The sequence below is a fragment of the Amblyomma maculatum genome, chromosome 7 (genome assembly GCF_055883805.1).
Source record: "Amblyomma maculatum isolate TAMU_Amacu chromosome 7, ASM5588380v1, whole genome shotgun sequence".
In the NCBI taxonomy this organism is placed as follows: Eukaryota; Metazoa; Arthropoda; class Arachnida; order Ixodida; family Ixodidae; genus Amblyomma; species Amblyomma maculatum.
In genome coordinates, this window is record NC_139350.1 from 117,646,005 (window position 1) to 117,790,183 (window position 144,179).

The 144,179-nt window shown below is 45.7% G+C and overlaps 1 protein-coding gene, 2 long non-coding RNA genes and 1 pseudogene across 3 annotated transcripts; 3 read left to right on the forward strand and 1 right to left on the reverse strand.

Annotated features, from left to right (window-relative positions):
* Nucleotides 1-14,989: 14,989 nt before the first annotated feature.
* On the forward strand, nucleotides 14,990-59,571 carry LOC146184529 (uncharacterized). Its single transcript, XR_014708883.1, has 3 exons — nucleotides 14,990-15,068; nucleotides 15,157-15,275; nucleotides 59,528-59,571. It is a non-coding gene; the product is annotated as an uncharacterized LOC146184529 (long non-coding RNA).
* LOC146184530 (uncharacterized) lies at nucleotides 39,215-41,638 on the reverse strand. Its single transcript, XM_084609553.1, has 3 exons — nucleotides 41,461-41,638; nucleotides 39,587-39,662; nucleotides 39,215-39,474 (listed from the first exon to the last, which is right to left on the reverse strand). Exons 1-3 carry the CDS (start codon nucleotides 41,636-41,638, stop codon nucleotides 39,252-39,254), a joined length of 477 nt encoding a protein of 158 aa, XP_084465679.1. The 3' UTR covers nucleotides 39,215-39,251.
* On the forward strand, nucleotides 47,317-55,409 carry LOC146184531 (uncharacterized; annotated as a pseudogene).
* Nucleotides 59,572-81,802: 22,231 nt separating the features above from the next.
* Nucleotides 81,803-119,187, forward strand: LOC146184532 (uncharacterized). Its single transcript, XR_014708882.1, has 3 exons — nucleotides 81,803-81,929; nucleotides 114,040-114,171; nucleotides 119,066-119,187. It is a non-coding gene; the product is annotated as an uncharacterized LOC146184532 (long non-coding RNA).
* The last annotated feature ends 24,992 nt before the right edge of the window (nucleotides 119,188-144,179 follow it).

The following is a 144,179-nucleotide window of genomic DNA, read 5'->3' on the forward strand; positions in this document are numbered from 1 at the left end:
CGTCGCTGTATGTAATTTGAAAAAGAACGTTTTTGCAGCTGCCTGAATGCACATTTGCCTAACACGCTTTAGAACAGTGGTGTCCAAAAACCCCAGATAAGGCTGCCGATACAACGGTGTAGGGAACAAAGACTCAGTGAGAGCCTGGGTCATCTGCTTTCTCGAGAGGCTATACAGGTAATCTACAGAGAAACGCACAGTGAGAAAATTGAAAGTGTCAGCAACCTCCTTAAGGAATCCCCATAAACGCCCCTCACGAGCCTGCCCAGTTGGTGCGAATAAGTAAGGCAAATGTGTACTAAGACGCCTAATGAGCACAGTTACAAGAAACGGATGGTTTGCCGATTTGAAAAAGAAAAAACGGGAGACAAGTTGATGCACAAACAAGTGAACAAGGCCCACTCCACCAGACTCTAAGGGAAGAAACAAGTTGTCACGCCGCATGGGCTCCCATTGAGAGCGCCACACAAATGTTGCGAATATTCTGTGTATAACTTGTACTTTGCTCCTCGCACAATGCAGGACTTGAAGGACATACGCACCACGGCAGCAGATGGGTTGCATGCTTATATTCGTCGTTTTCTATTGCGATTTTCTGTTTCGCACTTTGCATCTTTTTCTTACGTGCGGTCGTCCTTCGACGATTGCCCTGAAAACACGCTGAACCTTTTTCTTTTCTATCAATACACATAGGCAATATCATCTATCATTCAAACGTATCAGTGTTTTGCACGTACACCTATGAATATGCGAATATGTTACGTACTGGCTATTTTTTCGCCTTGTTAGAGCGCATTTTTCTTTCTACTACAGAGATATCTCGTACGGATCCGCTTGTCATATATATGACATTTTAACTTCCCATGCTGCCAGCGGAGCAGCGGCGGCGGTATTTTACTTCCCATCGCTCCCTTTGAATATGCAAACCCTTAAATAAGCATCGCTGTTGATATGCAGCTATCAATGAATGGTTCGGTAGGCGGCGACGTGTGTTTTGAGTTATGCTCGAACATATACTTATGTTAATGTGGAAAGGCGAATTTATTCCCTGCACTTCCGTATTGCAGAGTCGTCATCAGTTACAGGTATGAACGTGCGCCATAAAGTCGGAAGACGTGCAGCGATTGTTGATTGTAATTACCGCATGCGCTCACAGCAGCGCATGCAGAAATCGAAATGCAAAATAAACTTTCATGTTCATTTCATTCAAATTTGAAAAAGGCTTTCTTGTTTTTAATCCTTGATTCAATTTAGCGGGGGCACCGCATGCGTATATCAAAATTTGCCTTTTCAAACTTCCGACGTGGCGGTTTAGCGTTTAGGGCCCTCGACTCTTCTTCTGGCCAAGGATGCGGGATCGAATCTCGGCCACTTCAGCCGCTTTTCGTTGGAGACGAAAAGCAAGGATGTCTGCATGGTGTGCAATGTCAGTACAGATTAAAGGAACCCAGCTGGTCGAAATTTTCAGAGCCCTCCACTACAGCATCTCTCATAGCCTGAGTCGCTTTTGAACATTAAACGCTAAAAACCAAACTAATATGGAGTTGTTGCAATAGGTCATTTATCTTTGCGTGAATCTCCGTTAGAAAGCGGCTCAGTAAAGCTATTGAAGTGTAACCTTGTAAATAACAGCTCGGGAAATCAGCAAGCAGAGAAAAAAGTAACTGTCGAAATGGTTACAGCACATGGCTAAGAAAGCGACCCTCGGAGAACACTGCCCGAATCACTTGCCTGGAGGATTTTAATTGTGCCACTGGAAATATTCTTTTTTACCTTAATATGGTAGCCTGTAAATAAATCAAAGACATAATTCCTGATTTTATATTGCATTAGCTTTTTTATGAAGATTCAACGAAAAACGCTTTCTTTTTGGTCTAGGAACATAGGAACTGGTATTCAATAATACGCAAAGATGAACGCGTAATTCTTGGAAGCATGCCATTACTAAGCAACGCTGGATGTTGAATTGTTCGTAATAAAGCCACGTTTATATTAAAAAAAGTTTTTACTTCTTTCCATGTGGTTTTATTGTTTCGCAACAAGGTATTGTTAGGTAATAACGGTACTTAAAAAATGAGTGGACGGGAAACGGCATGATCATTACTATGAGTGAGTTTATGAACTAGGATCCATCTTCGAATATCATTCAATAATGTTGTGAGGGTAAGTGAAACACGGCACATGCTCTCTTTCAATGCTGCACAGCAGTCATATCGCTCTACTGCCTTGTTTTTGCGGTTGCTATTTACGATTGCTCTGATCTGACAATCGGCTGGAGCCTCAAGTAATGTAGTCTCATTAACTAGGGAATCAGTAGCAGAGCATGGTAGAGAAAGGATAACGGTGACAAGCTCAGCGTCAATGTTCATGAAGTACTCATTGAAATTTATATTTCCGTTTATGCAATGATTTTAGAAAAATGTGCTTTTTGTATGCTTTAAGACGCGTTATTTTCTATTCCCTGAAGTTTAGGGGCATTTCCGCATCATTGTTTTATGGTATAGCTTTGTATTCTTTCACCCTGTTAAATATTACTACGAGATGTTTCTCATTCATATAAACTGATTTAAACACAAAACTATTTTTATGAAATTCTTACTTGGGCTGCTATTTGTTTTGCATTTTATAATTTAAGGTATATTCTTGCTCCTGCAAAGGCGTACTGGTTAATCTAACTACATGTTGTCCAAGATATACAATTTATTACCCATTCAAGAACATTACACAATTTTCTAATTGGTTATTGACATTAATGTTATGTTTTTTAGATTTGCTTCAATATTTGGTTTGCAAGAGCTCATAATTAATTCGTGCCTTTGGTGCAGACCACATTCGAATAGGACCGCAGCGATTCTTACGCAGCAGAAGGAGAAATGGTGAGTGATCTGCTATAGTTAATTATAAAGCCCCCTATCAAAAATTCGCGGACAAATTCAGCGAAGGGTTTGAACGTATTGTTCAAGTATTGTAAAACTGCACCTCTAAGTTGGATATATTTGCAGATACTCCCCGACAAGCTTTTAGCCTCTTGCTATTTCGAAAATGCGCCCGAATAAAGTTTTATGCAATCTTTTTATAGCAGTGAGCCGAGACAGACTTTTGAACCAAAGGCTTGCTACAAATCTAAAACTGATGTCATTTATATCTGTATTATACGAAAAACATCTTGGCTTATTTCATACTCTGCTCACAAATCCTTTAAAAGCGCAGACACTTCGCTTTTATTATCAGCTTTACCTACTTGCAGTGTTAACAAACAGAGCAGGAAAAGCTTTAAAAATAAATTTATACTACTCATAGCACGCTTAGGCCATTTGTATCTTACGAAATATCACTTGCGTCACAACAGCAGAGTTTCCAAAAAAGCTCGATTTACGCTAACGCATTGCGCGTACAAATTCACATGAAGTCGTCAGTTTTTCGACTGCTGGAGCAGAGTTGAGCTTCGTGAGATGAGATGAATTTCTCGAAGATATATGGCACTACTAAGACTGTTCAATCGCTGCTAATGTTTAGAAGAAAATCAACGTTTAGGAGTCCTAAAGGTCTATCCCCTACTCTCCTCAGCATACTTTCCACGGAGTCTATAATTAGGGTAATGTTCAAGTTAGGCGGTATGCGTACGACACCAACCGAGTTTTTACATGGCAGTGTGAAAACGTTTTGTTCATAGTTGTATTTTCTCAAACATTCAGATGCAAAACAATTAACAGCAGGTCATGCCCTTCTGCTCTTCACTCCTGCAGGCCACAGTGGGCGTATTATTGCCGCCGGTCACTTCATCCGTTAAAGAGCCACTATTTAGTGGTATGGCATCCTAAAAAAAGAAGCCCAGTACTTCGATCGGGTATCAAAGATAGTCCCTGCAAAAAAAAAAGCAATTCAGGAGGCACTTTGGCTCACTAAAGTGCTTCAAGGGAAGCCTTCCCCACCATGCTGCTTAGGCATTGACTGCAAGACCGTTTGTGACTGACTAGAATTGTGACAGATATTGCGCCTTTTCTTTGCTGTCAGCCAATTTTAAATACCGCTGATGCCTGCTGTGCTGAGTCTGTTTCTATATATGCTCTTTGGTGCGGCGATCGAGGAAGCGCCAAATGAAAGGCGCCGTACGGACACCTGGATCGAACGCCTGGCGGGGTCAGCTTCGTATATGCGTGAATCTTCAGGAGACGTCATCACCAGTCATGACGTCATGAGCGGATGTCACGTCATGATCTAGTAATGGCGTGACGGCTAATGACGTCACCATGTGATGGCTATGGACGTCTCGAACCGTTTAAACATTACTATTGGTTAGTGATAGTTAACCATGACTTCGACTTTCTCAGTACTAGTTAATGTCTGGTTAGTGTTAGTTAAACACCCCTTAATTAGTACGTGATGGTTAGTGATAGTTATGATGACCTCCAAATGCATGGGCTCCTATAGTGTACTGCGTCTATTTCTAATATGCTCTGGGGCGGCGTTCAAGGAAGCACCAAATGAAAGGCGCCGCACGGACGCCTGGATCGAACGCCCGGCGGGGTCAGCTTCGTATATGCTGAAACCTGCTGGTGACGTCATGACCAGATGTGACGTCAATATCCCTTCCGATTAAAGACATGACCGGATGTGACGTATTGATGATGCCCCATTCGGTCATGGCGTCATGGCTGATGGCGTCACCATTAGTATTGGTTGGTGATAGTTAACCATGCCTTGTACTTAGTGATGGTTGGTTTGTGGGGTTTAATGTCCTGAAGCAACTCAGGCTATGAGAGACGGCGTAGGGGAGGACTCCGGAATTTTCGACCACCTGGGGTTCTTTAATGTGCACTGACATCGCACAGCACACGGGCGCCTTGCTTTCCGCCTCCACGGAAAAGCTGCCGCCGAGGCCAGGATTCGATCCCGCGTCCTTGGGAACAGTAGTCGAGCGCCGAAACCACTGCGCCACCCCGGCGGGTTTGTACTTTGTGAGTACTAGTTAATGTTTGGGTAGTATTAGTTAAACACCCCATAACTAGTAAGTGATGGTTAGTGATGGTTACAATGACATCCAAATGCATGGATTCCTATGGGAATCTGCTTAACTATTTTATTAGTCATAAATTATCATGAAATTACCTTGAAAATTCCTTAAATCATGTTCCGATATTATACGATTGCTATTGATTAAGTATCGATTCAATGGTGATTGGCATGTGCCCATATAAGGCATGCAACCGAAACGCGGACGCATTCGCTAAAAACAGTGTGAAGAATTAAAGGCTTTCGCCTTAGTACAATAGCGTTGTGCGTACCGGAAAGGAGCAAAGATAATGCTCTCTCATGCTCCCTTCAGAAAGTCACGTGCCTCATCTTCGACTCTAACCGGCAATACTCGGCGGTGACCTCAGAAACCTAGACGGCATTCGCTTGTCTGTCTCGCTGACTGACGGATGAAGGGTTGGCGGAGACCACTAATTGTACTAGCCGCTATCTTAGGGGTCCTCTCTCGCCCATTTTGCTGTCGCACATGCGGAGTGCCTACTTCCGTTGTTTGTACAGCGCCGTTCCTATAGCCCTCCAGCAGGCACCACGTCTCCCGCCAGAAGTATGCAAACTTTATTCCGCAAAATGGGAAGGGATTTAGGGGTTAGGGTCTTGAGCTGTAGGTGGTACGTGCTCCTGGGTACAGGATCCCACTGGTCCTTGCTGCCTCTTCGGCCCGCTCAACCAGCGCTAGCTGATCTTGCGGGTCGGAGCTGAAGAGAAGCCCTTCCCACTGCTTTACTGACGGGTTTGTAATTTCACACTCTATCAGGAACGCCCGACAGCCCCATGTGGAGTGGCAGATAGCCACCCATGAGTGTGGCTCCTGACCACACGCATTCTGTGGTGTATTGTGTAAGCCAAATCTTACTGTATATGTAGCGACTTGGGTATGAGTTTGTAACCGTCTCCAGGTATTTGCATGATGTCTTGTGAGTGTCTTGTGCGGAAGCGGGTATTTACGGTGTCCTAACTTCCAAACCATGGTGAGCTCTCCATAGCTGTTCGGAGTAATGTTGGTTTCCCCCTTGTCGTCGCTTGCTCGGTTTGCGCAACTTAGAACTATCGCATCGATTTTAAGATTTCCCTTCACTCCTCCGTGTTCAGGTGCGCCCATACCAAATTCTGCTTGTTTTTTAGTTTTGTCGCCTCCTTGAGGACTGCTTATCATTCCCCTTAGGAAGCTTCTGCATGCGGCTTGTGAGTCTGTGCAGCGGGACTATGGCGCCGCCTTTGAGAACAGCGATGAAGTCGATTTTCCGCGCAGCGTCCCTCTCACCATGGAGCGCCGGAGAACTCGACTCGTTAAATTATGGTTATTGTCCAGATGATTTCCTTTCGAGGCCCACATGACGTGAAATCAGTGCCTAGATGTTGACGCTCGGCGTTGGTTCAAAGTCACGTCAAGGTCATCGACAACGGGAGCTAAAAGCATTTCATGCTTAAAAACTTGTATGGCTCTTAGTAATGAGCTGCTACAAAATGTTGTAATAGGGTCGCAATGTGTCATGCAATGACTGAAATTATTTGTTGTAAAATACTAAAGCTCAAGCTAATACATAGTTAACTTTGTCCCCTTGTATTTTGATATATGCACCAAAACTGTCTCAATTCTGTCGCAAAAGCTGCCATACCCAAAAATGTCTATTTTAATGAAATTGTTGGTCGGTTTCTTTGACACACTGATATAGCGCTGTAACAGACGTGCCCCAATAACTAGAGTGTTGCCCCTGCGTCGCCTACTCCTGACCGATATGTCGTCCTTCGTCCATCTAAGCTTTTCGAGAGAGGAAAGAGAGTGAGCCCTGTAAGCGAACTTCCTCTTGATCTGAGAATATTAACGATGATCTTCGTTTTTGGCTGAATGCTGCTGTTTCTGCGTTCGAGAATAAAGCAAGCTTCCTTCTTTGGCTAACATTCTAAGTTTATATTTAACTATCGGAGATGATTGCGCGCAAGCCGATACTAATCACATAGAAAGTTACAAAAAAAATTGAAAACATCACTGCTTTCGATTAATATGTTCAGCATGCCCGTTTTTCTCTATACACAAACGTGGGGCAAAAAATCCAGGTTTCAACTCAGTAAATCACTTTTTGGGCGAAGTTCAGTCTGTTGTTTAGCAAAACCATTTTAAAGGCGCGTCATTTGCAGACATTGCGAAAGGGCGAATTGCAACCAGTCAAAGAATGGGCTTTGCGAAAGCAAAAAATTGTGAATCGGCAAAAGCTTTGTTTTTTTTTTAATGTTTTCCACCAGTTCATGTATTTCCAGCAATATTTTCAAACTATAGCAAAACGATCCATAGAACACGAATAATTTTGGTACGTCAAACATTAGCCTAAATTCCTGCTCAGCGGCGCTGCTTGGATGTAAGTAAAATGGCGATAACAATTACAGATGTAGTCCTCAATTTTCCTGGCTCTACAATTCCTCTAAACACCGGCGAAACGGAGTGACAGACAGAACGTCCTGTGAATTTGATACGGCCGATTGCAGGCATCTTGTAATTGGGGATAAGATTTTTTCTTTACGAGAAAGACTAAAGCATGTTTTTCTTTAAAATTTATGTGGTTAATCATTTGCTTGCTTTACTTGTCTCTCCGAATTACGTTATAATACGAGTGTGTTTCTGTGTAAATAAGCGCTGGCAAAAAATGCCAAAGAAACAACGCCGGTGCCAAAGCTTACATGGCAGCCTATCGTTCTTGAAAACAACAAAAAAAATGTGAACAAAAAGAATAAAATTGCGGGATCTAGTGACACTGTTCTCTAAGCTATCGCTCATTTCGTTTCCTCAGAATTATTGCTTGATGACGAACATTAAATAATAATGCACCTGACAACCACATAAAGACACTGCTCAAAGATGTAATAGAGAGTTTTGTTATAGCTTTCGAGTGATAGGGGAAATATGGGGAACTATCAACTACAAGGGAAATTATCAGCGGGCTGCAGGCGGCTTACCACAAAATGCAGTATTAGAATGCTATTCCGGAACCATTAAAAGCTATCATTTGCATGGAAACTGCAGACGTCATCAGTGGTCAGTATAGTCACTGCAGCTGGTGAGTTGGAAGAATTTTATGTATCAGAGTCTTTTAAAACTATTTGATACACTAACAAAACGCCCACGCAATGCTTCCGCAAGTAAAACTATGTGCAGTAAAAAACGTAAATCTAGTAGCATCATCTAGTTAAATGACCGCAAACAACACACCGTTAGGACAAGTATGCTTTTGTTTACATGACATGTGGTGCTGAAAATATCATAGTAACTTTAATATAGATTGCCTTATTAACTTATCGAAATACAGAAAACATCGTCAAAAAGCTCCAAACCCCTTTCTGTTACGCTCATAGTAGTCACGCACCGTTCTGAGCATTTGCAGAGGGTAGCATAGCTGGTGGAGTCCCCATTCAGCTCTGGCGGGCCAGAAAACCTGTGCTGAATTACGATCTGAATTTGGCCGCCGAAGCAAGGTCAGTCATAGCGAAATTTTAGGCAGTGGCATAAGTGAATATTGGCAAAAATGTAAAGCAAGACCGCAACAACTTGCTCATCAGCTGAAACGAATGGCTCTCGCTGGCAAGGTCACCGCCCTGTGTTCGTGCTAAGCGCGCAAAATCTGCGAGGAAAAGTTTTGAAAATTGCGTGCATGCGCTAGTGTTAGTTCTATGCTAGCGTTCTGCGCACGCGCTCTTTATAACCGTCACTGTATACGCTGAGCATGGAGAGGCCGCTATAATAAACTTCTTTGAGACTTTATATGCAGGTGTTACCCGCCGCCGGTGGACGATACCTGAAGCAACAGTTTGAATTTTATTTCACCTTTTTTACTTGGAACATTGCCTTATACTTAACGCGTGTTGCTGACAGAGAAACGTTCGTTCCCATGCTGCTTCCATTATTGCAATTGCTCCTTTTGCACCCTTCTTGCCGGCGTTTATATCTACAGTCGCAACCAAAGCCATACCATACGTTGAAGACAAAAATCACGCAGAACGGCGAACAATGCCTTCGCCTACGCTTTGCGTCAGAGTTACTCTCCTCTAATTAAAAATATGAAGAAAGACAGGCAAGGCCGAGAAAGCTGCAAGCGATATTCCAAGGAAACGTGTCACCACTGCACCATCTCCGGGGGGGATACGTCCACATCTAGGTTACATGCAACACGAATACCATTAACCCCGCGGGGTTGTTACGGCGTTCGACTACTATTCCCAAGGATGCGGGATCGAATCCAAGGAGGCGAAAAGCAAGGCGCCCGTGTGCTGTGCGATGTCAGTGCACGTTAAAGAACCCCAGGCGGTCGAAATTTTCGGAGTCCTCCACTACGGCGTCTCCCATATAGCTTGAGTCGCTTTGAGACGTTAAACCCCACAAACCAAACTAAACGAAACAAATACCATCACAGTAGAAGACTGTCGTTGCTTAGTTGCTAGAGCATCGATCGCATGCGATCTGTGAAGGTTATCCCAACGCTCAGCGTAAAGAAGGCAGTCTGTTCACACTCAACCTGCCTTTGAACCTGGATGTGTGACTGAGCACAGCCAGAAACTGCTGCGATCGCCGGCGAAAAGCAGCCCCATGTGCGCCCTATACAGAGACATGCTCTGCTTTACTCAGCAACGCGCGTTGCTTCTCAAACGGAAAAGCCGCTCGTGCCGAGGCACCCGAAATTCTTTCGTTTCATAAGGTTCTCTCTCTTCGTGTTGTGAGCCTGCTTTTTAAAGAATTCGCAAGTTTTAACTCTCCTCAAACCGTCGCTCCCGCTGCTAAGTTGTGACGCTTAGCCCAAACATACCTTGAGTCTCGCGTACCAAATTGGCAAGGTTTTGCAAGTTTTCAACGAATCTTTAAGCAATATGGGAATGATGCACTTCTAAGTTAGGAAGATGGGAACGCAGCTGATTGATGACTACCCAGCGTGGTATGTTCTAGAAGCCAGAGCAGATACCTCAATGTGTTGCTTCAACGTTCCTGTATGGGTTTCACCTCTGTGGAAAATAATAGTGCATGGCTTCAACTCACATTCTTAAAGGTTCTAAAAATGGACACTTAAGCATGTCGGCTGACCAAGACGAAGCGGGAGCCTTACACTGAAACCTCTACTCAGCATTTTTCGGTTATGTCTGCGGCAGTGAGAGAAAATTCATACTTTGATACAGGGATTGTTTGTTGCATCTTAAAATCCTGTTGAAAGTAAACGTGGCGGAAACTGGGCCATATTTACTCCCAATAAAAACTATTTAGGTCAGGAATATTTAAAAAGTTCCTGACAGAGGTTCCCTACTTCATAGTTCCAGCAGAGCAAAGAATTTCCCCCTTATTTTCCTTCGAATTATAAATCAGTTCATACTGCGAGTCTCAAGTTCCTTCCCTTCCTGTTAATGGATGTTTTCGGTGGAAAATGGTACGGATCAGAAGCGAGATATTGCCCCTCAATTCATATGAATGCATCTTTTCTACCTGAATGACAGAATCTTAAACATGCTTCGTGCCTTTACTTTTGATGGTTAGCTGAGTTGAAATGCCGAACGTGGGGTTCGCTACTTTGCGCAGCTTCTATAGAGAATTGGCTAAGACGAGTTTGAATTTTCTAACTTCCTGGGTATTTCAATTTCAAGTAGCGCCACTATGATGTGGTGGCTTTTTTTTATTGCGCAGGTTTGATTTTCGGTTGGTAAATATTTTATGTGAACGCTAGCTTAATACAAACTAAGCCCCTAGCCGTTTTTCGTGATGATCTATAACCTGCGCCTTCCGACTTTATTTTTAAAGCGAGTAACTATAACTTATCTATTAGTGATTACTAATTAATCTAATCTGGCGCTGTAAGAAATATGGAAGGCTATACTTGGCGACTCAATAATCCACAGCTGAGTTACCCATTCCAGGACACATTCTCTATTTAGACCTTTGGTTACATTTAGCAGCGGCACATGGTGTAATGCAGGAGAAATAAACTCCGGATGTGTGTGTCTGTGCTAGTTATATTAACTAACAACTATTGACCGGCTTCCTAGGAGCACTTTGTACAACAACAGTGAAGTAGAACTTTCTTACGTTAATATAAAAGATTCAACCAAGGTCTCCTTAAGGAAGAAACAATACTGAAGCTTGCAAATTTCACTGGTAATTTCGTGGCACGACGAGGCGGACTTATGAATGCTAAGCAGTGACGCCACCACTGCTGTGCGCTTTATAATCGTAGCTCAACCCGGGACTTCATCACGAAGCTATATAATTTAAATATTGCTATCAACCTTATAGTCGGAATTCATTTGGGACGCTTGATATTTAATAGAAGCGTACTTTTTTCGGGATTTGTAAAACTAGCATGTTTATCACAAGAAATGAACACTATAACTGGTGGGTTTGACACCACCCTATACTCCATCCTCTCCTTTTGGCCCCGTAGCACAACTGGCCTATATTTCTAGACCTGCAGACAATTACAAGCGGTGCTAGATATTAAGGGGTGATTGGCTTTTATATCCGCACTCTTTATGCTTTTAGGGAAGTGGTGGCTACGGTTTGATACCGCATTTTTTACGGCCGCGGTCATGGTGCACGTATGTGACATATGGTGCGCTTCAAAAGCTTTACATTTTCAAAGCAAACGCCCTTCATCTGTTCATATTACAACGGCTATAAAACAAGTCAAGCGGTTTTAACAGAAAAAATATTTATGGTATGAACGTTAAGTCATAGTGCTAAGATGCACAGACAAAGTCTGCAATTTTAAATGCTTCAGGTTCTATCTTTATGCCGCATACCGTATAGCGCAAGTAGTAATGCATGGCAACCGCGAACACTTGTAGTCCTTAGCCTTTTCGAAGCCATGTAGACCGTGTAATAGCATCGCCGATGAGCATTAAATAGTTCTCATTCAGTATCTTTCTTTAGTTTTTTGCAGCAGTACAAATTTACACCTAAGCTGGACATTGGGTTTGGAATGCTGCATACAAACGCCCGCATGTACAGTCGTGTGCAAAAGTGGTATACAACACTTAGTGACGGAGCTCGGGAAAACTGCATCGAAGCGCTATCTAGTGACAGGGAGGAACATCGGCCACGGCTCAATCATGTCAATGAAATGAGGCACCGACACACTTGTCTCGATTGCAGATCCGCTGTTCGGCAATCCGCCATCGGCTAAGTATTGTATCCAACTATTGCTCACGACTGTACGTACGAACCTGTTGCTATTCTGTGGGAATGTGGGAATAAAGGGTGTTATTACCACCTGCCTTCATCCGCTTTCTCCCTTATTGACCCGACTTCCTTGCTACACTCCAACCGTGACAGACATGAATAAAAAATTAATTTTGCGTGTTTGTGCATGTCTTTGGACCAAGAAGACGGCCAAAAACTTCGCATAAACTGAGCATCCTTGGCCATCATTTTCTTGTCTACTCTTGTTTTTGTGGTTGAAACGTTATAATATTCGCTATGCTATTAAAGTCACATAAATATTTCATCACGGTCCGTTTTGTCCTTTTAGGACCCCAACCAGCAGGTAAAGAAGACGTGTTCAAACACTCCGTAGTATACCCGGAGGTTTATGTAATCATCAGCTCGAATTTTGCGAACGGAGTGCCTGATGATGCTCTGCTCAGCTACATAATACTATTTCTGGCTGGGGTAAGATATTTTCTTTACACTCGAACATTTCTTTAATTTCAGCACAATAACCAACCAACACTATAAGCAAAAGTAAGCCCACAAGGGAGTAAAAAGGAGATAGCTTGTCCTCTAACGCTCTCCTTTATTGGGCCAAACCATTACCTCAAAGATACGGGGAAGATTTTCATCACTAAATGTACGGAATTCTGTACGGTTTCCAGTAAAAGCATATTCCCTCCCCCGATCACATGTATAATATGCAAATAGCAAATTCAGGATAATGGAACGGCTGCAACAGGTGCTTTGAAATAAGCAATTAGAGAGACTAAAACATCGCGTAATATCCTGGTAATTGCTTCACATTCGCATGTTTTGAAATGAAAATGAGCTCTCCTAACCAAACATCGGTATTCTATCTTTTAGCGATGAAAATGTACACGAGAGCTGAGAGCAAATGCCGTGGCCCAACAAAAGAGTGAGCACATGCTACCCCATTTTTATTTCCTTGTGAGTTTATGTTTGTTTAAAGTGTACGGAGAAGTAATTCTTTAGACGATTTCCTCTAAGCTATGCCTCACCCCAAAAACCTATGCTTCTGTCACGTCTTAATCAAGTCTACACTAGATTCAGCGCGCTTCTGAGAAGCCCGCCCAAATGTTCTGTACCGAAGGTTTCATGCCTATGGAAAAAGAGGTTTATTTACATATACATTTCTTCAAATTTCGTTTTGAAACGACATCTACAAGGAAGATATTTAGCATCAGAGAAGGTAGTTACCAAGACGATTTACATATACATTTCTTCAAATTTCGTTTTGAAACGACATCTACAAGGAAGATATTTAGCATCAGAGAAGGTAGTTACCAAGACGATAGTCTCACTAGCTATTATCTATTCTAAAAATATTTTATTCCTGCGGCTTTCTCAGTTCGCGGTCGAAAATTGAAACCAATTTCCAGTGTTGAGACACAAAGACTGAAAATAGATGTTGACATGCTACTGATTTTAATCACAAAATTCGCCACCCTTAGAGGCCAAATAACCAAGTAAGGAAGAGCCACATAAAAGGCTGTTACTTCGAAAGCAGCAAAAGCGATTGTATGCTGCGAGGAAACAGCAAATAAATTTAAAATATAAAGTGAAAAAATGACCGATATTTAAGCGCTTTCATGTCCATTTTCGTCTTCAGTACTTTTGCGGGCTTCCGGCTCAATGGGCATGGCGAACGGACGTTTAAATGGCATTCCGATATCGGCTTTGCCGCAAAATCGGAAAGGAAGAAAGGCGGTTAATGAGAATGGGAAGCTTGCGGGGTAAGGTTGCCGCGGATGGCACTGGGCAGGGCAGGGGTTGATAGAAAGAGCCCTCTCTTCTGCTGTGGGCATATTTGAATATATGATCATGAAGTACGATGGGATGTCCTATAGAGGCGGCTGTCCTGAAATGACAACGGCTCCTGGCCTGTAACTCACCTTCTGACCATCTTTCGTGGACGCTGGTTTGCAACTCGGGAGAACCGCGAGGGCGCTCATAAGTAACTTAACATGCACCCACTCTTATGTCTCCCACTGCACCTGTTGCAGAGTTTCTTATTATTCTAATGACAGAATCATTCGGCTACCACTTTGAACAACCGACATACTTTTAAGGAGATGTATATTATTGGTATCCGAATTTTGTACAACTCTCGCTCGGCCAAGAAGAACAGAACTTTCATAGTTCGTCTTTTTGTCGAGTGCCTAAACGCTGCTTTGAAATATATACTTAAATTTTACTGGTAGTTGCTTTCAAGCGGGCCGCACAGGTGTTTAGCATTGATTGGAAAATAAAGAACACAAAATCAGGGAGTTTAAACACAGGCTTCAATCAGACCGCAAATGCCGGGCTGATACGCCGTCATGGCAGGCCGTAGCTCATATGATACTTCTCTGAAAAATTTTGATCGGAAAGGCCCTACATACGCAAAAGCAGAAAAATACCACTCATTCGAAAAAATTTACAAGTAGTTCAGAAAGATGGTGGATCGGGCTACTTGGTGCAGGTTTGGACATTTTTCGAAAGCTCTAAAACAACACGGACGGAGCAGAAGTAGACAGGGACGGGCAGACGAGCGCCCATCCGTCTGTTTCCTTTTTCGACCGTGTTGTTTCAACGCTTTCGAAAAATGTCAAAAATTACAAGGAGTGTGCTAGCTCACTTAAAGTAGTGGGTACTACAGGCATATAAGAGTTGTTATTTTTCTTCCATGTAAGCGATAATATAGAGTTAGTTTTCCTTTACGCAGGTTTGTGTATTTCCTACTTGAAATATATGCCAGTTTCAGAATTCTTTTTTATTTCAGATCAACGCCAAACTCACAGAGTTGGATAATCCTAAAGTTCAGCTTCGCTTGGTTGGAGTACTGAAAAGCCGTACTTGGGTACGTTCCGCCATTTTCACCAATGCTTTTCTGTGCCCATAATCTGTCTTGCGTCTGTACGTTTTTCCTGAAAAGTGGTGTTTTCCAGGAGCAGAGCATGCAGCGAAGAGGTCGCCACATACTTGCCTCGGAAACATTGTACGAGTTCCTTCGGCACGTCTCGGAACTAGGAGTGGGCAATCCTGACGTGTACTTTGTATTAACTGAGTAAGTGAAACGTATACGTACTTGGAAGTTTGCACGAAAACACATAATGGTCTTCACGTCAGCAGAATTGAAGACCCTCATGTTTATTGTTTCCCGTATGGATTGTTTTCACGTGCAACATGCCAGTGCTGTATTCGGCAATCCTTTTTCAAAGCATAATTAAGCAATCACATATGACATTATGAGCTATATATTGTTACGTGGAAACTCCCCTCCCCCCTGTTAAAGGCCCCGCCTTCTAGAGAACTAGTCTGCGACCCAGAGTTTCGCTCAACGAGGCACAAACTTACAGTTTTTATAAAAAAAGAACACTGGTTTATTCTGGGTGAACAGAAAAGCACTTTGCCACAAAACAACATCGAACGCCGCTACAATGCAAAACATGCGGTTGAGGCTCGCAACAGGCTAATGTTTTGATTAGAAAAGAAGGGGATTAGTGCTTTTAAATGGCTGAACAAAACATAGCGGGGTACGAATAGAGCGACGTGATGCGGCACATGCGCTTCGAGTGGCACGAAATACATTTCTTCTCACGTGGCCGCCGCTCACGCAAAAAACAAATGCCGACTATTACCTTACTTCCTAATGCGAAATTTGAGCGCACCTCATCAGCTACTTCACCTTTTTCGATAGATTGAGGCAAAGATTTTGAGCAGGACATGTATGTACTACTACAGACTTTCTTATTTTTCACACATATTCCTTAAAGAAACACTCCACTAACAGTTCTTGATTGTCATGAAGGAAGCTTTATGGTCGGAGATATGAAGGAAAAAAAGGAGTTTGCGGGAGGCAGCGCGTGGGCTTATAGGAACGTTGCGCGGCGAAGAGAGAGCAGCGACTGACTGATGCCGCTGACGCCAATAGCGAGTCAAGAAAACGGGGCTCTGTGTTTCGGCTTGGGATGTACGCACCGTGATCCGCTGATAGCGACCCGGCGCTTCAGCAACCGGAGAACACTGTCGCCGCCACGCAGGAAGGGGGGGGGGGGTACACGTGCGGCGAACGGTGGTTGCAGTATAGTAAACCACAATGGTTTTACTATAGGGAGCTTGCATGAAGCGATGCATGCTGGGTAATCGGCCATGATGATGTCGCGGGCAACAGACGGCGGGCAGCGCCGCCAGGCTGATTTGAGCAAGTGCCTTCTCGTTCTCGACTGTCCACCGAGTAAACACACGGCTTTTAGTGCGCCGGTCTTACGTGCATGTAATTATCTACAGATTCTAGAGGAACGCACGAGTCGACGCTGCGCCCGAAAAATCGGGAGCGCTATGGAGAAATGCAATGCAGTGCGACGCGGACCTGTTAAAGCTACGCTTCTTTAAGTGCGAAAGACTGACTGCACTATGCGTCTAAATCTGGCTGTCCGTCAATATCGCCGACATTCATGATTTCACTTCTGGCGAGTAGTTTGATACTTGCCTGGACTGGGGTCGATCAGGCGTGTGTTGGCCCGTGCGAGCCATGCGCGTCGGCATCGCTAGAGGAATCATTTGCCTTCTCGCCCTCGTGCAGTGTATTTTATATATCGAGAAAAACCTACATTTAGCCTGTTCGATCGGGCTAGCAGCGCCTACGCGCACTACCCGACCATGCAGACGAGGCTCTGTGGCAGTGCCGTGTTGCGTCGTCTGCTGCCAACGACAACATCATGGCGGATTACTCAGCATGCATCGCTTCATGCAAGCTCCATATAGGTGGTAGGATCTCGTGCAGCAATCGGAGAACATGCGCGGTCACCGCCACGAAAGAGGTGGGGGGGGGGGAGGGGGAAGGAGCGCGCGGCCCCAGCTGCGAAGCTGGTTACAAGGGACAATGCCGACGGCGACGGCGCGAAACGCAGGTACGGGCGCCAAAGAGCTTCGGTCTAAAACAACTCGGGTGGCAACCGCTCCGCAGCCTGTGCATGAAGTAAGATATATATATAAAGAGAGGACACTCCCATGTTGCCCCAGGGGCCCACTTTTGGGTTTCAACGCACAGCGGAGTCGGCGAAGCGTGCCAGCCTCATAGCGGGGTGCTTCAAAATACCAAATCTCGGAGGCCGCAATGTTACTTTCGGTTTCAATATTTCGCATGCGTCTCGTAGTTTGATGCACAGGCGCTTGCGCCACTTGCGCCAAGTAGTTATCGTCATTGTCTAAAAGAGCGGAGGCAGTACCTGAAGCAATAAATAACGATGTTGCTCGTAATCAACCCACTCTCGCGCCCCTTTTATATGGTACGACAGAGACGCAAAAAGTGTTCGCACGGGCATAGATGGGGCTATGGATAAAGAGGGAACCTGTAAAAACGTCCCCGCAAAAAATGTCCCCGGAAAAAATGTCCCTTTTCGCGAAGTAGGAAATAATATCCCCGAACGGGGACTCATGTCCTGCGTTTCCCAGTGGCGAGCTGTAATAATGAATGATGTATGTTAACTTAAAAAAGCGGTTTCACCTTTCGGCTTGGAAGTAACCACGAACATCGAACTGAGGCGGGCATTCATAACAAAAACAAAGGGAAAAATGACGGCAGCGATAATACGGTGACAGCGCCTCGTCTTCGCTTTTTTGTGGGAAGGTGAGCTGACCATTGGCTTTACCGGACCAGAAGCTTGGTGCGATGCTTTAGGGTGGGCATGGTGCACGACGGGTAATCCTCGCCCTGCTTACACCGTCATCATCCTTATCACCATTTTACACCATAATCAGAAGAATGGTTGAACCTCGTCACCAGAAGGTCTGGGAGGCAATTCTAGTGACGCCTTCTGCTTTGGGCGGTTCCCCGAAACTACCACGCGCCGATCCACTTGTACCTTTCTCAGTGGACAGTATTACCAAGCTGATTAGACATGTATTATTCCTTATAACGAGCTGCGGAGTTTGGAACCACGCAAAGTATACAGAGCCAGATGGCTCTTTCACTATGCTTTTACGCAGTTCTTGTAAACATCTCTAGCGCCCAGAGGACACAGGTTCCAAATGATGGTTAAATTTACCTCAAAGCCACGAAAGAATAGTAGACAAAGTGTACTTTTTATTTTTATGTGAGTTCCCGAATAAGTTATTTTTAGTTCCAGTTTTTGCCTTAAGGACATTTTTTCCTCGTTGTTGCTTCTTCAGGAGCTGTTTTTTCCCGGGACGTTTTAAACCTACACCCAGATAAAGGAGAACCCTTTGAATCGGAATGTTGCGATGCATGCCACCAAGTCGTGACAATTAATACTATTTGCACTTAATCTTGCCTTACTTGTAGTAACCAAATATTCTATATTCCGTTACTTAGACCTGTCTCAGTCTATTTTTATTTACATGCAGTCCTGAAGCTAACACTTTTTTTTATAAGTGCAAAGCCGTCTGACGAAGTCGTGGCACCTCGAGCTGGGCCGGAAATTGCGTCGAGTGTCTTCTCTTTATATGTATGTTATTCTATGGTCTGTGTACAGTCTAGCACGCTGTGAAGGTTATCGCGCGATCGCGCGAGCGTCGACCGAGGGCACGAACAGTGCCATGGCCCAGAATCTTCTGTCGTGGTGAGGGAGTTACCAGGCAGGCTTCACTCGCTCTCTATGATATTCCTTAAGCAGCCGCTACCCCCTTCTGGACAAGAAGCTTTCTCAATTTTCAACTTTTTGCTTTAGCGATCAGGCAGTGACCGTATTGTGCGCGAAGTAATATTCGGTATTATCTGTTATAGACGCTACGAAGCTACACCTGGCTTTTGAAACGTCATTGCTGCTGAGGAAGGAGCAATGGGTGGGTCACCCTAAAGAACATGCGAAAGAACATTAGATTATGCTCGCGATGTATCCATCATGAGCTGTGTCCCACCATTTTTATTGTTTGAAATATTTTATTGGTGGACAAAGTATGACGAGGCGATGTTGTGGTGATATTTTATTTCCAGCTTTAAAGTCGTTCAAACGAAGCAGTGCAAAGAGCGAGCTTTAGAGATCTTTGTCACGAATTTTGTTATTATCTACGAAGAGAGCAGGTAACCGAGCCCACACTTTCTTGCAGTGCACGGAGAGCTTAGAATAGAGAGAAAGGGTGGTGAGTTCATCACGGGCGTGATGTTTTTATCGTGGAACAGCAAACAAGGCAAAGAAGAATGCGAAATCGTGGTTTTTCTTGTTTTAAAACAGGTCGCTAAGCGCCTGGAACGCTAGGCTGGTTGACGATCGCGCGATAACCTTCAAATCGCGCTAAACTTTACACATACATAAGGATATCTCGCATGCACCGCTCGCCGACAGCGTGACGGCGCTCCAGGGGGGCCCCCGCATGAAATGCCCCCGGTTCTTCCATTACGTCCCCTCATTTAATTTCGTACTACATGCGCAATCGCGTTACCTCAACGCGCACCAAGACAGAGGAAAAAGAGTGCGTGTAGTTTAAAACGCGGAGAAGGGCGCGGAGCCCCATAGTTGCAGTGCTATAAACGAAAGCTCAAAATGGACGAAAAATTCAGCGGGCTCATTCACAACTGAAAGCATTGACAGCATTGCTTGCATTGACAGACTTCAAGCTCTAACGTCGGTACGTAGAGGGCAATTTTTTTTTATTATACACCGGATACGCTAGTGTAGCAAAACAGCATTGGAGATGTTGAAGATTTGTCCCTCTTGTGTAAACGGTGTATGCTAGAAAAATGGCCCTAAGAGTTGACGCAGCGAATATGCCTTCTAAGCTTGCGTGAGAGCTCATACCTACCGCCGCCACCCTGCATTATACTCCAACGTCTTTCACGTAACGTACCGTGACACGAAGGCTCGTGTGCCAAGTAGGCTTTGGCATTGCTTCTAAAAAGCGGCACTCATTTGTCATAAACACGAATGACAACCTTGTTCGGGATACATGTGGAAGTGAGGAGCGAATCACATGTATCTTTTGTGAGCACGTCATTTTCGCTCCTGAAGACACACCGTTTGCTCTTCTCCAGACCACCTCGATCCTTGCCTCCTCGATACTCGAACTGAGGACGGGTTGACTGCCTGCAAAACACCGTTTGGTTACCTGATTGCGTCATGTTTATGCGACAGGTTGTCTACTATTCCTCCTACTTCCCTCATTTGTTTTACATTCCTTCATCCCGCTAACTGCAATAGCCTTTTGGTAAACTTCCCGGCATTCCCTCTTTCTTATTGCCTCTCCTAGTGCTGCAGAAATGCAATGCTACAACATGCAGCGCAGGAATGTGTGATATTTTCGGAAACAATGCGCTCTTCGAGAGTATTGCATAGCCCTCGTTAGATTGGAACACCGCGGCCAGCGGCTTGGTGAGACAAAGAACATTTTAATTGAAAAAGACATGGTTTATCCTGATGAGCCCTGCGCGGCGGTATTATATTTTCCCGTATATTTATGACAGTAGCTGGGCTGCCAGAAAGAGGACGATAAGGTTCCCAGGGAAATAATTTTGCTGAGTTGGACAAAGGAAGAAATAAACACGTCGTCTGCGGCGGTTCTGGAACCGAATTCTGGAACGCTCCTTTGCCTATGGAATTTCCTCATTTCACATGAGGAGGCCTTAAGGCTTCATCAAGGAAGCGTTTAAGGGCGCCATCTATGTTCGAACCCTCCTTAACAGCTCCCAGACAGCTCAGCGCAGAGCGACTACGTACCGCTTGTGTGTGCCTATATCGAGGATGTGAGCCTAATATATCAATTGTGTTCGTTGAAATTGCAAATAATAGCAACTACACATCAATAGCTTCGTATTTCGTTCGAGGTGCGCTTTTGTAAACGTCTGTTTTGCGCTGCATCAGTTCTCTGGAAGACATGGCAGGCAAAACGTTGTTCTGGCAGCGTGCAAGTCCCATTGCAACGACTTTGCACGGGAAAATTGCGGATGTTTACTCTGCCACTGGAAACTCGGCGCCACCGCAGCTGCCAGAAGCGGCATACTGCGCATACGAGAAGACAGTTGCGCTGTTAAGCATGTGCAGCAGAAACAGATGCAGTATCACCGTCGTAATGGGCGGGGCCATGCAATCAGAGGACCTTTTCCGGCATGCCAGTTCACGCGGTGCCCACATCTCTGAAGTGTACCTCTCAGCGAATTCCAAGTTCAGTAGCTTGGCTTTATTGGACTTGTTGGTACCGCCTTTACCAAAAGTAACCTGGCTGCTCCGAAGGCTGCCAGAACAGGCGGGCGGCCGTGTGGCGGCGTTGCACTCGCTGGCGCTTGTGGATGCTCGCCAGCTCCGAGGGTAAAACAGCTGACATAACTTCACCCCCTCCCTCTCGATCTCTGGATGATGAAAACTAAGCCTGCATGGTGCGCGGGCTTTGTTTTTACGTGTGCAAAGCCCGGTTGGGCCCGGCGAGGGCACTCAGTAAAGCAGCGGTGCTAATCGCCCTTCTGAAGCAGATATAAGTCGCATTTTCGCTGCGTGAATATAAGTGGTTGCGTTCTGTCGTCCGCTGCTGAAACACACCAGCACAATTGCGCTTTTTTGCTTGTTTTAGGCGCCTGTAAAATAAGGATTGATACCGCACATCGAAATTTCGGTATGCTTCTTTCGAGGTGCCTTGCGTTCTGCCACTGCACGTGCCGTGGCTATCGCACAGAAAGCTTGTCAACCAATTGAAGCCCACTTATCTCTCTTTTAGGTTTGCAGGCATATGTTAGTGTCTTGGGTAAGATTTATATAAATTAATGTATTGACTGATTCTAATCAGTTCTTGCATTTGGGGTTTAAGTTACAAACTATAATGAAACATTCCTCAAGCTTATCCATTAGGCGCACATGATTACTCTCAATCGCGGAACACTTGATTTCGGGGCAACACTGTTTCGAAAACCTAGCAAATTCTTCCTAAAAGCGAACAAGACCTCGCCATTCCCATACTATCAGCTGTTTTTTGTTAACCGTAGTTACCAAGAAGAGCCAATAGCACCGCCGTTATACTGAGCGCCATAGCTCAGCACAACCCGGCTTCGCACACGTGAAATCGCAGCGTACATATCGCACAAGCCTAGGTTTGATCATCCAAGGAGCGAGAGTGAGGGAGCGAAGCTACGTCAGCTGCTGCACCCTCGGAGCTGACGTGCACAGGCAGGCGCCAGCGAACGCGACGCCGCCTCACGGCCACGCGCCTACTCCGACAGCCTTCGGAGCAGCCTGGTTACTTTTGGCAAAGACGGTACATAGTTCCAATACACTATAGCACAGCAAAAGACGAAGACACAAGAGACGAACACCACGAGCACTCACTTCCAACAAATTTTTATTCTCCCGAAGCATCACATTTATACGCCAGAAAACACGAATCACATGTGCCAACAGTATCATTCCTTAGAAAAACGAGCTCTTTATCTGAGAGGAGAATGGAAGGTGGGCTTACACACGTGCATCTTGAACTATTTATCTTTTCGGCTTCAATGATTTCGCGCGTCATCCTTTCTCTGCTGTTTCCTATTGCCACACTTTTATCAAAAAAGGCTTACAGGAGTTGCTGTGTGATGTCAGCGCACGTTAAAAATCCGCAGGTGGTCGAATTTCCTCCGTAGCCCTCCACTTCGACTCCTCTTTCTCTCTTTTCACTTTAACTCCCACCATCCTCCCTTCCCTTACGGCGAGGTTCAGGTGTCCACAGAGAGAAGTGTGACAGATACTTCGCCTTTCCTTTCCTCTGAACCAAATATTATTATTATTATTATTATTATTATTATTATTATTATTATTATTATTATTATTATTATTATTATTATTAAACCAAACAGCGCTGACAAGAGAAAGCGTTGATCCGTCGATTGCCAAAGCGCGGGGTGGAGCGGAACAAGCGTCCAAATCGCGCGACCAGCTAGCTGGCCCTCCGAAATTGACGTCACGTCCGCCTGTTTCTCAGTTTCGGCGTCCCTCTATCTAGCGTTCCCGGCAGCGACGAGGGCGTGATTACAGCGTGACCGTGGTGGGTTTTTAACACTCAAGTTTGGCTTCTCTTACCGACAGAGTTGAGAAAAATAGTGACACACATGATTAATAAAGGCCCTTCTTTTTAACCACTACATTTTATGCCATTTGAAAACATTCAGTTTCCTCTTAAGAACGGCTCACCTTCATTTTTTTAAGCGCTACTTACTGAGGTAGGAGTGCTTAATGACGCTTTCCTTGAAAAATTATTTCCCATAGGTACGCACTGCGCTACCTCCATGCTTCTTGCATCGCTCCTTGACCGGAATACACGCTTCCCTGCTCAACTCCCTTTGAGCTTGCGCAGTACAGCGTTTCTGGGGGCGCAAGCGACACCTACTGGGAGTTGTAGAGCGCGCAGAGAGCGCAGAGCGGAGATTCGCTGCTGCCTCTGCAGAGCCACTCCACTCTAAAGAATTACATTTTGTCAGATCAACTCTGCTTCCCTGTCAAGCGAAATACAGCTTTGAAACAATACTTGTCAGATCAGAAATGAGTGCTTTGGAAGAAGCGCATTTTATAGGTGTCTGCTTTTTTGCAATTTGAACCAATATATTTCTAACATTGGGTGCGAATGATCGATGTCAGACACATACAAACGGCTCCTCATAAGTGAAAAAACAGCGCTGTTTTTTTTTTCTAATGGATAACCAACACGCCCAAGCAGCCGTTTCTCATAACTCTGAGGGCCACTTTACGCGAGGAACGGCCTTGGATGGTTCGAAAAATAGACGCCTCTTTTAAATGCCTCATTGAGTTTATGAAGCATTGAGGATTCCTCGTTATAGGTAAGAAAACAGTTTAATACAGAGAAGGTTCACTAAGTTGGCCCTAAATGTATCGAAGCCTTACTTAGTACTAGAAACATTTCACGAAATGAGTTGGTAGCAAGGTTTAAGCAGAAATACAAAATTGCTAACAATATCCCCTTTCAGACATGATCAGTACTGAAATCGCTGATATCATTTTGTGTTCAGCCGGAGTGCACGAAGGACATCGGAAACTTTGTTTCGAAAAATTAGTGGAAATTCCTATGCGTGGAATTTTTAGCATTCCACAAATTAAGCAAAGCCATGTACTGCAAAACCTATTTTCATTGCGTTTGAAAGAGCTAGTATAAACTGGTTATTGCTGACCTACTGAGCACGCGACCTTCACGTAGCTTGTAACAGTGTTCCCGCCAGCCTGCGAACTATGTGTCGCCACGCGCGCCCCGTTGAGACCTCGCGCCGAGATGCTGAGCATAGACAACCCGCGAAATATATTCGGCCGTGTTGGGGAGTGCGTGGGGCTCGGACTGCAGCAGCACGCGAACACTCGTGTCAGCACTCCACCCCCCCCCCCCCCCCCTTCTTCTCCTCCCCCCGCTCGCCAATAAGATACTTTACTTGCCGGTCGAGAGTATACGTGGCACCTATGGACTGTGCGAGTGAACCCAGTAACAGTATCGTGTTGTATTAGTGTAAACATGGCGCTTTCCGGCTGAAATCTATTGTCTTTTGTTTTTCGCAGGTTACGGTCGCATGTTAGGTATTCCATAAGTAACACGCTAAGCAGGGAAGATATACACCTTCTCCCGTTCTTAACTTGGGCTCAGAGGGTCTAGATAGCAGCGCAGAGACGATTTCGGTCCCATTCTGAGGTGGGTTACCTCATGACGTCAACCTCAGGCTAGCTAGTGAGGTGAGGTTAACGTGAGCTCGGCGACAGCTCGAAATGTTTAGGGATGTCAGCACACAGTCACTGGCATGCTACGACACTTGGTGTTCGGTTATGCCCCGCTTGGATAACAGGATGCCGAAGCCAGCTCTCAGGTTTCTTGCACTTCACCATAATGCTCATTCACTCCGCGCCTGCAAGAAAACGCTTCCCTTTGGTAATGTAACTCTGGCCTCCTTGGAAGAAATATTGCTTCCACGCCTCGCTCCCGTCCTTACTTCGTGCATGCTTGGCACCAGTTCAAACCTACCGGAGTACGTACAGCATGCAGTTCACGGTGACTCGCGATAACTTCGTCAAACGCCGCAGACAAATGAAGCAAGTCTATAAGCAGTTCGAAAATTCGTCGTAAGCGGATAATTCGAAAGTAAGACTCTTTTGTCTGGTTCATAACGGTTCGCAAGCGCTGACGTCATGGCTATTGCCTCACGTACATTCGATTAAAAAGCCTCCCGCTGTACATTGTACGGCGACTTAACATAAATTAGATAAATGGAATCGTAAAAAAGTCTGATTCTGACAGAACAAGAACAGCACGCGAAAGCAGGCAAAACATGCTTGAAACCATCGGAGTGTCTCATCGGGGTCCTCCCCCTCCAATCCCTCGCTACCCTCGCTTTTCCATCTGCTACGGCGCATCAGGTGTCGCTTTTCTTGCTGCACTCAGTCATCTTACGACACCGGCCGCCACGAATTGTCATCACTGACCGGGGACGACAATTCACTGCTGATGTTGTTGAAGAGCTCATGCGTAATTATGCGCCGTAACTTTCCGACACTCGATGCCATACCATCCCCAGACAAATGGCTTGACTGAGCGCGTCAACAAAACGCTTATCAACATGCTAGCCATGTATGTGGACGCAGGGCATAAGAACTGGGACACCACACTACCCTTCATCACGTATGCGTTTAATACCGCCACGCATGAGACGACTGGGTACAGTCCATCTTTCCTGCTCTATGCCAGACCGCCACGCTACTCTCTGGATACTATCCTGCCCTTCACAAGCCGTGAAGACCCCTGTCTGGCTGAGACCCTCTGTCTCGCCGAAGAAGCTCGGAGAATCGCCCGATTACGGTCTGGTGCTTCACAAGAACGTTCTAACGTGCGATACGATGCGAGTCACCGGCGGGTCACGTACTCTGTAGGTGGTTTAGTCTGGCTATGGCGTCCAATTCGGCGCCGTGGCCTACATCAAAAACTCTTGGCCCACTATGACGGCCCATATGTGGTTGTCAAACGCATTAGTGATTTAACTTATGGAATAGCCCGCCTGACAGCATCGGGTCGCCGGTCTGCAAAAACCGAACTATGTCATGTTGCCCACTTGAAGCCGTGTCAGCCTCGCACAACTCACGAACATGCCCAGAGGGCTTCGTCTGAGTAGGGGGGAAATGTCACGCTAATGACGACGATGAAGGATGGTGATGGTGTGGCAGAAGAGGAAGAAGAAGCGTTGGTTTCTGGGCGCTAGTAGGCTTCATCTTGTTCAGCTACATCAGCACTGTAAATAAACACCCCTTCTTATTTCATCGTAACACTATATACGAATCCCCCATGCCATAATATATTTTTCATAATCTCCAGAAGGAACCCCCTTTGGTCTCCTATTCCTTGTTCCTACTCGCGTATTGACGAGTGATCCTTAACAACAACGCCGAAATTCCGCAGGACGTGGTGAACGTAACGTTCCTTACGTACCAGCACAGCGGTAAATGATGCAAATGATGGAACAATGGTGCTTATAAGACGCAGCTGCCATGAAGAGAAATTGATTGTTGATGGAGACGAAACTGTCTGCGCATGGTAAATGGTGACAAGCGTTTACCAAATAGGGAGAGGCAGGAACTTCATTCCAAGCTAGTGCGAAAGCAAAATGTAAAAAGAGCTCTTGCTCCTTTAAGGCTCTTTTTAATCTCCGAATTCAAGTGAATCCAGGATGTACCTGAAGAAGGAGAAGGATGAGGAATTCGGTAACGTCATAATGTCGTGTAGAGTTATTTCGGTTATAAGTGGCTGCTGAAAAATTGCAGTGAAGTCACCTGGTAGGACGTCAACATCCGTGGATGAGGTTGAGGCGGAGTGAGGGCACAGATCATATTTTGAGTTTGGGGCTAGGTCGAGGGTTGTGAGGTCAAATGCTCAGTTCTACTCCCATTAGTGCAATTCATTTTTAGTCGTCCAACACACTACGTGGAACGCGGAGGCAGAGGACTGTTCGGTTTGGCGTGCACGGCGGCCTAGGCTGGCCCGCGCCGAAATTGAGCTTCAAAGAGTAGAGGTTGATGCGCGAGGTCGTTTGTGCTCTTCATTGGTTTTGTTTTGTTGGATCATGTGAGATCTGCCTAGGTACGCGGATTAGTTCCGCTTTTCTTCCAGTGTTTTAAGGCCAAAGCCTCTACAGCTCGTGAGTGGCGTCCGCAGAAAGTGTGCGCAGAAATTGCGCAAGATCTGTGGGCGAGATTTGTCCGCGAGATTCCCCGTGATATTGGTGAAGTTCTGGTATATAGTGACCAATATAGTTAGTATTAATGAGCACTGAAGAAGGATTGAAGGAGATCCTCAGTTCGGAAACCGAGCCAACATTACAATAAATGGACATTTTCTCGCTCTACACTAAAAAAAAAAAGGACTAAAAGGGGTTGTAAGGTTAGTCGTTTTGGGGACCAACTGGTTTGCCACAATCATTAATCCTTTTGGGGACCAACTGCAAGATGCCAAACACTTAGTCTCCAAAGAATTAACTGCAGGAGGAGGAACAGTTGCTCTTTGCAGATGCTCCCCGAGAGACTGGCATTTGACCTTTTTTTTTATACTGGCACGCTCCGCACCGTTGGCACTGGTCGGCCGGAGAAAAAAAAAAAAGGCCGTAGATAAAAAGTAAAAGCTGAAAAGTAACGAAGCGCCTCAAGTACATTAAAATAGGCTAAAAAAGCGAAAAGCAAATCAAAAATAGGAGAAAAAAAAAAAACTTCTGCACCAGCGCGCTACGAACTCGGTACCTCATACTCAGTAGCGTGTTACGCTAACCACTCGACCCCACCGACCTTTCCTTTTTTTCCTTTTATTGGCTGGTCTTGACACGAGAAAACCAACAAAAATCCCTCAAATTCGATTTACGACACACTAAAATTCACGCACACACAACAAAGGCTCTAGCCTTGAGAGCCACTCGGGAGGTCCTGCTGTAACTTTCTGGATTGCCAAATACCTGTCCACGTTTTCCCGAAAATAAATTCTGGCAGGTCTTGCATTTTTATCACAATGGTAACCCGCCATTCTTGAGCACCATATACAGTGGAGGCCCATGAGTATAATTAAATCAATGGGGACCCCCATCCTCACTTTCTACGCATAAGTACCAAATGCCATGCGGGTCTAGCGGAAAATCTTTCATTGGCGTTCTTTGCAATACGTCCCAAAAATATACTCCTTCCCAACAGTGTAAAAAAACATGGTCTATGGTTTCTGGCTTCCTCCACACCGACCTTTTTTTCTTTATTGCCGGTCAACAAAGTACACACAGGCATAGAAATCACTAGCCTGCCTTTGAATCATGATATCCTAAATGTTTTTTATTGTAATCAATGCGTCAATCACGTTCATCCACTGAGGCTTCTCAGGCTGACTGCAGAGAGTATCTCTGAGAAATGTGACACTTTCAATGAAGTTGTGCCTGACCGATCGTACATTTTCTTCGGCGTGCCCAAATGCCATTGGAGTTTTCCAAATGCTGTGGAGGCCCAGCACCCATATGGGACCTCGTCACTTGTACGGGTTGAAATCGGATGCCGTAAGGAATAATGGGTAGTTCTTTTTTTAAAGCTCTTTGTAATATACATCCCAGTAAAAAACGGGATCCCAGCATTCTATAAAAACGTGATCGATGGTCTCTGTTTTTTTACATATTGTGCAGTTGAGGGTCCAAGGTACAAATATACCTTCATCATTAAGCCACGTTTTCACGGGAAGGGTACCAGAGTGGAGCTTGAAGAAAAACGATTTGACGGTCGTTTTTACCGGCATCTTCCTAACTCTCTTTAGGACATCTTGTCTTGGGCCTCCACAATATATGGATCGGAATAGAGGTGCGGGTACAAACAGGTTGAGCTAGTCCTTGTAGAATTTTTCCTGGATACGGTACTATACTATTTCCCTCTCGAGAAATCGGGCTTTCCAGGAATCGCAGCAGGGCGGCCAAAACGCTTTCGCATTTACTTAAGGTGACTTAAAGGGCCCCTGAAACGCCATTTACGGCCGTATTTTGATGCTACATGTGTTTAGAGGTGGTCTTAGTGAGCATCGAGATCACATTCAAAAAGCTCTGCGTGTTAGCTGTAATTTACAAATAATTTTGGAAAATTGCCGCTCGCAGCCGATTTGGGCGACACACCACCGTGCGTTTTCAGCCGCCCAGCCCATGCGACGTCATTGGGGTTAACGTTATCATTGGCCATGGCCATATGACGTCACATGTAATTTTTGCAATTATAGATTTTAAAATTAGCACTATTCTTCCTGAAAGAAGTATTTTATTCGTTAGTTATTATTGTACATTAAAGAAAGGTAAGAATTCTGCGCGCATCTTGATAGAAGCGGAACACTTCCGGCCGAGAGAGATCCGTCTGCTCGCAAAAGCACGTGTTGCCCGGTTGTCAGTCTTGAAATCTCGCGATCTCAACTGCTGCTGCTTTTTTTCTGGTCTGCAATGGACCACCATTGCTGTGTAGTTGGCTGTAAAGCCGAGGACAGGAAAGATGTTATAATGCGACATCGTGTCCCTACAAAGCAAGGTGTCACGCGGGAAAGCTGGCTCCAACGCGTCGGGCTCAAGCGCCAGGAGCTCAGAGTTTGTGGCCGCCACTTTTCCCGTGACGCATACCAGTATAATCCCAGTTTGGCGCAGCAAACTGGCCTCAACATGAGACGTCAACGCCTCAAGTCCGACGCTTTGCCGACGCAGTTTCTCCCTGGAATGGTAAGTTTTCTGCTGCGAGTTATTGTGGAAACGCGTAGCACGGCTCGGAGTCTCGCATGGAAGTGCATGAAGCCTAGCGCAAGTTTCAATTCAATTCAATTCAATTCAATTTATTTGCCATCCTGGTACAATGATGGCGGGAGCCCGGGGTAAAAGCTGCCGTTTGACAGCTTGACAAAGCCACGGGCCCCCACTTTGGCAGCACCACAGTAGTCAGGCATATATAAAAAGCACATGTCATGTGAATTTAAACACAAGGTAAGGAAACATTGAAATAATAAATACAGCTCTTGTCAGTGTACAGTTATGAAACGCAAAATACACAATGAAAATGAAAACAAGCAGATAGAAGCCCACACTTATGGCGAGAAAAAAAAAGAAAAAAAGGATGAGGAAACATTGAGATAATAAATACAGCTCGTGTCAGTTTACAGTTATCAACGCAAGGTACACAATCAAAACAAGCAGATAGAAGCCCACACTTACGGCGAGTAAAAAAAAAGAAAAAAAAAAGAAGAACACACACACAAAAAACAGGTTAAATCAGTCATGAACAAAACCGTTCTATTGAATGCAAAAAGTACTGAAACAAATTCCGACGTGCAGCCCTGGGAAGAAAGATATTGCTTTGTGCTAAGTTGTTAAGCAGTCGGGGTAGTCTATTAGCTAATGTTTGTTCACCAAACGAAGTTCTGTAAGTTTTTACACTCCACTGCTCAGCATTTCTTATGTTGTATGATGACTCTCGTTTTTCTAGCCCAGCTAATTTACAAAGAAAAGAAGTGTTGTTTGAGACCTCGTTTTTTATAGCCTTGCTTAAGCAGTAGTCATAAAGCTTGGTTATTGGAAGTATACTGTACTTTAAGAAAAGAGGTGTCGTATGGTAAGTTGGCGGAACATTTTCAAGAATCCTTAGGAATTTTTTCTGTAACACTTGCAGCATCTGAAGATTTCCTGCTGTTGTTGTACCCCATGTTAAATGACAATAGTTCAGACGAGAACTGAACAATGAATGGTATACCATCAACATTACGTTTCGTGGTAATACCTCACGGTTCCTGTATATAAGGCCAATAATATTTGAGCATTTATTTACAAGGAAGGAAACATGTTCATCCCATGACATTTTTTCGTTAAATATTACGCCTAATGTTTTAAATGAAGCCACGATTTCTAAGGGCAGGCGCAGATTCCTTGCGCGCAAACCGCTCTTGCGAGAGGACCACAACAAGTTAAGGCGCTGAAAATGTATGAAAGGGAGCTCTCGCCCTGCGGCGCGCGGATAATAAAAAAAAAAAAAAAAAAAGATAAGGCGACCTGCGCACATGGAACCATGAATTAACATACACTAACGTGTACGCGATCACAACAATCGCAGTATAATTTGCCTGGGTGGTGCAGTGGGTTAGGGTGGTCGACTGCTGTGCCCAAGGCACAGCGGCCGCTTTTCGACGGAAGCGCAAGCAAGGTGCCCGCGTACCGGTGCGGACAAAAGTAAACGGAGCACGCTTTTTCTTCATTTTTCACTCGGTGCATATTTGAAACTGGTAGTCGTGGGATGCGTGGACCGGTAGTAGACGCAAGTGCCCTTTCACGGACAAATATTTCCTGATCTCCAGTGCGGAAGGCAATTTGACTGAAAAAGCCTAGCTGCTCCGTTTACTTACGTCCGCACCTGTACATGTGCTGTGCGATGTCACTCAGTGCTGTGCGGCGCCTCGTCTGAGTCGAATTTGGGGCGTTGAACCCCATAAACCAAGCCTGACTTGTAATAAAAAAATACCAGCACACTAATAACAATACAGACCAACTGCATCCCCCCCTCCCCCACCCCCCATCCACCTAAAGATATGCTTATTTTACAGTGCGTTTAGTCTACTCTTGATCTTTGCCTTTTAACACCTGTATATGCATGTCTTTCTCATTCATGAAGCGGAAAATTGAAGGGGAAATTGGCTCGTTATGATACAATTAATGAAAGGAGCCGACAGTCGAGTCCAAGGTAAATGTAGGTTTTTTTTAAATACTTTTGTGGTGATATTGATCAGAATTAGTCCTGTAACGATTTTAGGCAGAAAGATGATTAAATACCAAGTGGAAGGAAAAATAACATGTGGTATATAGATAAAAAAAAAGAAGGTATCCCCTATGACCTTGCACTTGCAGACTTTTGTCTCCTTTCATTCTCATTCATGTGCAGAATAAAACTGCCATTAACACAATGTTGATTACGCACAAATTTCCTTTCTTTTCCTAGCATGGCAAACCATCATCGCCAGGAAGCCCGAAAGACCTCAGCACTACACAGGTTTCCTTTGGACAGGTTAGTACTGTTATCATGGTATTAATAACAATGTATATATACTTTTATATTTATATTTATGAATATTTAGGCCACATATATAACTTTGGAATATGTTGCACACATATATGATGGCTCTATTGTTAGAAGCTATATAAACTAGCACAACTGTTGCTATGTCATTATGCTTTCATGCAGTTAGTTACGTGTTCAACCATTGCTTCAGGCACCTACCGGAGGTGATCCAAATACCACAGCTCTTCCTGTAGAGGTGAGAATATTTTGGATAGTTCATTTTGTCCAGTGGATGATGCAAGTCTTTTGACATATGTACACACTTAATTTTCAACTGTACTGAACAGCTTTGTATTATATTGCATATGATGGCTCTATTGCCCGAGTAAGTAAGCTATGCAAATTAGTGCAAATGTTATGTCTGCTTCCATGCACAAGCTCGATCATTGCTTGAGGCACCTTCTGGAAGCAATTAAAATGTAGCTCTTCCTGTATAGATGAGATTATTTTGGAGTTCAAATAGTTAATTTTGTTTAGTGGATGATGCAAGGCTTTGGTGTGCACTGGCACACCAAAAAAAGAAACTCGGAGCACATATATTAACTGGATTAACATGGGAGACCCGACGTTCAAAAATAATGAGCTGCTGGATTGGTTCATGGAACAGTGTATTAGTCGACTGTCCTGCACTGTGTCTTTTGTTTGTGCTGCTAACATGCCTCCAAATTTTTCAGGGCTCTTGAAACTCCACAAACTACAGCTTGTCTGTGCAAATTTTTAGTCATATCAGTTCTCCACTTTCAGAATATTTGTGTATGTGTAGCAAGTTGACAATGTTTGCATTTTGTTACGGGCAGTTCTCTATACAGCACCTGAAAATGAAAGCATGAAAAATTTCAAATCTGCAACCATCATTATAATTATGAATATCTGTCTGCAGGAAGAATCACCAGCGGGGCCTTCAACTACTCGCACGCATACTGTGGCAACACAATGTGGGAGTGCCATTCTGTTGGTAAGTCATTATTGATAAAGATGTTGTAGTGTTGTGAAAATGTATTAAAGAGCTATATGATTGATTACATTAAATGTAGATGGGGTGCTTGCAAATAATTTTAAATATATGAAATTTTTCCAGGCACACAGGTGTCTATTGGATTTAAATCTCTAGTCAGCACCAAGGTTTAAACAGAGAAGCCTGCCACCAGAGAAGTCGGTGGCAGGCTGCTATCACTGGCCAGTTACTGCTATCACTGGCCGCTCGTTAGAACAGAACTTCTTTCATCCACTTTTGTGCATTTGCTGGCTATGGCAGGCAAGAAAATTTGTCATTTAAGCACTGTTCATTAGGCAAAAAAAAAAAAAGAAAACTTGACGAAATACGTCACCTATGTGTCACATATTCACTCATTCAAACCTGCAAATATATCCTCCCTGTGACACAGCATTCGAATGATAGCGTTCATAAGTCTCATGCATGGCTTGACATGATTAAGGATGTGGTAATACTCACAATGGGTCAACAAATATTGCCTTGATGAGTCTATAGAGACCATGCCTCATACATACCTTGCACACCACTAATCTCGGACATGGTGTTAGGTTATTCACAGTTGCGTCAGGTAGCAAAAGGGCAATTTTTCCTTACATAATATGGTCATGCTGTGTCTGCCTAGTGTACATTAGTGCTGTCTTTAGAGCTACTACGGAGCCATCACATGCACTTTGAAGTTTAATTTTGCACAAATATTTGAACAAGTCACTAAGATGCACAAGGATATTTGATTCTGTTGTGAAAAAAATATAAGTTGCGTAGCCCTAAAGTGTACCTAATTTGCCATGACATTTTTCTGTTCCCTGTTGATAGAATGAAAAAAAAAATGCATACCTACTATAAACTTTGACAGCAGCTTTATTTAGCACATTTTACAGCCAAGACATTCCGAGATGAACATCCACGGCTGCTACGTATTAGTTCATAATATTAACAATCACACGGCACCAATCGCTGACATCACTGCACTTCTTTTTCAGCGACCATCAGGATGAAACGGCCCAGTCAGCGATTGAGGAACCCCTCTACAAAGAACGAAAATTCCTTGTGTTCGAGGGTTGCCTGCGGCAGCTTCTTGAGACCTGAACAATGTGCGGGCAAACAAGAACCCTTTACTTTAGCATAGCGGGAAGCCTTGTGACTGTGAAGGGGACATGCTCACTGCAGCATTCTTTCCTCTGAAAAAGCAAACCACTGGTTGAAGGAAAAGCAGCAAGAAATGTCCTCCTGGCTGCAGGCATCTTGTTCTCTGGCTGCGGTATAGCTTCAGTTCTTCGGTTCCTGCAATCCATTGGGGTGCAAGGCATCACAGAGAGGACCTACTACAACTACCAACGGGCATACTTGCTACCTGCCAGAAATGAGGTTTGACAATAAGGATATCTCTCATACAACATTCAAGTCAAAGTATATGTCATTAACTCGATAACTAGATGTCGCATCCTTTCATGACAACAACTTGAATCTACAATGCAACATATAAAACATATAAAATGCAGCATATATGCAACAGCGGAGGCATTGCAGTGCAATGCACCTGCTACTGCACATCTCTGTTGCCTTTGGCTACATGTTTAATAGACCAGCTGCATGCTCTAGTACTGAAGGCATAATTTTTGCAATATTTTTTTTTTTTTTAGTAAATGTGCTGTGAGAAAAGTGAAAAGCAATGCAGCATTTGAAACCTGCCCCCCTCATCCTAATATGCATTAAGGCAATCACATGACTGCAAGTTTGTAGCCTCTAAATTGAACATCTCCTTCTTTGCAGCTTTTTCAGCAAAGGCAAGCAGAACTTGCTAGTGAGCTTGTAGGGACAACAACAGACCTGGCAGGGGATGGTCGCTGTGACTCGCCAGGCTACAGCGCAAAGTACATGACTTGCAGTGTACTAGCTGTGCAGAATGGAGCCATTTTGCACACTGCACAAGTTCAAGTCGGTGAGGTAATGCGACTCATCCTTTCCGACAACTGAGGTTCCTCCTAACATCACATCCTATCTTACGGCATTTCAACCCTTCTGCTCCAACTTCAGTGCACACGGACGCAAGTGGCATAGGCCTCAGTGCTGTCCTCGTTTAGCGCTATGACGACTGTGAACATGTGATTGCTTACGCCAGTCGGACTCTAAGCAAGACTGAGCACAACTACACCATCACCGAGCAGAAATGTCTCGCGGTTGTTTTCGCCGTGCAGCGGTTTCGCTGCTACCTGTACGGAGAGCCTTTCGTAGTAGTAACCGATCACCATTCCCTATGCTGGCTACTCAATCTCTGTGATCCGTCTAGTCGCCTAGCCAGCTGGGCACTTCGCTTGCAAGAATACGACTACAGCATTTCATACAAAAGTGGCCGACGGCACGCAGATGGAGACTGCCTCTCCTGGTTGCCACCTGCCACGACGGAATGCGACGCGGACAACTTCGATCATTACGTCACTGCTTTATCTCAGAGATTTCCAAATACTCATACCTTTTGAACCGAGGAACACACCGATCGGCATCTGGAGTCGTTCTTAGCTGCTGCTCAAGACCCAACCTCGAACAGCCAGTTTTGCCTATGCCTATGTGATGGCCTGCTATACAAAAACGTTTACTCTCGTGGCTGCTTGCTCCAGGAAAGTGTCTTGTTTTTTTCACCCAGCACACGACCAACTTGTCGTCCCCACTCCCTGTACGGCCGCCGCTACCGGCCAACTCTGCGATTACGATACTTCATTAGATAAGAAGGCTGTGAGAATCCGTTTTGCTACAGACTGTCGGTTAATTGAATATTCTTTTTGCCTTTGTTTAAACCTTGACCTGGCTTAGTATTTTACGCTGTGTTTTTGTGTAACTCTCGCCCTTACTTACTATCTCTGGAATACTTGCTTTGTTATTTTATAGTCTTCTTTATCGCAGCGTTTGTTCATTGTCGTTTTTTTTCTCTTGTCATTTATTGAGTCGTTTTTTATTACTATCATGTCCTGGTGTTTTATTAATTTTTTTTATGCAGTGTAATTTGGACTACTACCTATATATGTTCCCATTGTGTGTTAAAAAAGCGACGCATAAATTTATTCCTTGATCACGCACTTCACTGGTTGACCGGCCTAACTTTTAACTGTGTTCTCAAACCTCATAGAGGGACGACGGGTAACCGTAAAGTGGATCCCGCGCCTCTGTTAATCGTTAAGGCGGGGTCTGTGACAATATAAAACAGACCAAAACTGCAGGAAAGGTATTACATATGCTAAAAAATTACAAAAATTACAAATAGGTCAATGAGCTGCAAGGATTCATGGGATTTGCCAACTTTGAGAAAATTTGTGGCACAACCTGCATACTCTAGTGCAGTGAAAAGAACTGCTCCCCCCCCCCCCCTCCAAAAGAAATTGCACGAGTGCACTCAATTCTGCTTAGGTGCAGTAATGTGAAACCACTGCGAATTATGTCACACTGCTTAAATTGGTCCGACACTACGCTAGCAAACCTCGGCCGCACTCGTCCAGATGGCGTACGTGTATGCCATATTTACCCAGGTTAAATGAAGGACTGGTGCAGATGGTACTTCATGAAGATCACAATGTTTGCCACACAGCTGAACAGTATGTTGTAGTTTGAACTTGATGAAGAGAAGGATGCTTACTGCACAGCATGAGAGTGTGTTGCAAAGTGCATTGCTCGTACCGTAGACTGGGAATGCCTCAGCCTACATAACCAAAGCAGAAGCCAGTGGAGGCCGCTTGGAACCGTCAAAGCCGACAGCCCACCATCACACACCCACGTAACTGGTCGGAATGCTCTGCCCCAAGGCAGATGACCTCTTCCCCTTGGATAAGTGCTCCCTTCTTCTCTCCTTGCAAATTTCATCGTGGTCTTTTTCTGCAAAGCTGTAAATTCTTCAGTTATGTTCCTTCTATCTGGTGCTCTGTTCTATACTGCCTTTCGTTTTCCTTTGACTATCCTGCACAGATGAATAAAATGTAAACACCAACACTGGAAAAAGCGACCATGAAAAGAAGCCACAGAAGAGGAGATATGCAGATAGAAAAGCGACAGTAAAAACTAGAAACATATTCACAGATCTCAAGGAAGCAAGATAACAAGCCAAGCTGTCGACAAAGTTCAGGCCCCAGAAATTGCAAGAGAACAAGTTAAAAACATCCTTATCAACAGTGCCAAATGAATGAATTATGAAAGAAGCTCCTCACTCTATAAAATGCCAGAGGGATAAATATTAGTTGGGCTGGGAGACCTTGTCATTGCCTGTTCTAAGTGATTCCTGCGGTACAGGCTACAAAATGAGAAGCAGTGGCTACCTTAGCTGGCAGAATTTGTGTACATATATTCACTGTGAAAGGAGAGCGATGTAATGCACAGTTAGATACAGCTGATAATCAAGAAATAGGGAATTATGTCCAGGCATGACAGCTGGTGATAGCAGAGACAGCTAAAATAAGGCTTTTAGAGCATTCGCTCTACTTCTCCCGTGCACAAACCTCAAAGTGAATGCAATGTTGACTTTGAACTCTCACGCTGTGCAGCAAACAATGTCATCTTTATAGCTTAGACATGAGAGCACTATGCTATTGCCACAACCTATCACACCTCGTAGTAAAACTACAACACACTCTCCTCTGTACAGTAAGCATCGCCTCCATCAATTTCTAATTGCAAGACATTTTCGTGCGCTACAATGATCCTCGTCTTAATGTTTCATCTACTCCTTCTCCTTCATTAAACTTACGGAAATACACCATGCACATACGCCACCTCACTATAGACGGAGGTTGCAACCGTGCCAGACAGCCTGCCGAGACCATTGAACAAAGAGAAGCCAGACTAGCCCATTGCCAAAAAGCTGAGCAAGAGTGCAAGCGAGCCAAGATCGAAGTGGCAGCAGCAACTGTGACTGCGGCCAATGGCTAACGCTCATGAAATTTGGTTCAAGGACGGTTGAACCAGCACAACGTTTTGAAAATATGCAGTGCTGCCCCTACACTTTGGCAAACACACCTGAAAGGGACCAGCTATTACTGCAGCTTGGAGATAAGAAATGTAACACTCTGCAAGCGTATTAGACTGTAAATAAATTCAAATTATAATTCAGATCAGCAAATGCAGGAACAAGAGTTGTGGTTTGATCTGTGCTTCACCTGTATTACTCCACTGCTGGAATGGATGTATTCTGCGATCTGTTGTCATGTATTCACGGCTAGGAGTATCAATAAACAAACCTTCAAGCACTCATTTCATTGTGTCAGTATTGAGCACTCACATACTCGGTATCAATCAAAACACAGAATGCTTGTGCTGCCTCGGCATAAGCATTCTGTGTTTCGATTTTAATTTTTTTTCTATAAAATTCCATTCCAAATAAATGAATGTTTACGGTAGATGCTTAGAAGCATGTGCTCAAGCAGACTTGGTGATGCTCGGCATTGTCCTCCATTCTGGATTGTTTTTGGATGTGTATTTTTTTTTTACTAGGATTTGAATTTTCTTCCCAGGCTTTATTTTTCACTAACTAACAGTTCTACACCTTTCTTGCTTAGATATCTACAAGTTCTGGCACTTTAGAGGAATGAGATGTCTGTTCTTAAACAGTGCCACAAAACAGACACTTGACGCAGTGCATAACTTGGCGTTCATAAGATAGCATTCTCTATTTTTCCACCTTAAAAATAAACGCACTTCCATGCACCACTCGAAGCAGTGCGCCTGCACACGTGATAAAGTTTAGAATACAGCATGCAGTGAAGCGACAATCACCTGAGATTAAAGGGGAGGGTGCCTGAATCCCATGTAGCTCGCCGACGGAAATTCACGCCGAACCTGGCAAACGACGCAGGCTGGCAGGACCACCCTGTTGCCTTCGCCCAGCCTGCCCCAAATCCACTTTGTAAACAAGCGGTAGGCTATGAAGCGGTGCTGCCTGAAAATACCACGCTTTACAGTAAACGGATCATAAACACACAAAAAAAAAATAATGCGAATCTGTCACCTGACGCTTCCGCACTACCTACTTGTTTACATCTCCGTCTCCATCGATGTTCGCTCCCTCCTCCTCTAGTGCAATGTGCACAGCCCGAAGGACTTCGGGCGTTAGGCACACGCTTTGGAACGCTGGGTGGATCGTAATGCAGCCGCCGTCCTGCTGGCACACCACCAGCACCTCCGGCATGCTGCGGCAGCACACATCTTCTTCAGGTGTGGGCATGCTTTCGCAGCGGCCGCAGCGGCACCTGCGCATAAGTAAAATGTGAAAAGGCCGCGAAGCAAACACGAAATGGCATTTCGTGAAATAAGAAAGTTGTAATAACTTATGTGCAGTGGCGCGTGCGCCACGGAACGCACCATAGTAGGCCGTCGTCTCCGTTGCCAGCGGATGGTTCAGAAGGGCCAGTCGATGGCGTGCTGCTGTCGTCGCTGTCTAGCGGATCACGAAACGGAGTATAATCATATGGATCAAAGTCCAGCTCGGCAGCGGCTTCACGCAGCCTCGCTTCGAGCTCGGGATCCATGCGATCCATAGCGACCGACACGCGAACCGCCGCAAACACGAAGGGGAAAAAATCGGAGCACTACCGGAAGTAAACAAACCGAGAGTCGGTGGCGTCACTTCGTGACGCATTATGGGCGGGGCGTCGGCCCGGACATTTTCTTTTTTTTTTTGGCCGGCGCATCGGCGTGTATGAGTTGAGGGCTACAGTGACGGGAGAGGAGGAGCGTCATTTTTAATATGGAATATCTGCGCTATTAAACATATTAGCCTAAATTTTTTTTGCGCTTTGCTGACTAGCGAAGGCACGCCGACCGCTCGTGCGCCTTTCTTAAGCACGGCTTCAAGCTTTTCATGGGCCCTTTAATTGCTTCTCTGATATTCTATTCCTCTCGTGCACCAGCGTGAACACGCGATTTAGTGTCGCATTTCTTGCCTTGTATTTGATTTTGTCACGTGATACCAGCGTCCTTATCCTATTTAGTGCGCTTTCCTGATTTTTTCCTTATCGGGTAGTACCAGTAAAACGTCAATGGTTCTTCTTGTCTCTTCATTAAATCTTCCGCACCTCTACAAGGTGCTCCTCGATTCGGCGGGCGACGTGTAGTTCACACGCAAACACACTGAGAAAAGGCCGACGAACTTGCAGTAACAAAACGAAAATTAACTTTATACGGCACAAACACAAGATACAGAAAACTTATTTACGCGAGACAGAGAGGCGACACACTTTACAAACGAGGCTGAGCGAAAAACTAACTGCAAAATGAGCGCATCGCTCTTTTTACGACTTCTCAGTCGGGGCCTGCCGGCTACGCTGTCCTCTCCGAGCGGTAATCGAATCAGAACCAGCAGCGTCAGTAACTGCGCGGCGCGCTCTTAAATAGCCAGCGGTGAACCTTCTAGGCGCGGAGGAGGAACGGAAAACAGCTTAGCGCTGCCAAAGCTATGCCTTCCCCCCTTGGCCTTCTGGAGAGGCTTCGAATTTTCTCGAACATGGTCAGCACGCGCGGCCCTCCCGCGCGAAGCGAGGAGGAGGGCCGGGGCCGTGCGGGGGAATGCACGCTTGACACCGCGCATGGCGACGAGGGCGAGGAGGCGCAGCGCGGTGGCCGAGATGACGTAATCGGTCGCGTCGCTTTCTCGTAGCTTGGAGAACATTCTATCGCCGTGTTCTGTGGCGCGCGCGCCGAAACATTAAAGAAAGGGCCACCGCGGCCTTACACGCCCCACCATAAGAGGATTGCTGGGATTTTTTGCCCAGCCAAACCGAATACGTGCTATAGGCCGCGACCCTTCGTCCGCTGGCACACGGTCTACACGCACACTTTCTGTTCATAGTCACTTCGCGGCATGCATGATGTTCAAAGCCAGTCGCAGTTCCTGGCGCACAAAGTTCACAAGCACGATGTTCAAAAGCACTTTTCTCGCGCAGTTACTGCACAGCATGCAAAGCGTTCACGATAGGTCCCAGATCCTGTAGGTCCACACACATCATATGTGGTCAAGTCCGGCAAGTTTTCTTCGCGCGCTTCGCTTGTCACTCCGTGCTCGCGAGCGCACACACTTTCATGCACAGGCGAGCAGGACCGCTCACGCCCGCCGGCGCAACGCTGCTCAGGCTCAAGTGGAGAATTTGTTTCATCTCGACACTCTTTCAAGCTAGGGAGGGGCGCGGCATCATGCGGCTCGTGTAGGTTTGCAAAAAAGCAGCATGATAAATACTCGCCTTCGAATGGGGGACTCATCGCTTCACTGAGCGTCTCAGGTTCACGAGTGAAAGTGGTGGTCGATTCAGCGCCTGTCATGGCACTGACCTTGATATTTACGGCCACTGATGAGATCGCTCTCCTACATACCGCCTCTTCTGCGGTCAACGTCTTCGTAGCCGGCGCGTCCTGGTTCATCGCGGCCGTCTCGACTTGCGGTGTTGCTGTCGATAAACCTCCAGGGATGATGCCCTGTTCTTTAGAGCCAGAGGGGTGGGACGTATCCTGTGACTCTCTTGGATTTTCGCTTATGCTACCCCCTGTAAGCTCATCCTCGCGCAGGGTGTTCGCTACATCCTGGAATCTGTTTTGTTCACATTTGCGACCGGTGGCTAATTCCGCGCCTATCGTGGTGCTGACTTTGATGCTTGCGACAGCTGCTGATACTTCTGCCCTACAAACAGCATCTGTTGCGGTCAACACATGATCGCTGATCTCGCCGATAGCATGACTCGCGACCGCTGTCACTGAATCAACATTGCTACATTTAACGCGTCAGGATCAATTTTCTAAACACCCTGCATCTTTACCTTCTTCCATTACCTCGTCTACAGCGAGTTTTAGTTCGGTCTTCTGCTGCCACGCGCCTCCCCGTGCACTTGACGGGATGCTGATGACACTGACGCCCTCGGTAATTTGATCGCACGCGGGCACTTCTATTGGGAAGACTTCAGCCGATGTTTTGTCGTTGTTTACTTCGCTGGTCGGCAACGCACTGCGCACGCCGACAGCATCGCTCGCTCCGGCGAAGGTTGTCTCCGCCGGCGTAGTGCTCGCGACAGTGTCGGCCGGCAAGGCCGCTTCGTCATCTGACACGCTCCCTACAAGTACTGTTCGGGGCCGCTCTTTCGAAGGGTTCTTTTTAGTTTCTTCTACTTTACTTGCTTCAATGTGGAAACCACGAGGAATTCGTCTTCTTTCCAATAATTGGACCTCTGCTCGTACCTTTCGAGCTTCTGCCTCCGCTATCCCTCTGAGTTTCTAGTTCGTACTTTCTCAATTCTGCCTCCATCTTTCTCAATTCTATCTCCATCTTTCTAATTTCTAATTCTGTCTCTGCTTTCGCCTCTGCCTCTCGACGCTTCGCTAGGTCCTTACTATTCGTCTTTGTTACGCAATCCTTCCGTATCAGTGAGGCTATGGGGACTCTTACGGACACTCTTGTCCATCCGGAAAACACTGACTTTCTGGTGTTCATGTTTACTAATCCAACTAACTACACGTCGACACCGTGCACCTCCCGCTCCTAATGCCTGAGCCACGCACACCAACGGGCGCAAGAAATCCCGCTCACCTGAGCAACGGTTCCGCCCTTCTCGCCACGTCGCTCCTCGCTGTGGGGCACTTCCGATCGTCGCTGCCTCTGACCACCACCGCTGGGGGTGACGGTTTGACTGGCGCAGTCGACAGTACGATTCGGCAACTGCAGCACTCCGCAAGCCCGGCCCGTTACTCGAGCCGTCGCAACGTTATCGGCGCTCATCGAAGTCTGGCGGCCGTTGAAGGTGGAAAAGCTTCGCCGCGTGCAAGAACCTAAGGAAGGTAAACCACCTTCCGCCAACGAACCAGAATAACCAATTCTCTTACGTCATCCACCTTCCGTTCACACCTCGGTTTCCCACCCCATGGCATGAACCCTCCAATTACTGCACATAAGCAGAGTGATTGGGCATAGATTTTACCCTCTCCCCGCGTCCAAAGACCAGTCGTCACTGTACAATGGCCATACGTTTTTTCCTGCCGTGTTCGCTTCACTTCTGTAATTCGTGGTCACTGATCTCGTGAGAACTCTTCAAGATGTCCGCTTATAGTATCCGTGGTACACCTCTCGCCCTGATGAAATCGTGTTTGCATGACAGGAAACAATTGATTTATTGATATAATGAACACTTCTCTCTTGTAAAAATGTCAAGTGGCGTACCCCAGGGAAGCATGTTAGGTCCACTACTGTTTTACATATACATAAATGATATTGTAAATATAAACAACAATGCCACCTTTGTAATATATGCAGATGATAGCACTCTCCTTCTCTCTGGTTCGGAAGCTAATGATCTAATCTTAAAATGCAATAATTTACTAGGTAAATTACATAGATGGTCCAATGAGAATTCACTGAATATTAATCCACAAAAAAACAAAACAATACTTTTTTGAGCCGAGAATAAAACTGTCAAAGTAACAAAACAGCTTCGTTACGCAAACCGGGATATTCAGATTGTAAGTCAGTATAAAATTCTTTGTGTCATATTTTCTGAGCAACTTAACTTGGATCAGCATGTCACCAACCTTTGCAACAAACTATCATCGGTAACTGGAGCTCTGACTCGATGCCGCGATTTGTTGCCAACAACACTTAAGTTAAAAATTTATAATGCGCTCTTCCTGTCTCACGTAAGTTATTGTAGCCTAGTGTGGGCAACTACTACGAAATGTAACATCACCAAACTACAGAACCTGCAGAAAAAGATTGTAAGAAACGTGGCAAATATAGGTCATTTTTCTTCAACACAGACTGCAATAAAAATACAGCATTATTAAACTTGAGTACTGGTACCATTTTCGAATCTTGCGCTCATTTTATTTCTCCTCTGACGACTTTAAGAAATCTATAACAGCTACTGCATGTTTAGTATCAAACCAGGACCACGCACATACTCGAAGTACTGAATTATGGTTTATTTCAAGGTTTCGTAATAACTATAAATTTCAGACATTGCAGTACAATTTGCCATGTATCTTAAATAAATACCGTATGGCGCAAAATCCCACTCTAAGCGATGTTCGATTACTTTTTCTTAGTATAGAATAGGCTTTTGTATCAACTGGGTTTCGTAGCTACTTTCTATATATTCATGAAAATTATGATCCAGATAATTAACAATATTTTATATTTGTCTCATACATTGTAAATTATTTCATCTGCCAAACTGTTCGTTGTTGTGACTTCTTTTTTTTCTATATGCACTGATATGCCATTTCATTTCTGTTTTGCACTGTTGTTTGTATTCTCAAATTATTGCTCTCAAATGCCATATTTTTTATTCTGCTTTGCTGCTTTCTATTAGTTGTACCGCCATCTGCCAAGCGATAGGGTTCCACGGCCTCGTCAAGCTGTTCTAACAGCTTTTAGTCGCGGGACCCGTCCAGGATGTTTTCTGGGCAAATAAAAAAATGAATGAATTGAATGTCGGTTTCGAGTGCCCTTTCGGTTCTAATCCGTCTGGCCTACCTTTTGAATGCTCACCACGACCATCCTCCAAGGGTACCTGGCCGGTCCTGGTTTCTCCTCTGCTGGACTTGTTCAGTGGGGTTTTCGATAAGCGGTTCTGATGCGGTAGCGGTTAGTGGATTCTATCGTCACCTTCTCTCTCTCTGTCTCCATCACCCTACGGTGCCTTCTCGTATGCTACACCGCTCGCGCCTTTCTTCGAACGCGACCCGGAGAGACAGCCGCGTTTGGTATCATACCCCCTTCCCATTAAGGGACTTGGAACGACAAACCCCCATCAATGCGTCGTTTTCTGCGGCGACGGCAGCCGTGCATGCTGTTCTGCCATTTCCTGTCTTGACCTCAGCGGCGGATTACGCGTTCTTTCGGACGGCCGGCTGAAGCATTTTTTGCTAGGCTTTAACGGGTCCTGTGGGACCCGCTTCCAGAGAACCGTGGGCCCAGTTGCGTCGCGAGAAAGTCTGCCCGATTGGCGGCGAGCCGAGAGACTAGGAGCGGGTGTCGAGAATGTAGGGGCTCTCGTCGTGAGCCTCTGACTAAGTGAGCTCCGGCGGCTCGATGTAAATCTTAATCTTACTTAATCTAAAGGTCTATCTATCTTCACTCTAACGATGCCAATTCCGATGTACGTAATTTTGTTTTTCATTCTTTATTGTTTGAGTCTCCGTTGTCATCTTTCGCACCCAATGCCAGTCAGAAGACCAGGTCGTCACGAAACGAGACGTCTTGACCTCGATACGAAACCAAGTCTTAGCGAGCAGTAGAAGGATATAACCACTATTGCCATAATGACCATTAATTCGTCAGTATGCCATTATAGTACTGGTATTTATCGGAGCGGTGACTATTTTGTTTTGCATTCACACACAAGTTGATACACCTCTGCACACAGCTTTCTTATGCTAGATAGTTTCCATACAATGTTGAATGGAGAGCACATGATGCAGGTACAAAAAAAATTGGCAGTAGTTTAGCTCTGGTTAAACCTGGTAAGTTGCGCAAGCAATACTGCAATGGTTGCGCTTAAGGTTCGGCATGTTGTGTAGCTGCGGGTGTAGCTTGACGTGTTTAGCGTCTCATTCTTCTCATCCTGTTGTTGATGCCGAGTCATCCCTGTCCAACGCATTCTGAAGACTCCATGCAGGATCAGCACCAGACGTACAAGTGTCTAGAGGTGCACAACGCGCTCGTCTAGCTGCGTCTTGCGCTTGCTGTTTTGCTAACCGTTCTTCACGTCCTTCAGAAGTCTCTTGAGCCCGTTGCCGTTTTCTGGCTTCGGCGCATCGCCGATGCTTCTGCTTGTAAGACTGCATAGCAACTGATTTACCCCGACGCGAACTCCTATTTTTCTCTTTCCACTTTCACTCGTGTTAGCGATCGTCTTTTTATTAATGCGCAATCCTTTACCCTCGGTGGCGGCCGTTCGCCCCTTGGACCCTGAGTGGTGCGTCCCGACCACCGCTTTGGCGCACGTGCCTGGATTTCGACGCGCGCATGCAACATCGGACCTTGCTGGCATCGCACGCGGTGAGAGAGTGCGATCCGGGGAACGCCAGGAGTGCGAAGTGCGTGAAGACGGGAGTGAGCGATGCGTCAGCTTTCGTTCTAATGCTAACACTCCCCTCTTCCCTTACGGCGCGGTTCAGGTGTCGACGCAGCTGTGGCTCAAGGTCAAGCGTGCCGTCCGCAGGGGATACGCGATGGCTCGCAACCTGGCGCAGTATTGCTTACGTAATAAAATGCGAAACTGCAGGAAGCCTTTTCCTTTGCGCCCGGTTTCATCGCCTCGGTCACGCCACGGACGCCTCCTGTCAACACCCTCTCAATACTTCTCCAGGCCTCTCCAGGCCCTCCTTTCCACACGCGCTACGTCACGCCAAGTGTCCGGTCCGGCTGCTCACCAAGCGCGGCTCCGCTCGGTTGTCTCCCTCGATCTGCTCGCGCTTGCCCGGGCAAGCACAGACACGAACACAGTCTTGCAGTGAGCGTCTAGCTGCTGCTTGAGTCTTTCGGTCTGGCATTGGGTGCATTTCTGTTCGTTCCTCGCACGGCTGTATCTGTTTCGTGTGGCCGTTCTTGTGTGGCGTGCGTACCTGTGCTAGCGCACGAATGGGAAACTGAATGCCTGCCGTGTAGCAAGTGCAACTTCGTGAAACATGGGCCGGTGCTGTGTTCCCGGGTGCCGCGGGAACTGCCAGAATGGCCCAAAAGTACGTGTGTATTGCTTCCCAAGAGACGAAGTACGAAGAAAAGCCTGGTTGCGAGCCATTCCACGAAAGGATTTCACACCTACAGAGCATTCGAGGGTAAGACTCTGAAATATTGCTTAATAGGCGCTGGTAATTATCTTAGTTGTGAGCTGTCGCTCTCGGAAAGGCATGCTGTCTTTGTAGGCAATGATATCACTTCTTTAACTTATGTATGAATTGTCCAGGAAGCATTTAGTTCTGTGGATGTGCATAAGGCTTGTGTAAAAGCTGTGTAAATATGTAAAAGCTGTGTACTATTCAAACTCTTTTTACCTATTGTTTTAGGCAATGGAGAGTCATGGCGAATGGCCTTGCTTCATTTTCTCGTGCAGGTGTGTGAACTGCACTTCCACGCAGGCGACTTCATTACGACGTTGTCACACCAAGATGAACAGACAGGGAAAATAATAGAGGTGAAGCGTGACAGACTACAGTTGAAGATTGATGCTGTGCCTTCTGTGTTTCCAAACTGTCCAAAATACTTGTCCTCAACGCCTGGACGGAGTGAATCGCCAGAGACAAAAAAAGCAAGAAGGGAAAACGCTGCTTTGCAGGAGGCTATGAGGAAGTCACTTCAGTCTAATGAACTTGAACAGAAAAGAAACAAAGTTTCATCTTACGAGGACTTCAAATCTAAGCTGCCTGGGATCTGCAACACGAAATTCTGGACCGTTTCTGTCGATGAGCAGTGCGTTAGGTTCCTGCTCATCGAGAATGATCCTTCACCTAATGTGAAATGCGCCTTGGTAGTTCTCCCTGATCTGTCACTTTCTGTTTTCTTGAATGGAGTGAAGCTTCTGTCGCTTCCTTCAGGCAGGATTCTGCCAGCTCAAGTATGCGACACCTCCAGCCTGTCCTTGCTGCTAGAAGAACTCGAGATAGGCTTGCATAATATACCTGAGGTGACGAAAGAGTCGAAACATACTAAAGTATTGCAGTTTGTCGGTTCACTGCTTGCAGACCTCATTGAGGACAGTGATACGACGAAAGAACAGTCTTCTTTGCTGAAATTTCTGGTTGAGCAGATAGAGCTTCTCCTCGCGAAACAGCATGTGTATAGCGCAGAGCTGCTGGTATTCGCCAGTATTTTGAATTCAATTTCTCCTCACGCATATCACTTCACAAGAGCTGCATCAAGAATCATTCTGCCCCATCCTTCCACACTGCGCCGTGTTTGCTCAAATTACAAAGCTGACCCTCTTGTAGAGCGAAATCAACCGCACTGTCTCTCCTACATCCGAGAGCGAGTCAAATCAATGAAAGACCACGAGAAGACAGTGACCCTGATGATCGATGAGATCCACATAAAACCATACTTCGACTACAAAGGGGGCACAATAGTAGGATCGTCGGTTCATTCAACGGAACCAGCAACAACAGCCCATGTGTTCATGGTACAATCACTCCTTTCTGCAAACAAAGACGTCATTCACATATTACCTGTGAGCAAACTGAGCGCAGAAATTTTGCACGAGCATGCTAAGAACATAATCATTAATGTTGAGAAAATGGGGCTTAAAATTATCGCTGTGATAACCGACAACAATGCTCTGAACCGCAAGATGATGTCGTTATTTGCTACAAGTCCTCAGGTGAGCATTGTCTATCCCCATCCAGCCGATAACGCTCGCCCTCTTTTCTACGTGGTCGATCCTGTGCATCTCTTGAAGTGCATCAGGAACAATTGGATTAACCAGAAAAACCCTGGAACATGCCTCTATTTCCCTGAAATGGACTTGAGTGGAGCAATGCCTGAAGGGCCTCCTCGTATGAAAGCTGCTTCTTTCGCAGCTGTGCGGCAGCTTTATTCTTCAGAGAAGACGTCGCTTGTGAAGGCTGCTTATAGACTGAACGCAAAAGCCGTGAATCCAACCTCAATGGAGCGGCAAAATGTAAAGCTCGTTCTCGACGTCATTAATCAGTTTGTTTCAAATGCCCTCAGGACACATGGTCCCGCGTTCAAGATTCCTCAAGCTGAATCGACTGCTCTTTTCATTGACGTTATCCTCAAATGGTGGCAAATAGTCAATGTTAAGACCCCTTGCAAAGGCCAGAGGCTAAGGGACAGCATGCAAGACCCTGTAAGGTCTGTTGATGACACACAGTTAGCTTTCCTGAGCGGCGTTGTGGACTGGTTGGACGCTTGGGCAAGAATAAACATCACCAGTGGCTCGCTGACGTAAGAGACTCACAGTGCTTTGCGACTGACATGCTATTCTCTGGTAGAACTCTCGCGCTACTGCTTAGAAGAACTTCACTTCAAGTACGTACTGCTGGGCAAATTTCAGACGGATGCGCTAGAAGACCGGTTCGGCCGTTACCGCCAGCTGGCAGGATCACAGTACCACATTTCCGTGCGTCAGCTCTACGAATGTGAGAAGAAACTTCGTCTTCAAAAACGTTTGACATTTTTTTTTTAGTCGATATTTATTGCCTCAGGGCATCAGTAGGTTATGAGATGAAGGATGAATAAATGATTAAATGAATGGAAAAAGGTTGGCTGATTTTATGAAGTCCAGAAGTGAGCGATGATGAGGTCCCTGCGTCCAAGTGACGTATGAGGCAGGATTGGTTGCTGAAAGGCTAGCTATTCTCAGGTGCCGGATTCGTGTTGGCTTGAGTGCTGGGCAGTCCCACAGCAAGTGGTGGATGTCGGCCTCGACATCTTCGTTGTTACAGATCGGGCATCCTGGGCCAGGATATAAGTGTTGGAAGTATGACCACGTCCTAGTTACAGCTGGTGTAAGGGCAACACCGACCCGGATCCTCCTAAGCGCAACCTCCTCTGCACGGGTAAGACCGCGGGGAAGGGATATCGCACACGGAGGGATAAGTGCACGTGTGCGGCGCCGGAGATGCTCCTTTCTTGACAAAAGGAGGGTAGCGTCGTCGACTTCGAGAAGCCGTGGGATTGATGTGTCTTGGTTCACGAGGCGGGTTGCAAAATCAGCTTGACTTTGGGAAGGCAGCAAATCCCGTGGGACCCACTCAATGCGTATTGATTGTGGGATGCGCGCCGCAAGCTGGTGGATGTCATGGCAAATTTTTGGGCAGCGGCTGACACGTAGGAGCAGACGTACTGCTTGAAGTGCGTCAGTGCGGATGACAATGTGGGCTGTAGGGAGCATGGTTATAGAAGTCACGGAGCAGAGTGCCTCCTGAACTGCCACAAGCTCAGCGCAGAAAGATGTAAGTGGTTCCGAAAGCTGAAACGTAGTTGTCTGATTCAGGCTAGGTCTCCGTGGACAGTGGATTGCCGTTTTGGCTTCACAGCCTTGCAGGCTTCCATCTACGTAAACTACTATGGAATCTTGAGGCAGGTTAGTATCTTGCTCTTCAAATCTCTGGCGCAGCAACGATGCAGAGTTGGCAGACGTCGGTCTGCGGATGTCAGTTGGCTTGTTGTCTCCTAACTGTATAAATTTCCAGGGAGGGAGAACTGGCGCAGGTGGCTGAAGAATAATGTGTGACGTTGCATACGCCCTCAGTGCTTGCGTGGAATGTGACAAAGTGGCCTTGAGTCTGCGAGCATCTCGGCGCTGCTGCACCAGTTCATCGATGGTGTTGAGCTGCGCATTCTCCTGTAACGCTACGACCGGTGTGATTCGTGGAAGGCATGTTATGGTCCTCATAGCTTCTCGATTTACGGCTTCAAGGCGATCCCATTGTGCCCTTGTAAGATGCTGGAACTGGGCCTGATAAACAATACGGGGCTGCAGAACCGCCCTCACTAACTGGCGTGCAACAGACGAGCCAGCGCCACCCGTTTTAGGGGCAATTCTCTTATTAAGCTTATAGTTTGAAGTGCTTGCTTTTTTGCCTGAGAGAGCCAAGCAGTCGCTGATCCTGATTGGTGAATTGTTAAGCCCAGAATTTTCAGGCTCGAACTTTCTTGTATTGGGGTGCCTGATAGAGAGAGACGAATTGGATTTGAGGCAAGTTTACGGCGTCCCCAGCGGTTGGCGACTGACGTGTATGAAGTTTTACACACAGAAAGTTGAAGGCCAATGGAGGATGCGTAATCAGAAGTTACGTCTAATGCTGACTGAAGGGCGGCCTCTTGAGTGAGAAGGTTATGGTGAGTGCTCCATACCGTGATATCATCTGCGTACTGCAAAAACTTGATTTCAGGGATATCATGTAAGCGCCACGCCAATGGTATGAAAGTAATATTGAATAACGTCGGAGACAATACTGATCCCTGGGGCACGCCACGTAGTGAAACGAATGAACCAACAGTGTCACCGCTGAGGCGTATTGCAAATTTTCTTCCGTCCAAAAATGATTCGACAAAAGCGCGTACTCTCGGAGGGAGATGAAGCATGTCAATGGCATTCAGGATTGCAGCGTGACTGATGTTGTCATATGCCTTTTCAACATCCATTGCTAATATGGTACGTACATTGCGGCTGCGGGTAGATGACAGAACTGCTGATGCCAAGACAGCCAACCCATCCTCTGTACCTATGTATGGACGAAATCCAATTTGAGCAGGGTGATAAAAACCGTGCTGTTCAAGCCACCAAGAAAGTCGTGTGGCTAGCATTTTCTCTGCGAGCTTGCAAAGCGTTGATGTTAAGGAGATTGGTCTTAAGTTGGCGAGGTCCGTTGGAGGCTTCCCAGGTTTGGGAATAGGGATCACGACAGCGGTTTTCCAGCTCTCGGGTACGTAACCATCAAGCCACACTTTGTTTATGGTGTCTAGTAGTTGAGGAAGTGCAGCAGTACTGAGGTTCTTGTAAACCTCATACTGAATTTTGTCCAGGCCGGGCGCTGTTTTCCGTTTCGCATCGTCAATTGCAGCTAGCAGCTCGCACATCGAAAAGGGGCTCGCAATTCCATCTGCGTCGGCAGCAGATGGTAGTTTCCATGCGTCTGCAGGGATACCTGCCAAATTAAGGTTTACAGCTGAAGGAGGCAGTATATCGTATTTTGGGAAAAATTTTCGAGCAGCTTCTTTGGCGAAATCATCCGGCGACAGATTAGCCGCAAAGCATGCTGTTGCTGCTGCGTCAGTAGAACGACGACCATGTTCCATTGCACGAAACGTTCGCCATAGTGAGGCATTCGATGATTTATCAGAAAATTGTTCACACCATGCATGCCACTGGCGTCGCGAGAGATCGCGTTCATATCTCCGAGCCTTCGCGGTAAGATAATTCAGTCGTGTACGTGCCTGCCCCGAAGTAGGGTCTCGTGTAGCAGCCAGCTCAGCTTGACGGCGGGCTGCCCACAGGTTAAGCAGGTCGAGATCTGGTGCCGGTCGACCTACATCAATCCAGGTAGTAGTCGTAGCGCTGTTTAGTGCTCTCTGTATACGGTCAACGAGGAGTGACGGCGAATCTGAAGACATACTGTCGAGACATGAGCGAAAGCTGTCCCGGTTTATCACAGAACATTTGCGGCGTAAAGGGCGGAGACGGGAGGGATGGAGACCGATGAGGATAGGGTGGTGATCACTTTTTCAGCAGTCCGGCTCCATGTGCCATGAGGGAGTTCCTGCGCCCAACCACCACGTCAAGTCTGGAGCATAGGCAGCACTACGTATGTGACGCACAGGCCGTGTTGCTGTCCCAGGGTGATTAAGCAGAACAAACAGGGTATCAGTGAAGGCGTCCCGCACACGCCTACCACGAGGGCTTGCAGTCGGATACTCCCAATCTGGGTGAGGGGCGTTAAAGTCGCCTCCGACTAAAATTGGACACCCGGGGTATTGCCAACGAACACTTAATAACCAGCCAAGATTAATATGGGAAGAGGCGCCTCCAGCTGGTCGAACGTAATAAGAAACAAGAACAACGGTTCCTTTCAGAAATTTCGCAGCAACTGCCACTACCTCTTGGTATGATGTGCACCAGTTTTCGAGAGAAAGGCGTACATGAGGAATACTCGTTTCAACATATATCGCCGCCTTTCCCGGGGGAGAAGCAGTCTGCACGCGACGGTCGGTCATTGAAGGAGACACGTAGCCGCTGAAGCCAGGAATAGATGGCAAGGCGTTCGTTTCCTGAAGTAACATAGCCCACACCCGAAGCTTGTTAAATCGCAGTCGGTTCCTGAGCTCGGCCACCTTCGTGGAAATGCCTCTACAGTTCCACTGTAATACACCAGGACGACCGGATTTCGCCATTTTTGTGTGCTAGTCCAAGCGCTGTAGTATCACAGATGTCAGGTTGGACAACTGGTTGACCATATAGCGGAGCAGCGATGTTGCAGAGTTATCATTGGGCGTTGTGGTACTCTGGGAAGAGGCAGCAAATGGCCCTGTTGCGCGGGATGAAGGCGGTTGTGTTGGGCAATTACTAGATTTGGCGGTTACTTCTGCAGCTCGCCGACGTCGAGCAAGCATTTCGCGGTGTTGTCGGAGCTTAGAGACCTCTGCTAATAGACGATTGATTTGCTCATCCACTACCGCCATATCGTCGTCTGGTAGATCAGTACACTGCTGTATTGGCTGTTGTCGACGGTGTTTCTTGAGCACCGTATCATTAGACTTTGTCTTAGCTGGAGGTGCATTCGAAGCGGGCTCAGGAAGCTCTGGCCACTCGTCATCATTCCACTGAAGAGCTGCAAAGCGATTGGATGTCTGCACCGGTGTCATGTCCTCTATTGGCCAACGCTTAGTGTTCCGAAGACGAGCCTTCTGCGTTGCCTTTTGCTTTGTCGGACAACTTGGAGATGTTATCTCGTGGTCATCCGATTTGCAGAGGCCGCATCGGTACGTAACTTTTCCTTCAGACGCACCTTCATCGGCAGTAGCAAAGGGGCAAGATTTGCGCATGTGCCCTGTCCGAAAACAGTTATAACAGTAAACCACACTCGGTTTATACGGCCGTGGCCTTAATATGCAGCCGTAGTAGTACAGACAGGCTGGGAGTGTCGGAGGGCCTTGCAAGGTGATCATGCAGGAACGCCCCTTTCCTATGTGTCGGGCCTGTATAACTCGGTGCGTTGGGCAGTACAGCTCACGTTGAAGGGTGGTTTGATCTTCGTTTATGTCGACGTTGTAAACGACGCAACGCTGCAAGTCGGAGCCTTCAACTAGATACACTTGCACAGGCACTGAGATCTCACTTGTGACTGAAATATAACTAAGCGTTTGGACACGTTCCACCGCAGTAAGTGTCGGGAGCCACACAGCTATAGTGTTTGACTTCTTCCTTGCCGTGAAGCCCCGAAAACCTCTGGTTCCGAGACACGCGTCCAAGTTGGCCTGGATGATTCTGTTTGGTATATTGGTGAGGCTTTTGTTGGCTAGAGATTTAATCGCCACTTTATAAGATGACGATCCCGGTGTAGGTGCAACCTGGTTTTCGATAGTTAAACAGGAGCGCTTTCCTTGATAGCCACCACTTGCCGAGGACGAATTCGGTTGATTATCTTCCGAATGACGCTTGTGAGGGGCACGGGTGCTCGTTGATACGGATGGTGGAGCCGATAGGTCCATTGAAGAGCTTGTCTCCTCAGGTCGCACTGTTGGATGTGCATCTCGTCGTGTTAGCTGAGTGGCCATAGCCGTGCTCCGCCCAGAGAACAGTTCACTTACGGGCTGTTGTCCATTTTGGGAAGGTTGTATGGGCGCTGGTGCTGAAGAACCGAGAGCACCAAGCTGGACCTGAGACCGATGGTCAGGTAGAGGTGTCGACGGCAGGGCAGGAGTTGCAGCGAGCAACTCCGGCGAAGCTGCCTCTGCCAGCGTGGCAGCGGCAGCACTAGGCCTAGCCTCCGTGCCGACCTGAGCTGCAATCATGCATGAGTAGCATGCGCCGGAGGTCTCGCAACCTGACGCGGAGAGGACGTCTGTAGCTTCCTCGGAAATAGAAGATCCACTTCTCTTTTGACATTTCCACGCGAGGAAACAGAGTTTGAAGACGTAAGTGAGGATCTTGTCCCATGCAACTTTTCTGTGGCTGTCAGCGACGACGATATTACACACGCCCACTCTGACATGGATGCTATTGTCTACATTGCAGGATACGCTGCTCATGCTGCTTTAAAGAAGCTTTCATGTTCTGCTTGCTTCAGCACATTGGTGATTGAAAATCGAGAGATCGAAGCGGAAAATACTGCCATGATAGCTAACCTGTCGAGAGGAGGGCTGAAGTTTCCCCAGCCATGCACAGTTCACATGGTACTGATGACTAAACTAGTTGCAGAGAAGTTGTCTTTTGGAGCAACCGCGGAAGATTTTCTCTCCTGTAGAAATCAACGTGGTGTCGTGATTTCACAGACTATTTCCCTCCTGGACGAACACGACATTGAGACATGTGAAAATGGCCACACTGCACAAACTCTCCTGCGCTTGGTAGTACGCGTTGCAACCAACGTTGTATTAAACAACTTTTGCAAACTAAGAAATGATGCCATACAAGACAATGCGCAGCAGAAAGCCGCAGCCCGGAAAGCAGCAACGCTTAAGAAGAAGTAAGTTTTACTCTCAAAGCAATAAAAATGCGTTGCGCACACTTCATTGCTGGGGTCTCGTCGTTTTTTATTGTAAGGGTCAGATTAGCTGTACAAATACTTAACAGCGCAACATTATTGTGAGTGTCATTATAGCTGTGTGAGAAAGCTTTAAGCAAAACACAATACAGAATAAAACTACCACAATCCGCAGTAGACGGTGTTTTTTTTTTTTTTTTTAATGTTCACGAACTTCTACTTTAACAACTAGATATACGCATGTGCGGTCTGTGCAGATGGGTTTTACCGCACGGCAGACATCATGTACGTGATAGAGCCTTATAATTAGATGATTAATTGAAATTAACTAATCATTTTTTTATTATAATGACCAATAATGCGAAATTGGCGGCCGTATGCTAAATTGTTTATTATAAAAAACTGGATTAGCAGCTGGAACTTTCTTGACAATAAGGTGTTGTGCAATAAAAAAAATATATATATATAAAGCAGATAATATGATAGCCTAAGGCGTGCACAAACTCGCGAATTTCTTTTCTGCAGCAACGACAAAAATGAAAATGAAGGAATCACTTATAAGGCAGCTACGTACGGCAGTACCCGAATAGTGCAGACGGGCGCGGCGCGCTGAAATCGCGGAGCGTGGGGCCGGCACGGTCCCTTGGCGTGACGTCACGCGGCCGGTGGAGAGGCCTTAGAAAGTGTTGCTCCTGTACCCCAGCCCTCTGTATTCGCTGCGGCGACCCTCAACCAAGTGACGCCTGCTCAAGTACGACGCCTTGTTGCATCAACTGGGGTGGTCGTCACGCGGCCGCATACCCCCCTACCCGCACTAGAACACCACGTGGCCACCATTTTGGCCACATCATCGGTGTCCCTGTCAAGGCGGGTTGTGCGCACAGGGTTCGCATCGAGACGCGACGCTCAGCAGAGTGGGCGCTCACACGCTGATGTGCCGAGCCCCCCACCCTCTCTCTCTCCCCTCCTTTCTAAGCGGCAGCAGGTTAACCATTCGCAATCAAGCCGCAAGAGCCTCCGCAGCAGATGAAGCAGCAAGAACCGCACCAGCCGGGAGCCTCCTGCAACGGCCTTCCCCGAGCAGCCGCCACAGTAAAGCAGGGACCACGGGATCGAGTTGCTGCGGGCCTTGTTATGGGCCGTTATTCCTCCTCTTTCTCCTTCCGAGGGCTACGACGGATGCCGGATCTGCCTGATGGCAGCGCACGCCAACCCGTTTGTGTGGGCACTGAACTGCAAAGGCCGGTGGCAACAACGACATTGCGCGGCGATTATGCGCATAAGTGCGATCTGGCGCGGATGTATGTGCGCTCTCACATGGTCGGTACCGTCCCATTCATAAATCGGGTCGAAAACCTACGATGACACGGCGCACATTCAGGACCTTACACAAGACAGGGATCGCCCGGCTCTAGAGAAGTGCTCTTTAGTACACAATAGCAGGCGGCCCCTTGTCTTCGAACTTACTTCTTTATTTTATTATACCCCTCCCCTGTCCTTCCTCCTTGTCGGTCCCATCCATTTCCTTCTGGCTATCCCATCGCTGTCTCTATTTCCGCCGAACCAGTTGAGGGGCTACCTTTGCTTGCGATAGCAGATACCGGGGCCGGAAAAATCCTTTATTTTCTTTTAGTGATTGCACTAACGAGCTGCTTAATACAACTACTACTAGTCGCACGCACATCTTGCTGAATTTTTGTAAAATATTTTTTGAATATAGTTGTGAAGACGGTTCGTTGGCGTTCTTGCGATTATCTTTGCGTTGTGTCCCTAACGTGATAATTGTTTTCTTAATGATTTCAGCCACGTTGCTAGAAACGTTTGTCCATCTTCAAGCGCAGTAAGCTACTGGACGTGCCTCAATCTTCCCGCTTGCGTGGATGGCTTCCAGTGCATGGCATCGCAATGGACTTCCTAATTCCCACTGGTGCTTCTGTAGCTTCGGAGAATTTTTTCACTTGTCGGCGTGGCTTCCTATCAGCAGCAATTATGCGGTGGTGTGCTCTTGTGGTGACAGTCCGTATGGAGGATTGGAAGAACAAATCTCGCCAAAAATCTCATATTTTCAGCTAATACTTATACATGCACGAAGAGCCGGAAGTTCTTCCTCGCGACCTCCAGGCGCGTATTTAAAACCGCTTGCCGCAGTAAGTAGCGAATGGTGGATCAAATTAATTGAGCGCCAAGCCAGACGTACTGCAGTCTCAGAACGGCCCCTTCTGGTCTCATTACCTGAGCGAAAAACATCGTTCATTGCGACTAACTGGTCATAAGTCAGGTTACGCAGTAACGGGTGGCTGCTTTAATATCTGCTTAGTGTGAGTAGTTACTTTTGCGCCACAATATATTTTTTGTTTTGGAGACAAAAGATTTGGTTAAGAAACGCCAGAGTATGAAAGCTTCCAATCCAACAGACCAGGTAGAATTGGCTGAGATATCAAAGCTAATCAATAAGCACAAGGTGGCCGATATAAGGAAGTATAACATGGAGAAAATTGAGCATACTGTAAAGAACGAGGGAAGCCTTAAAGCGGTAAAGAAGAAATTGGGCATAGGAAAAAACCACATGTATGCGATAAGGGACAAGGCGGGCAACGTCATCACGAATATGGACAAGATAGTCAAAGTAGCCGAGGAGTTATATACAGATCTCTACAGTAGCCAAGGTAGGACAGGTAGTAACCGCAGATCCGGACCACGAAAAGGAAATAAGAAGAATAAGATTGGGATGGAGCGCATTTGGCAAGCATTCGCAGATTATGACTAGCAGCTTACCGGTATCGCTCAAGAGGAAAGTATACAACAGTTGCATCTTACCTGTACTCACCTATGGAGCTGAAACAAGGCTGAAACGTGTACGCTAACCAAGAGGGTTCTACTTAAAAGTCAATTCCGGTGGTTTTCCCATCATTCTGTGTTTTTGGTTGAATTACATTCCTCAGCACGTCCTCACTCGAACACAAAAAAACGTTTTTCTAAATTCCAATTAGAAGTATTTTTAAAAAGAAAAAATAGGAAATCGAAACCGAAACTGCTTCCACGGCCAGAAATGATGTCCCAGGTGACGAAATGGTGACGTCACACTCAGTATTAGAGAAACATTCATACGTGCGTTGGATGGTGAAAATAAAGTATGGAAATCATGAAGCATTGCATAGAATGTCTGAGGTAGTTCAATATAAGCCTCACAATTTCATAATCATGCGGGAAGGGGACAGTAACGCCGGTATACTGTTTGTGACGTCAGAAACTCAGTGTTGCCGGCAGAAATATTCTGAACTTAAGCCATGAAAACAGCATATTTTAAAGTCGTGTTGCGAGCGAACGGATTATCGTACGGCGCCCAAATTTTGTAGAATGCATCGGGACGGAGAGGAGAATCTACAGTAAAATTTTTATTACAGTATTCGAATGTGAAAAAAAAACCCGGAGTTGCCCTTTAAGTTGAGGACAACCCAGAGGGCTATGGAACGAAAAATGGTAGGGGTAACAATAAGAGATAGGAAACGTGCAGAGTGGGTCAAAGGAATAACTCAAGTTACCGACATTCTAGAGGAAATTAAAAAGAATAAATGGACATGGGCAGCACATGTAAAGCGAAGAGAGGATAACCGATGGTCGCTTAAGGTAACAAACTGGATTCCAAGGGAAAGAAAGCGTAGCAGGGGGCGGCAGAAAGTTAGGTGGGCGGATGAGGTTAAGAAGTTCGCAGGGGTCAAGTGGATGCAGCTAGCACAGAACCGGGTTAACTGTAGAAATATGGGAGAGGCCTTCGCTCTGCAGTGAGTATAGTCAGGCTGATGATGATGATATTTTAGTAGCGCACCGACCAAGGCATCCTCTTTTACTGTGTTTATTTTTTCAATTCATTTACATTCAGAGGTATATTAACGCATGATATTTTTGTTTTCTGGAATTTGTGTTGGCTCCCCACCCAACATTTTTCAGCTCTCATCAGCTTCACTGCTCATGGCCTTCATCCTGTAAAGTACCGGTGCCTCTGGTCGAAGATTTCGCCCCCAGGAACATCACTGTGTCATGTATAGCCCTAATATCGCTGAACAAGGTAACTCGCTTAGGAAACCTGTTTGTTTTTTCTTTCAGAGAAGACCTCATAGATGTAATGAACGGAGAGTATGACCACAGGATAACAGGTAAGTGTATCAAATATACCTTATGCGTGTGGTTGTCGCACCTGGCAGACGTGTCGGGTGAAACTGATTTGCAATGAATTTGCAACATAGGACTAATTTTAAGTGGTGGCCGTAGTCATGGAGGAAGAAAAAAACTAGGAGGGAGCGCGCGCAGCCTCCGCAAGCCAACCTCCTCTGACGCCGCTCCCTTCTCTCTCTTGCGCGCAATGATTCTTGGGAATTTAGCCAACATAGTTGCCAGGCTCAAAAGCAGCTGAGTACATGGTATTTTTTAGTGACTTTGGATGTCCCCACGGAAAGCTTACCGGAGTGGACTGGCGAAAGTTGTGCTTCTCGTCGTAACATATAAGTTACTTTGCTTACAATTGTTGCATTGTACTCAGTGTTTATAGGCACACTGGTGAACTGCAGGTGGCCTTTTCATCTGTGGTTTCGTCAGGGAGACTACGAATTCGACATAACATTGCATGCCTGGGGAACTGGCTTCAGCGTAACAATGTGTATTTGAGGTCTGCATTTCCTAAATGAATCAAACGATTTTCGTCTCGAACAACACATGCACATGCCCTGACAAACAAACGTTTCGTTTCTATAGGAGTACGCATAACAGGATACTCACCTTTGGAGCGACAGCCCAAAGCGGTATGTGTAGTTCTTGCATTCCGGCACGCAGCATTTCATATGGCGCAGTACTTTTTGTTGGGCTAGTTGGTTTGATTCCATGTTTGCGGGACTCAGCGCGCAAAGACAGAGCACAAGAACACAACAGACGACAGGACGAAACGATGATCAGCGCTTCGTCCCCTCGCCTTCGTGTTCTCGCGTGCTTCGTCTTTGTGCGCCGAGCCCCATAAGCATTTCATATGGCGCAGCTGAGGGGACCCAGCCATACTTCGCGAAATACACGGGTGCACTGCGCGGCGGCGGCAGCCACCACGGGATCAGCCCGTCTGAAAGTCCAAAGTTCCATCCAACGCCTGCTCGAAGCGCGCGCCTCAGTTTTCTAGTGCAGGCGTCGCGTAGCGAAGGCCACGCGAAGGCATTCCTTCAGAGCGAAGCGTACGAAACCGCAACTGAAACCAGCTACCGGCTACCGCTTGCCGTATCACGTGACGGCTCATTTCCCATAATTCTTTCCATTATATTTTTTATGACTAGGCGTCACTTTTCCGCCGTGGCGCTCCCTCCTAGTTTTTTTCTTCCTCCATGGCAGTAGTCCACTGGGAATTGTAAAAAAGTGTATCCCCTAGCTGCAGTCATGCCTTTCGCCAAAGCTGTATTGCTCTACACGAAATTCGGAGGTCGTGGGTTCGGATCTCACCGCTGACATATTGTGGTTTTTCTTCTACTTTATTTTTATTCAATAGTTCACACTGACAAACAAAAGCATCCCCTACGCTTTCCATTGCGTAAGTGACCGTTACCTCGCATTTTATGTATGTGATAACGACGCCTCTCATTTGCTTTCTGGTTAGCTTACAGAAGGCTTCCAATATGGCAGCCTTGATCTGATATACAAGAAGGTTAATACACAGCACTCGCCCTTACCGTCAAAACCCGTATGTTCTGCATCAGCCGCTATGGAGGAGGGTGGAGCTGGTGAACACTCTCAGGGATAGATTACATCCGTTACTCGTTAGAGTAGACTCGTTAGGACACCGAACGCGAAATCAGGAGGAGCTTAGCTCATATCGCACTTGCGGCATATGATTTTTTTTTCTTCTTTGTAATCAATAATGTCTATGCTAAACTATTATTTTACAAAGATAAACAAAAAAATCCTTAATGATTTCCTTGCATCAGTTGCTGTTGGCTCCTTTCGTATGCATCTCATAATGATGCCCCCAATTTTCCCTACATTTGTTTGCTGATTAGATATGGTATATTTTAGTCCTTATACTTCCTATAGGCACAATTAAACTTCGCTTTCCCGCTTCTGCGGGAAATTAGACGGAGAAACCAAATTCCAAATCATGCAGAAACGAAAACTGTGTTTGTTTGCTCATTTTAGTCTTTGTTTCATTGCTTGCTTGATTTGTTCAACGTCCCAAAGCAGCGACTATGAGGAGCTGTGGTGGAGGGCCACGGAAAATTTTGAACAACTAGGGTACTTTAATGAACACTTCAATAGCACAGCACACAGTGGTCTGGCTTTTCGCCTCCATCTAAAAGTGGCCGCCACGGCCGGGATTCGACCCTGCATCCTCGGGTACAGCTGTCGAGGGCCCTAAATACTGCAGCTCCGCAGCGGGATTAAAACGAAAGTGAAAAGAAACTTATAGAGGTGCACGAAATTACCACTGCCGAAAATGAAAAATGTACGGTGTCTGAATATGTGACTCTCCTTGAACCCGCAGCATACTTTTTCGGCATTCCTACCTGGGCTTCAACTGCCTCCGGATGCGTGGACACTTATCCCGCTGCCTTCCATAAGTATGCACATCTTCGCTACGAAGGCCGACATGATTCTAGATAGTGAATTTGAATAGCTCTTCGTCACCTGGCAGTGACAAGGCAACAATCGGAGAGTGACATTTCAATTAAATAAACTATAGGGGGGGGGGGGGAGATCTGCGCCCGCAAAAGATCTGAGAGCTCGCTGGCAACATCAAGAGGAAGCGCAGAAATGGCCCTGTAATAGCGCGTCGTTTCCGATCTAATGTGATAGAGCAGCAGCCGTGGCTTCATGCGCCACTGCGAAATGCCTTCTTTTAACACACGGCCAGCACACGGCCAGCAGCCGTGTGTTGCGCACTCGCTCCCCGCTAATACCCTCTTCCCTTAAATGACATTTTCTTATTCTAAAGCTTTTTAAAGCTTACCATTGAGGCTTTTGTGCAAAAGCTGGTAAGATGACCGCAATGAATTTTAAGATTATCTCGTGAAGTGTAACGAACATTTTGTATCGGCTGTCACAGTCGATAGAACATGACAACACGGGTGCAGGGAAAAAGGGCCTTCGTGCTTTATTGCGCGCTAGTTTTATAGCCACACACTGGAGAGAAGGGCGACCTCCTCTCCCCCAGAAGCCGACTGTGTGCGCATGTCCCGTGGCTTCCGGGACGATGACTTAGCTACCGATACATATTTATTCGTGATCTTTAAATGACACATTTTATACACAAAAGCAGAACTGTGACAGCTTTCCTTTATTTATTGGCTGTTCAGTGAAGCACTGTTATCCTATTAGCGAAAATATAAATATGGGCTTCGCTTTGTCTTGCTTGTATATACTTTCCCTTTCACTGCTACTGGTATGACCGGGCCATGGTATGCGAAATAAAAACAACGAAAAGTTGCGAGTTTCTTAAATGGGATGACAACTGCTTAAGTAACAGCGGAAAGAGAGAGGGGAGCTATTCTTATGTTTCCGTCTACGCGGAAGGTGATGACGCAACGTCGCGGCTCCTGTTTCGGTCGCCGCTCGAGCGATCATCTTCAGACTGATCGTGACTGCACCAATATTTTGCGTGGGTTGTTACTTGTTATTGCTTGCTGCTTTGTCGGCTGAGAGGAAGCTTTCTCGAATATATTATGGGGCTCGTTCTAAGTAGGGTAAAGGGCACGTATGACAACGAGACACCCGGAAGACATAAAGGTCCAGTAAATTTAATTGGCGGCACTAGAAGAGCACGACAAAGTAGAAATGTGACATAGCAAGAGCAATGTGACCTAATCATCTAATTTGCATCTCTACCGAGCACGCTTCAGACCCTCTGTTCTTTGTCATTGCTGCCAAAAATCAAAACGGACGGATTGTTTCCATACAGGATTGATGGCCAGAGGACATCACTTGCTGCAAAATAGAGAAGGAAGCGAAAAAAAAAGTGATAATGATTAACCAATACTTTTTTATTTCATTATTTTCTGCTCGTTCTTTTCATCATTGTTTACTCTCAATGCACCTTTTCAAAAGCAAAACAGCGTGTCAGGGCCTGCTAATGAGACAGCGTTGAGAGTGCCTTTCCGCGATAGCCTTAGTTTATTTATTTGTTTATTGATACTGCAATCCCAGTGTTGGGATTGTAGCAGGGTGGGACTACAAACTTAGCAGTTTTACAAAACAGGCAAAAATAAACAATAATTGCAGTGCAAGTTGGAGCTGTTCTGCACAATTAGGAATAGAACCAAACATATACAACAAAACAGTGAAATAACAAACGCAATAAAAAGAAACTAGGCGATATGTTGCGAGACCAACGTCAGTGATGGCTGCAGCACTTCATTGTTAGTGAGGTTATTCCAATCGGAAATAGTTCGTAGAAGGAATGAGTATTTAAAGCAGTTATTTCGAACGCGAAAAGGAGTTAACGTTAGCTGGTGTCGTTGTCGGGTTGCGTATCCGGACGAAAAAACAAGCAAATCGGTGAGTTCTGATCTGTAGTGTCATTTAATTAATTGGTACAGAAATTTAAGTCGTGCACAACGATTTCGCTCAGTTATTGTCGGAAGGCCAGCTTGAATTAAAAGGTGTGTTACTGATGTACGCCGGTAATTGTTATATATGTATCGTGCCGCCCTCTTTTGAACTTTCTCTAATTTATTCATGTTAGTCTGTGTGAAGGGGTCCCAAATGATTGCAGCATTATCTAAGGTAGGCAGAACAATAGCTTTGTAAGCAAGCAGGCGTACAGATGGGGTAGACAACCGCAATGCCCGTCTCAAAAAAAAAGAGTTTACGGAAAGCGTTACACGTTATGACATCAACGTGTTTATTCCAACTAAGATTGTTAATGACCCAGAGTCCAAAATATTTATATTCTTTAGTGCCATGCCGTTAATACAATAATCGAAGGGTAAGACTTTCTTTTTGTGAGTGATTCTCATTAGTACAGTTTTTTCAAAGTTAAGGGACATTTGCCATGTTTCACACCATGCGAAAATTGTAACGCACTATTAAGTAGTTGTTGATCAGATACATTTCTCACTTCTGTATAAGTTCTCGGCGTTGTTGTTGAAAAGTCACGAGGACACCCCTGGTCGGTGGTCATTGGTTCGGCTTTGAGTGGGGCATTGTCACGAGACCACATGACATGACGGAGATGGCACCAGCTGGCAACTTGGGCCACGCTTGTCAGATGTGGGGACCTCATTCGAGTCGAATGCGGGACACTTGGTTGCCGACACGCTACCCTTACAGGTCCCGCCGACACATAATACAGCTCGGTCAAAGCTGTATTATGTACCTATAACGCGTGGTCTTATACTTAATGCAGTAACGTATGACGGCATCCTAAAGATTATAGGTGTGTGGTAACAGAGGAACATATTTAAAGTTTTCTGATTAAAGGAAAGCGCATTTACGTGAACAATGATCCGCACTGGGAGGCACGGATGGGAGTCATTACTTTTGCGTCATACCCCTCAAGGCGAGGCTCAAGTACTCAGAAATGTGAATGCCAGAAAATTTGTGAATTATAAAGATTTCTAATCTCTCGCTTCCGAATCCCGTGTAGAGACGTGTTGCTGCGGTCGGCATAGTGAGTCGCCCGGTCCTGGAAATATATACCGCAAACGTCGATACAATTTATTCATAAATTATATTTTTTTTTCACCCGGCTCAGGTTTACAATCGTTTTATGTTTTCACGAATAATTACAAATATTGTAACTGAAAGGTATTACTTGTACTTCGTAATTTTACCAAGCTGCTTAATCAAATTTTAGCAGTCTATTTATTTAAGGCATCCTTACATTTCCAAGCGAAGGAAAGCGTAGCAGGGGGCGGCAGAAAGTTAGGTGGGCGGATGAGATTAAGAAATTCGCAGGGGTCAAGTGGATGCAGCTAGCACAGAACCGGGTTAAGTGGAGAAATATGGGAGAGGCCTTCGCCCTGCAGTGGGTATAATCAGGCTGATGATGATGATGATGACATTCCTGCAACACCATACGCTCGAAGTATACCGGTGTCGCCACGTATTTGCTCTTCTCCATTTGCGGTAATTGTCAGCAAAATAATTCGCTCGGTGCTATCGTAGGCGTAGCACCCATTGGCGGCATGTGCGTCCCCGGCCAAAATGCGCTCATTGTTGAGGATTTGTTCGGGTCGTACTCCGGAAATGAGGTGGCGACTCACGAAATTGGACACATGTAAGTACTCTACTGGCTTTTTTATTTTTCGTGTGACTACTACTACTATGGCTTCCCTTTACGTTCATACTTAGCCCAAGATCCTGCCGCTCCTTGGAAATTTGTCTACTAAAGTTTCATCGCTCTACATGTCGACTTGAAAGTATCCACCAGACCTGCAATGCCTACGCTCATGTCAAAGTACTCTAAATGAAAACTTATGTCACAGTTAAAAATGTTTTTCATACTGCAGCATTTTCCTAATTACCTCGCATTTTCTAGCGGGAAGCTGTAATGACACTTTTCCAACTAATATCATCATCATTGTCTTTCTTATTTTACACAAATTACCTTAAAGCTGTGGTATACCTTATCAGTGTACAAATAACAGCGACGTGAAACCCTACGTAAATTTGTTCAAGTGCATGAGGTTAATGCACTGGAGACTTTCTGTCATCTGAGCAAAGCGGAATGTGTACAAAAATTCAGCTCCGAAAACTGATTCAAGAAGCTTGCTATATAAAATTTGAAATATATGGGTCGTTTAGTGCGACGTCAAAGTATTCGAAATATCCGGCTTGGATACCAAACATTCGACAAGTGTGGTCCAGCGTAAATACAGCTCCTTGAAGCCCTTAGAATTCCTTTAGTTTGAAAATAACTTACAAATTCCTTGAAACTGCATAATATTTTTAAATACATGGAAATACCTGAATTGTCATGCTGAAAATGTAAATTGGTTTATAAGAAAGGAAAGGCACAGCATCTGTCACACTTCGCTGACAACACCTGAACCGAGCCGTAAGGCAAGGGAAAAAGGTAGAAAGTGAAACAAGAAAGAGATCTAGTGGTGGAGGGCTGCGAAATAATTTCGGCCATCTGGACTTTTTTAAGTGCGATCACATGGCAAGCACACGGAAGCCTCTGCGTTTCTCCTCCATCAAAACACGACCGCAGCGGTCGAGTTCGAACACTGGAACTCCGGTTCAATAACCGATCATCTTAAACACTGAACCACTGCGGTGAATTTATCGCTATAAATGGAAATCACAATGCGCAGAAAAAAATCCCATCAAACTCGCGAATAAGGACAAAACATACCTTTTTTATACCTATTGGTTACAAATGTTTCTTCAGAGTCGTAAGTTTGGTGGATGACTGTTACACAGATGGTCAAGTTGAAGTCATTGTTGCTGCTGGCATTTCTTGATCCGGCTGTGGTGTTCCGTTACACTGCAGGCGGGTTGACGTTTCAATTTAGGCGCAGATTTTGGTTGGCTAAACAATCACGTAGTTTTCTCCACGCGTGCGTAGTTATGCCGCAGCGTGCAAATAGATCATAAAAAAAGTAAAGTTTGTGGGTTGTGAACTGCCGATACAAGGCTTTGGTGGGGCCGAATGCTACCGATTGCGTAGAGCAAAATGCGAGCCATGAAGCAAACGCTTTGACCTTGCTGCTTTGGATGCTGAACAGGTATAGAAAAGAGCATAAAAAGATAAAAGAAACACAAATGTACTGTATGCGAAATCGCTGCCTAGCTGATGCGCTTATTGCTGCAGGAATATTGAGTGCCTATTAGTGAGACACAATACATGCAAATGAAGTCTCTTTCCGTTTCTTTTCTTCAGTCTGTATTGCTACATACCCATCGCGCCATTATCTTCCAAATGTCTTCAGCGAGTTGTGTAGTGGTTTTTTAATTTCTGTGATTAGGAATCTGTTCCAGTGAAAAAAATGGAGGGTGCTTAATTGTCTTCTTCTCAACAGATGAAATGGCACCTTTAACAAAGCCTTTTCGATACCAATTTTTGGAATTGAGAAGCAGGCACAAAGTTTGGCAGTGTGGTAAATGTCTCTGCTTGGTTTTATTGTGAGGGAACGGAAATGAACAGCGTCTGTCGCGCTTCTTGCTGAACAGAAATCGGAATGAAGAAAACAAGCACACATGACAATGGTCCGACGATAAACAGGGGAGAAGTGATAAACTACCCGAACACGCAGCGATGACGCTGAAAACTGAATAAATCAAACGACCAAAACTTTTATTCTCTTCCGCACCCAGCAGAAGCACACGCTTAGGAGACACTCATGTCATTTGTTTATCTGTGCGCAGGAAATCTACTTCCTTTCGAGTGAGCGCAACGAACAGGGAGCTAGCGTATTCACTCTTATCTGAAATTATGGCAAAGGTCTCAACAGCCTCACGCGTTTTTCTATCATTTGCAGCTGCCAAAATTACTGGGTTGTTAAAAGATGAGTGACAATTGTGTTTGATGCAATAATTAGCCAAGTTTCCAGGAGCCTATAAGAAGCGAAAATTTCTTCTGCGCTCGAAAAGCCTTTCATTTATGCAGCGTCCAGTTTGCCCCACGTAGTGCTTACTTCAGGACAAAGGGGTTTTGTAAACGACCTTGACGGAACATGGGACAAGAGGCGAAACAGGGTGCACACCACACCGCCTTCCCTCACCCGCACGTTCTTCCTGGTTAACTTCTTTACGGATTCCTTTGAACTTTAAGGGAGCGGGCAAGGACGACTTTAACTCTAAACCTCTGGCCAATCTTCTACAGGTTGGGCGAGATCCCATCTATGTACGGCAGGACTACAAAACGCTTCTTTCCTTCATTCTTCTTTGGTGGGGAAAGCTGCTTGTGTGTTCTCAGGTTCTTGAAATGTCTCAGCAACACCGATCAGTAGCCTCTGCTGGTAGCCGCTGTCTCTAAGCCGCTCCATTTGCAAAAATAGGCTTTCATCCATTTGGTGGGGGCGTCAGTATAGGGCTTACTTTCCACAGGACAGTGCTATACTTCTTTTGACCAGTTTGATGTGTCCTGATGCACAAAGGAGGATGTCTTTTTCCCCTCTAGTCCTGTAAAACCAACAAGTGTGGTTATTCGAGAAGACCATTCTTATATTCAGAAACTGTAGCTCTAAATGTGAAGGGAACTTTAACGTAAACTGAAGCCCACGGTGCGCGAGCGGAAAAAGGAACAAGATAGCTTCAGTTTTGTCTTCCAATGAAATATCGTAAGGCAAACAAATCAGGAAATCGTACACTTACCTTAAAGGGACACTAAAGAGAAAAATGAAGTTGGCTTGCATCGATAGAATGCCATTTCCTGGTTACAAAAAAGCCACTCTTGCGGAAAACAGAGCTGTTATAAGGTAGTAATGAGGAATAACAGAAATACAGGTATCGCCGCCATAGCCGAAACGGCCGACTCTCGCAACTAGAAATCACGTGACGCGCAAGGGATCACGGAGTACAACAAATTCGAATTACGTTGACCGTTTGAATGCGGTAGTCGGCTTTGTCTCGAATATCATAACAGATTTTATCACTTGTAAACGACAGCTAAAAGACGAAAAGACAAAGTAAATGTTGCAAGGCAAATATAAAAATATCCTCATTTCGTCCGCTTGTCGGTAGATGCGCTTGTCTCTCAGCTAACGCGGGGCTACAGGCGTCCACTGCAGTTTTAGTTATGTTCCGGCTCAGACACTTCGCGCGTGCTCGAATGGCTTGGTTTGGGCCTGCGGCGCCTAAATACGAGCTCGGAGCAGCAGATGCGCCTACCCTGAGTGCATATCAAATGAAGACCATGACTAGGCACGCACCTGCGAAGTATTCTCCGCTCCCCGCACGCCAGCAATCACAGAGTCTCCTCTTGCGTCATAGTGTGCGTCATCCTACCTTACTACGTACTAGGGGAAAACAGTTTGAATTCGACCGGCGGGAACAAAAAAAAAAAAAAAACCTCAACCTCTTATCGCAATTTCAAAGTCAAAGTTTATTTCCCATCTAAATCTACAGATGGAGGAATCGTAGAAAAAAGCTGCCCTTGGTCAGCTTGACGAGTCTACAATCCTAATTATTGGCAGAGAGGCAACACAAGAGTTTATACAGTTTTAAAAACAAGCTCATCAAGAAACACCAGAAAATACACGAAACAGCAATATGTATACATAATGAAACTTAAACCATGTTATTCAAAAACAAATTATGTAGTTCACGACGTGGAAAAGAAAACAAATCGAGGTTAATGTGGATATACCTATTTAGAAGAGATGGAAGAGTGTACTGAAGGCATTCCCTACCAAGATTTAATCGAGGTGTTGCACTGTCCATTCTTCGCCACGTCTGGTTGGATAGACTGATTGCTTCTTCCTTAGTTCTGCTAAATTCTTAAGGTTTGTTACATTATTCCTGATTTCTGTTTTAAAAGTAACACTGAGGCGATATTTATAAAGATTATGTGCTTTAATAACTCTGGAATGACAAAAGAGAGCTGCACTTGGATGTCGGAACGGTAAATTATATGTATTTCGGAGATGTCTTTTTTGCATTAAATGAATACGTTCAAGGTTAGTGAATGTTGTAGTATCTAAGCAATAATTCGATTTTGTTGCTGTCGGATATGCGGCGACAATGTCACCAAATGCCATTTATTAGATTTTCATAGCATATTTGGCTGTCTTTATAGCTTCCCTTTAAGGATCTTGCGACCCCGAGCCCATTAAGCTTCGCTTGCAGTGTGCGGCTACCCCTAGCCAAGTACAAGTCACTCAATACAGGGCCACGCAAGACCCAATGCAAGTTCCATCCCTTTGAGGAAGAATTCACTTCTCAAAATCGACAAACAGGGTAGGAAGGTAGGCCTGCAGAAGGTTCAGGAACCGGTCCACTGACACACTGCGCATGTTTTCTGGAAGCACACCTCACCGAAGGTGTCAAGATGTCAATGCACTGTTCAACAGCTAAACGTACCTCTCTCTGCGGGATGTTGTCTTTCACGTCTTTCGAGGTCTTTCACGTCTATCGAGAAGCCCATCACCGGGTCAGATGACCGCAGGAACGAAACGAGATCGCGCGAGTGCCTTATCAGCTTGGGGTCATCGACCAGAAGAAAGTCCAGAGACCTCTGCAGAAACATTGCCACGCACGTCTTCCTTACGTGCTTGGGTGCAATGGGTGATTTATTGTTTTCCTCCTGTTTATCGCCAGAGCATTTTCACGTGTGCTTTTTTTGTTCAGAATTCCTGGAATAAACCTTCATGGGTGAATTGTGCTTAACGTCTATGTCCATTTCTTTGACACAATTCTGTACGCTTAAGCAATGCCTCCTTTCAAATTATTCAAGAAATATTCGGTATATATGTACAGTTCAAAATTGATTCCTAACATATAGGCTTGTCTTTTTTTGCGTTGAATGCAGCAGAAGTGATTTTTTTCCTGCCAATAGCCTTACGTCACAAAATTTGACTAAAAGCCCCGTAGTAGGCCCTTGAACGTCACGAATTATCTTGAAAGCCCTTGATCATCCTTGAGAATTTTCTAATGACGCCTCTACCAACACTGGTTATTGGCAAAGTACCAATGGTCACATCACTGTTTCACAATGTTAGTAGTTGCACCTCCTTTGATAAACGCGATGGATGAGGCTAATGCGCTGTCAAAGCAGACCTAGCGTATCGTCAGTGCGCATTTATGCTATGTGTTACAGTGACGGTTCCCTGAGTGGAAGAGAAGGCGCTGCAAGAGCACGATCGAGTATTGTTCACTTATAGCTTAGAAATAGCTGGGAGGAATGGGTCTAGTTTGAATTCCGCCCATATTCAAGTGAATTGAAATTGACGCTCTATTTCAGATTAGGAGCACCGCACGACCAGTTCCAGTCAAGCTACGATGACCTCTGTGGGTGGAGCCTTGGCTATATAATGAGCTACGTCGACGGTGGCCAAAACAAGTTGCACTTTTCACCTTGCAGCCGCTACCTCATACAGAAATCCCTCATGTAAGGGGCTGCATAGTCATCACCATAGATACAGTTTAAGATACAATGGTGTAGAGGCATGCAACATTTTTTTCTAATCCTATAATCAGGGCGGAGACAAAGGTCCCGAAAAAGCTTCCTAAAAACTAGATGCCCACAAATACTGGTTAGTTATGCTACTTATACTTGCAAAGAGGGATTTCATGTAAACGGACTGAGGTACAGGTGATTTCAACTTACGTTATTGTAATGTGGGCTTATATGCTTTTTTTCGAAAAACATATTTTTATTCTTTGGTAATTTCAGGGGGGAGCAAACAACAGAGACAAAAATGATGTCCTCACCCTACAAAAACAAATGAGGGGAATTATATATTTCGGAAATATCGTAACATAATAGATAACAATGGTGCTAGTAACGACACTTGGTGCACTTCTTGTCTGACTGCTGCGTATTTGAGTGTTAAAACCTTTACGTCATCATGCTCTCCAGAAACATTTTTGCCTACATACACTTATAAAATCACTACCTAAAGAGACAACAAAGGATTAATCGTATTGATACTTTTCGCTTTGAAAAGTGGCTTGTTTGTAGTTACGTCGCCAATTAAAACAATGCCTATTGATGCTTAAGGCAGCTTTGTGTCATAGAATTTACGTTAGGTTATTAATATGAACTTTGTGCCTAGCTTGTTTTGTGCAAAATACTTATTAGCGGGCGCATGCCACAGATTCCTAGGTTCATTCTTAATTTTCGAATAGGGTGTATGATGATAGTCCACATTAGCCGCCTACAGGTTTTATTAGGCTTGTTTCAATTGTTTTGTACTCCGCGAAAAAAGGCTAGCGTGTTTTAAGAAGTGAACGCTTAATTCTTCTCAGGGACTTCTCAATACACCTCCGGTAATGCGAGACCTCCTGAAATTATTGTAGCCCAATTTCATCATTACACGGAGAAAAACACCATTACGAGATTTAACAAATATAAAGAACACGGGAGCATTCTTAAATGACGTCAATTATGCTTTATGTAACATAAGAGCACGTCCATTTAATTACAGGCCTTGAATCAAAAATGCTATAATTTCAAGTGCTTCTGTAGATCGGACGAAATTTTAAGTGATGCTGATATTGGACCACTAGTAACCCCAATTCGCTATTTAAATACATGACTGAAGCTTTATAGACATGCAGCAAAGTTGAACTGTTCAAAGTCACTTTTGTAGAAAGTCTGAATTTCGCAGACGCATGGGACAGAATGGCTATAAATTATTTCTGTAGTCACCATAAATTGACCGCCAAAAATTTATATCGCCCGTAAATTACATGAGATCATACAAGACTCCAGGTGAGTGTGTTCTGTTATCGACGGGTGCCCTATATGCATTACAGCTAGAACCAGCTTTTTAAGCAATACTGGTAAGCATTAAAGTTTGTACTATGAATCTGATGCAGAATGGGATAACAGTTCCTTACATAAATTGAAAGTGCACCATATCTCGAATGTAGGTTTTTTAGGTTAATCTATTTTTTTGGCCCAAATACGACCTTCCCGTGCTCTTAGCCGAGTTGCAGACAGCAAGGTTGGATTGAATCTGCAGCGAATTATTTTAGTATAATAAAAGGCTTTCCATTTTTATACTTCGCATTTAGAATATTCCAGAAGGTAGCGAATAAATGTTCGTACAACCTATTTAAACATAAATGTGAAAGAATTTTTACAATGGTACGGATATTGGTAGTTAAAAATTCTGTTAAGTGGTATGAGTCTGAGGAGAAACTTTTGGAGCTTCCAGAATGCGCACCACGTGAACCCCGTCTTCGTGTCGTCAATTGTTTTTCCTTCTTTTTAAAGTTTTTTACAAACTTGTGTTATCTCTCGAAAATATTAGCAATTTGTCCTGAGATTGAATACGTGTATTATGTGGTGTTCCGTACCTGGGGCACGAAATTGAAAATGGAGACATGGGCGACGTGGGCTTTGGCAGAAGGTTCTGGACGAAATCAAATGTTGTGAAAGTTATTCGTTCCCGAAACAATACTGCTGTTGTGCGATCTCCCCTCTCTTTTGTCGCTATCTCTCCCTTTTGTAGTTCACCCCACTATCTTTCCCTGTTCCTCTTTGCGCGATAGCGTGACAGGCGTCGTTCTCTATAAAATTCGGTGTCAGTGTTGGCATTGTTTTGAACATCAGCTGCATGTTTAAGATGTTAGAGACTTGTAGCAACGCGCAATCCGCGCTCCGTTTACGTGATGCGCTTGCGCGCAGTGTGCATGGGCAGGTTTCATCCAGAGCGCCTGATGGCGCCACATTCTGGGTAGCGGCGCTCACAGCTATACCATCTTACGTCTCCATAACAATATCGCGTGCGCACCGGCTAGCTAAAACGCGGATCGTGTCATGTTTTAACTGTATTAGAAAACGAGTGCCGCTGCAAGCTACACCTTTTTTCGTTTTAAAATCGCTACAACTAGTACTGTTCGGTGCTTGCAATAATATATAAGTGTCTGTTTTTTTTTCTGCTGAATCTTAGAAGCATGCTTCTAATATTCAGCAGATTCCCCCCATGTTCTAAGATGCTTCTATGATTCCCCCTATGTCTCAAAAGAACCACAAGGCGCGGTGGTCGGTGATGACGGAGAACGGGCGGCCAAACAAGTATGGGCGAAACTTTGTAATGGCCCACACGAGGGCTAGGCACTCAAGTTCTGTGGTCGAGTAATTCCTCTCAGCCGCAGAAAGGAGGCGACTGGCATAAGCATTGACGCAAGTGCAACCCATCTGCTGTTGGGCAAGAATGGCACCAATACCGTGACCACTGGCGTCGGTGCGTACCTCCGTTGGTGCTGAGGGATTGAAGTGTGCGAGGATGGGTGGGTTGGTGAGGGCCGCAATGAGCGCAGAAAATGCTTGGGATTGTTCTTGGTCCCAGCGAAATGTAGCGTCATTCTTCAGAAGATTGGTGAGTGGACGAGCCGTCTCCGCAAAGTTGGGGACAAACCGCCGAAAATAGAAGCAAAGGCCTAGAAAACTACGCACGTCACTGGTACAGCGGGATGTAGGAAATGCACTTACAGCACGTATTTTGTCTTGGTCGGGTTGAACGCCACGTGCGTCGACCACGTGACCGAGCACCTTAAGTTCACATCGGCCGAAGCTACACTTCTTCGAGTTAAGCTGAAGGCCAGCTCTTCGGAAGACTCCAAGAATGGCCTCAAGGAGATGGAGATGGCTCTCGAAGGTCGAGGAAAAGACAATAACGTCATCTAGATAACATAAACACGTCGTCCATTTGAAACCGCGCAAAAGAGAGTCCATCATGCGCTCGAATGTTGCGGGTGCATTACACAGATCAAAAGGCATCACCTTGAATTGGTACAGGCCATCGGGCGTGACGAAAGCGGTCTTCTCTCGGCCCGTTCGTCAACAGCGATCTGCCAATAACCAGAACGAAGATCAATCGAAGAAAAATAGCTGGCACCATGCAAGCAGTCAAGGGCATCATCTATCCTGGGGAGCAGGTAAACGTCCTTCTTTGTAATTTTCTTGAGATGTCGGTAATCAACGCAGAACCTCCAGGTATTGTACTTCTTTTTAACAAGCGCGACAGGTGATGCCCAGGTACTGCTGGAAGGCTCTATAATGTTTCTTGCCAACATCTTGTCGACTTCATCTTGTATGAGACGACGTTCAGAAATGGCGACTAGGTAAGGTTGTCTGTGAATTGGGCTGGCGTCTCCGGCATCGATGCGATGTGTAACGAGGGACGTTTGACCCAAGGGTCGGTCACCAAAATCAAAAATATCACTGTACGATGTCAGTGGGGTCGTAAGTGCTTTAGCACGATCAGAGCGCAAGTCAGGAGCAACCATGCCGGATATACGGACCTCCTGAGGTGGGAATGGTGCAGGTCGTGTCGACACTGCGGCTATAGAGTCACGTAAAAGAGCAGCCACAACAAACTCCGACAATTGTGTCGGTTCGGCGAGAGAAATGCCCTAAGGAAGAACTTGCACAAAAGAGCTGAAGTTCTGGACTGGAATACAAGTGCTATGTTTTGCTACATGCACTATATTGTGAGGTAGAGCGATGCTACGCTCAAGTGTCACGTCAGTTATGGGGCAAACAACGTAGTCGCCATCCGGAACGGAGGCAAAAGGCGACATCAGCACATACCTTGCGGCTTCTGGGGGTAGGCGACTAAATGTAGCGGAGCGGAGACGGAACGTTGAAGTTTCAGGAGCTTTGTTGTCAGGGCAGAGCGGCAGGTCTAGATGAATCAGTCGAGAACAGTGAATGAGAGCGGAGTGTCCTGTTAAAAAGTCGAGTCCTAATATAACTTCCTTGAGGGCAATTGGTGAGGACTGTAAATAGCACAGGGATGGGGCGGTCGACAATGGTAACTCTTGCAGTACACATACCAATGACAGTAGCTGTGTTGCCATCAGCAACACGAACGGTTGACGAGGAAGCAGGTGTGAGGACTTTGTTGAGGCGTCGACGGAGCGAGGAATTGAGAACAGAAATGTGGGTTCCAGTGTCAATAAGGGCAGAAACGGAGGCTCTATCCACAAGACTATCAATGAGGTTACGTCTAGGTGCGGGGGTCAGTTCCGAGTTGACAGTCCGGGTCGGGAATGCAGCGTCACTCCCAGGCGCTGCACTTGCTAGTTTCCCGAGTAGGTGCCGGTGTATGATGGGGAGGAGTTGCAGTGAGATACCGGTGAACGGAATCGACGAGCCAGTGGGGATGGAGATCGGCTGGTGCGACGGGCAGGGGGGACGGTTTCGTTTCGAGTCTCATCTTGTTGAGAAAGATAATGTCCAGGTCCATCGTAGGCGGGGCGGAGCACCTCTGGTTGGGCAGGGAAGCGTCGAGGGTCTTGGTAGTATCGGCGGTCGGCGTTCTAATAGGAGCGAGGAGCGAAGAAGGTACGGCTACGGCAATAACGCGATGTGTGATCGGCGCGACCGCAAATGAAGCAAATTGGTCTGTCGTCTGTGGTGCACCACTCTGCAGGATTGCGACTAAGGTAGCGACGTGGGGAAGGTGGGCTGGCAGTAGCAGCAGCCACTACAGGAACAGAGTGAGATGGTGGCGTGGGCAACACGGGGCTAGAGGAGAGGCCGACGTTTGCAAGTTCTTGGCGAACTACGGCCTGAATCATGGCCATGGTGTCGGGTAGTGGAGACATCAGGGTGTAGGAAGGAGCTAAGGCCTCGAATTCTCTCCGGATGATACGAGTCGAGTCATGTTCGTGGGATGTAAAGGCTGTTGCAAAGGGGCCAGATCATCGCAGGAGGATATAGCTGCGGTGTTTGGAAGGCGTTCAAAGCGATGTACGAGGCGTCGTACAATTTTCGACAGACTTGAAGCACTGAGTCGACGGTGGTGCAATCCATGTAGAACAGGATGTTGAACGCATCATCTGCAATGCCCTTGAGGATATGGCCTACCTTGTCATTTTCCGTCATTGAGCAGTTGATCTTGCGACACAACGCAAGCACGTCTTGAATATACACAAGGTAGGACTCCGTGGAGGATTGGATGCGAGATGGAAGTTCTGTTTTTGCTGCGACAGCTCGACCAATGGGCTTCCCAAAAGGTCCTGAAGCGTTTGCTTACAGATTGCCCACGTCACCAGCTATTGTTCGTCATTTTGAAACATGTGCGAGCTGTTCCCGCCTAATACAAAATGATGTTGGCCAGCATAATGGCCGCGTCCCAGTGGTTGTTCTTGCTGCAGCGCTCGTACTCATCCAGCCAGTCTTCCACGTCTGTCTTGTCTTCGCCATTAAATATGGGAGGGTGGCGGATTTTTGTGAGCACGACTGGCTGAGCCGAAGTTGCCGCGGTAGTAGGGGCTGCCTCGGAGGTCATAGTGGTATTTGTTGACTTCGTTGAAAGCCCAGGTAGATGATGGCCACTGCGCAAATCCAGCTTTTGGCAGCGCAAGGGGTAATCTGTGTGCACGGGGATCTTTGGTCACCTCCACCAAGATGACACGTACCGAGAAGGTTAGCTCGAGAACGCAACGGCTGATAACTTAAGTGAATGTTCGGGTAGGCGCCAACCTTCTCGTAGTAACAGCTACCGTTGCTCCAGCTTTGTCTTCCTTTTGCGTCACTACTGTTGATCGTCCTCTTCTTCAACATCCAGCGACGCAGGGCATTTATGTAACAATATTTCAGGAACTGTTCCTTACTAGATATTTATTACTGTTGGTTGCAGTGCTCTAAATTTATGGACTAGGGGTGTAGATAAAAACGTCCCCGAAAAGAGGGCCCCGGAGAAAAACATCCCCGTACGAAAAGGCCCTTCAAGAAGCAGCTCCTGAAAAAAAATGTCTTCATGGCAGAAATTGGCTCTAAAATTAAATTTTTCCGATGCCCACCTCACCAAAAAATGCACATTTCATTGCTTTATTTTTGCTTTTTTGCTTTTGTATATAGATGTAACTATTACTTGGGACCTCGCCCTCATAGTGGCTGATATGTTACTAGCAAGTGAAGAGGCTTGGCGAGAAAGCATGAGTAAACAATCCTCCACAACATGCATGCTATCGGCAGTATAGCCGGGTCCCCTGTTTCCCGGCTGCGGAATATTACTAAACAAGGCCGGTCAAATCACCTGGCTAATATAACGCATTAAGAAAATCACAATCGTTTTGACGCACTGGTAGTCTTGGGGAGCAGCCCACAAAAGAAGAGTTCACTGGGTGAACAACGCAGATCTTCCATATTGAAGAAAGCCAACCCTTTGGATAGTGATGCTGCAGAATTTTAGCTGCAGTTCAGAATGTTATACAGGGAAAGCAGGCCTAGCCTTTACCGGTCGCTGTCCGTGGTCCCCCTGAACCGCCGCTCCCATCCACCGAGCTGGTAATCGTCGCGACCTTTCTCCCGAAACAAACGAAGGCAAGGCCGCTTTTCACGAGACCATTGTTGGAATACCAGATTCCACCACTATATACCAAGTAAAATTACACAATTTAACACCCACTTCGTCCAGTTATGTCCTTGAAGAGCAGAACGATCGAGAGATGCACTGGGCCTTTGCTATTATTTTTTGTTGCCATCCTTTTTTTTAAACGAACGGCATATTCCTTCTTTTTGCGGTCGCTGCAGAGCCAACAATTGCAATACTGTAGCATACAGTACTGGGGCACAGCGTCGGAAAACGCAGTGTTCGCCTCATTGCATAAAGACCTACAGGACTTTGACAACAATCAGATATCATTCAAGCAGTAAGCATCAAGAAGTTGTATAAGTTGAATTAAGTAATAGTTTGTAACAGTGAACGCAAACCACCCCTAATAAAGGGCGCAAAAGGCACAACTTTTTCCTACTTCAAAAATGGAGACTTTTTACTCGTGGGTATCATCACAGAGAGAATTTTTTCAGAGGACACTTATGCCGGGGACCTTTTTCCGGGGACGTTTTTACCCAAACCTATTTATTAGATACGCCTCCCTATATATTTTGTCCTTTGCAGATTTAAAGCCTGCCTAGAGCCCCCCCCCCCCCCCCCCCCCCCCCATAAATAAATTTATTTCATCAAACATGGTATTTCTGATTTCTGATGGAAACGGCTTTCGGTAGGTTTATGCGTGCGTCTGCCCTATGATCATTTAGCGTTATGTTAATGGATCGCCTTGTCTCTTCGTTCTGTCTATTTATGAAAAAAGGAACATTCTAGAAGCTAGATAACGTTTGACGATGTGCAATTAATGTTTGAGTTTATGTTAAAAGCGCAATCGTTCTTAGTACTTTTGACCATAGTACCTTTTATAAGTGACTGCATTGGGTCGAGAGAAAGGGTGTGGTTGTTTCGAACGCTTGTGGTCGAGTTTAGAATGCAGTAGAACACCACTGAGGTTTGTGTTATGTTTGCATGTTGTCCATGGTGCCTCCGTGAATATTTTCTCCATGCGCTCGTTAGACGTTAGCATGGAGTGGTATTTCCTCAAAATATTTTTATGTTTGTAAGGGCATTGAAGTATTCCGTTTCAAAAGAAGGTTGGCGTTCAGTGTTGGCCTTTGGTAGTGTGAACACATCGTTGCGGTTTAAAGTTGTCGCTTTCACGAGGGTGAAGGTAGGAGGTACAGAGATATATTATTTGAATTAATGTTTATTTCATGACTGTATTTTGTTCAGGTATTCATTATCATCGCTACATATTCTTCTCAGCCGTGTCACCCATTCTACAAGATGACTGGTGAAATCTAGGTATTGTTGCTGATCCGTTGGTTGTCTCTATAACAAAGTTTTAAGTGTACCATTTTTCATAGACAGCGTGGTATCTATGGGGAATAGAATGGTGTCTGTGGAAATATCCTCCCTTTCCCTTCCGCCCCCCCCCCCCCCCCACTCAGCAACAGCGTAAGCACCACGTGTGTTTCCAAACACGCTTCCTTCTTATGACTTCTTACCTTGGTTCCCCGTTGAATCCCTCTCTTCAGATAATGTCAACCTTGACAGAAATTGTTTACTCTGTTATTCTTTTTTTCCTCCTTTTCTCCTTAGACTCATCATTCATCCCGCATTGTAGTTTTTCCTACTGCTGCCGCTTTTTACTTTTTCAGGGCACGGGATTACCGGTTCCAGGCCCTAAAATTCATATCCAAGAAAATTATATTTCACTCCCCTCATTGCTTCTCTACCTCTCTCTCCTCCCTCCCTCCTCTCTGGCGTTTTTCTTCTTTGGGAGCAAAAGCCTATATAAATCGCCGCCAGTGATCGCACTGCCCGGACGAAGAGTCCGCTTGGCTCGGCTTGAGAACTGAGGCTACCCCTCCACCCTTGTTCAGTGCCTCTTTTCTACTGTGTAGCGATCTCCTTTCTCTTTTTCTACCTGTTTGGGATATTTAGTGTCATTGAATACCTCCAAGCCGCTCTTAAATGTATCCTCATTAGCGTGCAAAAGATTAAGGCAACATTTCTTCACCGTCGGTTTGCTAGCTCAACCTCAAAGCTTTTGATGGAGTCTCTTGCTTCAGCTATCTGAACCAAAATATTCTCTCTTTCAGTCCAAAAAATTTCCAGGACAGTCCTTTTTCTCTTGCGCAATTTCGGCTGCCTGTAACATGGTTGGCGTGAGGCACTTGTTTACGTACACGCATGTGTCATCGAAACGCAAAGTGTTTTTCCGTATTCTTCTGATCTGTGGCATCGGTAAGAATTACACATCACTCCAATTGCCTTAAAATACATTCAGGGACATGAACCTAAGTTGCCTTTTTATTGCATGACATGTGTCACCTAAAACACACTCAATCATAACAGTAATTTTTTACCAATCAACATACTTTTCATGCGATGTAACAACGTTTACTGGAAATTATTCATTCGCATACACTCTTGCAGTTCATAAATCTATATTGGTGCTGTTTTACTAGTAATCAATCTTTCACTGCATTTCTTTATCTCGCTTTCTGCCATTGACCAGAGCTGATATCCTGTACTTTGTCACAGATATCTCTACCAAACTTTACGCGTTCATTTAAGGAGTAGGTTCCAGCATGGTCTCGAATTTGAATTCCTTAATAATCATGCTTAATGTATTTGCTTTGTTTGTAAAATTGCATAAAAATAATGTGTGGAGGGGCACACAGCAAAAAAATGAAAACAGTGCAAAAAATCGAAAAACAGTTGGTGGAGTGCGCTAGAATTGGTGGCTCTATAGCCAGTACGCTGCCGAAAGTATTCTTAAAGCGACAGACTTAATGATTCAGGATTCCCCAGAGGATCCGTCTTTGCGAGCATCGACAGCGAGGGTCCGCGGCACCTGTCAGTCAGAAAAATAAAAATCCTGTCCCCACCGAGAATCGAATCTCCATCCCTCTGATACCCAGCCGATCGCTTTAATCAACTTCGCCATGCCAAGGATCGTGACCTAATCCCTTTGTCTAAAGTGAGGATGATAGTAGCGATGACAATGACACTGCAATTAGTGGCAGGGACAATGATGATATTAGCAATGCTAATATTTAGTTGATAATGATAATTAGAGCAAACGTGCTGCACCGTGCGCAGCAGCAACGCTCCGGCTTTCGCATTTCTGCACATTCCGAAGTGCTCTCGGATTTTTTGTACACATGTTGTTTGATTTGCAAATAAAATATTTCGGCGCCTTGTTTTCACTTCTTGTTACGCGAAACCAGTGTATTGCGGAGAAAAAATCGCGCAGAGATAAATTTTACCCACAATGCTAATTGAGAAAAAATAAAGTATCTCTGGAGGTAACTGGTGGTTGATAAAGCTGACGCGTGTTTAATTGCCTTATTTTTATACATTTGATTCCATTGCTTTCCGTATTATTATAAGAAGGAGCCGAATTAATTTGTACAATTCTGAACTATTTCAGCGTGAAGCATGAAGAGTGTATACAGCTAACCTTCGTCCAGAACTACGTTGAATTGTTGCCTGGGATACTTCCCGGAGCAGTCTTCGATGGTGAAAAGTTCTGCCGAACTAGGCATCGTGATATCCCTGGTATTTATTTTCCAGTGAGTACTGCTGGCCTTTCAGACCAAGGCGTATATTTAGGGTGTTTCATGGGGTGCAACTTTTTGCTTGAATAGCTGACGCTACTTTGTATCTGTTATTTTTGTTCACGCTTCTTTCAAAAGTGGTATGAAACTATAAACTATGCACAATTGCGATTCCTTTGTTCTACCTTTCGTGGATGTCACCTTGGGGGGCGGGGGGGGGGGTGGGGAGCCCGGCCATTTTATTAGCACCCCGCGATAACCCTTCTTTCTGTGTCTATTTTGGTGCCACTTAGACAAAGATAACATAATTTATCGTTGCATGTTTTTCTCGGTTTCGTTTTTAAAATTTATTCAGGACTGCGTTGTTCGTTTTGTAGAACCATAAACAAAAAAGATGCTTAACGCACATCGTTAGACTGTCGTGTCCTCTGTGAACAATCATTGTTTCAACTCAGCTTGTCATTTTCAACTTGTGCTGTAACGACAGGCTCCATATAGTGTGGCAATGTTATAGGTTATTATGAAAGCACATCTTTCAATAAGAACTTTCAGGGGAACTTGAGGTACGTGAGGACGTGCCTTAGTGTCAGCTCAGCAATAAACGTTTCCTAAATTTTTCAATTGAATGAAACAATCACATGAATTTCCTTTTGCAAGCTCTCCCTAAATCTTAAACGAACACGCAGAAATCGCGCGCCGTTGGACTATCCAGGTGGATTCTCTTTTTATGCAATTATACGGAGAGTACCATTGCCGTCGTGCTAGATCCCGTTCATACTTGCGAGCCTTAGCTGTTATATAGTTCACCCTCTTTAATTACATTTCTTTATCATTTTATAAACTACGCTTATTAATTCTGAGAGCTTTGTGAGGTCAATATTATATCTATGGGGCGTAGAGCTTATAATAATTTGACGTTGCAAAAAAGGAGAACCAGAATTTACTCGTTTTTGTGGAGTAGTCAAATAGATAACTATTAGAATCTAGTCGGTCAGCTGGCTGTTTATCATGACTCAAGGTATTTCTAGTGTCTGCAAACACTGATATTGCATCATTGATAAAGTCATCTCATTAGCTCAGAAAGCCTGCTTTTTAACGTTGTTAACCTTCGCTGAAACATTCTGGAAGGCGCCCGTTGGGTGAGTGCGAGACGGCATCAGCGCGCCTACCGTCGAGGAAGAAATAACCGCACATTTTGTTGTGGGCGAGAAGGCACAGCCATCAACGTCCTTGTCCCTGCCCACGGCTCTCTTTTCTCCTCGCGCCCTTGACAAGGCGGCGCGCGCGCGCACCGCAGGCTTTGCGAAGTTCGCGTGCGTTCGAGCCAATCAGAGGCACGGCATTCCGCGGTCTGCAGCATTTGCCCGCTCTCTCAGCGCCCCTTTCATCTTCGGAACTTTCGAGCATGGTCGCTTAAGATCGTTTCACATCGGTATAATTGGTTCTTGGTTAAGCTTCGACAGAGGGAGCAGTCAGACTCAGCTTTGTGAAAACTGTGATGAGAAAGCTGGGAGCCCGACAGTTGTGTAGCGCGCCAGCTTGGGGAGCTGGGCATAGTTTTGATCAAGTGTGGTAACTGGAAGGGAAGTTGGTTTATTCTTTCTAAGTATATTTCCATGCAGTTGGTTGTTAGTATTATATAAAGTTGAGTTCCGTCTGTTGCTCCGGAGTGCACAGTCTATCGTTTCCCTGTCGTTCCACATGGCTCAAGACCAAGTTCTGAAAGAAACGGAGAAACGTATAGAATCATTACGGACATAGTAAGGAGTATATTACGAATGTGCGGAAAACCCACACGATAACGTGAGAATACATTCAGGCGCCAGGAACGTCACATAATTCATTCGAAGTCTAAAGTCAAGTCTACAGTCCGCCATGCGTCTGTAAATTAATTCGATGACCGATAGAAATTATCAGGCCGATATCGTTGCAAACACGCATTGGTTGCTATCAGAACGAATGGACAGTTCGGTTCTACTCGGAGAGAGATAGCGAATCGGCTCCAAGTAAAGCAACTGTTTTAAAACTCTCGACCAGCGAAAAAAGACAACCTCGGCGTTCCGCCGGAAAACCCACGTCCCACTTGTGCCAAGAAACGTACGTCTCACGTCTGTTGAGAGTCCCCTTTCTGAGAGAGTGTCTGAGAGACACTCTCAGACAATCTCTTCTGAGAGAGTGTCTCTGTCACCTCACTCTCCCGCACTCTCTCACACACGCACCAACACTGCTTTCACTCGTTGACATGCCCCTCTGACAGGTTCTGGCTTGAGGGTGAGAAGGTGGCCGTCTATACGGCGTAGATGGCGTCAACCGCTCGTCTCCGTACAGGATTTCACCTGGGCTGAGACATCGGTCCCGTCATCGCCGGGCTGCATTCAGCGAGACCACGTAGCCGAAAGCTGTCCCCGTGGCTCACCACGGGAAGAAAGGAAAGAATCCACGCCCGCTCGCTGTAGCGAGGCTCGACACTTGAAGGGACCGGAATTTGGTGGTGTCCTCTCCTTTGTTCCGGTCGTCAATGTGTTGGCGGGGATCGCTGATAATTGGTGCCGCGTGACGAACAATACCCTTCGGCCGGCCGGTGCCAGGTGCAGTGGCGTCTCATCGGCGGTGATGTTAGGAGCTGATAGCCAGACGATCATTAAACCGCTCTGGCTCGGGAGGGGTCATTGGTACCTGCTTCCCTTCTCGATCTTTGTCGCCGGCGTTAACATCCGACACGGGGGTCTCCGCCGCTCTTCTGATCACAATAGCTCGTCCACCGCCAGGTTGAGGCCTCGAAAGGGGCTACATATGATAGGTATCCTCTAAAGAGGCCGCATCAACTGGGCTGGTCTCCCGTTCTTTCTTTCATCCAGAAGTGAGATGCCTGCAGGCCAAAGATCTCAAGTAGGGCATTAGTGAAGATGTCTGCACAATACCCCCACCCCGGCAAGGCAAGAGCCCCGCAACCTCCTGATCTGTGCCACGCAACCAAAGAACAAGCTTTAAACAATAGGCTGCAAGGGTTCCCCCCGTTTCTGGTCACTCTACGTGCGTCCGGCGGAGTGAGCTGCTGACGAAACCTACGCGGACGATTTATTCACGCCATTCTTTGCAATTTTGAATAAAATTTTGGTAATATACTTCGGTACGGTCAGGTGTCCATAGAGGAAGAGCGACATATACTGCGCCTTTCTTTTCTAAAAATCATTCTGTTAGAGGCATTTCCAAGCTTGAACATCTGAACCGCACTGTAAGGAAAGGGAGAATAGCAGGAGTGAAACCAGAGATGAAGGGTTGCCGAAAGGGTTACGCGCCTCCCGTTAGAGGTCATTTCCAGGCCTGATTTGACCTTCAGCTCTGCATGCAAGAAGTGAAACTTCGCACAAAAAATAAAGACCGCAGCTGCCGTCGCGACCTTCGGACAACGGCTGATAACATGAATACTGAGAGACAGAGAGACAAACCTACATCATTAACTACACTAGGCATATACTAACCTCAAACGATCAAGTGCTGTTAAAGGAAAACAATTCTGAAAGTGATATGGGCAAGAAAATTAGACCCCTTTGAGCATAAAAGGGTGCACTCAGAGGAGCGCCTGGAAGCTATCACTTTGCATAGCGGAAAAAGTCTTGGCTGAAGCCGTCAGCATACCAATTGTCCTTTACCCTACGGTAGCGCACTTCAAAATTATGCTCCTGCAGGGCAATATCTGAATCAACACATCATCTCAAGAACTCCAGTGGCTGTACTCCTACCAGCAAATACAAAATCGATCTCCACCCTTTTTGGTGCATTCAGGGTCGCCTCATTTTGTCGATAGGGCTTCATGAGGCTGCAGTGGTAAATTTTTACCTTTTCGTCTACGCATCTTTACTGCACAGTAGGTTTCCAACATTTTATCCACTACCTCTGCTGGTCCCTCCCACTGCACGTCAAGTTTGCTTTAGATGCAGCCAGCAGCACTACCCTGTCTCCTACAGAAAATGATCGCTGCCGCGTGCTTCGGTCGTAGTAGAGTTTATCTTTCTGCTGGGCCGATCTCATGTTAGCTTCGACAAGCTCCCTGCATGCCTGAAGCCTTTCTAGCAGCTGAAGTACATATTCGAGAACGGTGGGGTCATCGCCCTGGCCCTCCCAGGATTCGCGCTGCATGCGCAGGGGTGACCTGAGTGATCGGCAGTATACCAGTTAAGCTGGGCTAAACCCGGTGGTCTCATGCGGTACGGAGCGCAGCGCAAGCATGGTAGCCGGCAAACACGTTTCCAAGTCTCGGCGACGTTCGTAGCACAATGCTCTGAAGACTCTTTTGAGCACCGAATGCAACTCCTCTACGCTGTTACTCTGAGTATGTCTTACACAGGTGTGCCTTATGCGAATCCCGCATTTTTCTAGAAAGGTGCTAGTGAGCGCACTCCTAAAAACACTGCCTTGGTTGGTTTGCAGCTCGGTGGGGAAACCCACCATAGAAAACACCTGAAATAGACAGCCTACAATTCCTACCGAGTTCAGCTCCTTCAGGGGAATCGCCTCAGGAAACTTTGTCGCTGGGCATATGATCGTTAGGATGTAGCGATAGCCCGAAGTGGTCACAGGTAGTGGACCGACAACATCCACCACAAGGCACCGGAACGGCCCGCTGATCAGTGGCACAAATTTCAGAGGTGCCTTCTGTTTATCCTGCGATCTTCGCATAGCCTTTGAAAAGTGTCACACTTCTGTACAAATCTCTCAACATCCTTAAAACATCCTGCCTGGACAATAAAATTCTCGCAACAGCTCAGCCATTGTTTTCTTGATGCCGAGATGACTGGACCAGCCGCTTCCGTGGCACAGCTGTAGGATACTTGTCCTACATTTTTGTGGCACCACTAGCTGGTCGTAGTGCACGCCTTCGGCGTCTTTGTACTGCCTGTAGATTATTCCTGCGAGCTCCTTCAGAACAATGTTCCTTTTCGCCAATCCTTCACTGACCTGACACTTCAAATGTTCGAGAGTGTCATCGCTAGCCTGTTCAGCCGCTCTGTCATCTCGGTGCACTCTCATAAGCTCAGAGAAGCTGTCCAGTTGCGTAGGCAACAGAAAAGTTTAACTTCCACATTTTATTCACTAGGCAGTGCAGAGGGCGTTACACTCTAAAAAGGAAGCGCATCTACGTCAGGATTTTTCTCACTGATTGCATGCTGTTCACCTTCATCCGAATGATCTAACTGAGCTGCGATTTCGCGTGCTTCAGAACGCTTAAGCGCGTGCACGGAACGATCACCATAGCTCAAGCCCCTTTTCTTTAGTTGGTCCTCTGACCGGTTAGAAAAGAGATAAGGGCACTGCTCTGGCAAAGTCACTGACACTGCCGCTTCTATATGCAGTACTCCAAACGGGCCCTCAATTTTCACGCGTGCAATCGGCAGGCAAACATTGTCTTCCTGCGCCACCTGTTTGATCCACGCGCGCTCGCCGGTGAAATCCTGTCGGGAAACGAGCGTGGGGTGCACCACATCCATTCTGGCAGCGGAGTCGCGCAGAACAAGACAATAGAGAGTTTTAGTTTACCGTGAGCCGTGTTTCGCTACCGTGATCGGCCACCGCACGTTCCACTGCGCATGCCTAGACGCCTTGATGCTAAATCTAAATTTGAATTTAAATCTCTCTATTAGAGATATTTAGCTTACCGCATAGAGTTCCTTACACTAACTAGAGGGAAAGCTGAGGGCGCTGCACTTCAGCCACCATGGGCGCGCTAAGAATCATGGGCCGATGTGCTAGTTGTTGCGGGACAGTCGGTTTTTCTCGGGTACGTGGAGTGGCGTTACGGTGATGTTTCTTTTTCGTCATGATCATGATCTGAAGGTGCGTACATAGACCGCAAAAGCCATAGTAGCGAAGGCGCAAAAGCAGACGTCGCCAATAAATGGTTTCTGTTTCCCGAAATGCCACTAAAAACTTCCTTAAGTGATTGCACAACCATAATTGTTTTCATAACGTTTTTTTTTTATTTCAAACTTTGCCTATTAAGTGCGAAATATTGGTATTTGTGCTGCTCAAAACTAAGCCAATAAGAGAAAGAGCCATCGCTTATATTGGATAAATCTCACACTGACATGCTGTTTCTCTCTCGTTTTGCAATTTATAGTCACAATATTAAATGTTAGAACATTATTTACGGTAGAACAACGTTTATCTTTGCATTAGTTTTGGCCAAAAGTTTAGTTCTGCACTCGGTATCTCTCCGGCCCATGATGCTTTGAGCGCCCATGGTGGCTGAACTGGCCGTCTGGAAACTCCATGTAAACTCCCATAGACGGCAGCACAGCTTTCCCTCTAGGTAAGAGTAAGAAACTCTATGGCTTACCGCGATCCGCCACCGTGACCCTCTACCGCGCGCGGGCGGGGTGCACAAGCTGATTGGTCCCGATGCGGCAGATCTATGTGCCGACATCCTGTATGTGGCGCCATCTATCGGCGTCAAGGGATCTGGGCATGCGCAGTGGATCACGCGGTGGCGGATCACGGTAGCGAATCGCGGGTCACGGTAGCTAAAACTCTCTAATGTTTCCCATTTGCGGTCATTTCATGCATGTACGGCTCCAGCAAGCGCATGTTTTCTTCGTCTAGAGTGGTGAGCGAAAAAACTACCTTTTCCTTTCGACAGCCGCTCGCGATGTGCCCGGCTCGTTACACTGGAAACTTACTGCAGGTTTCCTCACTTCCAAGATTTTAGCACCCTCCTTCTCCCTCCTTTCTTTGTTAACATTCTTGCTCGAAGCTGCGTCGTTTTCGCGGTTCCCATCGTTTGTCCCCCTCTCTCCCCGCGTAGGGGGTACTCGATTCTCGTTCTACAATGGAGGCCTCAGGAAATCTTGGTGAGGCTTTGTGACTGACCACATGTCCTCCCTCCCTTCGTCGCGCCTGACCTGAAACTCCTCTGCAATTCAGCGGCGCGTTCCAAGCTTTTCTTTTCGGGCCTGTCTTGTACACACAGCCGCGTCTCCTTATTCAGACAATTGTAAAATTTCTCTAAACAGATTGCATCCACAACCTTTTCACGCTCGTCATAGACCTCGCGGCTTTGAGCCATTCGATAAGATTTGCCCTGATATTGTAAGCAAAATCCGGAAAAGATTCAGAAGGCCGTTTCACTGCCTTTCTGAATCACCGACGGAAGGCTTCGGCTGAGAGGCGGTACTTCTTAAGCAAAGTTGCTTTTACTTTATCTTAATCGTCCTCCTCCTCTTTAGTCAGCCGAGCTAGCGCGTCAACCGCTTCGCACGGCAAAACTGTCAAAAGAGGCTGGGGCCAGGTGGAACGAGAAATTTCGTTCTTCTCGCATATGCGCTCGAAGTTGACAACGAAGAGTCCGATATCCTCACCCATTGTGAAAGCTGACAACAAGTCTTTTATTTTATGCGGCTTGGATGTCTGACGGCTCCAAACTTTCGCCACTTCTGTCTGTGCTTCCGCTAGCCTCACCTCCAATCGTTTAGTATCTAGCTGCATCTCAATTTCCTCTTTTTTTACGTTTCTCAATTTCCTCTTTTCTTTTACGTTCCTCAATTTCTTCTTTTCTTTTACAATTCATCTCCTCCCAGCATTCCACAATATCCTGGTCTTCATAACCGTTGCTTTCAATCGCTCTGACAATCTGCTGCTTTTTTCTCGAGTTTCCATAATCAATCCCTAATTCCTCACATATCAAAGTTACTCCGGTATCCGCAGCTTTTTCCAGTCCATGACTGCCCGTATTTGTGACCATAAGTCTCTCAGGAGTACATTGGTGCAAGCAAGGTTCAAATGCGAACAGGCTTCTACAGCCAACTTTCCTACCAGGAAGAACACCTTACGTTAAGCCTGAAAAAACTCAAGAGAAGGCAATACAATCACTAAACCGAAGCAAGGACGCCTTGCAGAACATCCCACAGCTGTCATTCAGTGGTCGTGACCAAGGTTGCGTGTTCTAGGCCCGTTTGTTTGTCAGAGCAGGAACAAGGACGAGGCGCTGGAAACCGGACTTTGAAGTAAGATAGCAAAACTTTTGTGTGCAAAATTTACATGGTAGCGTTTTTCGTGCGAGACTGACTAGAGCAGCAGTCTCCGTTCTACGACCTCCGACACACACTTGTAGTCCGGTTTTATAGGGCTGATTCCCTATGTCCCCCAGATGGAAACGCAGGGAAGTTTCTGAGAGAGTGTCTCTGTCACCTCACTCTCCCGCACTCTCTCACAAACGCGCCAACCCTGCTTTCACTCGTTGACACGCCCCTCTGACAGGTTCTGGCTTGAGGGTGAGAAGGTGGCCGTCTAGACGGTGTAGATGGCGTCAACCACTCGTCTCCGTGCATGATTGCACCTGGGCTGAGACATCGGTCCCGTCGTCGCCGGGCTGCATTCAGTGAGACCACTTAAGGGCCTGTCACACTAGCGCGACATGACGCCGACGCAGACCCGACAACAACACCGACGGTCGGCCAACTCGTCGGCCTACCGTGTCTGCGGCCGACCAAGTTGTCACACTAGGCCGACGACGACGTCAACACGACCGGAAACCAAATGTATTCGCAGTGTGACAGGCTTTGAGGCCGGGGACACCGACAAAACCAGTCTGCCGACTGTCGGGGACAGAGTCTTCTCGAGAACGGCCGCCGAGCAAAAACTTTGTCGAGAACGTAAAGCCGACTCAGTACACCACGTTGACGGTGAATACCTTTAGGCACTAATATACATTAAGTAGAATCATTGCATAATTTCGGACCAAACCAAAACGCGAGCGTGAGCTGCCAAAATACTAGGGGCCGCCGAATGTGTGTGGAATATCAACGGAAGCGTTTTCCTTTCCGGGCGAGTGAACTCGGCGGGGTGCATAAGTTTGCGGCGCGCGTCGAGACCGTGAGCAATCCTTCCGCGTTTCCGGACTGCACAGAATAGCGCGAAATGAGCGTAGTAAGTGACAAGGAAATGATGAAAACAAGTGATTATTTTCCTGAAGCCAGCAGAGCTGCCGATCCTCCTGCGCACTTCGATCGTTGTGTTTAGTCATAACATCTAGTCGCTACTTCGCAAGCCAAATTGAAGGCTACGTTACGCATCACGCAATAATTTTTTGTTCGATAATTCAACGTGTTTCAAGAATTGTGTGCGCAAAAAAGCGCAAACCTTGCATTTAAACTTTACAACAGAACCAACAGGAGCTATGGTCCAAAGGCCGGCCCTGCGAAATGCGCCTAAGGTTTTACGAAATCCGCCGAAGGGTTTACCTGTTACTGCACTACATGGCATGATTCAAACTTTCTGCAGTTTACTCTCAGCAATCTGGATAGTCAGTTAAGCGGTAAATGCTACTACTGCCTTCGCGACTTTCACACTGTAAGATCAGCTAAAACCACTTCTCAACCTCTGAAAACACCAGCTACGCCTCTCTTTTGCGGTGCAGTGGTTAGCGCAGCTAGATATCGTACAGGAGGTCGTAAGTTCGATCCCACGGGTAGAGAATGTTTCCTTTTTTTCTTTTATTGTACTGTCTCTTATTCGCCGTGGACAGCTTTTATTTTTCGAACACTGACGTTCTGATCCGGCAACCACAGCCGTAAAATACTGGGCAGTATTCAGTCTCGCCTCTAAATCACGACTGCTGAAGCGCTTGCTTTGGTACGGTCGAATTACTACTACAGGCCGCTATCGCGTCATACCTTTCAGGTGAAGCCTAAGTGTCTGCTAAATTTTGTCAGTATTCCAACACTGTGGAGAGCAAGTGCTGCTTTAATATTATGCAGGAGTGAGCTATGGGCAAGGTGCTTTTTTTTTTGAAGTGAAAGGTTCATTAACTTAGATAAGCCTGGTTTCGCTGTCGCCAGCAATTTTATCTTCATTTGGCCTTGGCTGCACCCTAACCTTGGCAACTCTGAATCTGAGACGCACCATAAATTTTAGCCGGGTTTGCTCTAAAAGAAAGCGGTAGCTGTTGACAGAATCTCCACCCCTCAGTTTGCCATGCACTCGTATGAGCTCGCTCTACACCTGCTTACAGCTTTCAAAGGCACACTGCCTAGCCTGATACATTTATTTTTGCACAAAGTGTAGGGGCGAAATGTGTTGGGGTAAGCGTGCCCCAACACTAGGGAGGTGCAGCGGTGGCGTAGCGGCAGAACATCCGCCTCGCATGCAAGAGGACCGGGGCTCAAATCCCGGTGCCGCGCAATTCTTCACTGGATTAAAAAAAAAAATCCGCTTGTCGATAGAATTGCATAAACAGGTTTGGGGTGCGACCTGACGCCGGTGACACCTCCGGCAACGCACTCCCTCACCAGAACAGGAGTTGGCCACCCTGGTGCAGTAATTGGCCACAACCTCTCATGATAAGCTCCATAAAACCCCGGCCCTCAGTCACCAGCGGCTGCGGAACAACTGACAACGGCGGCGGTAAGACCTGTGACGCAGCAGGGGGTGCTAAGAACGTCTGGCTCCGCTGGACAGGCCGCCATTGGAAACTAACCCTGGCAACATTTAACGTTAGAACCATAGCTAGTGAAGCTAGTTTAGCAGTGCTGTTAGAGGAACTATAGGGTATGAAAAGGGATGTCATAGGGCTTAGTGAGGTTAGGAGGCCGAATGAGGCATATACCGTACTGAAGGATGGGCATGTACTGTGTTATCGTGGCTGACCAGAAAGGCAACAACTAGGAGTAGGTTTCCTTGTCAATAAGTATATAGCGGGTAATATAGATGAATTCTATAGTATTAATGAGAGGGTGGCAGTCATCGCAATTAGGCTTAATAAGCGGTATAAACTGAAGGTTGTACAGGCCTATGCACCTACGTGTAGTTATGATGACCAGGCAGTTGAAAACTTCTACGAAGATGTAGAATCGGCAATGCGAAAAGTAAAGATGCAGTATACTGTACTAATGGGCGACTTCAATGCCAAGGTAGGGAAAAAGCAGGCAGGAGACCACCCAGTAGGGGACTATGGCATTGGTTCTAGGAATAGCAGGGGGGAGTTACTAGTTGAGTTTGCAGAGCGCAATAACTTAAGAATCATGAATACCTTCTTCAGCAAACGGAACAACCGGAAATGGACATGGAAAAGTCCTAACGGGGAGACTAAAAATAAAATTGACTTCATAATGTGTTCAAACGCCGCTATTGTGCAAGATGTAGAGGTAATCGGGAAAGTGCGATGCAGTGACCACAGGGTGGTGAGGTCCCGAATTAGCCTAAATCTGAAGAAAGAACGCAACAGATTAGTAAGAAAGAAACCCATCAACGAATTAGCGGTGAGGGGGGGGGGGGGCAGAAGAATTCAGGATCTCGCCACAGAATAGATACTCAACTCTAACCGAGGATGGCGACATTACCATAGAAGCAATGAACAATAATTTCAGAGATATCATTACTGAGTGTGCGTTAGAAGTAGGGGGTAGGATAGTTAGAGAGGATACCGGTAAGCTGTCTAAGGAGACGAAAGATTTGATTAAGAAACGCCAGAGTATGAAAGCTTCCAATCCAACAGACCAGATCGAATTGGCCGCGATATCAAAGCTAATTATAAGTGCAAGGTGGCCGATATAAGAAAGTATAACATGGAGAACATTGAGCATGCTGTAAAGAACGGGGGAAGCCTTAAAGCGGTACAGAAGGAATTGGGCATAGGCAAAAACTAGATGTATGCGATAAAAGACAAGGCGGGCAACGTCATCACGAATATGGACAAGATAGTCAAAGTAGCCAAGGAGTTCGATAAAGATCTCTACAGTAGCCAAATTAGTCAGGACCCTAACGAGATTAGCGGCAGGGAAAAACAGTCAGACGTTCCACCAGTGACGAAGGACGAGGTCTAGAAAGCATTAGAAACTATTAAAAGGGGGAAATCGGCTGGAGAGGATCAGATAACTACAGATTTACTAAAGGACGGGGTGATATCGTGCTAGAAAAACTGGCCACCCTGTATGTGCAGTGCCTGGTGTCATCGACGGTACCGGAACCATGGAAGAATGCAAACATTATCCTCATTCATAAGAAAGGGGACTCTAAGGACCTTAAAAATTACAGACAAATCAGCCTACTGTCTGCTACGTATAAGGTATTTACTAAGGTAATCGCTAATATAATCAGGACAACCTTAGACTGCAATCAAGCAAAGGATCAAGCAGGTTTTCGGAAACGGTACTCTACTATCGATCATATCCATACCACCCATCAGGTGATAGAAAAATGCTCGGAATATAACCAGCCCTTATACATAGCATTCATTGATTACGAAAAAGCATTTGACTCAGTTTAAACATCGGCGGTGATGCAGGCATTGCGAAATCAGGGGGTAGACGAGCCGTACGTGAAAGTGCTGGAAGATATATATATTGGCTGCACAGCGACCATAGTTCTGCGTAAATAAAGTAACAAAATTCCCATAAAGAAAATGTTAGGCAAGGAGACACAATCTCCCCAGTACTATTCACTGCTTGCTTAGAGGAAGTATTCAGAGACTTTGAATGGGAGCAGTTAGGGATAAGGGTAGATGGAGAATACCTCAGTAATCTGCGATTTGCTGATGACATTGCCTTGCTAAGCAACTCGGGGGATGAACTGCAAATAATGATTGATGACCTAGACAGGAAAAGTAGAAAGGTAGGCTTGAAAATTAATATGCAGAAGACTAAGGTAATGTTCAACAGCCTCGGAAAGGAACAGCAGTTTACATTAGGTAGCGAAGTACTGGAAGTAGTAGGCGAATATGTCTACTTTGGACAGGTAGTAGCCGCATATCCGGACCATGAAAAGGAAATAACAACAAAAATAAGATTGGGATGGAGCGCATTTGGCAAGCACTCGCAGATTATGACTAGCAGCTTACCGGTACCGCTCAAGAGGAAAGTATATAACAGTTGCAGCTTACCTGTACTCACCTATGGGGCTGAAACGTGGAGGCTAACCAAGAGAGTTCTACTTAAGTTGAGGACAACCCAGAGAGCTATGGAACGAAAAATGGTAGGGGTAACATTAAGAGAAAGGAAGCGTGCAGAGTGGATCAGAGAAATAACTCAAGTTACCGACATTCTAGTGGAAATTAAGAAGAAGAAATGGGCATGGGCAGGACATGTAGGGCGAAGAGAGGATAACCGATGGTCGCTTAGGGTAACGAAGTGGATTCCAATGGAAGGAAAGCGTAGCAGGGGGCAGGGGGCAGGAGAAATTAGGTGGGCGGATGAGGTTAAGAAGTTCGCAGGGGTCAAGTGGTTGCAGCTAGCACAGAACCGGGTTAAGTGGAGAAATATGGAAGAGGCCTTCGCCCTGCAGTGCGTATAGTCTGGCTGATGATGATGATGATGATGGTGATGAAGTTTACCCGTAGCTTCATTGGACCATGCTCGGCCGCACTGATGAAGTCGCACAGATTATTGACTGTATTTTACTCCTCATACACGATAAAGTTTAGACGCTGGTGGCGGCGTCTTTGTATAAACCATACGGGGTGAAATGTCAGAACCTGCCTGTTGAAATTTATGCGGGCGGAGCGATGAGAGAGCGCGCGTTTCCCTCGCGCGTGAATGGCGGTAGCAGAGGCGCAGCAGTGGTGCAGTGGCGACCGCACCGAGGCATGGCGGGCGGTGGAAACGAAACAGACCCCATTAGTGAGGCCCTAGGAGAAGAGAAGCGCGCTCTCTCAAGAGACCGGCCGTGCTCTTACCTCAGATATATCTCGGAGTAGTGTAATGCTTTGATGAGGCATGGCCGTAGTAATACGAAATTGTAGGGAACAACAAAAAGAAAAAGAAGGGATATAGTCACTGGACACGCGAACGGCCCCGCATCAGTTAGAGACGCGCCCCGTCACTAGAGTGCGTTGTTATTGTTAAAAAGTACCGGGCCCCGTCACCGTACAGCGTTGCTGCTAAGGTGACGGGCCCCGTTCTCTAACGCCCTTGTTAAAGTGTCGGGCCCCGTCTTGTAGTCACTACCCGTAGGAAAAACAGCATAACATATCTCTTCTAAAGCATATGTTGTAGCTTGCAGGTCCCCAGTGCGCCCTTTTCACACTACTGTGGCGTGAGACTTGGCATGCAAATATGCATGCAAGGCCCACAGATTGGTTTTAGAATAAAGCACAGCGATTTATAAGTAGTCTTGAGGAGGGTAGGCATAGGCTTATTATTTCATCAACCACTCTGGCCAACGTACCTAAATTGTTGCAAATAATTTATGTTCTAAATAACTTGCTTTGGTATTGTGAATAATGGCATATAAATAATATTTCATCATTTTAATATATAAAATTCCGTCAAACTCGACACAGACGTAAATTAGAGGGTTTAAACGCTGCTGAACCAAATGTCAAGCGAAAGCGTTAACTGTGGGTGACCGATCGCTGAATCGAACACAACCCGCGTTCTGTTGAACGCACCAAAGTGCACCGGCGTACCATGCAGAACACCCTTTCACGCCCGGCGCATACGACACCGATAGACGCCCTCCCGCTGCACTCAGTCAGCTCTCCGCGGTCGAGTGCGCAAGCGCACAGGGAAACTATCCTTCTCTCCGCGGCCCCGCGCGCATCTGCTGGGATGACATTACCCTCCTGTTCCTCTCTGCGGCGAGCACCATGTAGCTGACAAGTCACTGAGTAAATTATGGTGAATTACGTGGCAGAATTGAGGACAGCGACCTAGTGGAGCGACGGTCGGCACCGGGGCAGACATGGCTACGAAGGGTAGAGCTATGATGAAGGCGCGCCTCCCATTAGAGGTCATTTCCAAACCTTATATGACCTTCAGCTCTGCATGCAAGAAGTGGAGCTTTGTGACACGGTGTGTCACATGCCCCATCGGAGTGACTCAGTTCTTACACGCTCGACTACTAAATCGGAGCACCCGAGTTTGAACCTGACCGCTAGCGGCTGTGTTTGGATGGAGACAAACGGAGAGGCGCATGCATTGTGCGACGTCAGTGCATGGTAAAAACCCCAGGTAGTGGAGATTACTCTGCAGCATCCTACTACGGCACCTCTGTCTCTTTCTGGCCTCACTTCTGCCTTTCTCCCTTCGTTTTATGTACGGTCAGGTGTCCACGGAGGAAGTGCGACATATACTGCGCCTTTCTTTTCTAAAAATCATTCTGTTAGAGCCATTTCTAAGCTTGAACATCTGAACCGCACTGTAAGGGAAGGGAGGAAAGCGGGAGTGAAACAAGAGATGAAGAGCTGCCGAAAGGGTTACGCGCCTCCCGTTAGAGGTCATTTTCAGGCCTTATTTCACCTCCAGCTCTGCATGCAAGAAGTGGAACTTCGCACAAAAAATTGAACTGTAATGCCCTGGTGCAGAGCAAATCCCTAGACTCTATCAGTCATTTTGGCTCAAATGATAGGCGACTGTAAGAAGTCATCTTGTGATGAGGCAAACTGATTCCAACATTGATCCTTTTTATTAGCTGCCAGTTCTGCAAAGTTAGTTAAGTGCGTGTTTAGTTTATTTTTTTTTTGGCCTGATTGTTACTTGGTGTTCTTTTTTTCATTGCTATTGTAACTTCTTATTTTTTGTTGAGTGGATCTTCTCTGCGGTTGCTACATGCTATTTGTACTTTTGTTGTTTTAGGCTTTACCTCATCAAGAGTCACTTCTTGCCATGTGACCATTGCCGTCTTAAGAGCCAAAAGGCGGGTGGGGCTATTAAATTGCACCATCAACGATGGCAGTCTAGCGCCATAGCTTTTGCAACCAGTTCGTTCTCGAGTGAGCGCCCGAATTTTTAATAAGCAGTAGTAAATTAGCTTAACCTAATTAAGGGCGCAGAATAACATAAGCCGACTTCAGCACCTTGAGGCCGAATTCGAGTTAAGTACACTAACGCTTCGGATTTCACTTCTGATTAAAATATTATGAAACTTTGCAGCCGCCTAACGCCCCTTAAGAGGGGTATGTGAACTCGCTGCGTTCGGGATTCACGGCGCACGAACGGAAGTAAATGAAGACGACGAAATGCAGTGCACAGCGCTATAAACTAGCAGTTAAAGTCACGCTAGAACATAAGCCACGTGAAGCTCTTTGCTGTCTCCTACTGCTAACATATTATGCGTTATCTGAAGAAATTATTGGTCAGCGGCTTACCTTAGTAAGCAGAGGTTGTCTAGCATAATTATACCATAAAAATATATAGGGTCACTGACACACTCAAAGTTTAATGAAAACGTAATTCGTAATTGATTACGTTTTCGTTAAACTTTGACTTGGTCAGTGACCTTATATTTTTATTTATACCAGCACCTGACCAGATAATGTTTCATCGAGCTCTTGATTAAATAATTATACCAGTATTTGGAAAAAAATGAAACACGCATCGAGTGCAAATGGAACCGATTGCAAAAATTCGCTCAAGACTGTAGTCAATCAGGTATTTGTTTTTTCTCCCAACTTTTATTTACTAATTACGTTTGTTCACTAACTTTTCAAATAATAGTTCGAGACTCCAAGCGTCGTTGACAAAGCTGTAGGGCACTTTCGGTAACCTCATCAAATTCTTCTGAACGCGAAATGGATAATGGAGTCTTTTTCCTGCCTTCCAATACAAAAAGCCCCAGAATATGAAAAAAGCCACGTTATGAGGTGCTTGTGGACTGCCAATATCCTAGTGTCAAGCGTGCAATTGATCAAGGATGTCTTCTGCAGTGTGAGTGTGGCCACAGGGAAGCAACAAAAGGCTCTACGCATGTTGTATGTCTGTGGACCTCCGGCTTTTGTCGTATGACAACTCAGGTAGGTAAACCCCACGGAGTAAGATAGACAGGAGCACGGACTCCGCTTTTGGGAAGGGAGAAATTTCGCTACATCAGAGAAAGCTTGGCGACTGATCCGATAGATGGCGCTGGGATTTATCAACGGCACACATCGACGATTTGGATGGATACACGGATTGTAACGCGAAGCTAATACTAGATTTCTGTGAGCGACACAACCTAGTTGTTGTAAACAGAGAAACAAAATATGAGGGAGAAATCACGTGGGAATTCTGGAACAGGCAGGCGACTGTTGACTACTGTCTAATGTCGCAGGGAATTTATAGCAAGCTCGCGAAAATGGAAATAGACGAAGAAGGGGAGTAGTCTGGGAAGTGATTATATGAGAAGAGAAATGGAACTTAGACAAAAAGTAAACGCAAAATAAACGACGATCAAATAGCGCTGATAGCAGGAGACAGAGGAAGCAATAGAGAAAAGCCCTATGGAAGACTGGGATTACGAACAGGTAGAACTACACATAATGAGAAAAATTAAGGAGGTTAAAATACCAAACCGCTGGAATGGAAAGAGGAAGCCACGGAGGTGGTGGAATAAGGTAATCAGGGAAGCCAGTGAACAACGACGGGCAGCTTCAAGGGAACACCGAGAGGCAAAGAAAGCACTAGTAAGTACCTCAGGAGGAAATAGATTACAATCGGAATCGTATCAACAAAAGGAACTTGATGTACAGGCCCTCGTCCAAAGTAAAAAAAGCAGTCTACGGATCGCTGGATGGGTGAAATACACGACGCAACTACAGGCGGACCAAAAAAAAAAGCCCCGCAGGTGCACCTTGTGTAATGAGGTGTTGGTGCTAAGCACCAACACCTCATTACACCATAGTGATTAGCACCAACACCGTGTTGGTGCTTAGCACCAACACGGACCCTGAGCCCAATGAGACACCCTGAGAACAATGAGGTGTTGGTGCTTAGCACCAACACGGACCCTGAGCCCCTATACCGAAGCTGTAATCCGTACCGTGGGGATAGGTTGTAAGGTGGAGGGAAGAAACCATGAAGGGCGGCTGTCGAGGTCATGGTCAAGCCTCGGGCCTCTCTACCAGGTGAGGGGCTACGGGACCTTCGTCTGCATATAAGGGGAAAAAGAGGCGACAGAATATTAGGAACGCTTAGACCACCCTTGATGCATGGAAAAAGAATCATAAAAAAAAAACTTGATCGACTCCGAAAAGGAGTCGCACCGAACTCCACAAATCATTGCACCAACTGAAAACTTCCCAAAGCTTCTTATCCTGCGCTCATTATCAGAATCTAAACCTGTAAATGAGCTATCAGTTTTTATGATAGCCAGCTCGCTGAAGGCTATCATTGCTGCAAACTATAAAGCCAAAAATCTAGTATCTGGTGACGTACTAATAGAGGTATCAGACAAAAGTTAGTCAAGCAAGCTCCTGACAACAAAAATATTTGCTCCCCTTGACGTTTATGTATCGCCTCACCGCAGTCTTAACAGCTGCCAGAGAGTAATTTCTGAGCGAGACCTCTTAAATGAAACACAATCAGACCTCCTTGAAGGCCTCAAGAACCAAGGAGTAACTGTGGTTCAAAGAATAACAATCAGGCGAAAGAATGAGAAAATAAGAACGAAACATATCGTTCTCACTTCACTTTCAACCGGAGCACACTTCCTAAGTTAATAAATCTGAAATTCATTCGATGCTAAGTAAGCCCCTACATACCAAAATCCCGCAGGTTCTTCAACTGCCAGCGGTATGGACATGGTAGCCGAACATGTCGAGGACGCCTTACATGTGCAAAGTGCAGCGCTCACGACCATGCTACCCATAACTGCAGTGCAAATGACTTCAAATGTGTCAACTGTGAGGGCACACACCCTGCGTACTCACGATCCTGTGTGGCCTTTCAGGCAGAAAAGAAAGTGATAAATTTGAAGGTCACTGAGAATATATCATATGGAGAGGCGCGAAAGAAACATAGAATGCTTTCCCCCGCTCCCTATGCTGACGCAGCCCGCAGAGGGGCCAGGCCGCGTCTAGTAACGCTGGGCACGCAGTGCAATGCTGCTGACGTGCTCCCACCACGGCTTCTCACTAAGATGCCACCGGCTGTACCAATCTTTGCAATCCCGGAGGTCACTTTCATCCAGACGTGCGGTACACCAAAGACATCTGAGAGGGACTTGGTTCCTCTTGAAAAATTTCCTGCCTCCATGCTTTCACCAGAGGCGATGAAAGTGAGCGTGGACTCCGTAGTGCCAGTGGCGCCTAGGGAGTTCGCCAGTGAGAGGGGGCCTGTCGGACCGCTTAAATTTAAAAAAAAAACATACGCCAGTTAAGCTACCTGATAAAGGCAGCAAGTCTTAAACCCACCGTCTCTTCTCCAATTTGCGCTTACAAAAATGGCTGCTGAGAGCATTGTTTATTAAAACTGTCGAGGACTGCTAAATAATCTGGATGATGTATATGAAATCCTAGCCGAGCACCAACGAAGTGTACTTTGTCTGCAGGAAACCCAGTTCAAAACATCAGACACAAGTTTCCTGAAGCAGTATCTTGTGTTCAGGGAAGATAGGCAAGGCAATACTCGCCTCTCTGGCCGCGTTACCATTGTAACTCTAAAATCAATCCCATGTCGAAACATCTCGCTTAATAAGTAGAGGCAGTGGCATTATGGAGCTTAATTTTGGATAAAATAAAAACAGTGTGTTCTCTGTATATTTCTCCAGATTATAAGCTATATCTAGCGACAGTTTTGAAAAGCTGATTGGCCAACTTCCAGAACCATGGCTGCTGGTCGGAGACTTTATTGCTCACAACCCACTGTGGGGATGTACAAAAACGGACTCACGAGGTGTGCTAATTGAAAAATTCTTATTGTCCTCTGGATCCTGCTTACTTAACACAAAAGAGCCAGAATACTGTAACATAGTACATGACACATACACAGCCATAGATTTCGCTATTGGCTCCCCAATGCTCTTGGCAGCTACAGAGTGGGTTATTATTAACAATCTATATAGAAGTGACCATTCCCGATCTCTGTAAAGTATGCAGGCAATAAAAATGAAAATATATCTTACCCTAGAAAGTTTAAAGAACATGCAGAACTAGGAGATTTTCAGGGAACACTCATCATTGCCTTGTTCATCAGTTGCTGACTTAGGCGTTGATGAAACTCAGCACTTGAAAAAGCTGCACATTATAGAGGCAGCAGAAAAATATATTCCACAAACGTCAGGTAAGCCACGAAATAAACGAAGACCCTGGTGGAACGCGGAATGTAAGCCTGATCGTGAAACTCCAAACAGGGCTTGGTCGAAGCTATGCCGATACCCCACAGCCGAAAACCTAACAGACTTTAAGCGTGCAAAGTCAAATGGCAGGCGTGCTCGACGCATCTCTAAGCGAGAAAGCTGGGCATCGTTCCTTTCCTCTGTGAAATCTCATTCTGACGTGCGCAAAGTTTACCACAGATTAAGAGCACTGAAAGGATAAAGCACTCCCTCTACACCCTTTGTCAGCACCAGGGGGGACTCCATTGAACATCAAGCAGATACTCTAGGGAAGCACTTTGAATACATATTCAGCTCGGCGGACTATACAGATTCTTTTTTGCGGCACAAGGCAACTGAGGAGAGGAAGCCTATACACGATAAAAAATCGCGCACAGAAGGGTACAATAGCCCATTCACCTTACAGGAGCTGAAGATTGCCCTAGGCACATGTAAGAACTCAGCAGCAGGTCCTGACGAAATCACATACGAAACGCTCAGGCAGCTGCATGTGGACATGCTTCAAACCCTACTCTGCCTGTATAATCAAATATGGGCCACAGGCCGCTTTCCTAAAGCATAGAAGGAAGCAATCATTATTCCAATATTAAAACCCGGAAATGAGCCCAGACTTGCTGCCAGTTATCGGCCTATTGCTTTAACCAGCTGCCTATGCAAGCTTTTTGAAAAAATTGTAAATCGCCGCCTTCTTCATTTCCTTGAATATAATGGTCTTCTTGACGAAAACCAAGCTAGTTTTAGGGCTGGGAGGTCATAAGCGGATCAGCTCATTGCATCTGAGTCATAGGCAAGGGATGCTTTTGTACACAAACATCATTGTCTATATGTCTTTTTCGATCTTGAAAAATCATATAATCCTACTTAGCGCTATGGTACCATCCTCGACCTCTTCTTTCTCGGCATCACAGGGAACATGTTGAATACGATACGAAGTTACTTGTCGGAACGAGTCTTAAAAGTTCGTGTTGGCAATACATACTCAAAGCTATACATACAGGAAAATGGTGTCCCTCAATGGGGTGTACTCAGCTGCACACTTTTTATGATCAAAATGAACTCTTTAAAAATTGGGCTGCCAAGAACCATTTCTTGCTCTGTGTATTTTGATGACGTCTAGATAAGATTCAAATCTTGCAACTTGGCCATCTGTGAACGTCCGATTCAGCTAGGTGTTACCGAACTGTCTAGATGGGCTGATGGCAATGGGTTTAAATTTAACACTGGAAAGAATGTTTGCAGGCTTTTCGCTAAGCAGCGTGGCATCAGACCTGACCCCAACATAACAATGAATGGTCAGAGCCTTGTCGTTGAAAAAGAACATGAATTCCTTGCCGTAGTTGTCGACGAAAAGCTTTCCTTCACTGCATACATAAAACAGCTGTGACTAAAATGCCTCAAGGCAATGAATGTACTAGAAATTCTGTCTCACCAGCTGTGGGGCACAGACCGTGAATGCCTCCTGAGCCTTCTCAATAACGTAATTCTATGGCGCATTGACTATGGCTTGATGGTCTATGGGTCAGCATCATCCTTCGCTCTAAAATTGCTCGACCCAGTGCACCACCTTGGCCTTCGCATCGCGACGGGTGCTTTCAGAACTAGCCCAATAGCTAGCCTCTATCTCGAGGAGAGCAAGTTGGTCACTGCAAAGAAGACGATTTACTGACGTAACTTATGGTACAAAGGTATTATGCCAAGTTAATCATCCATGTCGACGGCTCCTGCCTGATACCAGTAGTACAGAACTTTTCTGAAGAAAACCATCTATAACACCACCCTACCCAATCAGACTCGCCACTGGCATTGAACATCTGGTTGTTCCGGTTACTAGTCTTCATACACCTTCCACAACAGACTAAAATGCTTCTTGGGAAATGCACGCTGTTATATCTGTTATCTGGCGTTTCTTGAAGTGAGGAAACACGCATCCCTTATTGCCATACAGCAGCATTTCATGTCACTTCAGGAGAAGTACACTTATGATGAATATTACAGCGATGCTTCAAAGTCTGCTCAAGTGTCCTGTGCAGCACATGGACCGCAATTTTCACTTTCAAAAACATTGAAGAGACATACAAGTATATTTACCGCTGTATGCCTAGGAATCCTGCTAGCTGTGAGACACATTATTGAGAGAGAGAGAGAGAGAGAGAAATAACATTTATTGCACCCGTAAAAAGGTTGGTGAGGATCCGAGGCGAAGCTCTGTCCCAACCATGTCCTCCCCCTCAGCCGTCGACCTGGATCCCTTGGATCTGAGCAGCGGCCAGAGCAAGACGGATGACTTCTCGTTGCCCTTTTTCGTCCTGCTTGAGAAGTAGTGCCTCTCAGGACTCATCTGTTCGGTCAGGTTCTCCAAATCTAGGACACGTCCATATCATATGGATAATGTCCGCTATGCCATCGCAACGTTTGCACCTGGGGCTAAAAATTTCCGGGTGCCACTTGCTGTAAAGCTGGGGGTTCGGGAATACTCCAGTCTGTAGCTTACGCCACATAACCTCCTCGCTTTTGGTGAGTTGCTTACACGCTTTTGGTAGTACTGATCTGCCTAATTTGTAATGATTTAGGATATCTTGGTAGGTGTTAAGGTCATCGTCGAACTGCAGGGGCTCCTCATTGCGCAAGGGGTACGGGGTTGCGCATAAGTCGTCACTGGGATCTCGGAATGTAGCTAATCCTCGGGCCAGTACGTGCGCTTTCTCGTTCCCCCTCAACCCCTGGTGCGCCGGTGTCCAAATGAGCGCGACCTGCTCTGCCGGTGGTGAACCACTGGCCAACACTCTTGCTGCTATGGCCGAAATGCGGCCTGCGTCAAAGTTTCTAATCGCTGATTTCGAGTCTGTAACTATAATTTTGACCTGTTGTGTTAGAGCTAGCGCGATGGCCACCTCTTCCGCCTCCGTTGTGGTCGAATTTCTGGTGCTGCAGCATACTACCGAGCCCCCGTCTTCTCTAGTTGCTACTGAAACACTTTATTGAAAACAAAATACGTACAGCGGTAATCAACACAGACTCCCTCAGCGTTTTAACCTCTATATCGTCTTCTAAATGGTATAAGAACCCAGCTCTAAATCCTCTCTTTTACAACCTCGTGTCTGCCCATAGATTAGAAGTAAAGATTACACTATTTTGGGTACCAGGCCACAGTTGTATACCAGGCAATGAGGTTGCCGATAGGCTTGCTGCGTCAGCTGCCCTTCGAAATGACGCAGACGTTGACAAGATAACTTATTATGACCTCAGGCCACACATAAAAAACATGATTTGGCAACAATAGCAAGAGGAATGGGATGCAGCAATAGAAAATAAAGTACACACAGTAAAGCCAAGGATAGGCAGGTACACTACGGAAAAACGAGACAAATTTAAAGAAGTAGCTCTGTGCAGGCTGAGAATTGGTCACACATACACAACACATACATTTCTTTAACAAACTCTCCTCCACCACACTGTCCGAAATGTGGTGAACGCTCTTACTGTCATTCATGTTTCAATTATATGTGCCCAACTCGAACCAGAAAGGCGGCGTAGTTTTCCCTCATTGTATACAATCCAAATACCTGCCCACCCATCCATTTTTCTTGGTGAAAACCCAATGTTTCCTTTTAAACTTGTGCTCAAATTCCTGTGAAAGTAGGCTTTTTACATGAAATTTCCAATCGACGTGGGTCTCAGTCCGTTCCTTCTTGAGAAGACGGGTGAGATCTTTTAAAGCATGTACATTTTAATTTTTGCACAGTTCATTATACATCGCAAATGAATTTTAGGCCCTATACACCACTGTTTTTAGTGAGTTTACAGAGCGAATGAATTTTTAGGCCCTATACACCACTGTATTTTATCCCTTCATGAAAACCTACAACCAGCGCATTTCATCATCTTTAGTACACTGTTCACCTTGTGTTTGACGCTCTTTCGCCCGAGACACCCTTGCGCCATTAAAATCCATCATCATCATCACCAAAATAATTCAACAACCATATAAGCTGGCAAGGTAACAAGAAAAATTGTTTAAAGGGAGACAATGCAGTGAACTACATTGGCATCAGTTATAGCCGAGTCATTTAAGAGCGACGATAGGGTAATCTCCGCAAATCAGGAAGCAACACGAGATAACAGAATACAAAGCAGCTTAGAACTGAGCAATCTAAACTGAAAAAAGGCTGAAAATATTTCGAAACGGACATCTACAAGAATAGACGAAATTCCGATGAAGCTGATTAATGAACTTGGGCCAAGAAGTGAGAAAAGGTTGTTGAAATGTTTGGAAACAGTCATAACTATTAAGCAAATTTCGGACAGCTGGCGGCAGAGTAAATTGATTTTGATTTATAAAGGGAAAGGAGATAGGACGCACATAAAATCCTACAGGCCGATTACCATAACATCGGATATGTATAGGTTGGCCATGCAGGCGGTAAAAATTAAAGATGAAAGCATGGGCAGAAAGTAAAAAGACACTCGGAGAACTTCAGAACGGCTTTAGAAATGGCAGGCGCTTAGATGCTGGCCTGTTCGTGGTTACCCAATGCATCGAAATATCTATAATGGAAAACAGACCTTCGTATTTGGCTCTCCTAGACATATACGACAACGTAAACAAGGAACTCCTGTGGAACATAGTAAAAGAAGGTATCGGTCATGAGATAACAGATTTCCTACCGGAAATATACCGGGACAACAAAGTAGAAATTGCATGGGAAGGGATAAGAAGTATGGAAGCTGCCAAGGTATGCAAAGGATTAAGACAAGGTTGTCCTCTATCACCGCTGCTCTTCATGCTTTGTATGATAAATATGGAACGGAGGATACAAGAAAGTAACCTGGGTTTTAATCTGACCAATAGATTAGACGGAAAGGTGGTAGAGCAGCGCGTCCCCGGTTGAATGTATGCAGACGATATTGTGCTCTTAGCAGATAGCCAGCAAGACTTGCAAACTCTATCTAAGTATTGAGGAGACGAAGGGGACGCTCTATGGTTCAGTTTTAGCGCAGTTAAGTCGGGTCTGATGATTTTCAACGGCTCAACTGATCAGGGTCTTAAAGTAGAAGTCCATGAAATACCCAAAGTGACAGTATATAAATATCTCGGGGCATCAGTAAACGAAGGATTGGCATACATTGAAAAGCATGAGCAATCACTTAGGGCAAAAGGGCGAAAAAATTCCGGGATAATGAAGCATAGGGCATTGTGGGGATACAACAGGTATCAGGTGTTGAGGGGTATTTGGAAAGGAATTATGGCTCCCAGGCTTACTTTCGGAAATGCGGTTTTTTGCCTAAAAGAAGAGATACAGTCGACATTCGAAATAAATCAAAGAGCCGTCGGACAATTTGCACTAGGTGCCCCCGGCAAAATCTCAAATGAGGCGGCACAGGGAGATATGGGCTGGGCATCTTTCGAATTACGGGGAGGTCAGAGTAAAATATTATATGATTAACGCCTGAGAAATTTTGACAGTAACAGATGGGCAGCTAAAGTAAACATCTATAGCTAAACATCGTTGACTCAAAATGGAGGAAAAGAACTAGGAAACTAACCAGTAAGTATGCTAGTCACAATGACGAAGAAATAAAGAGCTTTAAGCAAGAGGGGGAAATACAGAAGGTAAAAATTGAATAAATTCTATGAAAAAGAAACAGAATGTGGAAGCATACCGAAAGTGGAAAAGACAGATCAGGAAGGATGCTTTCTTTGATAACTCAAGAGGCAGGGCCCTACTTTTTAAAATTAGATAAGGATGCCTTAGAACACGCAGCTACAAAAGAAAAAAAAATTTGCCATGAAGATTTTACATGTGCAGTATGTGGTAAATCCACAGAAACAACCATCTTATACTCGAATGTGATGGTATCCATCCAGAAGCCGATGCAGGCGCAGTTACTCTTCCTGAGTCCCTGGGGTTTATACATACCAGTTGCCGGGTGAATGAACCTGAGGTAGAAGCTAGCAAAAAACGATTTGAAGATTGGTGGCTTAAAGCAGAAAAGTAACTCAATGTTAGATAATGTAGAAACACAAATTCAATAAATAGAATTATAGTATAGTTAACTGAGCTAAAACATAATTAAGATATAGAGAAAATAAATCGAGCATAATAGCAACCCCGTTTCGAAAGAGACGATACTATATTCCGTCCGTCTGTCGACCCTGTTGAAGCGCTCCGCCGCACCTCCGTTCGGGCGTCTCCGTACTGCCGCCGCGTTTGTCGCATAGAGAAAGGATTTTGTAAAGAGGGGACACTCGGCGAAATCTCACCCCAGGAAATAATGCAGGACTGATAACGTTAAGTGGATGCAGCTAGCACAGAACCGGGTTAAGTGGAGAAATATGGGAGAGGCCTTCGCCCTGCAGTGGGTATAATCAGGCTGCTGCTGCTGCTGCTGCTGCTGATGATGATGATGATGGTGATAACGTTCCTAACAGCAGCACGAAATGGATGGCGCCACCAGCATTTGTCGCGCGCGCGGGTGCCGCCTACGCTGACCGAAGCAGACGGCGGATAGGCAGGGCGTCTATGCGGGCTGCGTCTTTGTTCGTGAGGACAGACTACGTAGTTTTATGGCGTTCTTGGTCTTCGAAGCGGAACTACTGTAGTTTGTCAGGACGGCAAGGTAAGGAACGTTATTTTGTCTTAGAACGTTGCAGTTTGAGCGGTTTAGGCTGACCACACCGGCTGGTTCCTTGATTGCGCTAGCTCGTTAACAGGTTGCGGTGCGCACGTCATGGGCCAGTCAGTTCGTGACATCCGGCAGCTTCCAGCAAAGCATTCTGAGAAATGTTTTTTGCTTGCAAACTACGCTGCATTTCAAGCAGTTCAGCACTCTCACTTGCGCGGTTGTTAAGGCAAGGTTATGTGCTCTGTTATGGCGCAACAAGGACACGCTGGTTGGTTAGCATTTAGATAAAAGCGAACCCAGGCCTGACGCTCTTTGCTTGGTTTGCCTAGTGGTTCGTTTTGCGTAGTATCGCGTTGAGTTTTACGTGTTGGGGCCTTTTTATGTCCTTCACCAGTGCACAATCTCGTTTAGGTGATATGTGTTGGCCGGGTGAAATCAGAACATCGAACGAGTAGGCTTATGCTGTAAAAACGAGCGTTCTCGTGTTGTACAATCGGGACCATTATTGTTAAGCAGGCAGGAAAAAATGTGCCGTGCAAAAAGCTGGAAAAAGCTGGAACTTGTGTAGAAGACTGCCATCTGCGACGAAAAACCCATATTCCACACGCGCAGCAAGTGAATGTTCGTTAACAAAAGCTATACAAAAGGTAACGCCGAGGTGTTTCTATACAGCTTGATGCTAAAGAAGTGGCGCGCCGATAATTCTGACCACTCCGTTTCTGAAAACGCATTCCACACGAGCATTTATCTTTGCTGCTCCTAACGCACACTATGAACGTCTCGCTGGTAGTCCGTGTATTGTTGCCGCTCGTGTGTCAGATATTTTTATAGAATGAAACGCGTAGTGGGCTGTCCATGCAGCATTTAAAACCAAAGATTAACATTGGAAAATGTAGCAATGCTTCAAAATTACTGGTAGGAATCTTCGCCGTGTAACTGCATATTTGTATTTTTACAATGATATAATTGTTACCATGAAAATGTGTTATTGGGCATGAAATAAATGTCCCTAATGTTTCCTGCAATGTTATTATCAGCAAATATTTTCTCATTCCAACAAATTAACAATTTCTTGGAATGGAAACCTGCATTCCAAGCTAAGCATGGTTTGTTTATATTGTTTACCGTCCCAAAGAGACCCAGCCTATAAAGACATGATTAATTAAGGAACCATTTTTATATTGAAACTGTTGTGCATTCTGGTTATGAATTTAACGAGTGCTACTTACATTTTAGTCATAAAATGAATGCAAAGCACTTTTTAACACCAGTCTGTATGTTTCCCAGCTTATTTCGGGCTTACAGCATATTTATGTTCAAAACCCTTCAAAATTTCTGAAAAAGTAATGCTTACGGTGAAAGACATAACTATCTGCTGGAATTTTGCTGCCAAGGTCGTACCCAAAAGCTCATGATGGTGTGCGGAAGGGGTGCGCATTTAAGCTCAAAGCAATGTTTTCCCTCTGGCATAATACCCAAGACAACTTGCAGCGTATTTGCTTGAATTCTGTGCTTAAAATAAAATGCAGGGTACTCTGAAGGAGCCTCGAGTGTATTGTGAGCATAGTGTATGTATATTTTTATACTTATTATTTTTCATACTTTATATATCTCCATATCATGCTACATTTGTCTACCTACGCATTGTTTCTTGCCTTGCTCAATATTGTTTTTTCACTTTCTTGTAATGTACACGTCGGCTGATGTATCCTACGTTTTGTCTGTCTTCCTGGTTGCTTTTATGCACCAAATTGTGACAGAATTCTATCGGGTTTGTTTTTATATGAAACAAAATAAATGTTCATTTCACAAAGCTCCTAGCATCTTTCCTGAAATACTGCTGTTTGGCAAAGCCTTTGACGCATCAGCATTGATGTCAGGCCTGCGGTAATTGGGACCTGAATATATATTTTAACGCTAAAAATAAATAGAAAACTATACCCCACCGTACATCATCATACCACACCCCGCATGACAAATAATGCGCCGACAGGCACAGCAGTACGGCAGCGCTTGCTAGTATTAAAACTACGCGCCATGGCGCAGCGCATTTCATCACTCAAACTGCGCGCCTTTAACCGAAAGCGGATTTGCGTCAAGCACCGGCCGCTTGGTGCGCTACAATCAATTGGGCTCAAAATGGAGGAAAACAACAAGGAAACTAACCAGCAAGTATGCTAGCCACAAGGACGAAGAAATAAAGAGCGTTAAGAAAGAGGTGAAAAACACAGCAGGTAAAAATTGGATAAATTCTATGGAAAAGAAACAGTGTGGAACTATACCGAAAGTGGAAAAGGCTGATCAGGAAGGAAACTTTCATTCATAACTCAAGAGGCAGTGCCCTACTTTTTGAAGTTAGATCAGGGTGCCTTAGAACACGCAGCTACAAAAAGAAATTTAACAATGAAGATGACAGATGTGCAGTATGTGGGAAATCCACAAAACCAATTGACCATATTATACTCGAATGTAATGGTATCCACCCGGAAGTCGGTGCAGGCGCAGTCACTCTTCCTGAAGCTCTGGGGTTTAGAGATACCAGTGGCCGGGGGATTGAGCCTGCAGTGGAAGCTAGCAAAAAACGATCTAAAGATTGGTGGCTTAAAAACAGAAAAGTGACAAAATGTTAGTAATGTAGAAATACAAATTCAATAAATAGAATGATGGCCCAGTTAACTAATCTAAACCAATAATTAGATATAGGAAAAAATAAAACGACCATGATAGCAACTGCTACCACCCCGTTTCATCCATCCATCCGCTGGGCCCTATGGAAGTGTACGCTCTTTACCAAATCCTTTCTCTGTCTGTCGTCTGCTTCCTGTCGCTGCACTTGCGTATCGCCTGCATCGTCGCGGGAAAATGTCTCTTGAAATCGCGTTCTCTACATCTTTGAACTGTACTGAGGTGTCGTCTGTTGCCTGCCTCATCGCTGGCATATATCTCTTTCAGTCGCGTTGCGCTCGCCTGCTTCATGCAGCTCATATGCCGCGTCCCGATGATTCCTTCTTATAGGTTGTATTCACTGTCGGCTGCCGCGCGGGGAACGACGGGAAAAATGAAGCCTTTCCGCTTCCGGTCCGCCATAGCCTTGGTCATCGTCATCGTCTGCTGAGGTTTTGTTTGGGTAGTTCGGAAGGTCCAAGTTGCTATGAACTCTGTAATTTGCTACAATAATGGTCAGTTGCGCTGTCTACGGACGCGGCAATAGGTCTTGCAGGTATAAAAACTCCGAGAACAGTACAGCTGTCAACTTTTTGGGGTAGATGCCTGCTGTGGCGAATCTTGCAATGTTGCTTCTGCTGCGTCGTTTGGCTAAAGCATTGCCGTGCTGACTGTCCCGCTCGATGTGATATAAATGTGGTTGTGTACGTGCAAGTGATCGCACTTACTAATGACAACTTCATAAACATGCTACTTTTAACCCTTGGAGGAGAACCTTTCCGACTGCTGCCCTCGTGCTTCCGGTGCGTGTATGCAGCGTTACTGCAAGCGCACTAAAGCGCTAGAGGAAAGCGAGGAATTCCTTCAAGCCGTTGCACGTTAGTAATTAGCTCTTGCTAGCTTTTCCCTGTAACTGTGGATACCAGACCAGACGCTGACCAGAGATACCGCTGCGTGCACTACAAGCGTCGGGCTAAGATGATCGGGATACAGAACAGTGCGACGCCCGTTCGTGCCTGCTTTGCGGCCGTACTAGTCAGTCCCTCTAAGCCCGCTTTCCTCCGGCGTTTTAGTAGAATACATGTTACGCTGTGCATGCTTAGGCACCATAATGTGGCTGGAATTCTTTCCGCTACAAAAAATAAAAGCAAAATGAAAGTGTCGTTCGTGCATGAATCCGAATTCGCTTTGCTCGCGGACGCAAGCAAAGCGGTGGAAATCGCTGACTTAAGGGTCACGTCTACAGTATGCTAGAATATTCTAGCTCACTATAGTCACGCAATGTGAGATCGCGATAGTGCTTCACGATTTTGTCTGTCATGTGGCTATCCGATTCCAGTTCCGCCGTGCAAAAACGTTATATGATCCCTATGAAATAGGTGTCCGTGACGGTTGGACTCACCCTGTGGAACTGTGAGATGGTCTACACGTTTTGAGAGGCAGGCACAACTGAAACTAAAGAAAGACTGGCGTGCACTTAAAGGAAACAAACACGAAAAGGGCAATGGGTTTGAAACACTGCAATGTGGTGGAATGATGTCGTACGTAGCGCAAGTCGAAAACGCGAGGGTTCATGATGTTGCAAGATTGCATCGTTTCCGAAACAAAATGTTCACCCCGATCACTGTATATATGATCGCTGCAGGGAAGTTAGTCGGGTAGTCCTGTTACGCAGCAAAAGTTTAGCCAGTGGTCTTCTACAAAAGTTATCCTATCGTTTTATGAAGGCACAAATATTAAATTTGAATGACTATTACGCCATTGACAATCCACAATTTTTAAAATATGCCGGCTGGGGCTCATAGTCTGCATTGCTTTCAATCGGCATCGATTTGGTTTTATATTTTGAATAACCAATCTCCACGCTCACCGCCTGAACAAGTGTTAGAAAGCTTTGCTACAGTGAAATCTGCGCGTTTTAGTTCAGAAACATAGAGGAGGTTAATTGCAGTGACAGAGGCTGAGGTCTGCACTTCTGGGCATATAGAATTGAAGAGAGCCTGTTGCATGTGGAATGTTAGTGTCAGTGCCCATGACCTCCTTAAGTCCTTGATATCTATGCACTGAAAGCTTTGTCGAATTCCTCTACTCTGGAAATGCTGTCCCGTCTACAGCATGTATAGCTAGAATACTCCACGCGATTTGTAACATTGCAGATGAGCTTTCTTCCATTCAAGCTATGCGCATGCGTGAAAGCATCGGGATTCGTAGTGACAACAGGGACCCCCCTGCAATGGGTCCACTGAGTCCAGATGCCACGACCAGTGAGTTTCGAGTGACGCCGCTTATTTAATACAGATAACAACTTAAGATTCAAGTACGCAATTAACGCTATGAGTCTTCTCGATATGAGTACACCACTGCGAAGTTTAAGGAACCTGCCCACACAGAACGTTGTCCCAAAGGAGCACAGCAAACCCAAATAGAAATCACGTTTTATATTCCACTATTACACGTCTACAGTATCTTTAAGTTTTTGAGGTAGTGTGCGTACGTCGACCATATATGTCCACTGGTACACAATAATTCTACTAGCGGGGCTGTCACCAGAGCGAAATTAGTGGCTGACATGGACACGCAACATTTCGAATGCGTTATTTTCTCCCAGTAACCTGGTGTCTGCTTCAGAAATTAAAGCGTATGAATCGGTGGCGGGAAGTAATTTGACAGACGGCACCAAAATCGCAAGAGCTCAATTCATGGATATAAGAACCGTGTTCTTTGAATTTAACTTTATGGCCAGATTTGCTATGCGTGGGAATATTTTTATATGACTGTCATTAATGGAACTGCAAATGAAACTGCTTTTTCTCTTCAGCCGCAGTCGCCAAGGGCGCTTTTCTACTGTCGAGTGACATGCCAGGATCAAACGGATGAGGACGGAAACTACCGGTACTACACACATCACGCCCCAGAAGGAATTCCTTGCTACCAAGAAATCCCGGAAGCCGTACGTAGAAGCCCTATTCAGTGCCGAAATAACATTTGTGTTAACCGTTCGCCAGAAATCTTTTTGTGCTGAGATATCAATCGAGCGGCGATAACTGCGAAGGCCGAACGGCTACATGTCATTACATCTGCGAAATTAGCATCAGGACTAGTCATGATAGCAAGTGAATCTCAAATTAGGTCGCTTATTTGTTGATTTCTACAGCACTGCTTTTGTGTACTTGGTTGCCGCAGCCACATATCAAATTCAATTGTTTTTCAATCTCTTAGACATTGCGGAAAGTAATTTGAGAATAAAACAAATATGCGCGGAAGAACGGAAAAGAAAGCCTTCCAGTACGATCGTTACCAAAATGTTGCTGACTACCAGTGCGAGAACGTGTTTTGTGCTCTCTTGATAGGGGCGTATGGCACGAGTGGGGGCAAGTTTTATCTGGGTTATTGTTTCTCTTGGTGACCCGGCCTGATGAACATTATCGCTTACCGTCCCTCTCTTAACGCGTCTGGGATAAAATAATAAAAGGAGGAAATGTGAGATAAATTGCCTTGAGGAAGGCCGGCAAGATAGTCCTGCAGAAAGTTAGACATCCATAAACAGAAGCCGATTCTGAGGCATTACCGAGACAATATGAAAACAAAATATCATACAGGTTTACCATGGTTCCGCCCAAGGTCTAGCTTTAGCTGCACGATATATATATATATATATATATATATATATATATATATATATATATATATATATATATATATATATATATATATATATATATATTGTAAGGTAGCACTTGCACGAACGTCTGTTCTTTTCTAGAACCAGCTGGCACACACAGCGCGCGATGCTCCGAGCAGCAGTCAGCGATGAAGATTATGATGGATCTATATACAGATGAAAGAGGTGAAAGTTCATGCAATGCGGACAAGAGAGCGGCCACCCTGATCGCTGATTACAGGGATGAGGGACGACGGGCATATGTCTTCATGCCCGAGACGTGGACGATCTCTTCGGGGCGACGACGTCGATATGCGACGGTGTGCGATGGAATAACGCTATAGTTCACCGGAGACGTTTGTTGCAGTACTGTATAAAGACCAATGTAACGATGGAGGAACTTCTCACACAGGTCAGGAATGCGGACTGGTGTCCACAGGAGAACTTCATCACCGGGGTAAAAGGAGGGAGTTCGATGGCGTTGATCATACAGGGCTTTGCGTTCTCGTTGGGCATCTTCTGTGTTCAGACGGGCAAGTTGGCGACACTGGGCCATACGAGTGGCAAACTCTTCGCCCAGAGAGTCAGACGTAGAGGAGCGAGCAGAGAAGAAAGTAGTGTGGAATACTGTCGATTGCTGACGGCCATAAACTAAAAAGAAAGGGCTATAACCAGTAGTGCTATGAAGAGCGGAATGGTAGGCGACGAAAGGTAAAACGTTGTCTCAGTTTCGGTGATCAGGAGCGATCTACATGGACATGAGATGAGGGCGGACGCCGACGATAAGAAATCCCACTCCAAGATCATGAGATCAACGCACGTGGGGAGCACAATAAATTCGATATGATGCCGCTGGTTATCGATGAGGACACGTGCTGTGCATTGGCCGGTGGGCTTCATAAGAGTTCCATTAGCTCCATGAAGTGGCGAACCAATGTATGGCGTTAGAAATTTGTGCAGATGAGAACAGAGAGAGAAATGCATGACGGAATAAGCGGCGCCGGTGTCGATGAGAGCCTCAACGTACAATCCTTTAACAATCACTGCAAACATATTCGACGGTCGCCCAGGAGGAATTGTAGATTTCGAACTCGAAGCAGCTTTACCTCCAAAAACTGCTTCGGTTAGTTTTCCGCTCTAGGTTAGACGGGTTACAAGGCAGGACGAAGCGGTGACGTACGGCGAAAAGGCGAAGGGGATCTGCGTCGGGAATCATGCGAGGGCCGTGAAACATCGGTTGAATTCGGAGGAGAGGAAGAAAGATGGTAGAAGTCTGAGTAGGGCAGTGTAGAATCATCAGGCTGGCTCACGCGGGCACGTTCAAAGGGAGCATAATCCTGTTGCTCGTCTTGCTGGCGGCGGCGACAGACACGGGCAATGTAGCCATGTATCTCACAATAGTAGCACACAGGGCGGGAGGGGCGCCAGGCTGGAACCGGACGGAGCAATGTAGGTTATGGTGCCATGGCAGCGACGTGACCCCACACGAGTGCCGAATAAGTCGGGGAAGGGGGGGGGGCGGGTTAGCGTGAAGTAATCTCGGCATAGGTTGGCAAGGGAGGCTGGGAGGCAATGGGAGGCGGCGAGGGAGGTTGGGAGGCAAAGGGAGGTGGAGCAGGTGCCACAGTGCAGTTGAAATTCGTCAGTTCATCATTTATGAAGCTGCGCAAATTCACGGTTGCTGGAGGAAGCGTTGGAGATAAAGCAGCAGGGTTGGTTAGGCCGTAGAGCTCCTCTCGGATCGTGGTGCATATTGAGACCGCAAATGTCCATCTATAAAGGAGCCGCCACCACTGGGGTCTTGCATGAGGCAGCACGATTATAGCTGGTCCAGACGTTCACATGTAGAAGTGATGTCAGACACGGACGACGGATTTTGAACTACGAAGGCATTGATAGCAGCAGTGTTGATGCCCTTAATTAATTGGCGAACACGCTCACGTTCAGGCATAGAAGTGTTGACACGGCGACTAAGGGCCAGAACGTCCTCGATATACGACGTATAGGACTCGCCGGGCTGCTAGAGATGAGCTTCGAGTTTTTTCTTTGCCTTCTCTGACCGAACAGCCGGAGTGCCGAAAATTTCCTTTAGCTGGTCTGTGAATGTAAGCCAGTCAGCGATGTCATCCTCATGATTGAGGAACCATGTTTTGGCGACGTCGGCCAAGTAAAAGACGACGTTGAGCAGTTTTTGAGCGTCATCCCAGCGCTTAAATGTACTGACCCTGTTGTAGTTGTTTAGCCAGCCGTCGACCTCTTCAGCGCGAAGACCGGCAAAGATCTGGGGATCACGGTGGCAGCTGGTGACTGTTCAGGCAGGGGCAGCCGCAGTAGGAGCAGGAGACGCCGGGGGTGAGCGAGCATTTGCCCTCATCCATAGCACAGGGCCGTTGACGCAAGCGAATACCTGAACGGAGCTCCAGGGAGAACGGTAGGTGGGTCTAAAGCGAGAGGTGGGGAATTCTACCCAGCACCTTCGACACTTGTAAGGTAGAACTTGCACGAACGTCTGTTTATTTCCAACCAGCTGGCACACACACAGTGCGCGACGCTCCGAGCAGCAGTCAGCGATGATGAAAATGATGGTGGATCTATGCAGATGAAAGAGGTCAAAGTTCACGCACTGCGCTCACAAATATATATATATATATATATATATATATATATATATATATATATATATATATATATATATATATATATATATATATATATATATATATATATGTACATTTATTTGGACTCTTTTTGTCCAAATCTCTCCAACAGTATACGACTTGGTATTGTAACCTAGTTTGATATTTACTCACAATTAGCTAATTAATGTTAATTATTTAAGAGCTCACTGTAGTGGAGCCATACTCGACAAGATCAGCGAAATATATCTTGATGCTGTATCATAAAATGTAAATTTATGTACAGCTGTAATTATTGACAAAATAATTAAAACCCACAATTAGCCAAGTGCGATAAACTGGCCATAAACTACCCATAGTATATGATTATATGACCTACAGTAAAATTAATTTTTATTCAGGAATAAGCATTTAGCTAAGTTACGACGCGTATTAGGTTGGTGAAGTGGCCATTTAGTCATGCTGTCATGCACCAGTTTGGGATAACACACGCGAAAATCTGTGCTAGGCATGCTGAGTCGCAGATTGACCTCCGCTGAGGTTGAATGTCAAAGTTATGGAACGAGGTGGGTTTTTTTTTTTCGGTTTGTGTCAGAAATAGTAGAGCTGCTGCTCTAATAAAATAAGCTTATACAGCAGCTTATCCTTCCGAATTACCGCTGTTTTACGTTCCTATCAATAAGGTGATCTACCTCCGCCCACGAGCAGTGCAGGCGTCACATTCGTCATCATTTGTTATCACCACTTCGATCTCGGCGCATGCTGTGTGAACTTGCTTCTCGCAAGGAATCTTGAAAAAGAAGTACTTTACTTTGGGCTAGTTGGTTCATGGTTGGAGTGGATTATGAAGACGGCGCGAAAGGGACGAGGACAAGGAAGGAACACCAAAATAACAGACAGGCGCCAACTTTCAACTGATGTTTATTCGCGCAAACCCTTTCATGAAGCACCCAAACCGTATAACAAAGGCCTATCACATACTCATCCAAGTGGAGCACTCAGATCACCGGCGGTATTGGTTACAGACAAGAAAAAACCTCACAGTATAATGTTTGAGCACTCCGATAATCTTAGGACTCTTTCGAACAGGTTGCTTTTATATATGTTTTGGATGGCGCGCTTTACTGTGATGAATTGCAATTTTTTGTTTACTGGCTTATTATACTGTGAGGTTTTTTCTTGTCTGTGACCAATACCGCCGGTGATCTGAGTGCTCCACGTGGATGAGTATGTGATAGGCCTTTGTGATACGGTTTGGGTGCTTCATGAAAGGGTTTGCGCGAATAAACATCAGTTGAAAGTTGGCGCCTGTCCTGTTATTTTGGTGTTCCTTCCTTGTCCTCGTCCCTTTCGCGCCGTCTTCATAATCCACTTCAATCTTGAAAAAAGTGTTAATTCAGGCTCTTGCATGATGATGATGATGATGATGATAGATTTTATTATAATCTTTCTAGTAGAATCTTGCAGTTATGCTAATGACTTCTAGGCGATGCACGCTTGATGTGTGCACTTAACGTCTTTTGTTTTCTTTCTGTATTGAATTTCAGATCTGCGAATCAGGTCGATGTGTCTATTAGAAAATGTGACATTGGAAACTTGGTTCAGAGCGACTACGTTTCGGATTCAGAGCAATATGGCCTTTTCCTTTGTCTAGGTATTTCCATGGCGCAGATCATTATGGACAGTCCTTTGCCACTGCGTACGCTGCAGTGCTTTTGTGATAAATTACTGTCGCAATAAACGTGTCCACAGTAATTTGACTGCTTTCTCAATTATTTGCAAGCGACTATCACTCACCGGCTGCCACCTTCAGCTCCTGAACCCATGGAGCAGTGTCAGTCGAGGCCAAGCCGGGTGCATTCACATGCATGCAGATTGAAAAACCTCACGTGTGTCAATGTTGAAAAGAATTCAATCACCGAAAAAGCAAAGTGCTTTATAGCCTGGCAATGCAAGGCGCAGAAAACTTACACAAAAAGTTTCCTACATTTTGTTAGCAACGGTCAGTTGAAAAATTTACATGGGTTCAATGCTGCTGAACTGAGTGGGCAGAGAAAGCTTTGGCTGCGGACGCCCGAGCGTTGCACAGAACACAACCAGTGTTCCGTTTAACGCATGAAAGATCACCGGCGTTTTAGGTGGGTGTGGTAAGGGCGTTTATTGCATCTAAATATGGGGGACACATAAGTTCCGCCTTTAAGAATATGACACGATAACGTAGGCTCTCAGCCCACATATAAAGCCCCGTATTAGCCAAGCCGTATGAACGTGCCTTAATAGCCTATAGTGGTACGTGAATACTATATATGATCCTGGTAGGCTGATTGTGACATAACCGTCCCGTGTGAAACGAGAGACCCAAGTTGGCAGCTCCTGCCACGATGCCATGGTGCCATGCTGATGGCTTGAAAAACTACAGTAGTGTTTTCGCTACAAAAAAAATACAGATGGTTTAACTCCTAAATCACGGATTATCGTGGGCAGCAGGACATCTTGATAGGATTGTGTTTCCTGTGCCTCAATAATTAAATTAGAACGAAAGGAAGAAGATGGTTTGCACGGTATGAAAAAGAACTGAGCAAGGGTAAATGGGGTACGCCTCAGGTCGCAGATGAGCCAACGTTTCGACAAGTGAACTTGTCTTCGTCTGGGCATAGCGAGCATCACTGGCAGAGGTTTAAATACGCTTTTGCTTCCGAAGAAGAAAAGCTGGGGAGGGGAAAGTGGGTGTGATAGAGTGGGGAGGAGAGGATGGGTGAGAAGAAAGTGGGTCATGAAGTGAAAAAAAAATCTTCAGTATGTACTTATCAGCCATGGCACCAGAGATTCTGTGGCCTGCAAAAGAAGTAAAAGCAGCAGTACCAGGAAAAACTACAATGCCAGTTAGGTGAATAGTCATCACTAAAGCCGGTTCGGTGCATATACACCTTACAAAGGGAGGCTATGCAAAGGGCCCTGATAAGGCATATATCTAGGGGGACAATTCTTAAAAGGAGAGGGTAGAAGGGGAGTACATATTCACAGGATAATAGCCGCATAGTGAAAAATAATAATAATCTTAAATACGTATCTCAACCTGGAACCAGAGATCCAGTGGCCTACAAAACAAGTAATAGCCGCAGTACCAGGAAAACAAAAAAAAAACACAGTACCGGGTAGATGATTAGGCACCACTTAGGCGGGTTTGGTGCAGATACACCTTACAAAGGGAGGGTTTGCGAAGGGCCCTGGTAAGGCATATATATAAGGGGGACAATTCTTTAAACTTTCTGCAAAGGGGGGGGGGGGGAGATATACAAAGTCACAGGATAATAAGCGCACAGGGAACCGCAACTGACATGAGAAAAAAATAAGAAGAAATGAAAAATAATAAAAAATAAAAAAAAAAAACGAAAATGTTTGAGGACAAATTTAACCACCAAGTGATAAGGAGGAAATGTTTTAGAGGAACGTGTAGGGTTATGCTATTGCGGAAGGGAATAGGGTGTACATGTGTTGTGAATAAACTGTACAATTATAGCTATGTGAGATTGTTTTCCCGAATATTTATGATAGAGAGGGAATACACCTAAGGGATTCTAACGTTCCCTTAGATATATTTATTCCTGCTGGTTCTAATGCTCTAAATTTATGAATTAGATACGCATTTCTAAATTTTCTCTCCCTTGCAGATTTAAAGCCTGACTGGAGAACATATACTTTAATTTCTTCGAACTTATGGTCTTTCTGATTGAAATGCTGGGAAACTGCTTTGGGCAGGTTTTTGCCTACATCTGCCTGATGTCCATTAAGCCGTATGTTCATTGGTTGTCCTGTCTCTCCGATGTACTGTTTATGACAAAGGAGCATTCTAGAAGGTAGATAACGTTTGATGATGTGCAGTTAAAGCCTGATTTTATGTGAAAAGTGAAATTCCTTGCATTGCTTTTAACCGTGTTGTCTTTTTGTATATGACTGCACGTCTTACATCTAGGTTGAGAGCAGGGGTGTGGTTGTGTTGGATGCTTGTTGTCGAGTTTAGAATGTACTAGAATATCTCTGAGGTTCGCATTACGTATGTATGTTACCCTTGGTGCCTCCGAAAATATTTTCTTGAGGCGTTCATTACACGTTAGCATGGAATGGTATTTCCGCAGAATATTGTTTATGTTTGGAAGGGCATTGGAGTATTTAGTTACAAAAGAAGGCTGGCGTTCAGTACCGGCCTTTGGTCGTTTCGTGAGCATATCGTCGCGGTTTAATGCGCTTGCTTTTTCGAGGGCCGTATTAAGGGAGTTACCGGGTAGTTCCTCTGGATTAGTGTTGCTTTCAATGAATGTATAGTTCGTTTAGATAGTCACTGTCATCGCTACATATTCTTCTGAGCCGTGTCGCCCGTCCTACAAATATTCCTTGCTTACAATGTCTCGGATGATGACTCGTAAAATCTAGGTATTGTTGCTTATCCGTTGGCTTTCTGTACAAAGAAGTTTTAAGTTTTCCCTTTTCCACTGACACCGTGGTGTCGAGAAAGTCGACATTTAATTGCGACGACTGACAAGTGAATTTAATACTAGTGTGATGATTATTAGGATGCGAGACGAACGACTGAAGTGATTCTGATCCGTGCTGCCATATCATGAAAATATCGTCAATATAGCGAAGGTATATAAGTGGCTTTTCCGGGAACGAATTTAGTATATTGGATTCTAGAACTCCTATTAATATATTTTAAGTGGACGCAGCCATGTGAACCTATCACACGAACTCCTCTGGTCAGCACGAATCAACTGAACACACACAAAACCGACAACGAACCGAAACTCCCACGACCTCCCATTGTCAGTACCCGCGACATGTGCACACAAACGGAGTTCGTGGAACCAACACCAGTAGAACAACACGCGGGCACAAACCCGGAGACATAACGCAGTTTCGTCACACAGACACCCACCCATTCTAGGAAAACACCAGCTGCCAGGCGGACACCGAAGTGGACTTCACCACGAACACCAGCCCTAAGTCAGCTACCCCCAAACACGTAACGCCTGTCAGGAGGTCCACTCGGAACATCAACAAGAAGAAATGACTCGCTCCTAGCGCGGAAATCGCCCAGTACAAACGTCGCCCTTTTCTTGTTGCTAGGAAATTAGACGCAAAGCACAGTAACTACATATCGCATTTAGATACTTACAAACATTATTTAACGAAAGCAATGGTACCGAAAGGACTTAAGATAAATGTTAAGTGCACTGTCGGCACACTTCGCCGTGAACTATTCATTCGCTGGAAAAATATTTTAGATCATGCGTCATTAGCTTTGATAGCCATTTTAAACAACACTGTCAGGAAAAAGTAGATGAACTTAACGACCAAATGGCCAAACTAGCACTAACCGCGGACGAGCATCAAGTACTAAAAGAATTCGAAAAGAAGGAAAGAACAAAAGCCTCAGGGTTAAAAACAGCGGAAATTCAGAAGGGGCCAGCAGTCGGTAGATAATGACACACCTCGGCAGCGAAGAATACCTCCTGCAGTTTCACAACGACGGATATCACCTACGAGACAGGACACAGATGATAGCAACATCATTGGCATTTCTAAATATCTAAGCGATAATGAGAAACAGATTCTAAGGCGAGGCCTGACCTTCTGCCCAACGAATAATAGCTTTAATGAATATGCACTTCACCGAGATATAACTGAATTCGCAAGAAGAATGCGTATTAAAGAATTCTTCGCTGAAAATTCAAACAATGTACCGGAAGTTTCTAACCTTCTCAGAGCCCCCAGCACATGGTTTCCTGATGCAGAGCGCAGCCCCGAACTAGACCTATACATTAAATCCGTCTCAAAAGAAATTATTGAAAAAACAAAGCTAGCTCGAATGCCCAAAGCCCTCTCTATAACTGAAAAAGCAACTCTTGACAACCTAGCTTCTAGAACTGACTTAGTTATCAAGCCTGCAGACAAAGGTGGTATCATAGTGATTCTCCCTGTTGAAAATTACAAAAGAGAGGCATATAGACAGCCTAACAACTCTTGCCACTAGGAAAAGTTGAATACCGACCCGACAGAACAGTTCAGTGAAGTCATCCTGAATAAAATAAGAGATTTATTTGCCAGGGAACTAATTACCGAGATGGACTATACATTTTTTCAGCCGTCAAACAAACAAGCAAGTCGATTTTACCTACTGCCCAAGATCCATAAGGTTTCCGCAGGAGCATTGATTACCACAGACTTACCAGGAAGACCAATTGTTTCTAACAATAATACGCCCACAGAAAACCTCTCAATATTCTTAAATCACCCCCTAGCAGACCACCCGACCCAGCTTCTTTCGTTTGTGCAGGACACACCTCACTTTCTCCGAATTATTGAGCGTATTAATAACACCACCAATCTTGCAGATGATTGTATACTTGTCACACTTGACGTCGCGGGACTCTACACTAATATTCCTATCAATGAAGGTATCGACGCCCTCTCCCAAGTATTAATCAACAACCACCATCCGCATGCCTCTGAAGTTTATCTCTCGCTCCTTAAACTAGTCTTAACTTTAAATTATTTCGACTTCGATTCATCCTATTATTTGCAGATATTTGGAACCAGCATGGGTACTCCATTCGCGCCGACTTACGCGAATATATTCATGAGAGTTCTAGAATCCAATATACTAAATTCATTCCCGGAATAGCCACTTATATACCTTCGCTATATTGACGATATTTTCATGATATGGCAGCACGGATCAGAATCACTTCAGTCGTTCGTCTCGCATCCTAATAATCATCACACTAGCATTAAATTCCCTTGTCAGTCGTCGCAATTAAAAGTCGACTTTCTCGACACCACGGTGTCAGTGGAAAATGGAAAATGTAAAACTTCTTTGTACAGAAAGCCAACGGATAAGCAACAATACCTAGATTTTACGAGTCATCATCCGAGACATTGTAACCAAGGAATATTTGTAGGACAGGCGGCACGGCTTAGAAGAATATGTAGCGATGACAGTGACTACCTAAACGAACTACATTCATTGAAAGCAAAACTAATCCAGAGGAACTATCCCGGTAACTCCCTTAGTACGGCCCTCGAAAAAGCAAGCACTTTAAACCGCGACGATGTGCTCACGAAACGACCAAAGGCCAACACTGAACGCCAGCCTTCTTTTGTAATTAAATACTCCAATGTCCTTCCAAACAAAAACAATATTCTGCGGAAATACCATTCCATGCTAACGTGCAATGAACGCCTCAAGAAAATATTTCCGGAGGCACCAAGGGTAACATACAAACGTAACGCGAACCTCAGAGATATTCTAGTACATTCTAAACTCGACAACAAGCATCCAACACAGCCACACCCTTGCTCTTGACCTAGATGTAAGACGTGCAGTCATATACAAAAGACAACACGGTTAAAATCAATGCAAGCGATTTCTCTTTTGACATAAAATCAGGCTTTAACTGCACAGCTTCAAACGTTATCTACCATCTAGAATGCTCCTTTTGTCATAAACAGTACATCGAAGGGACAGGACAACCAATGAACATAAGGTTTAATGGACATCGGGCAGACGTAGGCAAAAACCTCCCCAAAGCAGTTTTCCAGCAATTCAATCAGAAAGACTGTAAGTTCGAAGAAACTAAAGTATATATTCTCTAGTCAGGCTATAAATCTGCAAGGGAAGGAAAATATAGAGAGGCGTATCTAATTCATAAATTTAGAACATTCGAACCAGCAGGAATAAATATATCTAAGGGAACATTAGAATCCCTTAGGTATATTCCCTCTCCAATCATAAATATTCGGGAAAACAATCTCACATAGCATTAATTGTGCAGTTTATTCACAACGCATGTACACCCTATTCCCTTCCGCCATAGAATAACCCTACACGTTCCTCTAAACACATTTCTTCCTTATGACTTGTTGCTTGAATTTGTCCTCAAACATTTTTTTATTTTATATTACTTTTAATTATTACTTTCATTTCTTTTTATTTTTTTTTTCTCATGTCAGTTGCGGTTACCTTTGCGCTTATTATCCTTTGACTTTGTAATTCTCCCCCCCCCCCCCCCCCTTTGCAGAAAGCTTTAAGAATTGTCCCCCTTTGATATATGCCTTATCAGGGCCCTTCGCAAACCATCCTCTTGTAAGGTTATCTGCACCAAACCCTCCTAAGTGGTGACTAATCATCTACCCGGTACTGTTTTTTTTTCCTGGTACTGGGGCTTCTTTTTTAGGCCACAGGATCTCTGGTTCCAGGTTGAGATACATACTTAAGATTATTATTGTTTTTTCACTATGCGGTTATTATCCTGTGACTATGTACTCCCCCTACCCCCTCCTTTTAAGAATTGTCCCCTTAGATATATGCCTTATCAGGGCCCTTTGCATAGCCTCCCTTTGTAAGGTGTATCTGCACCAAACCTGCTTTAGTGGTGACTATTCACCTAACCGGCATTGTAGTTTTTCCTGGTACTGCCGCTTTTACTTCTTTTGCGGGCCACAGAATCCCTGCTTCCATGGCTGATAAGTACATACTGAAGATTTTTTTTTCCACTTCATCACCCACTTTCTTCTCCCCATCGTCTCCTCCCCACTCTTTCACACCCAATTTCCCCTCCCCAGCTTTTCTTCTTCGGAAGCAAAAGCGTATTTGAACCCCTGCTAGTGATGATCGCTATGCCCAGACGAAGACAAGTCCACTTGTCGAAACGTTGGCTCATCTGCGACCTGAGGCGTACCCCATTTACCCTTGTTCAGTTCTTTTTCATATCAATTATTAAATGTTATTTCGCTGTGTTAATCAGGCGGCCATGCTTCCAGAAAAAACATTGCATGTTCTTCGAAGATGCGACCTTCATAACGTAATGCTTTTATTAGTGATAGTGTCGGATACAACCATACTTTGTATGAAAGACTGAGTATTGTTGCTGCACACAGTACATCGCGCGCCCCTTGTCCAATACAACCAGCGTACAGTTGAACGCATGAAAGTTAACTGGCGTTTTGTAATTGGTTTACAAGAAAGGAAAGGCGCAGTATCTGTCACAGTCGTTTATGTGAGCACGAGTCCCTCGGAAATGTCCAAAGTCAAATCAACATCAGACAGTTGGTTTTTGCGAGAATGCTGGTAGTAGTGCTGCAGCTGTACTAAGAGGCTGATAACCTTCAGATATCGCTGGGTGTGTAGCGACAACAAAGCCTCTAAAAATATACAGGCACTTCTTAAATTACGTGTAATTTACGAAAATATCAACATTCAAGTCTTCCTAATTATATTCCGATGAAGCATTAGTGCTCCACAAGTCTGTTCTAGTATTAGGGTTAGCATTTACATAAATTTTTCTAACTGCACGCCTTCTGCCTTAAAACATTTATTTACTTTTGTTAACATATAGGAGAGGACCGTTTCTGCCGTTATATTAGCCATTGTTAAAATGATGCATCCCAAACTAAAATAACTCAACTTTTTCTACATTCAACAGAAATATGTCAACTATTAATATGGCCGCCAAGGAGCCTCCGTGGTTTGGCGCTCCACTGGTGATTCCGGGGAAACTTCTTGAATTCTAGCTCCTTTTGCCGTTTCTTTGTTTTTTTTTTTTTATAGAGGCTAAATGCAGGTCGCCCTCGCATGCACTAGGCGGCGTTAGTGTATGCTATAGAATTGTGGGTGGCCCAAATTTCAATAGCGATTCATTGTAGTTGCTTGTGTTATGGGACGTTAAAGCTTATATCCGTCTCAGACCGAACTTCAGGCAATTATTACATATATAACGCGCCTTCTGGCTTAAAATGTCACTTCGATTACAAGCTCAAGAGTTTCTTTATACAGCATTCAAGCTTTCCAGCGACCGCTGTGCCCTTGGCCAGAGACTGATTGGTACGCCGTCACGATAAAACAGGCAGCTTGCTGAAGCCGTTGCCTCAAGTTCGTAGCTTGTATTACGAAAACATTTTGAGACCACGCCACATACAGCAATATTAACGGCGTTTCGCTCATTCCATAGCAACAATAAACAAAATAAATTTAAGGGACCTACTCACACCTGCAAGCAATTAAGCTTGTCCATTTCCATGTTTATGTTGGCATTTGCCACGGTGCGATGCAAGCGCTGTACGAGGCGTAATCTATTCAGCACTACTTAATGTATTTCAGAAAGTCTTTCCAAGTGCGCAGGTCAAAACATTCTACGGCCCATTCAAATAGCAGCTCCAAAAAAGCAGCCCAACACAAGAAAATGGCGTTCACAATCACACCGCACGAACACAAAGGAAGCAGGTCTCACTATAGGGCCATCACAACTATCAGCTATCCACCAAACTATATTCTAGTGCACTTTATCGCCGCCACTAACGTCTCCGAATCGGATTGTATTGATCCATTGGTGGTTTTCCTGTCTGTTTTACCGCTGCTTCCTAGAGGGTTTTTCAGTCTCGGAAGCCAGCTTGGAAGAAAATTTATTTTACAACGACAGCGTACATCCTGTATAATTAGGCACAAAGCTCACAGGCTTGGCGAAAGAGGATCTCGCATGCATCTTCCTTAGTCGTGAAGACATGGTTGTGTCTTTCCCCGTCTTGAACGGACCGATTAAGCTCTGTACTACTTGTAGAACTATCAAGTGGGTTATGGCATGGCGCGAAAAAATAAGGTGCATGAAAACAAACATTGTAACTCGTAGGTGCTGATGTGATCGGGGTTCAGGAGCCTAGGCTTCACCGCAGATTTGCCAGGAGCAAACGAGACATTGAGGCAGGAGCAGCCAGAGAAAATAGCGAAGAAAAAGGGTTTATGTACACTTTCTATATGTTGAACTATGTACTGACTGAGCTGAAGACAATAGAGCTGAGCTCATGGATGCAACTCCACTTCTTATAATACCGTTTTTGTTCCCAGCTAGCGAGCTGGGGAAATGAAGTTCATGTCGGCCTGTTCAATCGTAGAGACACTGACGAGCATTCGAGGTGGCGCCCACTGCCGACGATGGACGATGGTGCTTGAGCCTTATCACACACCTTCATGTGGTGAGGGTAAACTTCCATGTGGTGACGGCGATTTTTAGCTGACGGTGGAATTGCAGCACCAAGTTGAGACATTCCGGGACTCTGAGAAGTCCGCCCCTTATAAGGGTCACTTGCCCACGGCACTTGATTCCCGAAATGTCTCGGGCACTCCAATTCGCGAAAAACTGCGTGCTTTTATTCTGACCAACAATAGGGAAAACTTTCTCGTGATCACCCCTGCGAGCGTCAGGCGGGTAATTATACATGAATGAGTCGCTCCCCATCCTTTCGAGGCTCATGCGGAAGCACTGGAGCGGCATTATGGTAGACAACATGTATACTACATGGATATTGCCGGTCCCTACCGTGAGAGGTGATTCACCGCGGCAGTGGTCTGCAGCACCAACAGTGTGGCAGGACTCCCATTCAAAGCCCACAATACAACACACACGGAGGAAATCGCATTTGCGCTCGCCCTCTCCCTCCCACAAGTAAAACAAATCATTACCGACTCTAAGGGGTCCTGTCGGAAATTATGACCTGGGCTGGATACCTCCTCTAGCCATGCGCATCCTACAAAATTGCTGTCGGTCCAGCGACCCTCAAAATTGGAATCTTATCCGGGCTCCCGGCCATCAGGGACTCCCGGGCGATGAGTTATCCAGTCAGGTGGCCCTCGCGCTCTCTTCCCGGGCCCTCAAACTTGCGCAGGAATTCTACTCCGAGCCCACCCAATGTCTTATGACATTCGACGAAATTACTACATATTATAAGGACAGGCATCGCCGCTTTCCGGAACCTTGTAAATGTCTCCGGAGAGCGGACGAAAGCCCTCTTCTTAAATTTTTTACAAACACAATGCTGTTCCAAGCAGTCCTGATGGACTTCAATACAGACTTTTATGGGGGCGGCAGCCTGTATGGAGCGACCTCTCGGACGTTTTCCACATGGTCTGGGTCTGTCCATCCAATCTCCACTTTTCCCAATCCTACATTACTCACCATTCTAAGGAAGCCTGGGAGGCGGCGCTGCTCAGCTGCCATGACCTACAGTCCCAGCGGACCTTGGTCGCCAGGGCGCCAGTGGCGTTAGACGCCACTGGCGCCCTGGCGACGTGGTGGCTGCAGCACATGATGGCGACGCTGCCGCCGCGGACTGGGTGTCATCGATGGCTGCCAATCGTCGGACCAGCTTGAGTCCTCTTGAGTCCTGTGTTCCAGCTACGTGAACATCGGCTGAGACCCCAGTAATAACAGTGCCACGTATATACTATGTTATCCCAAACACAAAAAGCAGCACTGGAACTTTTTTTCAGATTTTGCTAGAATTAGTAAGTCCTTTTTTCATATAACAGCATACGACATACTAATAAGCTCCATAAAACCCCGGCCCTCAGTCACCAGCGGCTGCGGACCAACTTACCACGGCGGCGGTCAGACCCGTGACGCAGCAGGGGGTGCTAAGAAAGCCTGGCTCCGCTGGACAGACCGCCATTGGAAACTGACCCTGGCAACGTTTAATGCTAGAACCCTAGCTAGTGAAGCTAGCTTACCAGTGCTGTTAGAGGAACTAGAGGACATGAAATGGGATGTCATAGGGCTTAGTGAGGTTAGGAAGCCGAATGAGGCATATACTGTACTGAAGGATGGGCATGCACTGTGTTATCGAGGCTTACCAGAGAGGCGACAACTACGAGTAGGTTTCCTTGTCATAAGTATATAGCGGGTAATAGATGAATGCTATAGTATTATAGAGAGGGTTGCAGGCATCGTAATTAGACTTAATAAGCGGTATAAACTGAAGGTTGTACAGGCCTATGCATCTACATATAGTTATGATGACCAGGCAGTTGAAAGCTTCTATGAAGATGTAGAATCGGCAATGCGAAAAGTAAAGACGCAGTATACTGTACTAACGGGTGATTTCAATGCAAAGGTAGGGAAAAAAACAGGCAGGAGACAATGCAGTAGGTGACTATGGCATTGGTTCTAGGAATAGCAGGAGGGAGTTACTAGTTGAGTCTGCAGTGCGCAATAACTTACGAATCATGAATACCTTCTTCAGAAAACGGAAGAACTGGAAATGGACATGCCAAAGTCCTAACGGAGAGACTAAAAATGAAATCGACTTCATAATGTGTTCAACCCCCGCCATTATGCAAGATGTAGAGGTAATCGGGAAAGTGCGATGCAGTGACCACAGGATGGTGAGGTCCCAAATTAGCCTAAATCTGAAGAAAGAACGCAACAGATTAGTGAGAAAGAAACCCGTCAACGAATTAGCGGTGAGGGGGAGGGCAGAAGAGTTCAGGATCTCGCTACAGAATAGGTTTCCAGCTCTAACTGAGGATGGCGACATTACCCTAGAGGCAAGGAACAATAATGTCAGAGATATCATTACTGAGTGCGCGGTAGAAGTAGGCGGTAGGATAGTTAGAGAGGATACCGGCAAGCTGTCTAAGGAGACGAAAGATTTGATTAAGAAACGCCAGAGTTTGAAAGCTTTCAATCCAACAGACCAGATCGAATTGGCCGAGATATCAAAGCTAATCAATAAGCGCAAGGTGGCCGATACAAGGAAGTATAACGTAGAGAAAATTGAGCATGCTGTAAAGAACAGAGGAAGCCTTAAAGCGGTAAAGAAGAAATTGGGCATAGGCAAAAACCAGATGTATGCGATAAGGGACAAGGCGGGCAACGTCATCACTAATATGGAAAAGATAGTCAAAGTAGCCGAGGAGTTCTATACAGATCTCTACAGTAGCCAAAGTAGTCAGGACCGTAATGAGATGGGCGGTAGGGAAAAACAGTCAGACGTTCCACCAGTGACGAAGGACGAGGTCAAGAAAGCACTAGAAACTATGAAAAGGGGGAAATCAGCTGGAGAGGATCAGATAACTACAGATTTGCTGAAGGACGGGGCGGATATCGTGCTAGAAAAACTGGCCACCCTGTATACGCAGTGCCTGGTGTCACCGCCGCTACCGGAACCATGGAAGAATGCAAACAATATCCTCATTCACAAGAAAGCGGACTCTAAGGACCTTAAAAATTAGAGACCAATCAGCTTACTGTCTGTTAAGTATAAGGTATCTACTAAGGTAATCGCTAATAGAATCAGGACACCCATAGACTGCAATCAAGCAAAGGATCAAGCAGGGTTTCGGCAACGGTACCCTACTATCGATCATATCCATACCATCAATCAGGTGATAGAAAAATGCTCGGAATATAACCAGCCCTTATACATAGCATTCATTGATTACGAAAAAGCATTTGACTCAGTTGAAACCTCGGCGGTGATGCAGGCATTGCGAAATCAGGGTGTAGACGAGCCGTACGTGAAAGTGCTGGAAGATATATATAGTGGCTGCAGAGCAACCATAGTTCTGCATAAAAAAAGTAACAAAATTCCCATAAAGAAAGGTGCTAGGCAAGGAGACACAACCTCTCCAGTACTATTCACAACTTGCTTAGAGGAAGTATTCAGAGACTTGGAATGGGAGCAGTTAGGGATAAGGGTAGATGGAACATACCTCAGTAATCTGCGATTTGCTGATGACATTGCCTTGCTAAGCAACTCGGGGGATGAACTGCAAATAATGATTGATGACCTAGACAGGAAAAGTAGAAAGGTAGGCTTGAAAATCAATATGCAGAAGACTAAGGTAATGTTCAACAGCCTCGGGAAGGAACAGCAGTTTACATTAGGTAGCGAAATACTGGAAGTAGTAGGCGAATATGTATACTTAGGACAGGTAGTAACCGCAGATCCGGACCACGAAAAGGAAATAACTAGAAGAATACGAATGGGATGGAGCGCATTTGGCAAGCACTCGCAGATTATGACTAGCAGCTTACCGGTATCGCTCAAGAGGAAAGTATACAACAGTTGCATCTTGCCTGTACTTACCTATGGGGCTGAAACGTGGAGGCTAACCAAGAGAGTTTTACTTAAGTTGAGGACAACCCAGAGGGCTATGGAACGAAAAATGGTAGGGGTAACATTAAGAGATAGAAAGCGTGCAGAGTGGGTCAGAGAAATAACTCACGTTACCGACATTCTAGTAGAAATTAAGAAGAAGAAATGGACATGGGCGGGACATGTAGTGCGAAGAGAGGATAACCGATGGTCGCTGAGGGTAACAAACTGGATTCTAAGGGAAGGAAAGTGTAGAAAGGGGCGGCAGAAGGTAAGGTGGGCGGATGAGATTGAGAAGTTCGCAGGGGTCACGTGGATGCAGCTAGCACAGAACCGGGTTAAGTGGAGAAATATGACAGAGGCCTTCGCCCTGCAGAGGGTATAATCAGGCTGATGATGATGATGATGACATACAGTACCAACAGCATCAGGAGTATTACAGTCAGTGTATACTCGAATATTCCTATCAAGTATGCTCTCAGACATTCTTATCATCGTAGCGAAGGTATAACACTATTGTACATTATAAGGCCCATACTACCTCTGCTCCCAGTGAGGTAGCAATGAGATATCACAAAGATAGCTGCAGCCAAAAGACATAATAATAGCAGGAGTTTATACCCTTACACAATCCCATTTTCTTAGGTAAAAACATGGTCATTAGAAGGCAGTAGAAAAGTAGAAACGGTTAACAAAGGTTGTATAGCGGTAGCCGTTACTACATTTTCATTACCTTTTTTTAAGAACCGGGAACACTGCAAAGCAAGGGGGCTTTTTTTTCTGGCAATATGGGCCAAAGTTGTTTTACCATAATAAATTTTTGTTTCTGACACACTCACTCAAAGCATAAAGGCACTCATGATTTTCAATCTGGTCTTCAGTAGGAAATACCTGCACGTAGCGATTTAGCGCGGAAATCATTGGGCTTCTCCCGCTGTATACGATGCCGAGTATATACTATGGTGTTGACATAGTCGGCAATGCGCTGCACCAATCAGCGCTTCTTGATTTTTTTTTTCACTGCCAGACAGATCAGGCAGACTCAAGCGATCAAGGTTTTCTCCTACGGCCCTTGCATCCATACTGCTGATTTACGCCTGTGAGGGAGGCCCGTGTGCAGCATGACACAAAGAAATGGTTGTATCATGCTGCGGCACGCAATCTGTCAGGCATGGGCAGTATCGAAGATACATGTATCTTCGGTACTCTCTTTAAATATATTTTGTGTATCGGTTTTAGGTATCGTGTGCTAAAAGTCGTGTATTTTGAAGATACTTGATACTAAAGAGAACTTAAATATTGAAACCGCTGTGAGAACTTTGGTTGACGGCGCTCGCTCATGCGGTAATACAGGCAATGAGAGAAGGCCTGTAATACCGCCTGAGATCCCTACAAATGCCTCGGCCCCACAGCGTCAACCACATTTCCAGATTCCCTGTATTTAAAACTGAAGCAGGCAATGGTATGTAGGCGCTCAGGAGGTGCTTTACTTTCGAGCGCCGAGTGCGCCCCACGAAGCTGCTAAGCCTTTAATAGACACACAGAGAGATATGTGCAAAGCGTCGACGCAAGGGACGCAGTAGGGATCTCGCACAATGCAGTACCCGCTCTTCCCACCCTTTGCCATCCGCTCCCCGTCTTTGTTGTGTTTGATTCTCGTCCAGCAGCGCCTTCGGTGGGCTGTCGAACGCAGTAACTTATGCACAACCGAAAACCCCTGAGCTCCGCGTGCCGGCTCTGCTAGGCGGAAGAACACAAGCCTTTAAGGCCTCAGTCAACCACGACGCAGTCGGCTAACCATGTTCTTGTAGTTACGACATTGAATGGGAAACAAATCCGTCTTTTGTAACTGCACAAGGAACAGGTTTCCACAAATGCGTTTTCAAACAATGTTTTTACGAAAAACATTACACAGACCTTAAATTTCTATCCTAAAAAAGAAACAAAAAGTCGTATTAGCCACTTTATGTTAAAGAGAGATACTTCCATCTTTTATCTACAACCAGCCGCAGTTTTCTAGCGACGCTAGTAGACCTCGAGTTTCCTAATTACCTCTAGTATGCTTGAGTTTACTTGGCTCTCGTTCACTGTTACGCGCTGATAAAAGGCATCATCATCGAATACAACAATGCGTTCGGCTCGTGTGCGTATGCAGAGTCGCTATTCTCATTTGCGCCGCTTTTAGCACGCTCTCATCGCGCTCTTCCCGGACTAAATACCATTCAGCCATTTTATTTTGTTTACCTTCCAGTTTTCAACTATATGCAGAGCTTAAAATGTTTATTGTTGCACTAATGGCAATATAACTGCTCGGCTCCACAAATGCACGCAGGTAGCACACTTGTATTTGTATGTATAGCCAAGTGCCTAAAGGTCGGGTCACATGAAGAGCATTGGATTCAAGTAATGTTTCGCTAGGCTGCTTATGTAAGCAATCGCTCAACTGTAACCATGGCTTCAATTCAATGTGAAGTTCTGCAAGGACAGCTGCTCAAACAGCAAATCCGTGGTGGCGTTTTTGTTAAGCTCTTTTTAGAAAACCTATGCTACAGGAATGCTCTAAGGATTCCAATGGGTATTATTTCCCATTGAATCGTATTACCACCTTTATTATTTTAGGATGTCAGTTATGTATCGAAGTATCGAAGTATCGACGATACAGTACCGAGTATTTGTATCGAAACTGGATTTCAATCCTGTATCTTGCCTCAGCATTGGAAATATAATTTTTCAGTGTATCGAGTATCGATATAGAAGATACTTTTTCGAAGTATCTTCCCAGCCCTGCAATCTGGCATTTCATATGAAAGCGCACAGCAACAAAATATTAAAGGGTTTCTTATATGTCTCTCAAGAGGAGAATGGTGAAAGCCAGCCCTTCCTCTCCTATAATTTGCCTCTCATCGGCTTTTGTTGCAGCGCTACATACAATTATAATTAGCCTGCAGGGAAGGCACACTTTCCGGCACACTGTCACACTTTTTCCGGAAAGTATATACAGTATGGTGTTGACATAGTCGCAGTGCGCTGTACCAATCAGCGCCCCCAGCATTTATTATTTTTTGAACTGCCAGCGGGATGAGGCAGACTCAAGCGATCAAGATTTTTTCTTACGGCCCTTTCATCCATCATGCTGATTTACGCCTCTGAGGGAGGCACGTGTGCAGCATGACACAACGAAATATTAGTATCATGTCGTGGCGCGCGATCTGTCATTTCATATGAAAGCGCACAGAAACAAAAATTTAGTGGGTCCCTCAGATGTCTCTTAAGAATATAATGGCGAAAGCCCACCGTCCCTCTCTTAAAATTTGCCTCTCATTGGCGTTTGTTGCAGCGCTACATACAATTATATGTGGTCTACAGGAAATGAAAGGTGCAGTATCTGTCACACTTTCTCCGGCAAGTGGGAGTTCGGACGGTACACCATCGCTCCTGAGGCATCGTGGCATTCCTTGGCGCGCGTTCAAATGAGGGATTGCAGATGGCAGGAACGCTAGACAAGAACGCATCTCACGTAATATGACAGATCTCGCGCACAACTCTCGCGCCCGGTATTTTGTTCCATGAGCCTAGAAAGGTTTTGGCATTAAAAAAGCAGAAAATGAAAACAGGGCCAGGGGACCACCTATGCAGCGTTGCCGCTCGGCACTTCAGCGATTTGAAGCGCGTAGGATTGAATCGATTAATCCAAACGATGTAGGCACCTGTCGATAGGAATAGGCCCCATCTTCTGTGTCGATTTCACGTGCAGCCTACAGATAGTACCACAGCAGTTTTGCTTCGCTCATCCGCCATCGTATGAAGTGCTTACCAAATTGCTGCTCACAGTTCTCGTCCTGTACATACATCAGCTAATTTAATTTTGAAATAATCGTAGTAATGTTATGTTCTGTACCTGCCGAAAGCACCCAGGTCTCAGAGGAAGAGTGCATGGCTTACGTCTGTGTACTGTAAAAAGACTACTGTCCTTGCTTTTAGAGACCGTTTGATTTTAGCGGAAGTGCTAAGGCTCTACTATACGGGCGAAAAGCAAACCATTAGGCCCGATAGGTTTCGGCGATGACGTATACCTACAACGTAAGCCTCGTCTGCACCGGCATTTCCATAGAGGCGTTGAGAAATGCGTGATGCGCTGTATCGACACATGTAGCTAGCAGATTTCCGAATGGCTACACGTTCAGCAGCGGTTGATGTTGATCTATGTCCCAAAAGGAAATGTAGAGTCGTTTTCTGAGCGGGTATGACCACAGATGCAGCGGATGCCTGTGTTGACACAGATCCATCGGTGTATACGTGAATATAATTACAATATTCTGACCAGATGTGCGCCAGAGTAAGTTGTTTGAGTCCACTAAGTGGCACCATTGATTTCTTTAGTATTCCGGGAACATGAAGGTGCACCAAAGGTTTATCCATCCTCCATGGTGGTTGGGCGGGACGATATGGGAGGGCATATCCTGTCGGTACTTGCTACTGATGGCAGCGGAGTACACTTGTAAAACTGCAGTCCGGCCTTACATCCACAATCTTGCTGAGTGGGTGAAAACGGTGTCTAGTAAGTGCTCGTTAATATACACGAAGTGGTTCGTGTGACAAGTATATGGATATAGGGCGATCATGTGTCTCGTCAATTGTGCCTTTGTTAGAGGTGCATCTGGGCAGTCCAAGGCATATTTTCAGTGCCTGCGCTTGTACGCTCTCTAAAGTCCGCAAGCAGGAAAGGCTCATACTAAGGTGTACTGGGAGACAGTACCGGATGTAGCTATCAAACAGAGTCTCGTAAAGCCGTAATAAGGCGCGCTCAGTTGGTCCGCATTTGATGCCAACTATGAAACGAAGTACATGGCAAAAATTAATTAGCCTTTTCTTCACCGTAGTAATATGTTTCGACCAAGATAGTCGGTGGTTAACAATTACCCCCAATCATCGGTGCCTGAATACGTACGGTATTACGACTCCATGTAGAGTAATCGAGTAGCGGCTGACACATTTTCACGTAAATGCGATCGCTGATCACTTTTCTGTCGCTAAAAGTAAACCTTGACACCGTAGGTATATCAATGTCGCTTACACAGCTCGTTGCAATCTCGCACGTAGTTGTGGGCGCGTCGAGCCAGAAGCCCAGATGCAGGTGTCGTCAGCATATGCACTGATGTGAATGTTAGTTGGCAGTTCACTCACCAGGTCAATTAGCACAACGTTAAAGTTGGGCTGAGGACGCCTCCCTTTGAAACTCCACGACCGACCTGATAGCGGGTAGAACTGTCAGGCGTAGTCATGTAAACAGACCGGCCACTGAGATAGCTCACAATCCACAAATACAGCCGGTCGCCAACTCCCACGTCGTGAAGTCCACCAAGAATACCATCATGGAGGACGTTGTCATAAGCCCCCTCTATATATTAAAAGACAACAGCTACTAGTCGACCGTGACGCTTTTCGTGTTCTACTGTCGCCACAAAGTCGATTACGCTGTCGATGGAAGAGCGTCCCTGGCAAACTCCTGTCATCATATTCGGATAAAGATCATTACTCTCTAGAAACCACTCAAGTCTTGCCAGCACCATTTCCTCCATAACGTTTCCAACACAGCTTGCCAGGACAACTGGCTGGTATGAGGTAAGTTCGAGAGGGGACGTTCCAGGCTTAAAAAGAGCAACCAGAGCAGCCAGCACCTTCTTGTGTTCAGGAAGAGTACTAGAAGGCCATATATCATTGAAATATTTAAGTAGTGCAGTTCTACCATCCTTGCATAGGTTTGATATTGCTGAATAAGTAAGCCCGTCAGGACCAGATGCAGATGAATTCCGACAAGGAGCAAGAGCGGCGTATAATTCAACTATTGAAAAGGGCAAGTTGTATTGATCATTCGGCGAAGGTGGCGCAAAAACCGCTGAAATTGGTAATAGCCGCTGGTTTGTGCCAACAACCATTTTACAAAAATCTTCAGCTACGTCAATTTCATTGCAACGTTGATAAAGGGCCAGGGCACGAAAAGGGCGCCTTTCTTGCGGAGGTGTGCGCAAGCTTCTCGCAACATGCCAGATACGCGACAGGGGCTTAAGGGGATCCAGTGATGAGCAGAAATGCCTCCATCATTGTTGTCCTAACCTCTCCAGGTGGCGTAAAAATAGTCGTTTAGCTTTGCGAGAAAGTGCGAGATCTTGCGCGGATTTCGTTCTTCAGTACATCCTTTCAGCCCGCCGACGGACCGCGCGAAGCCGCTCGAATTCCACGTCGATACTGAACACTGACGCCGGAACACAAACCTATCGAGTGTTCTCACTAAGAGAGGAAGTAATGAGGCCCTTTATTTGAGATGGTGACTGCAGGTCAACGCTGGAAGTCTCGACCGATGCCCTTAAGGTGGGCCAGTCTGTGTATTACACACGAGATGAAGTGGCAGGTGCGAACCACTTGATGCACACGTATGTTGGTTTGTGATCACTCCCATGCGTTTCCACATCACTACCCCAAGAAACAGAGGGATGGAGGCTTCTGGCAAGAAACGCCACATCCAAGCAGCTGCTGTAGGTTGTTCCGCGTAGCAACGTCGATGAGCCGTCGTTTATATTGACGAGATCTTGCGTATGCATAAAGTCTGCCAGGTCTCTTCCTCAATTACTCATTATGGCACAACCATACTGAGAGTGGTGAGCATTAAAATCGCCAACAATAATATGAGGAGCTGCACAACACTGGACTGTTGAAAATTAATATGACTTGTCCAAGCCATCCTCGGCGGAATATAAGCGCCAATTACAGAACATACTCGTCCTTTCAGGGCTAATGTCAAACAGATGTAGTGATTCGTGTTGTGGAGTTGTAGAGCATGGCGGACGTGTGCAATGTCTTGGCGTACGCACACCAGCACTTTGCCTGTTTCATCTGCCTCTCGAGACCATAGCAGAACATATCCAGAAAGGCAGAAAGCAGCCGGCATGTTGGGCTTACAGATCGCAATCACAGGAAAGTGGTATTTCTGTACCCACTGTCGGAAATCACTCAGACGACCACACAGGCCTCGGGCATTCCATTTCATCACTACACTGCGGCGCAAGTGCGTCGTCACAGAGGTGGCGTTAGTTTGTTGCGCCATTGTGAATTATTGCAATGCCGCCAAGAGCGGCTCAAATGCGTCCAAAAACTGAACAGCAAGCTTTGCTGTTTGCTTGTTGATGCTAGAGAGCAGCACCAGCATTGAACGAACAAGCTGTTTCAGCATTTGTTTCACCTGCTGACTGTCGCGGTTGTCGGAATTTTCAGCACGTGTGGCAACCAAACTGGGATGAGGCCTGGCGGTGGCCTTTGGTGGTAGAGCAGGCCACTCAGCATCAGAGGCGGCAGGTAATACAATAGCTTCTGTCTGATCCTTTGCCTGTGACACTGCCTGTGACATTACAGGCAGAGTATTCTAGCGGGATAAGGCTCAATCTGTTGTTCCACCTGAGCTGACATAAACTGTAAAATTGACTTATCCAGGCTAGGCTTGCCTTCTGATGCCTTTTGTCGGCGTCGCGAACGTTGCTTGCGGCAACGAACAGACGCAGCCGCTTCTTGATGAGCCGAGTTATCTCGCACCATATTCTTTAGTATAAGTTGGTTGGTTGGTTTGTGGGGTTTAACGTCCCAAAGCGACTCAGGCTATGAGAGACGCCGTAGTGGAGGACTCCGGAAATTTCGACCACCTGGGGTTCTTTAACGTGCACTGACATCGCACAGCACACGGGCGCCTTGCTTTTCGCCTCCATCGAAAAGCGGCCGCCGAGGCCGGGATTCGATCCTAAGTCTTTCGTTCCCACTATTAAAAGCATCTGTTCTAGCCCATGCGCGAGCGCGCTAGCTTAGGCCAAGGCGGCGCTTCGGCTCTATTTACAACCGCAGCGGAGACAATCTAGACAGAGCAAGTGCCACGGCTCCAGCGTAGCTTAGATTGGGTGACGTCATGGTTGTCATGTAACTAGGCAGAGACACACTCGCGGTTACCTTGGTTTCGACGGGAGCGGCTGAGTGATATAGCTGCCACGTGGTTTGCCCTCGGTTCAGGATCAAAGACGCGCAGACGGCGAAAAAGTTGCGGAGCGGAGTAGCGAAAGGTTTCGCTGTTAAAATTTTGAACCGGGGCACCTGCCGCCGACTGCGCCATGTGTTGGCCTCCGACTGAGTTACCACGGTCAAGGCTCTTCTCGTTTCCCAAGCTTCTCATCGCACATGACGAAGTCCCAGTGCGCTTTGCTTCTCTGTTCTATCAGCTCCACTGTTCTTGTTTTCGTACCACGGTATCATGATTACAACCATATGGCATGGCATTTGTTCCTGTAGGTGGTATGCTTTATCAAGCTTAGGTTCCGGAGAAATGAAAGCGCAAAAGAGCTGGCATACTATGCTTCATCCGGATGCAAGGGACGTTGTCCTCGACTTCGACACCACTATTCAGCAGCAGTGGTAAACTTTAATCACCTCGAAAGTTTTGTTCAAGTTTTGTTAAACCACCTCGAAATACCAGTATAAAAAGGCCGGTGGGAGCCTGTAATTTGTACGAAATTGCCTCTCTAAATTGGATTTCAAGAGGTCGGTTAGTGTATCCACAGGGCAATTGTTTTGCCATTTTCTTTGCCTTTATCGGATGTACAAACAGGAATTCGGTGTCCAATTGATGCAGGCAGCTTGGCACAGCTAATCTATTATGAAGCTCCGGTGCGATAGCTTAAGGGTGCTTATTACGTCACGTTTTGCTTATTTAGGTGGTGACGGCTTTTTGTTTATCTCAGTGAACAATACACCTATTCGCGGTTCAGAAATGTCTCAACCTTCTTCAGACTCGGTTTGTGACCGTAAATCACTTCATTCGATGCCTTACCAGAACCATTTTTGTCGAACCATTGATTATGCAAACGCCAAACTGCCGCATTTCATTTATTGGAAATACACAATGTGCCAGGAGATATGTTAGAATAGTTGTCGTGCAAGTATATTGCCGCATACAGGACTAAAAGCTACATAATATTGCTACCAGTGTGAAGAAAAGGGAGAGAAGCAGCAGACGACGAAGTTCCCGTTTCGTGCTCGCACCGTTTGTCCCTGGACTTCGCCAACACCGGGCTCTCTGTGTCACCGGCTCTGCGGCCTTCACATGCCTTTTCGCAACGTGACATCTGGTGGAGGTGCTTGGTAGATCTTTCATGTACCGGATGCCCCTTTCAAGCCGCGACAGCAGCCAAGGACACACTCCCAGGGTAGAGACGCCTGTTCACCAGTGCAGCCGGCGACTACGTGGCCTATTTCTCGAATTCGGTCCGCTTTCTGATCTACGCTCTACAAGCACACAGACTATCACTATGAGCACACAAGAGATTCCTGCCAATGTCCTGCTTCACCAGCGAGACCCCCCTCGCTTTCATGGTCTTCCCCATGAAGACGCCGATGAGTGGCTGGACCAGTTCGACCGGGTGGCCATCTTTAATGCCTGGAACGCCAATGTGAAGATGCGCCATGTCTTCTTTGCACTGGAGGACTCGGCGAGGACCTGGTACGTCAATCATGAATCTCGCCTGCAAAGATGGGACACGTTCAAAGCACAATTTCTTCAGGCATTTATAAGCACATTTTGTAAAGAAAAGGCCGATCTCCTACTTCAGAATCACATCCAGCATCCGAACGAAAGCGTGATGGTGTACGCGGAGGAAATGAAGCTCTTGTTCCGCCGCGCAGATACATGTCGGAAGAGCGGAGAGTACGATTACTGATGAGAGGTGTGAAAGAACAGCTCTTCGCAGGCCTCGTTCGCAGCCCGCCTCTGACCGTCGATGCTTTTGTAACGGAAGCTACTTCCATAGAGAGCGCGCTTGACATGCGGGCACGGTAGTACGAGCGCACGACCGTGTCGATGCTGTCCACATGTGCTGAAACGTCCACCGTGTCATAAGGAGACTCACTGCGTGAGACCATTCGAACTATTTTGCGCGAAAAACTGGCGAAACTCTTGCCTACGCCGGCGCAGCCGCAAGTCGCATCGCTCACCGATGTTGTTCGCGAAGAAGTGCAACAAGCTTTGGGTGCAGCGCGGCCTCTTGCAAGCCCTCCACAACAACCTACAATGAGTTACGCCGCCGTTGCAATCCGTTTTCTGCCGCCTGCAACACCCCGTTACGAAGAGCCTGCGCCGGTTGCTCCCCAAATATCCCTGCCACCTTCCCAGCCGACTTTTCTGCAGCGACCCAGGCGCCGCCGAACTGACATCTAGCGAACCGTGGACTATCGGCCGCTGTGCTACCATTGTGGTGAAGCTGGGCATGGCTGGCGTCGCTGCCCGTACAAAGAGATGGGTCTTCGCGGGTTCCCCTTCGGTGCTCGCTGTCCACAGCCGGGAGAGCGCCCACGGGAGATTGCCGACTACCTTTCTAACCCAGACTGAGTTCAGCGCCACCGATCACCTTCGCCATGCCGCTACGATTCCTCCGAGCAGCGGGAACAGTCTAGAAATCCCCGTAGGGGAAACCAGACGCAGCAGCCTCTAGAGGTGTGGCTGCTCGACGACAAAATGTACAAGACCCTCCAACAACGCAAACCACTTCGCCTACGTCAAACACCTCAAAGACAACGACGACGATTACCGAGCCGCTCGAGTTAACGGCAAGTCGACAAACGACCAACTGCATAACCCGACTCTTTCTCCACGACACCGCACCTCTTCGACGCACCGGAGCCGAGACCGGACACCTCGACATTACCGCAGCGAGACGACACAGCCAGCCGATTTCGACCTTTCAGTTGACGGCATCGCCGTAACCGCTTAGGTGGATACTGGGGCCGATTATTCTATACTCAGTGGATCATTCGCCGCGGCACTCAAGAAGGTCACGACAGCTTGAGATTGCCCTCAGATACGTACCGCTGGAGGACATTTAATTGCACCTTTAGGAATGTGGAGAGCGTGAGTCACACTTCAAGGGCGAACCTTCCCGGCAACGTGTCTTGTGTTAGCGGACTGTTCCAGAGACGTTATACTCGGTATGGACTTCCTGACAGAAAACGGCGTCATCATCAACCAGCAATCTCACTCGGTTCAGTTTTCGACAGAGAATGCCTTCGAAGTTAACTGTGTTCCGTCGGCGCCGCTCCAAAGTCTCGACGACCACTTCCGACTTTAGCAGCAATTGTGAAATAGCATGATGATCACTGAAAAGAACCTTCGTGCCCAGCTGCTACGTCGACTCCCCGCACGTCGGTTCGTCCTATCCGTAACAGTGCTCTGGTAGGGTCTGTTCACCGCTCACGACGGCGCTGCAGAAGCTCCGCTCTAGACAGCACCTGAAGTGAAGAATCTGCGGACTGGTCCCCGTTGCTACTGTTGAGGAATGAGAGGTTAGAGATATGAGAGGGAAATTTAAGGCACCTCTACTGAGGGAATATATGCATAAACGAATTTGTGGCAGTAAACATTAGAAGGATCTCTGCGAGTAAGCCGCACCATAGGTACACACGAAACAGAATACACTCGGCAAATAACGAGAATGAATCACATCGGTAGAGCTTAATTTAGTACTATAACTTTTACAGGGAAAAAAGTCACCATTGAAGAAAGAAAGGCGGTAACAAGAAATGCGATCTCCCCATACACACACTCTACTAACACAGATCGTACTTAGGTATAAAAGAAACCATTTTCTGTTTCTTAAAGGGAATATGATCTCCTTCCTTAAATTGTCTTTGAAGAAGTCAGTTTTCAAGGTG

What these genes read in the sequence shown, in the direction of transcription:
- LOC146184530 (XM_084609553.1), bottom strand. Translation starts at nt 41,638, where the DNA reads ATGAACCAGGACGCGCCGGCTACGAAGACGTTGACCGCAGAAGAGGCG. An exon ending in GATGAGTCCCCCATTCGAAG is followed by an intron (nt 39,663 to 41,460) that starts GCGAGTATTTAT and finishes GTGATCCGCTAG; the next exon opens with ACAGCGACGACAGCAGCACG. An exon ending in GGAGACGACGGCCTACTATG is followed by an intron (nt 39,475 to 39,586) that starts GTGCGTTCCGTG and finishes ACTTATGCGCAG; the next exon opens with GTGCCGCTGCGGCCGCTGCG.